This window comes from Acanthopagrus latus, chromosome 8 (assembly GCF_904848185.1).
Source record: "Acanthopagrus latus isolate v.2019 chromosome 8, fAcaLat1.1, whole genome shotgun sequence".
In the NCBI taxonomy this organism is placed as follows: Eukaryota; Metazoa; Chordata; class Actinopteri; order Spariformes; family Sparidae; genus Acanthopagrus; species Acanthopagrus latus.
Genome location: NC_051046.1, coordinates 23137299 through 23270038, shown reverse-complemented (window position 1 = coordinate 23270038; position 132740 = coordinate 23137299). Strand labels below are relative to the sequence as shown.

At 42.5% G+C, this 132740-nt stretch overlaps 4 protein-coding genes across 8 annotated transcripts; all 4 read right to left on the bottom strand.

The window, feature by feature from the left end:
- Positions 1 to 528: 528 nt before the first annotated feature.
- dyrk4 (dual-specificity tyrosine-(Y)-phosphorylation regulated kinase 4) lies at positions 529 to 33354 on the bottom strand. Of its 2 annotated transcripts, XM_037108261.1 has the most exons (15): positions 33139 to 33354; positions 32597 to 32666; positions 11960 to 12043; positions 10010 to 10162; positions 9716 to 9866; positions 9337 to 9500; positions 7243 to 7379; positions 5558 to 5698; positions 4328 to 4466; positions 4005 to 4086; positions 3277 to 3449; positions 3075 to 3135; positions 2835 to 2964; positions 2560 to 2705; positions 529 to 2407 (listed from the first exon to the last, which is right to left on the bottom strand). In XM_037108261.1, the coding sequence occupies exons 1-15, from the start codon at positions 33177 to 33179 to the stop codon at positions 2127 to 2129; spliced, it is 1953 nt and encodes a 650-aa protein (XP_036964156.1). In that variant the 5' UTR covers positions 33180 to 33354; the 3' UTR covers positions 529 to 2126. The 2 variants fall into 2 exon arrangements, with proteins under 2 accessions (XP_036964156.1, XP_036964157.1); XM_037108262.1 differs by lacking the exons at positions 32597 to 32666; positions 33139 to 33354 and adding an exon at positions 14716 to 15250.
- A 1546-nt stretch (positions 33355 to 34900) lies between these two features.
- On the bottom strand, positions 34901 to 48494 carry wfdc1 (WAP four-disulfide core domain 1). Of its 2 annotated transcripts, none has more exons than XR_005076666.1 (7): positions 48019 to 48494; positions 38804 to 38999; positions 38624 to 38707; positions 38331 to 38471; positions 36821 to 36880; positions 36672 to 36731; positions 34901 to 36571 (listed from the first exon to the last, which is right to left on the bottom strand). XR_005076666.1 is itself a non-coding variant. In XM_037108263.1 (7 exons), the coding sequence occupies exons 1-6, from the start codon at positions 48109 to 48111 to the stop codon at positions 36673 to 36675; spliced, it is 624 nt and encodes a 207-aa protein (XP_036964158.1). In that variant the 5' UTR covers positions 48112 to 48494; the 3' UTR covers positions 34901 to 36571; position 36672. The 2 variants fall into 2 exon arrangements, 1 of the variants encoding a protein (XP_036964158.1); XM_037108263.1 differs by having other exon boundaries at positions 36830 to 36880.
- A 9477-nt stretch (positions 48495 to 57971) lies between these two features.
- Positions 57972 to 66550, bottom strand: si:dkey-246g23.4 (uncharacterized protein LOC559426 homolog). Its single transcript, XM_037105861.1, has 6 exons — positions 66277 to 66550; positions 63914 to 64156; positions 63211 to 63354; positions 62426 to 63132; positions 61337 to 61577; positions 57972 to 58432 (listed from the first exon to the last, which is right to left on the bottom strand). The coding sequence occupies exons 2-6, from the start codon at positions 64140 to 64142 to the stop codon at positions 58236 to 58238; spliced, it is 1518 nt and encodes a 505-aa protein (XP_036961756.1). The 5' UTR covers positions 64143 to 64156; positions 66277 to 66550; the 3' UTR covers positions 57972 to 58235.
- A 22520-nt stretch (positions 66551 to 89070) lies between these two features.
- Positions 89071 to 117336, bottom strand: kcng4a (potassium voltage-gated channel, subfamily G, member 4a). 3 transcript variants are annotated; one of them, XM_037105893.1, is made up of 4 exons: positions 116620 to 117336; positions 113040 to 113799; positions 112278 to 112919; positions 89071 to 90665 (listed from the first exon to the last, which is right to left on the bottom strand). In XM_037105893.1, the coding sequence occupies exons 2-4, from the start codon at positions 113145 to 113147 to the stop codon at positions 89787 to 89789; spliced, it is 1629 nt and encodes a 542-aa protein (XP_036961788.1). In that variant the 5' UTR covers positions 113148 to 113799; positions 116620 to 117336; the 3' UTR covers positions 89071 to 89786. The 3 variants fall into 3 exon arrangements, with proteins under 3 accessions (XP_036961788.1, XP_036961790.1, XP_036961789.1); XM_037105895.1 differs by having other exon boundaries at positions 113040 to 113610; XM_037105894.1 differs by lacking the exon at positions 116620 to 117336 and adding an exon at positions 116495 to 116507.
- Positions 117337 to 132740: the final 15404 nt, after the last annotated feature.

Sequence of the window (132740 nt, the reverse complement as noted above, 5' to 3'; positions counted from 1 at the left end):
GGTCCAAGTCACTACTGCCTCCACCTCTTCCTGCACTGAACAGTGGGTGGCAGCACATGTACTGTCTGCAGCAGCAGGAACACTGTTGACATACTGCTGAATATAGCAATGCCAAAACAGCAAATGTTGACGTAAAAGAAAAGTATATAGTGAGATGGAATATGTATATAATTGTATATATATGATTGTATATAATGTATATAATGATTGAATACAAAAAGTTCAATGTCATCACATTATTGAAATTATTTTTTAAATTGAACGTTTATAATGAGTTACTTATTTAGCACATGCCTGTGAAAATTTAAGGGGCTAATTAGCAGACACTTTTAAATTTGACATTTATTCTGATTTAAGACTATAGAACTTAACACTGCAGAAAATAATGCCTTGTTGCATTCTATAGTCTGTGGTCTGACTCAGATTTGAATAAGGAGGCCTGGGTTTCATTTCAAGATGTAGAACAAACATAAACACAACGATGAGGATTAAAAAGGCAAAGCAAAAAAGCAATATCAAAACATGTACTCCTTGAAACAACGTTTTATTTCATCATAAAAGACATAAAAATGATTTTTCTTGACTTTTCACATTTCAGCTACAATCCATCCTCATTGAATCTCTGCTTGCTAAGCTAATAGACAGTGAGGGCACAAGTCTATCATCAATTTCAATTAGATCTCTGTTCTCAAATGAACATTTTGACCAATTGTACAAAGAACATGTACATGATAATGAAACAACTGTTTTATTATGCTCTGTAACCATTAGATAAAAGAGATCCCGGTGGGGTATTCTGAACCCTTGTCTGTGTGACATCCAGTAGTTTCTAATCCAGGTGTACGCACACACAATAGTAAAGTGCAAGATTTCTAATACTGCAAGGCACAAACTATCAATAATAGGATTGTCTTTTTGTTTCTAATATAAAAAATATTATGAATAACACAGACATACAAAATGCTTTCATACAGAAACAACACAACAAGTAAAACCTTGTCTACACCCTCAAATATCTGAAATATTTTCTTAAAATGTGTTCTGTATTACACAGACATAGGAAATTACAGCAGTAATATACAATACATTCTATTACAAATACATCTTTTATGACTGTTGAATTAAATTGTTGAACAAATATGAAACATAGGCTCAAATATATTCCATAATAAATAAACAAAATAACTAATAACCGATATTTCATCACCAACATTCTACAATTAAAAAGTACACGACAATTATTCCTTTAACATGAATTTAAAAAAAAAAAAAAAACATTTTTGGCTCAGCCTTTATTGCACACAATTGTTTACTTTTACCATTATGAAAGTAATGCTAAAATGTTGAAAAGAAAAAAAAATGATAAGATGCAAAAACAACAATATGATCAATTTCATACCCATGCACTTTTTTTTTAGGTCAGCTACTATGTTTTTTAACATGGAAACTGAAAACGTATAAGTGTGTAAAGTCTAACCTGTTTATCAAAGACTTCAATGCACAGCAAAGATTGGGTTCAATAAATAATACAGGAGACAGAGACAGCAGGAAGTTGTGGCTGTGCTATGAACTGTGTTTTAAACCATTTGATTTTTAGCATTTCTATGTGGCAGACACTGTAACGTCTCTGTTGTGACACATACAAACAAAATGTCTGCCTGCAACTGCATCCTGACTCCTTTGTAAAAAAAAAAAAAAGATGAACTGGTTTTATGATTTCACTGTCATACAAACTCCAAGTTCCATAGAAAAAAAATACACTTGACTATACCTAAATCAATAAAAAGGAAATGTCCCTCTTTGCTGAAGATCTGTGTGTCCGCTCTGTACATCAGTATTTTGTTTGATTAGCTGCTTTCCAACCTGAAGTTCCAGACCTTTCTCTGCCTCTCGCTTCTCTAATATGTTGTTCGGTCACATCATACAGGCACAAACACAACGTGGCAGTGTTTGTAGCAAATGAGAATGTGAATAATCTTTACGTTTTCTGTGTGTGTAGGGCCAACAAAAGCAACCTTCCCTCAACCATCCATTTACTTCTACATAACCATTCAGATCACTCTCAGATGGGATGTGAGACACGCTCCCAGTTCCCGCTTGTTATGAATGCAGCACAATTCCCTTTGTTAGATGATCAGGGGCAAACACTGAGACGGTTCCTGGCTATCCATCCTCTCTGTGCCCACTTCCTCTTTCGGCTTTATGATGATGTGAACAGGCCTCTCGCCACCTCCTTCTTGTTGCTTGGTATCCGCAGAGAACTTGCCCTCATTCTCACACACCTCCTCCTCTGCTGAGGCCCCAATGGGCCGCAGACGTTCGGCGGGGGACATTTTTGTTCCTGTTTCTGAACTGTCTCTCTTCAGCTTGTCAGTAGGGCTGCTCTCTGAGTTGACCTTCTCTGCAGCTACATGGTAAAAAGGACATTAAATGTCAGCATAAGGTGAAAACAAAACAACTCTATTGGTATGTCTGCAGCTGCAGCCAGCTACTAGTTGTCTATGTATGAAGTAAGTAATATTTATGTGCTTTCAGCTTGCTTGTGGAAACTGGGCTCACCTCTATTGTCTGTGCTGGTTGAACTGTCAGAGGTCTTCTTCACAGTTGGCCTGGTTGGCCTTGGCCGAACTTTGTTGAAATTCCCCTCCAGGATCCATGCATGCTGTAGGCCCTCATCAGGAGTCATACGCTTGGTTGGATCCCAGCTGAAAACACACACAGAAAAAAAAATGTACTACTGAGGCCAAACTTAATTGAAAAGTTAAATAATTTTTTTCAAATGCATTTAGAATGTGACAGGGATGTTAACAGACATGTTAACAGAATGAACATACGTGAGGCAGCGTTTGATGAAGTCTAAGAACAAAGCGTCATTAGTTTTCAGTGCAGCAGACAGCTCCTTGGAGTTGGGTCTCCTCTTCTTCCCCTTGCTGTTAGTGATGTTCCTGGGGTTTCCTTTTGAGTCTGCACACAATTATCAAACACAGTGTTAGAATTGCCATTCCAGTCTCCATTCCAGTCTACACTGGTGTACAAAAAGAAATAAGACACCAAAAAGGAAGATAAATTCTCACCAAAGAACAACCTCCTCCTCGATGCAGACTGAACAAAATCATTTGGAGGCATTCCGAGAACCTGTGAGGTAAAATTTCAGGACATCTTAACACACTGAAGCAACTCACAAAAAAACCTATACAGCATATTATGCATTTCAATTTGTGAAACTTTCAAAATATATGCAATTCATGAGTGCACATAATGATCTCCATGTTATACCTCCATGATGCAAGCTATCTGCTCCGCCTCGCTCTCTCCTGGGAAAAGAGGATAGCCTGTGTAGAGCTCAGCAAGGATGCAACCCAGACTCCACATGTCGATGGCCATGCTGTAGGGGTGCCCCAGGATGACCTCTGGAGAGCGGTAGAAGCGACTCTGGATGTAGGTGTAAACTAATGGAAAAGAAAGAAGAGGCAGTGAGGAAACATTATTAGTGACAGACTAATCAACTGTTTTTTTATTCTTTGTAGCTGATACCATTTATGCTATATCAAATTTATAATAAATAAGCACAAAATAAGACATCTTCAAATGTCTTGCGTTGCCTGACCAACGAATGGGTCAAACCTCAAAATGATTTAGTCAACTGTAATTCAACACACGGAAAGTAGCTAATTGTTAAAAACCCCGAAACCATTTTTTACATGGGAAAATGCTTAAATAATTCATCAGTTACTTACACAATTGCTGATTTGTTTCTGTTGCTGTTTGTTTGTTTCGTCAAATCGACTGGCAGTTTAATTTTATGTTTCCATTCATTTAACTGTTGGCATGTTGGTTTTATTTAAATGTTCACACACTGTCAAGTACAAAAAAAATCCTTCTGGGATTTAGATGGGTAGGAGCATAAATGTATTGAAATGTATTGTGTAATGAAGTACAGATTGGACTGGAGTACAGTACTTGAGTATTTGAAAAAAGTATTTTTACAATTTCTCTGCTCTTACCCCTTTGTTGTTCATAACAGCTTGATCCAAAGTCCACAACCTTGATGTTCCCTGGTCCTCTCTGAGATAGAAGGATGTTCTCCTGTTCAAAGAGGGGAAGCAAGACCATTCAAATATGCTGCAACACTACTTTGCTCCACAAGATGGTGCAAAATCCACATCCGTTGTTCCAGGGACTCTTTAGCTGTAAGTATCTAGGTATAGAGATTGATTGTGAAGGTGTGGTCCACATCAGGTTTTATGTCAGGACTGTATTTTAAATGTGTTTCATGTTCTATATCCTAAATTTAAGTTCAGGTATGACAGAAGCTATAAAGTCATACCGGTTTGAGGTCACAGTGGATGATCTTCTCCCTGTGCAGCATCTGCAGGCACCTGAGCAGAGCATGGGTGAAGCGACGGATGAGAGCCAGACTGAAGCCCTGGAAGTTGTTTTTTTTAATGAGCTCGTACAAGTTCACCCTGAAGAAAGACACAAATTGTGATGTGTGGTTAGCTTATACTGTTGTTAGAACATAAAAAAAACAAAAACCATTTCTCTCAATGCATTTTAGATTTTTTTCTTTTTGGATCCATGCACCTTGTTCAAACAGGAGTATGGAATACACATAATCAGTATGCAGTATATAAATATACACATATATATCCCTTTTCTTTTTCCTGCACACTGATGCGCACATTGTTTTTGTTTATATATGTATATGGTTATTCTATTTGTTTTGAGTATTTGACAGCTGGCCAATTCTTACATATTGCATCTTTAATTATTTAATGTATCAGCAGTTGATGCCACATCAGCTTGCGCTTATCGCTTCTAGGAACAACACGCACACGCCGATATCAGATACACCTTGAGAATACACAGCAGAGTGAGCTCAATACGGGTTCATTTATAATAACATGCACCACATTAACCACTTCCCCACGGTCCTCAAATAAACACTCTGAAAAAGAAGGCTGCTAAGTTTAATGTCACTCTACACTTTACATTACTCGCAATAAACCATCTGCTGACTGCCAGGCTCGCACTTGGAAATAATCTATGATTGCGCTCGCATTCAGAAAAAGACAGAGTGAATCCTCCTGCTATTTGCTGCCAGTTGTGATAAGCATAAACTTCTTTAGACTGTGCAACTGGAGCCTTCACACCATGAAGCAAGAAGGGGTAAGAGATAGGGCCCTAATCAAGGCCTTAACTAAAGGATTCGGTGACAGTAATGTTAGACAAGGTGGCAGCCCAAGACGTCCTCTAAAGGTCATTGAGCCGGAGTGATACACAAAACTATATCCCCTCAAATAGATATCAGTGGCAATACAGATGGCGAAAGGTACACAGGTGATCACTTAAGTCCTGATTGACTGCAGTCACATAGCATTAGAAGTAATGAATAGAGACAAGTGAGAAGCGCCTTGAATAAGACAGTACACTGATCTCACCCTGCTGTTGTACCTGAGGAAAGGTGGCACACCTTGAATACCTTGGATTAACAGATGAATTATTCAGTCATGTCTTCATAGTCATAGAGTATAGAGCACAGCGTGAGCATACTAACCCGAGGAGCTCAAAGGAGATGCAGAGGTGATTGCGGAAGTAGAAGTACTCCTTCATGTGGATGACGTTGTGGAGGTTGTCTTTGTCTTTCCTCTTTATCACGTCCAGGATCTTCAGCTCCACCAGAGCTTGGTGATGAAACCTACAGATTAAAATAATCATGTGATTTTGATAGTATTTATTGACGAATTTTCAGATTTAGCAGACCCACAATTAATAAATGTAGGTATCCAAGTTCTGAGCGTCAAATTCTGACAAATGGTAATAAAAAATAGAATACTATTGTATCTGATACAGAGTTTTCTCCCAGCACACCAGTTCCTAAAATCTTTTGACATTTCTTAATGTCAGTGATACACAGTCCTCTTCCAGGAGAGATAAGATCTGTGAACACAGGCGCTGCTGTGGCTGTTTGCACCCATTTTGTTTTCTGCATTATTGAAGTAGTGGTAGGACCCGATGTCGCCTGCATCTAACCTACAGGACTGGAGCAGTTGCTGCCACTGTGATCTACAGTGAGGAAGGACAGGTAAGATAACACCCTGAGGTGCCGACTTGTATCATGCTAAATCAGGATCTAAACCATTTGGCAGACTCCTAACATGTAAAATAATCCCGGTGTGGACATGTGGGAAAACCTTACAACGATGTATCAGATCTCTAATGAGTGCCAAAAGTTGACTTCTTAAATGTGAGAAATAACTCATTGTACACAGCAGGGTTGGCCAAAAATTTCCATTTGGAGGGTCAAAACTGAAATTGGACCACAGGCAAAAAAGCAAGAATGTATAATATCCTTTTGTTAAGATGCAAAATTATATGGAAGCCCGAGGAGGAAAATAAGAAAATCCTCAGATTTTCAGCGTCTGACCTAAACTGTTTTCTCTTTGTGTTTATGACTTAAGAAGAAGTGAAACATTCTTTTTTAATGGGATCTTTTTTCAAGGTGCCTTAAAATGTATTATTCAGTTGCCTTGCATGTTCACCAAATGACTTCACGAACAAAGTGTCACTCTACATTGTACAAATTTTAAAAGTTTACTTTAAAAAAGTCAGAATCACCTATCGATCACCTCAAAATTACAGAGTAAAGTATAAGTAGTTAATTAAATTTAACTTACACGAGCTATAAATTTTCAACAACTTAGAATGTAAATTTCTTAAATTTCTTAAATTGATTAAATTTGTCAGATTTTACAGTGTAACTGCTGACTCAGATTCTGAAAAAATCCTTCTTACATCAAGAGCATTTCTTCCATACAAAAATAAAATAGAATAAAAAGTGATTCATATTATGATTTCTTAAAATTATCTCGGTACTTACTTACGGTAATTGTTTTTGTTGCTATCAAGTGTGTGAAGTACACTGTAAAATCCCAAGTGACTTTACCTAAAAAAAATTGAGGAAACCAATTATTCTAAAATTCTCAAATCAACTAATAATTTTAAGTTGCTAAAAACTTTTAGCTCATACAATTTAAATGTAATAGTCTACTTTACTTGGTGGCTGAGGCAATCGGTTTCTTGACTTTTTTGAAAGTGAAGTCAACTTTTAAAATGTGCAAGGTATTGTGTCATTTAAATGCGAAAGTAATACAGGATGAATTTTGTAATTAATATGCTAAATTTGAGGTGACCTGGTGTAAATGCAATATATAAGTGTCATAAGTTTGGGTTTACATGTACCTCTTCTTATTGCGTATCATTTTAATGGCCACGAGTTCATTGGTCTTGTGGTCCAGACATTTGAGGACCTGCCCAAAGGAGCCTTTCCCAATCACTTCAAGCACTTCAAACCTGTAGCCAATGTGGTCATGCAGCACCTGGAAGAGCAAGAGGAAGAGCACATAAATACTTGATTATTTATGTGACATTACATGTGATATTACGGACTTAAGAACAAGTGAAAAAAAATGTTTTAATGGGATCTTTTTTCAAGGTGCCTTAAAATGTATTATTCAATTGCCGTGCAGGGCTTCTGCAGTACTAGGATTGCATGTTCCCTTCTGCTTTTAACAAAAAAATAACAGCAAAATATCCTACATGAAAAAATCACAACACCGAACTACAGGAATAACCTGCAGTGTGTGTACAGCTACAGTGCTGACTTTTCTGTGGCTTTAAAGCCTGTGACAGTTAGTTGAGTCTCGACAGAGATATTAGAGTCAAGACAATGGTCAGTCACTCAGCCTTAAGCAGCTCTTTCATTACATATGGTGTAATACACAACTCTCTGTTGGTCACCTGGTTTTCACAAGACAGTTAAGCCTGTTGTCAGAGAGTTTGATGAGCTCAGTTCAGCTTATTGTAAACAGAACTTGACAATGAATTCAATCCAGCAGAGCGGTGCGTGCAGCTGCAGGATTAAGGTCATGTCAAGGCATCTGGTCATGTACAATTCAGCCGGGAGGCCTGAGAGCATGATTGTGTGTGTGTGAAATGAAAACTAACATTGTGTCCTGACATTTTCATCCTATTTTCTTAGTTTGAAATTATTTCAGTTTCATGTCTCTGCATGGTTTTAGACATGTGAGGTTTATTTGGTGTTCCAATTACAATGTTGGAAAATACACTTATTGCACTATTGCATTAACTGCCTCATTAGTTGATTTTTCTACTAACACCTAAAACTCAGCTGCTGCAACATTCGGAGCATCATTCATTCCTTTAATTTGTGAAAAGTATTTGCACATTCATCTTGGTGTGAGTTTCAGAAACACCCTAAACTTGACTATTTGTTAAGAATGGAAGATGACAAAAATAGGATTAGGGACTACTTGATCACTGAATTGTTCCTTGGTGTAAAACTGTTTTTATGCTGCTGTCTTGAAAAAGACTCCCTTGTGAAATAAATAAAAGAATAAAACTGGTACTTAGAAAAGGCTGACATGAAATCTGAATAATGATGGAGCCTTTTATAGAACAATAACAAAGAAAACAAATACAAAATGTGGACATTTTATACAGTATGAATGAGGGCCAACATTATCTAAAATTGCTAGAGATTCAGTAGATAATTCATCACAATTTAAAAAACTCCTTGTTGGTGCATTCAGATGTCTCTGGCAGATGTTATCATCTAAAATTTGGGGGCAAAACTGCACACTTTTTCAGTGCAAGATGCTCACACATATCTTCCTCAAGATGTTTGTTTAATGTTTGTAGGTCAGCCCACAAAGCTGTTTGTTGGCAATGGCAGCTGACAAATGTTCAAAAGCTCTTGAGACAACAAATAACTTTCTAAACAGTTTCTGCTTGTAAATGCTACCACTGAGCATTGCAATGACATAAGTACACTGTGGTAGACCACCATTGATTTGATGTCATATATTGGAGTATTTTCTCATAAAAATAAAAATCTATTCAACAACATGAATCTAACAAATGTTTAGCAAAAATAAATACCTAGGGTGCCTTGTGCAAACATGTAAGCAAGCTGCCCTAACGTTACAATAAATCACTGTGCAGCCTAATACTTAACAAGACACACAGACACTAAAGTGAAGGCTTTGTGCGTCACACACAGATGCAAAAATGCTCTGTTGTGCTGTATGACAAAGCAGCTTCAGTATTGGATGACCTTGGATGAGAACCGGTACCTAACAATGTGTTACTGAAATGTATTAGCCAGTTAAATCATTGCAGGCTGTATTTAAGGTGCAAGATCATTTTAAGAATATTCAAAAATATATTTCATATATATTCAATATTTTTAAATATACAGTGAAGTATTTAGTAGGTTGTCCCTGCTAACTTTAAAAACCCTGGCTAACACATTACCCTGATGTAGCTTCCATGCTCGTCATCATATCCGTTGTTCTGCGGTGTGCCTTGGGAACCCTCAATCTTCTGAGAGCCCACGCCCATGAACCAGATCTCTGCGTAGTCCATGATCTCCTCCTGCTCAAACTCCGTCAGTCGCTCCTGGAAGTTCTTCAGTGCCTCTGCAACAGGAAGTAAGAGGAGGAGGATGATTCACTTTTATATTGATTACACCTCTGCCAAAAGCAGAGGATTGCGAATAATCAACTTCAATGCCAGTGTGCTATTTTTATTGCACCAGGAGAGTTTGTTTCTTAGTTACATATTTTTGTTGGCACGCCCTTAACAAGTGAAATAACATCTCTGTGCCATTCCTATTTGAATCATAGTAACATACCTATGGGGGACATGGGTAACCTCTGTCCCTCATATGATTTCTCTTTCTCCAGCTTGTTGCTTAAGATCTTGCTGTTACGGGAGACTGACACTTTGTCCATTGCTGCACCAAAGCGCATGGCGAACTGCTGTGTGGGCTTCGGCCTCTCATCCTGCACAATAAGCACATATAGAGAAAGTTTGTTGTTATATGAGGAGCATATAGAGGTCAAATAATACAGTGCTAACTACATTATGTTTTCACGTAACTATCGCAACTCTTGTACATTATATGCTGCTAGTGTGAGCGTCTCACCTGGTGTGTCGGATAGTTGTTTTGGCCCCCTTTGGTGGCGATTTGGGGCAGGATGTTGTCCGACTGCTGGTGTTGATTTTTGGCATTGCTGACCACCACCTGGACCACTGGCGGCTCAAGCTGAGGCAAGGTTCCCACACCGGGAGCAAACTTCTGAAAATGAGAGACATTTTATTTAAATTTAAATTAGGAACACAGCTAAAGACAAGACACAAATAAAATATGGTCAAGTGTTGGAGGACACAAGATCTTCCAGTCAGGTATTTCTGTTTAGATAAAGTGCAGTCTAATTAACAAAATGTGAATATTTGGGAAAACCAGCAAAAAAAAAACTGACCAACTTCCACAGCTAGAAGGCTTTTAAAGAGACCCATTATGCTTCTCTTTCTCCCGCAATTTGTTATGTATGTTGTACAAGTAAAAGGTCTTGAAAGTTTTAAAAGCCAACAGGGCCTCCTCTTCCCAACAGAAAACAAGCTTAAAAGGTCTCGTCAGTAGTCTCGCCTTAATTCCCTGACTTTGTGATATCACATTATGCCACAGTGACACATGTGACAGTGCTGGCTCAGGCATGTGTGAGCTGACCAATCAGAGCAGATTTGGTATTCAGGGGGGGGCCTTCAAATCTTAAACAGAGCATTTCAGGGGCAGGAGGGGGAATACAGTGCTGTGAGACTGGACAGTATGAGGAAACTTATGTGGTTTTTGAGCATCAAACCTCGTCTAGTAGTATCACAACACAAAACTATGAACCTGAAAATGAGCATTTTGTGTCTCCTTTAAGATCTTTGTTTGTGTTTATGATTCAACAGAATAACAAAAACTGAGCAGCAGATCCAGCTGTAAACAGACAACAAAAGCAGCTACAGAGAGAGCAAATCAGCAAGTGCAAGTCTAAATGTATTATTCTTTTTACACTGTAGCTACAAGCTTGATACATTCCTTTTAATTTTTTCATGAGTGTGTGTTTAGCTGCACCTCGTCAGATTTGGTTTGTGTTTTCAGCCCTTTCACATGCATTGGTCTGTGGAGGCTCAGGTGACCGGGACCCCCCCAGCATGTAGCGGCTGGAATTACTGATCATGGTGAGAATGAAATGGGGACAAAGCCTGCGAGGCTAGGTCCTGACAGAGTCTGTTTGTGTCGGGTCTGTGGGGGGGATGAAGAGCAGCAACCTGCTTTTCTCTGACTGCCATGCTGCTTGCTCTGAGAGCACGATTACATGTGTCACAGCCTTGACGGGCTCAGTGCTGTCAGTGGTGGCCAAAATGAGACCACTGTGCTGTGCCAAGTTGTGTATGTGTCAAAAGCCATTTTGATTCTATATCTAAGAGCTGTAATTCCACTCATATTTCAGGTGGAACAATTCAAAACAGAGCTGCCCCTATATACTATGAAGCAGACTTTAGCAATGTGCTCTATGAGCAACATAATAAATTATTTCATATTAATTATTACTAGAAAGAAAAGCTCTCCATCTATACAGTAGATAGTTCTGATTTTCATTTCATGTGTTAAGAGCTGCTGCAGGATCTGCCAACTTGGGTATGACGCATAGAGATAGGGCTAAATATAGTTGCATGCACCTGCCACAACAGGCAGAGGAAGTAAACACAGTTACGCTGATGTACATAACTGGGAGGCATGCTGCTTCAGGGAGATGCACTTATATCAGTGGAAATCTGCATTGCATGACACTACATAACCACATGTGTGCAGACAGATGTGTACAGTTGCATCCATGTTTTACTAAGATCTCATTCCTAAAATGTCCATGTGGGTGACCTAAATTGTGAAGGAAAAACAATAGGAATTTTTCTCTCTGATGTTTCTCTCTGATGTTCTGGGTTGACAGAATAATCCAAAATATCTCAAACACAAGGGGGAAAGATAGCGTAGTTTGTAAAACATGTTGGTATTGTCAGCTTCTTGCTGAGGGGACGTGCTGACCTGTGAGCAGGGCCGGTTTGTTCCAAGGCGGTTGCCTTCTACAGGGAGCCTGTGAGGGTGAGGGAAGGCCTCTGGTCGTGACGTCTGTGGGAGGAATAAGAGCAATTCATAAAATACACAAAAAGATTAAGAAAAAGGAGCTTGCTATTTCTGTGGGTAACCCTACTTTTCATATTCAATGATTCACAGTGCAAAGCATAACAACATCATTTCCAAAGTCAGATGTAGAAATCCTTTTACACCGTGAGAGATTAAGGCAGTCATGTTAAATAATCATGAAACAGCTTCTTGTGCTCATGCCGCCTGGATTCTCCAGGCTCTTCACAAACACACAGCCTGTGGGTAGCTGAGCGAGGTTGCAACCAGACTGGCAGAAATAATGCACTATGATCCTAAAATAGATTGCTTCTGTAGAAAAAAAAAAGAAGAAAACCAGCAACAACGATCCAGTATTCTCAGTGTGTGTGCTGGTTTGTGCAGGTGTATGAACACGTGCACATACATGTGTCTGCTCACGTGTCTCCAAGCCTGCGCACACTGGAGAGTCACTGAATGTGTTGGAGGGGAACTATAAATATGTTCTCTAAAAGGCAACAGAGACAGATATTTAAAAAAAAGAGAACAACGCAAGTTTGGGATGATTCTGTACACTTTCTGTGCCAAGACAGCTTACACGTGCCTTATTAATCAACGGCTGAGCGTGCAGCTGTGTTGGGTAACACCACATGGGTGAAATAAAGCTAAGCCCCATATGGGGATACGTGCTAAAGTCACTCTGCCAGACAGACAGTTGGGAGGGAGGGAGGGAGGGAGGGAAGGGGTGAGGCAGGCTGGGTGTGGTGAAGTCCACAGGTGCTGGATAGGAAACAGCTTACCGATCATAATCTCAACATTGACTGAGAAGCAAAAGCAACTTCTGATCTGTGTCACGACAGTCTTGTTCAGAGGGAGGAGAAGCTTAATTGACTCATCTCAACGAAGTCAGACGAGGATCGGACACTGAACCCGTCCAGCAAACCATCGCCAGCATTGAACTTAATATAGTCCTTGAATAGGACAAATGACATGTAGCCAGGAAAGGGTACGGTACAATGATGTAGTCGTGTTACAATCTCAGGAGCGCTGTGAGTGACAGCAGGAGCCCTGTAGGTCATTGGGCAGGTTGGTGTCTAAAAAGCATCACCTGTAAAGGCCTGCTGTAAGCCTGGCTAATGAGCACTGAGCCAGTGGAAACCCAGTGACATCATGACATGTGTCCAAGCGCCAAAGAAAATTGCTGACTGTGACCTTTTATTCCCCTTTGATGTATGAACACCTCTATCTGAAGTATGAGAAGAAACTGGAATGTCAAGTTATAGATATTTTGGTGAGTACATAAGGCAACATGATTCTGTAATTCTAATCTTAGTTAATAAAACATAAAATAATGTATATAATGCTTTCTTAAGAGCCAAAACAGCAAGGGTTTAATATATGTAGGTTACACTGTCAGTCAGTGACAGCTAGTATCTCTGCCCACAGGTTTACATATGAAATTACATAATACTTTAAACACAGAGTCAGATACAGTATAATTCCCATGTATGATGCTGTAAATTGTCTTTTCTGTGTACGAGTGCACACATGAAATGTACATAAAAGTGGGCATATTGTGCGGATCCGTTTAAATAAAGATGCATGAATAAATAAGGAAACAAATGGAAGCGAAGACAAGAAATAAAAGTGAATGTGGACTCTATTCGTGTCACTGGGGGTCTTTGCTGGATCATCCCAGCAGGTGTGAGCGAGGAGCTTTGGCTCATTAAGGGTCACGCCTGCAGGGTCAGTTGGTCAGAGGGTCAGCAAAGCAATAAAAGCAGGAGTAAGTGTCGGTAAACATCAACACACTGTAAAACACTGCTCACACACACACCATCAGCTATCAGGCACACACTGTTCGATGTTTAATCACATCGCCCTCTGCTTGTCATTGGTGCATCAAATGTGACCACCAGGAAGGGAGCGTGTTAAGCAAGCCCACTCACTGATCAATCCATATGATCAAAATGAACGTTAGTCCATAGGATAATTAGTTTTGTAACATGTCTTAGTATAGACAGCAAAGGCAACAAAGTTCTTATATGATCCAAAAACAGCAAGGGTTAAATTTATATCACTTTCCATGTAAGGCGTGAGGAATACACCAGAACCCATATAGACTTACAGAATCTGTCAGCACAACAAACACTGAAATAAGTAGGCTAAACAACGACTGAAATAGAAATGGATCAGATTTTTCATCATAACTTGGCATGAGGTCAGGAGGAAAGGGGGACGGAAAAAAAAGCATTCAAAGAGAGACAACTTGTGGAGGAGAAACATGAATAATTCCAAAAGTGAGAATAATTTCACATTCTTGGCACTGATCAATAAAAATGAAAGAGAGAATGTCAGGTGAATTGTAATTATCGAGTTTGTACTTGTAAAAGGATACCTGTGGAGGGTGTAAAATGGAAATAACCTGGAATGAAGCCCTGTATCTGGGCAAAAATACATTCTTATTCCATGGAAAACCAAATATAGGAAGTTCACAAAAGAGAGATATTAGGGTGCTATTATAAGAGACAAAGTAAGGTAATAACAATACACACACTTACACTGCATGGTCATAAAATCACAGTCACACTCTGAGTATAAATTACCTTTAAAAGAAACACAAGAAACTTCTATTTTAGCAACCTGGCAACCAAATCCACTAACAAATCAAAGTTCCTCACCTTGTTATTTATTTCTGGCAACATGCTTTGTTATCAGTGTCAGTCGTTACAGCTGCTGGACAATCCAAACACAGAGGGGAGAGATTATAAAATCCAACACAGAGTCATCGTATCCAACTCTTCAATCAAGCCTCAAAACACAGACGCTTTCCGAGACGCAACTTCGTGAAGAGGACTCGGTCGACACTGCTGAGTACAATCCTGCCGTCTGATCAGACCCGCGAACCCCGAACCTGCTGTACTCCCGGTTTTACGCACACGAGGTAAATGCGCTGTCGTCAGAGAGGAGATTAGCGGGCGAGGCAAGCTGTTGAGGGTCTCTGCACCTTGACGCGTACTGCTAAGACACTGAAGGGGCCACCTGTTCAGGTTTCTGCCGCTGACAGCTGGGGCTGTCCCGATATAGATTTTGTTTTTATCCGCTCGCTGCCTGTCCGCCACCTACACCGCGCCGTGTGGCTGGTAAGCTCTCCAACACCGACGCCGTACAGAGGGTTCCCACCGACGCACGCACGTCGTGGCCGCGCTCAATGTACAGTAGGATGAGTGTTATGTAGTCTGCTCGCTCTGAAGCAGAGCGGGACCACGCTGTCGAAAACGTGCCATGGAGGCATTCTGGAAACCATGTTTCTCTCACTCCAAATGATTCTGACAATCTGTTTCCAGCCAAGCGTCTTTTATGTCAAGTGTTGAAACACATACACCTAGCCAGCTGCAATGTATTTAATGAAAAACAACGACCAGATAGATCACTCAAGATAATATGAAGATAGCTTTTAAGTTGGGATGAATTTTAAATGAACTTCCTGTCTGTTTTGTATTTAGTGATTCCTCCTCTCTATGTCGCCACTCTTGAACAACTTCTCCCTTTTTTCAGAGGCTCTTTTTGCCCATTTTTGTTTTTCAAGCATTCGTCCTCATTTGGCCTGTTTGGCAGTTTGACCTGGAATCGGTAGCTTTCACTGTTCTGTCATTGCTGGTGTCAGAACCAGAACACATGGATCCTGCTCTTTGTGTGTTCACATAACCGGACCACCTCTTTATGGAGTTCGCTGTCCTGATTGGATAAAGTGGGCAGAGGTACCAAAAAAATAGTTTGTCTTTTGCTGCAGGAGCAGCGGGAGACATGACACTTTTAATGTGACGAATGAAACAGTGTCAATAGTATCCTGCTGTACTGAAATATTGATTTTTTTTTAATCTGCTGTGGTTTACCCTTTTAACAGCAGCACCCAGAAGAGAAGTGCTGCTGTGCACAGGGTTTGTCACCATACACAAGCTGGGGCTCATACAAACACATTTGCAACCTGAAAGAAACAAGCTTTTATTTAACCAGGGCATTCTCTTGAGGCCCACTCTCTTCAGCACAATAAACTGATCAAAACTGCAGCATAAATGTTACATGAGCAAACACTGAGCTTATGTCCACAAAAGGAAAAGGAGGACATCACTAAAATGTTAAATTCTCAGAGAAAAAAAGGGAGAAGTATGTGTTTTTAAAACTTCAGAATTCATAAAACCAAGGGATGCCCATTCATCTCAACCCAGACAGCAGAAAATATCCTCAGACTTCAGTTTAACCATGTAAAACGTGACTTGAGGCTTTTCCCAAACCACAGTGACAAGTATAAGAACATCTTGTAACGAGAAACCAGACATTACAGCATTAACACCATGTCACCATTTGTTTACCAATAGCTAATCCTCACTGCAGGGGAGAAAACGACTTTGCTCCATGTAGTGAGGAGGCCAGACCGAGTACAGGAGATGAATATGATTAGATGACAGCTGTTATGCAACAGTGGTGGCCACTTCAGTAATCAGCCTTAGCCTTGGGACAGGATGATGGGATGAACTATCGAGGGAGCTGCCCCTGCCCTTCTTATTACGTCTTTATTATGATATCATAATCTATTCCCTTATTCCCTTCTCTATTGTTGCATTAAATAAGATAACCATACAATAACAAACAGCAAATAATCACAAAGTTAAATCATTAGAGCAATAACTATGTCAGGTGCTGCTCATAAACAGGCAAGGACTGACACATGATTCCAGTATTTATGTTGAGCTCCAGAGTGTGTTTGGCCCCTCATGATGGAGTGGCCCTTCAGGAGAATTAGAGGGACAGAAAGAACAACCTGAACAACTGGCTCCTTTAAATCTGGCCTGATTAATAAACACAAGGTCTGCAGTAGCAGGCTTTCATCTTATACAACGGAGATTACAGCCGAAGCATGACAGGCGGGGCTGTGACACCATTTTAGACAAAATGACTTGCATCTTACTTCATCTCTACACTGCTACAGAGAGAAATGTGATGAATCAAACTATAGTAGAACCAAACAAATCTGTTGTTGTCAAATGTTTTGGGAAATGTCCTCACTTTGTTGCCATTAGTAAAATAATGTTGAGGTTAATCCCACTCTCGTGTCTATGCTAAATATGAAGCTATGTTGCTTGCAGCAGGTTATTTTAGATACTCAGGTTAACATTAAGACTGGGATCAGGGGAAGCAGCTAGCCTTGTCATGACGAAGCACTATCTGATGTCGTGTTGCTCCAGGACCATAACTGAAACTGAACAATCAAGTGTTTATAAGTTCAACTTTCTGACTGGAAAGGACTGGAAAAATATGCACATGGGAGAAGTTATCTTTTCTAACACATTCTCAATGCTGTCAAATGATCCATTACTATATAACCTGTATCTTTTCCTAAACCTTAGCAAGTTTTGTTTGTTCCTGTTTAATTTTGTAGTTATATCCTCTTATGTCTTGTTGAGACTTTCTACCTCCTGTCTTTGTCTCTTTTCTGCCCTTTTACTGCATACAGCTGTGTTTCATTTGTTAAGCATTCCTAGTAATTTAAGCCTGTGTTTTCCCATCACTCTTTGTCAGTTCGTCTGCTTCCTTCCTCATGTCAGTCCTCTGTCTCTTGTATCTCCTGTGTTCCTGTGACTTGTGACTGTTCTCGGGTCTCCTCTGTGTTCCTGCCTGGTTCTCTGAGGCTTCTGGTTAGTTCTCAGTTTTATTATTACTTACCTGTATTACTTTTGTATTTTACTGTGCCTGCCTTTTTCTCACCAGTTTCTTGGTGCCCGTAATTTTACACTTTTAGATTTGGGATTTTGGACATCAGCTCATTATGTGCTTTCAACCTGACTGCCACTTTGTGTCTTGTGTTGGGGTCAGAGTTGATTTTTGTGTTACTGTAACAATATTCTTGGTAGCTCTGTTAATATATTTTCTTAATTCAGCTTCCTCAGTATAGCTTTCCAGCTAACTTTGTCTCAAGCTCCAGAGGTTGAACACAGCTCACAACCAGATATGAAGACCCTTTTCAACCCCCTCACAGGGATGTATGTCATACATTCACCAGCCAGGGATATTAGAGTTGATATAAATTCTTTCGCTAGGGAGGGGTGAGACAGTTAAAGGTTGCTGTCAACAGTGATGTCAACAGTCATTTGCTAGTGACACACACAGCAGATAGTCCACTCCCCACCTCCAACAATCATGTTATCATCATCCATTGCAATATTTCACAGTAGAAATTGTCAATCACCAATGTACAGACATATACAATGTACAGACACAGTCATTTCCTGTCTCTGCAGGTTCACTGGCACAGTCATGAGTACATTTTAATTGTCTTAAACAAATCATTAAAGCACTATTTACAACCAAAAGTCAGCACGCACCACTCCTATGCACTTTAACACAAAGTCGACTGAGTCAACCTGATCATAACTAGATGACAAGACAATCAGACTCTCATAACAGATATGGGTGTAGTATAAATCTTATCATCTGACTCTCGTCAAGAAAACTAGTAAGTGCATGTTCCAAACTGTCACACATGTCCTTTAATTTTGAGTCATGCTGAAAAAAATAAAAGAAATGCTCTAGCTCTGAAGTGACATTTAGAATTAGTACACCATCAAACTGCAAGCTAGTCAGCCACTGTAAACCCTGCCCCAGTTCACCTGGGAGAGTTATTATGCTGTGTGCATCCTGTCACCCAGGTAACAACACATTGCTGATGAGAAGCAGCCTGTGCAAAACAATGCAGATACAATATATCTCACCATGACGACCAAAGATTAATGTAGCAAAGCACCACAATTTATGTATGCCTGTCATAAGCCAAAATGAGGAGGACTGTGCTACTAGTAGCCAATACTAAAAATAAAGACTGATCAGAACAGGAAATAAAAAAAAAACAGATTAGGGAGAGTGAAACAGAGTGAGTGTGGGCATGTGGATTGAACAAATAGTAATCTGATCTCCTGCCTCGCCTCCGAACATACCTCAGGCTGGACCCTCCTGTTCCTGCCCCAGCAGCAACCCTGGAGGAGGCTAAAACCACAGCAGGCAGGTGAGCTCCCGTCTTCCCACATAGCACATTTCCCCCATGCTTCCACGACCACACCCTGAAGCCCACCTCAGCCTCCAAAAGATGAGATACCTTTGGAAGCAAAATTTAGTTTGATAATGATGATGGTGATGATGTTGTCAGGCCTGAATTTCCCGAATTTCAAGAAACTGTTCGTCAGGGTGTTGATCCTTTACTCCATTTCCAAAAATAAAATTCTTCTTACAAAGTTCAGTTGTGCTGACTTCCCATTGTCTTCTTCAGTTGTGTACAAATCCTGAAAAATATGGATAATTTCTCAAAGCAGAGCTTCTTGTGATTCCTCATAACTCTCCCCTTCACTCTGGACTGTGTTACACAGTATTTTACACCTATTTGAGACCTTGGATCCCTTTTGTTTTCTTCCTTGTCAGATTCATCCTATTTATCTACACTCTGGAACAGACAGTGTGGTGAGGCAGGCTGCAGACAGACAATGAGAGGATGCTGTTGCGATAACTGATGATGTAGTGCTCTGTCTTTGCCGCTACCAGTGACGTATGGATGGCACCCAGCAAGGGACCCATCCTGAGCCGGAGACACAGCAGCAGGGGCCTGGCTCTTAGCTTCCTGTAAAAGAGGCCTCTGGGAGTGCAGGTTAGGAGAGGAGGGTGGGGTTTGTAGAGAGAGAGAGAGTGAAGGGTACTGTAGATGCAGAGCCCATGATCCTCCCAGGTGGGCTCTTCATGGGGCTGAGGAAGTAAGACAGGCAGGACGACATGCAGCTCTAATGGGCCTCCCATGGGGTTCAACAGACGGCTAGAATTTTCCTCTGATTTCTCACTTGCTACTGTATCTTAGAGACAAAGCTAGTGGTGCTGTCACCGTCTTATCCCCCATACTCTCCCACCTCTTCTCTGGTTCTCCACCTCTTCTTCGCTTCTTCCACAACCCTTTGCGGGTCAGCAACACTCTTGCTGACAAATAGTGCGTAAGTGAAAGCTTATCCCAACATGCCCTGGCTGCCCCCGGCTTCCTGCCTGATGCACACAGCAACAGGGAACTGCAAGGTCCACAGCAGGACAGGACACAGACTTGAGCTTCAGGGCAGCAGGTAGTCATGAGGAAACAAAGTGTTAAAATAACCTCTCTTTTATCATTAATTGTTGATAATTAAAGAGACAGTCAACCCACATCATAAATTATCATTTTTTCTCATACCTGTGGTGCTATTCATCCATCTCCACTGTTTTGGTGTGAGTTGCCAAGTTTTAAAGGTGTCGACCATTTTGATGTCTATTTTCTTGAACAGATGTAGTTGGCACTTGGCTCATGGTGCTCAAAGAAATACGTTTAGTGCCAAAAAATACATTTGAAAAACTCAACAGTAATTTCTCTTGCCAACAAATCATGATCCAGTCTCTCCACCAAACTCCACTGTATCACCATGTAGAGGGGAACGCGCATGTACTCACGGATTGGAGGCTCTTACTTGTGATGTGAACATTAATGCAACAATGTTTTTGTGTGCGACAGATCTTTTTTAAATACAAATTTGTGGTTTATTTAACAATTCAGATGTAACATTACGTGCTAAATGCAAACAAGACCCGGCACATCATAACAATGTTATGTCTTGAAAACTTGACTTGAAGCAAATATGCATGCATGGGCATTTTTTTTTACCATGTGGCTCCACTGGCTCCAGTTCTGAGGCAAATTCTGGCCCTGAAAGTGAAAAACCTTGTCCTCCTGGCAGTTCAAACCTGCTGTGATAGCAGTGTCAACACATACACTCTCTGACCTAGCTCCAAGAAGAGTCTGCTTGGCTAGCAGAGCTAACTTGCAGCTACACTACAAAGCTGTTAAAGGTTGTTTTTAGGAAACTAGGGTTGTGTGACAAATATTGGACAGATATATAATGGGCTGAAAATGTACATGATCAATTATCAGATAAAGAAATTATAGCCCATTATAATCGAGCCCATAAACAAATTACCTAACAAATGCAACATCTACACACAGTAGGTGATGGTATGCACCTGTGAAGTTGTTTTATGAGCAGCCAATAAACACAGAAGAACAGAAAACATGCTGCTGTGGCACTAATTATGTCAAGCAGCTGGAGGAAATCAATCAATTCAATTTGTTGAATAAAATATCATCGATTTTTCACCCAAATCATTGATAGCTGATAATGTGTGTGAAATTTGCCGTCAATTGCTATGCACTGCAGTTAAACAAAGTTATCCCTACAGCTAGCAATGGGGGTGGAGTGGTAGAGACAGAGACACAATTTTGCTTAATATAAATGACTGTAAAATTAGCTGAGGCTGTTTAGTTTTAGTAAGCTTAGTAAGTTGGCCTCTTGTCCATTAGAAGATGCACACCTCCATGTTATATTCACGAGAAGATGGACATCTCTATGGCCAATATCTTCAAACCTTGGCAAGTCATGCCAAATCAATCTAGATGGATAAATAGCACTGCAGGGAAGAGGCACATTTTTAAATTTCAGTCCTTGAATTTTTTAAATTTTGAGGTGAAGTGTCTTTAAATCATTTACTGATGTCTAGAAACTAATTAAGTACCAACTCTCCCTTTAACCTCATGAGGAAGGTTAAAGAGTTTCATTACCAGCCGACCAATGCGTTCACTTTGTGCTCTCATATAATAATGTAGTGATCACCGCCAAGTTGTAATGGGTTGCAACTAGGGCTGGGCCTTAAAATAATATTGTGATATTTTTAGGCTATATTGCGAAACACAATCTATATCTTGATATTTTGAAATGGCCTTTCATGCATTCAGGAGGACACTTCCTCTTAGTGACAACAAGTATCTTTGCTCACATGTGTTCTGCCCCTCAACCAAAAATAAAATCTGTAAATCACCTTTTTTTTGGTGACAGGAAACATGTTGCTATTTCTGTAGCATGGAGCATCAGGCGACTGTATTTCATTACTGCCCCATCAACTAGTCTTGACTGGTAGCTGCTGGATCTCTAATCATCTTACACATCTTTTGGTTTTTCATTTACAATATTCAATCCATGGCTCTGAACCAAACTATAACAGGCTCATTTGAAAGACTGGTGGGCTTCAGCCTTCCCACATCTATTAACCACCTGGCCAGATCTGGATAGAATGAACAGCAGGTGGTTAGACAGGCTACACCAGGCCAGATCAGACACAGTCAAAGCAAAGCCAAATGACCTCCGCTTAGAAGGGCCATAACCCGGTGCCATACATTCTGTTGGGCGCTGGCTAATCGCTGCCAGGTGCCAGACGAGGCAAACTGAAGCGAGGTGAGCTGCCAGCCAAAACAGACAGTGATAGAGTCTCTTTCCATTTGGCAGAGAGCAGTGTGGGTAGTTTGACCTGGCTGGCAGGTGGACTGCCACATCTACAGTTTTAGACGCACAGCAGGCTTCTCAGTGACAGCATGTCACCATGTGAGATATGGGTCGAGTTCACAAGTTGACACAGCGCACTGTCTTAGACACACTCACAGACATATGGGCAATTATAGGCTCAACTGTGACTTACACGTGCCATGTTAATGACAAATGATCAGCAAAGAAGTGCACATTGAGAGTTAGTGGCCATGTGTCAGTTATTTATGAATGGAAATTCAGACTCAATTTGGACTAAAACTAAAAGGAACACTTAGCTTCAACAACATATGACAGAAAGTCATGGTTAAGGTCAAAACTCTGCGTAACCAATTGTGGAAATGGATATTCTTTCCAAATCTGAAACCACTGCTATAAATAGGTTCTTATCTGAGTTTCCATTCCCCAGGGGTTCATATTTGCACAGGAGGGAGTGACTCAACTAGAAGTACTGTAACCATCAGAGCTGATGAAAAACAAGCACACAAATGGTGTATTTAAGGTCTTATTGATAACATTCAGCCCCTAAATGGCATGGTCCTTCTCCCCCCTTCCATTAAGTAACACGATCGTTACAATACTGCTGTTGTTTGAATCATCGGCTCCCTCAAATGAGTGCCAGTTAGCTAACTCTAAATAATGATGCTAATTGACAACTCCAGAGACCGTTGATGCTGATGAAATACAGATACACGTGAGACAGCTACTGGCTGACAAACCTTGTTAGAAGCTGGAACCAATTGACAGAATTCAAACACAGAGATAAAGAAAACAATCATTTTGGACCTGACAAATTTTTGATTATTAATTTGTAATCATAATAATGTTTATGAGCAAAATAGATACTTTCATTTACACCTTTCTACAAGCTCTGCAGGTGTACTTTTTCTTACAAAAAAAAGATTTATCTACATAACAATGATATTAATATGACCTTGAAAGAACATCCGATGAGCTATTATTATTGCAAAGTAATTACAGTCAGGTGACATGCTGAATGCTTGCCTGATTGTCCTCTTTCTGAATGAAAAGACTAAGTGATTGTGTGAGTCAGTGTGTCTTTGGTGGAGTAAATCTGTGCGTGTGTGTATGCGAGTGAATGTAGCGGACACAGCTGAAAATTAAGTGGGGCTCAGGCCAAGCCAAATCTCATTAGCCATGTAGAGAGGCTCACTCCACTGTGGTGAGGAGAGCAAGACAAAATACAAACTCCTTAATTCACCTTGTGTCCAGTGACACAAGCCAGTGTTTGATTGTGGTGAAGAACTGTCAAGGTCTAATCAGTCTCCCTCTTTGAACTGTATGTTTGCTGCCAGCCTTGGTCAGGAACATTCTGTACTGCTGTAACATATAAATACACAGGGTGGGTACACAGTGATACGTATATGTAGCAACTGATGAGAGGATGGTAGCAAGTTGTTGTGTATAATGACACATCCTGTCACTGAAAGGAAATGGTGACCGGCTCAAAATCTTGATAAATGACTGTGGCAATAAATAGTGCAAATCATTGAAAATATGATTGCTAACCATCAGAATTCCTTTATAAACTCAAAGGAATTCTGAGTTTATAGTTATTTCAGACCATACCTCCCAGCTATCAAGTAGGGCTGGGCTATTTGATTGAAACAATTAGTTGATTGTAATGGAAGTTATTTTTAGATGGAACTTTGGTCAATAGAATATTAAAAGTATATTTACCAAAGATTGATGTATTTTGATATATACACTATATTGCCAAAAATATTCTCTCACCTGCCTTTACTCTTTAATACTTACTTTAGTCCATAGGGTTTAATATGACGTTGGTCCACCCTTTGCAGCTATAACAGCTTCAACTCTTCTGGGAAGGCTTTTTATAAGGCTTAGGAGTGTGCTTATGGGAAACTTTGACCATTCTTCCAGAAGCGTATTTGCAAGGTCACACACTGATGTTGGATGGGAAGGCCTGGCTCTCAGTCTCTGCTCTAATTCATCCCAAAGGTGTGTTCTATCGGGTTGAGGTCAGGACTCTGTGCAGGCCAGTCAACTTCATCCACACCAAACTCTCTCATTCATATCTTTATGGACCTTGCTATGTGCACTGGTACCCAGTCATGTTGGAACAGGAAGGGGCCATCCCCTAACTGTTCCCACAAAGTTGGGAGCATGGAATTGTCCAACAATTGTTCCTTACACTGGAACTGAGGGACCAAGCCCAGCTCCTGAAAAACAACCCCACACCATAACCCACCCTCAACCAAACTTCACACTTGGCACAATGCAGTCAGACAAGTACCGTTCTCCTGGCAACCGCCAAACCCTGACTCATCCATTAGATTGCCAGATGGAGAAGCGTGATTTGTCACTCCAGAGAGAGCGTCTCCACTGCTCTAGAGTCCAGTGGCGGCGTGCTTTACACCACTGCATCCGACGCTTTGCATTGCACTTGCTGATACATGGCTTGGATGCAGCCATGGAAACCCATTCCATTAAGCTCTCTATGCTCTGTTCTTGATCTGAAGGCCACATTAAGTTTGGAGGTCTGCAGCGATTGATTCTGCAGAAAGCTGGCAACCTCTGCGCACTATGCGTCTCAGCATCCACTGACCCTGTTCCATCATTTTATGGGGCCTACCACTTCATGGCTGAGTTGCTGTCATTCCCAATCACTTCCACAGATAAACTTACACCGCAATATCCCTTTAATATGGCAAATGCATGCTAATCACATAATAATTAAACTCATGTTCAAGCAATAAACTGTTCGACTTGCTGAATTTGATCATAATTACATCATGATTCTGCTGAAAAATCAATAAATAATGATGAATCATGTCTATATTTGATTTGATTTATCATTATGCTTGTGTTCATACTGAGAGTCTCTGTGCATACTGACAAATAACAAATTTTCCTCATACTTCATAAGCACTCATGTGTTCTTGTTGGTGTTTGTGTGGGTGGATTAATGGAGGTGGAGGTTGACTGAGTACTTCATATTTGTGTCAACTGTGCTGGCCCATCAAGCCCACCTAAATACACAGAGTACATGTAATCCTCTCATGCTCCATAAGACATAACACGTAATTTCATATACTCTAATATTCCCAAACAGACACCCTAACCCTTCCTGTCTGTCTCCTTTATCAGACAGAGGCCAGACTGTCACAGAAATTGCCAGAATTGGGCCACAGATCACGTTCCCTGGCCTCCCTGGTATTATAAGCAATAGAGTTTTTCCATGAACCCAACCGTGCATCTGAAAAATTAATCCCTCACTGATGAGTCTAGTACAAAGTACAGACCTTTTAGCTAATCCAGTGCCCAAACACAACCTGATGAAGTATTTTCTGAAATATTTTCTTGTCATTGAGTCCTGTATCACCAAAAGCAAATATCTTTCACACAGACACAGTTATAGACTAGTGCTTAAAGACATCCTTACTCAGGAAACTCTATTCCTACTCTATTCTCACCTTGCAAGGCAGCTGGATTTGCACGATCACATGTTAATGCGATCTTGATAACCCATCTTGCCAGGCCTCAAGCTCTGCACTTGTGGTTTAACATCACTGTTGTAGTCAAACAACTTCAACCAAGTGTGTAGTGTATTGACAAGAACAAGACTCTGAGAAGTGAGACCAATTCAAGACTGGCATGAGTCCTGTGCTGCATGACAAACTAATGCCAAAATGCAAGGCATGCTAATCATAGGCAGTCTTCAATGACTCTAAAATATCCACATTCCCTTAAAACACCCACTCAAAACAAATAAAACCCTCCTTATCATTGTTTTACCCTTGACCTAACAATAAAAAATGTTGTCCATGCATTGTTTTCTGTATGACTCTTGTCTTTCAACACAAACAGTCATTGAGTAAAGAATGTATGGGAAAAAATCCTTACAATGAAATCCCTAAAGTTGTGGTTTTTACAGCTATTGAAATAAATTCCAAAGTCCTCTTTGTCTGAGACCCAGACAAAGCCGAGTAAAATTGCAATGGAGTCTCAAATGAGACCAAGACTATCAAAAAGTGGTCCTAACACACTGGTGTGGAGCCTGTCTGCGGTGTACGAGCATGGACATATGGTTTAGATGTGACGGCCAGTGGAAGTCAACTGTTTATTTGAAAACAACAATGGTAGTTCTGCAAGAGGTTAGCGTAGCAGCTACAATATCAGTTATATCAGAACTGGCTATCAGAACTGTATTGTGCAAAGTGCAAAAACTGCTCTGAAGGCTTTTCTCAATGGAAAAGATGTTTTCACTCTTTTTTTGACTGGCTTCAGTAAGAACGTGATTTACAAATGGGCTCTGCTGGTAGTAAATCTTTCCTACTGTCGATCTCATTGGTTGAAGTTAGTCATTGCAGATGGTTTGTCCAATTACCTGCCAAATAGTTTTTGAAAGGCCATGCTACATGTAACAAACTATCTGGAGCATCAGGTTGTATTTTTCCATCTCTCCCCTTATCTGTTATTGCTTTGCATTGCAGCCATGTTGCGAGAGACAGCATTCAAAGAAACATGACCTGCAAAACTTTCACTGATGCAGCAGATTTCTTTTTCTTTTTGCAATGCAATTCTCTTAAAACTTTCAATTTTTATTTCCAATACAAAGGGAAAACTTTCTGTCTGTATGACTCTAGCAATAAAGTTAGAGAATACAATGTCAAGTTATAGAACTGCACTACAATGTGAGTCTCAGGCAGCATGGCTAATACCAGAAAAAAAGTCCTGACTTTTTAAAAACTTTTGAGTAAAGAAACACAGGGTCTTAAATATTTGAAGAACACATTCTTACTTTCATTAGTTCCTTCAATGCATTCCTGACATATTGGTAAAAAATGTAGGCATAGGCAAAGTTCACTGATGTCCTTGCCAGCTTTAGAGATATAGACATTGTTTGATTCACACTTTTATATACATTCAGATTTTATCTTCAAATCCAAAGAAAACATTCAACATTCAATACTCAACAGCTGCTTCCAATACAACCTTTACTTCAAACAGTGCAGTCTTTCCCATTAAGAGCAATATATTCCGCTCCCCAAATCCTTGGAAGTCTTACCTCATTAATCATTCTTTCATCTAAGATCTGCTGCTTCCCTTCCCTGGGGTGAGACCCGACCCAGGGCCCCATGTCTGGCTCAGCTCGCCCCCACAGGACGTCACAGTTATTTCGATATAGCCGATTGGATGAAATAATTGGCCAAATTGCGAGACAGCTGAGGCAGGTACGGAGTAAAAATTTGCACAGGTGCATGTGTGTGCGTTTGTCAGTTTATATCTATAATCAAAATGTGTGTGTCACTGGTTTCGGTGCTAAATATTCTTACAACACTGCAGGCTTCAGCCCGTATCATGTTTAGTGCAGGTGTTGACCTGAATGCCCCAGACTCTGCCCTGCCAGCGCTGAGAACCTGAGGATGGAGCAGAGGCACTCGTGCAGCCAGGCCTGTGTGAGTGATGATAGCCTGGCATCTGTGGCAGCTCTAGGGCCCCACACCTTGCCGTCTAAGGGCTCTAACTTTACTATCAATGAACAAAAATCTCCAGCATAACTCATTTCCCACTTTGAGTTTTCCTAGAATATACCCCACTCTCTTTTCACTCATTTCAAAACTTCATGCCATTAATTAAACTAGACATGTTATGGCTTATTCCATCACTGCCTGTATCCAAGCACTCTGCCCTTCTGAAACCCCTTGCCTGTCTCCTTGGTCCCATGGGGGTGATGGGCAGAGGTGAGCTTTGTCATCCTGGTAAGATGAGAGTTTTCAGCCCTTCTTTTGACCCCATAAGCACAAACTCTCCTGTCACCTTCCAAAACAGCTTCGCAAGGTGATCATCTTTGTTGCCACCTGGACACAAAAGACCCTGTGTCAGACCTAGACTGACACAGACAATACACTGCCTTCAAATTGTAACAATTAGTGCAATTTGCAGGAGTTAATGTGATGACATGAGTGGCAGATTTGGACAATGAGCGCTGGAACGCTTGTTGTCGTTGGGTGCCAAATACAAGAGGCTCAAAACACAGTGGACAGATTGAGTCTGTAAAGGAGATCCCGTCTTAGATTCTGATGCCTTCATTATCCGAGGCTCAGGTGTAATCTACCGCACTGGCAGCTGCTACAGGTACATACCAACACACCCTGGCCCAATCACTAAAACAGATATCCGCAATAAATATTCCTGAACACCACAGATATGTTGACATTTTACATTTATTTATGTTGTAACTTCTTTAGGTTTCCTTTTCTATTTCATGTTGTGGCAATGCTGTGCTTAGGATCTGTTTCAGTTAGGGTCAGGGTTAGGATAGTCTGTCACCACAAACATGGCTGGAAATTGTCCAAGATTCCCACCTAGCAATGTTGAAATGTAGTCTTGAAGTCACTGAAGCCACCACCATCCCTTCCACCTCAGGAAAATATAGTATAAGATGTTGAAATGGGTCACCAAATATACTTGCTTGCCCAAGTAAAGCATCTGTGTGGGAAACACTATTATACATTTAATAGGCTACATATAAATAGGAGACAGTCAAGTTCATGGTGCCCTGCGGGTGACTCGTAAGTTCACTATGGGTGACACTCTGGCAACCTCTGCTATGACCCTTACAAATGTGAACATATAAGTGGTTTGCAGAAATTTTAACTGCCAACTTTTTATCCTGGTGATTTGTCTGTTCATTTACAATTAGTTGTCTAACAATTTGATCTGCCTTTTTTCTAAATCTTTCATAGAAATGCTACAGATGTGTTATTAGAGGGCTACCTGTATAAGTACTACTGTTATTGTTAATATCACTTATGATCTTGGTTGCAGCGTTAGACACTGTGGTAGTAGTTGCAAGCTGACTCCAAGATGAAAACAGCCATACAATCTTGTGTTATGTACCATTTACATGTATGAGAGATTCACTGAGTCTGACAACATTATATAACAATATTTTAGATAAGACCTCACAAATTATTACACAACAATGTTGCTGAGCCTATGGAGATGGAAGGAGAGGGTGCGACGGGGGAGGACGTTGGCATACCCTGTTTAGCAGCTCTGTATTGCATGACTCACTGTTAAAGGAAAACAGACACTTCAAGCAACAACTCCAGGCAATCATTAACAAAAGCTCCCTGGGTGGCTGTTTACCCAGCATTCTTTGCAAATCCAATTAATTTTTATCAGACTTGGGGAGTGTCTCGGTCCAGCTGTCCTCTCTAGAGTAACACTGCAACACTGTCCCTGCCTTGAAAACCAGCTCTGACATCATAGAAGCCTAAGTAGGCTCAGCCTTGGACCAGTAGGAGGGAAACAGTCTTCCATAGTACACAGGATGCTTCTATGCCTCGGTCTATTATGGTGCACAAGCATGGAAATTCACATGTTGATAAGCAAGGTCTATGTGAAGGCCCTGACAACAAGCCTGAGGCCTTTCTGTTGGTACCCATGAATGCTTGCAAGCCTGGACAAAACTCAAACTGCACACAGCAAAATATTATGCACATTATGCAGAAGTAGAAGTTAGCTGTGAAAAAGAAGAACTGCAACCAAGCTTACAATGGTTGTAATATAAATTAAACACAGCCTGTGATGCACCGTGAAGTGGCAGTGTGAACCCTCTGCTCAGTGACACTGATATTAGTGTGTAATTCAGCAGAGGTGAGCTCTCTCTCTCTGTAAATGACCGGCTTTAATTCGGGGGGTCCGGTGTCAACGAGGGACAAAGCTGTGATGAGAAACCCTATCAGGGGCAGGGTTCATCAGAATAATGGGGAGGCACGCTCCCTATTCCACAGTCTGCGGGGGTGATGACTGGGCCAGGTGCACGGATCTGCCCTGATAAACAATACTCTAAAGCAGGTCATGAAGTGCACAAAAAATAATCCAGGTTGGGATCTGACAGAGCGCAAAGACAGTGTTTATAGATTGGGTTGCACAGAAACAACAGCCTTGATTATTAATTAGAGGGTATCTCCACCAATTTTGCATGTTAAAGTGTTTTTAGAGGTCTTGGGGAGTACAACTGAATAGAAAAAGTAATGTAAAGCCTTTTGTGGCTCTTAGTAATCTTACAAATTGCCTCCAGTGATGTCACTCAGTGGCTCCAAAGTGCCTTTAGCAGTTTCTAAAGGACAGAATATTGTAAAAAAAAAAACAAAAACCCAATAACAATAGTAAAAAAAAGAAAATCATTAATAAGATAAGAAATAGAATAGACTCGTATATACATATAAACATGATATTGTACAAAATTAACATGTAAAGAGTCCCTCCATTTAAATGCAACAGGCTGAAGAATTATTTCATACATCAGTCTTTCCTGTTGCTTAACTAAAATCAGTGTGCTGCTGCCTAAGATCTGAATCTGGGTATATTATTTGATATGTTTTATGGTCATGAATGTCTGATGTGCTCTGTGCGCTGACAAATATGTGTCATATGTCATATGTCTAACCTGTGAGTAAAGTTTGTGAACAGAACTGTTATATAGTATTGTATTGTTTATCACTGTACACTGAATATTTTTAGGTTTTGGATTGGTGATTGTAGCCTGCTTCCTGCCACTTTTGAAGTTCAAAACTTTCACAAACTCTGCATTTAGAATATTCTTGAATCCATCCACATAAAGTGTAGTCCTACATAAACTCTCTGATACATCCATTCTGCAGACATTCAATATTAATATTTTTGGCACAGAGCTTTAAGATTAGTTTTCAGCGAGTGGACAAATGCCCAAAATAAGTCGTGCAAGTCCATGCAGCACTTCATTGGAAGGATCTGACAGAACTTTCTGATGTAAGAAGCCTTGAATGCAAAGGTGCACTTCAGTAGTGAGTCATCTCATGTAAAGCTGCAAACATGAAAACAGGCTGCTTCCCACAGTCTCAAGGCCACTCACATCTTGAGGCGGATATGGTGCATCGGCTGAGAGCAGCTGCTTGCGTCTGTATTTTGTTATGACGCAAATGCTCTGCGTTGATACCCTAACTTAGAAAAGGAGAAAATCTTTTGAACTGACACCCCGAGCATGGAGTCCACAGCAAGAACCCTAACAGCTTCAAATGATGCCTCAGATTCTGCTCTTTTCAATTTTTCACTGACGTTCAAAGATTTCAGCTTTCTTATCTTTACTGTCTCTGGGTTTGACAACTTGTTGGAAGTGCCATTGCTAATTAATACACATATACATGTGAGGGAGTGCTAAGATGAAAGCAAATAAAATGACCATGATGGGATTAAGCATTCAAGAGTTCTGCCTCCAGTATCCAATACATAAGTTTGGTTTCTAAGATTTACCAATGACTATGATTATTATTGCATGTTATCCTTGTTTGTTGGTCATGAAATCCCCACTTCCCTCACTCCCAAACACACCTGCACACATTCATCGGCAACCATTCATTCATTTCTATTATCTGAATGGGATGTATTTCATGTCCCACAGTCATATCTACATTGTGTTTCCTGCCTATTCATCTATATCCTCATCAAACTGTCTGTTTGATGAGGATATAGCCTGAATAAACCCAGTCCAGTCAGCTTTCAGTGAGACGAACGGCACTGTCCTTCACAGAGTTACACATCAAAGGGATTCAGTCCTTTTCTGCTTCACTGCCTCATGGCAAAGACGTCCAATCTGTATTAAAAGTGCAATCAAGTGTTCTATAGGAGCTCATTGAGGGAGGTCTGAGGGGCTTTGAAGGAGGGACAAAGGGGTTACCTCAGTCCACTGCTGTGCAAACGTGCCCTTGTAGGGCCAAGCTGGAAGTTGTGGAACTTTCCAGGAAGAGGAGATGACGGAGTTAACCCAGGTGTACAGTATGTGGCCTTATAATCGCTTGGGGTTGCGTAGTTTTGCTCTCCCAACATTTGCAAATTCGAGAGGGGCACCTCCTCTTGCGGACGTGCAGGCCAGGAACATCACAAGGCAGAGTGTGTTCCTAATAAATCACTTCTGCTGAGTGCACACAATCTCCTAAATAACATTTATTTGATGGCCTGCCGCTCGACACAGGGTGTAGGGTTGCTTGGAGGCACACAAAAACATAGCCACAACTATAACTTAAAGTGATATACCGAAGTAGTCTGGTTGACAAGTTAGGAAAACAACTTAAATATTGACACATGATACCCCCCTTACCTTAATCAGTAGCGGAAAGATGCCCTTTCTCTCCTTTATCAGCTTATCCAGCTTATTCCTGGTGCCATTCCTGTCCAAAAGGAAAAAAATCTGAGTTTAATGTGACTTCACACATATGCATGGAAACTATTCTTTAATGATGCCAGCGGCTCAAAAATAAATCTCTCGCACAAAGCAGCTAATGTTGCCCATGACCTTGAGGCAAATTAGAGACCACACTGTTTAGATGTCATGAATTTGTGAGCTGTTTTTCTCTTATAGACAGTCGCAGCTGTAAGATGATGAGGAGCAGTATCCATTGCATAAACTACACTGACACCTTCTGGGCACCTGTTTGGTTTGTCTCATATTAAACACACTGAGGAGGTAAGCCTGTTTTTATAAGTGGTGTAAAGTCTGTCAAGACTGTTTCCGGTGTCTGAATAGAATTAAACACACATTTATCACACTGACTTCAGCTAATTCGGAGGAAAAGTGTGTGCATCAAATATTGCAGCGCGTAAACAGTGAGTTTTGTCGTCCACAAACTTGTAGAAACGTACCGTGCTAACCCTCCGTCTGACGATCTGCTCGGCGCGCTCATGGTGTCATAAATGATGAGGCGGTCGCGCGCCACATGCCCAGCGGTGAGTTCGTGGGCTCCGGCCCGGTGACGACACACAGCTGGCGGTCTGCGTGATGCTGAGCGGCTGTCACAGAGAACACACTGAGCAGGGCTCACTGACGGTCGGACTGATTTTCCCTCTTTTCTGACGCAGCTGTTAGGCAGGTGCGTGTCGGAGAGAGAGAGAGAGAGAGAGAGAGAGAGAGAGAGAGAGAGAGAGAGAGAGGGGACTCAGAGGGAGAGAGCGAGAGAGAGTGAGAGAGTGAGGGGGACAAAGAGAAGCAGACACCCGCTGAGCTATACATTCTCCTCTTACTGTAGGTCATGGTAAGGCTAACACATCACTTCCTGGCCCTGCCTGTAGGGAGCGTACACCAGCAATGCAAACTTCCAAGATCTGAGTGATCCAAAGATAATGTGTTTTGGAAAGGTTAAAGGTGTACAATGTAGTTTTGGGCAATATTTTCCATTTATTAATTTTTTTAATCAAAAGAGAAAAATCCCCAAGTCACGCCCCTTTCCGTTGGACCCCAGGGGGCCTTTAACTTAGTACGGTAGAGAATTGAGACAGACAAATAGATTTTTCGATCCCGCTTGATCATGATAAATATGGTCCTGTTGATATCTGCAGTTATGTGAGAGGGTTGTTTGTCAGTGCTGTGAGCTGCTAATGTACGGGGCCAGTTCTACAGTGTTTAAGTTACAGGTTTTGGTGAGCGCTTGTGAGTTGTTGGGTGTGTGGTCTTTAAAATGACATAATTTCACACTCTTATATTTCATTAGTTCTATGACAGATTGCAACTTTTGCATGTTGGAAAATGGTGTCTTGAATTGACAAACATCATATGTGTGATTCATGGCACAATTCAAACGAAATCGTAAAATTATTTGCAATCATACAGTTTTACTTTGTTTATACATGGCAGACCCTGCCACCTTTCAAGCTTCAAACAGTATTCCTTCCTCTAAGAACAGTCTGCGTGTTCACTTATTGGAAAGATACATATTTCCGAATTTGTATTATGACCTCAGTGATATTCTGAGTTGGAATTTCTTCTCCAAACCTGCACAGTGTGGAAATTGTAGCCTTTTTTCCTTTTTTCTCTTTTGTGTCCTATACAGTACCAGGAGAGAAAAAAAGCAGACAAAATAAAGGAGGGGTTTGTTACGATGAATATATCTGATGGAATATGGTAGATATGCCGAAGTTATATGTTCATTCTCTCATTCTGCCTCTGATTTGTGAAAGCGCTCAGTCAAACACCTGTAATGGATACAGTGTGAATCTTTTATGAGGGATTTGTCTCTGTATTGTGAAATAAAACTCTACTTTCATCCTCCAATACTCCAAACAGAGCTCTCCGAACAACTCATAGGAGGCTACATACCGAAACTGACACTGTCTGGGTAAATAACATAGTTAAAATTTAGTTAGCGGCTTGCCAAACAAGGTCTCAATTGGCCTCATTTGGCAAGCCGCTGCAACTCAAAACAGCACCCATCTGATATTCATTTGTTCTGCATTGCTAAAGAATGATTCAAACATAGGGCAGGGTCAGAAAAAAAACCCTCAAAACAGTTTACTTGACACGAAGAGACATCTGCGGCGATGCCAATGCACTTGCATTATTTTGTCACGTAACATCATGTAGCTCAGTCCTGAATCTTGAGATGAGCAGCAGAAAGTAGAAAAACTCAGCCAGAATTCAACAATGTGGTTTATTTAGAATAAACAAGGCAACATTACAGCACCAGTCAGAAAGGCAACATTCAGACATCACTTTAGTTCTGCACATAGAGTGGTTCCAGCTTCGGTTTTGCACCTTCAGCTTATCATGTGACCAGCTTATTCTTCTGTTATTATAGGCAGCAATGAAACCTAGCACCATTTGAGCTGTTGAACATTTGACTGTAGCTGGGTAAGTTTGAGAATAGCACAGAAGGTCTTTTCACCGGTTTCAGATATCTGCTCTGTGCAAAAGCCCCCGCACTGCAACAGGGCCTGTGATAGTGTGAGGCTTTGTACAAAGACTGGATTATTTAGAGGTTATTCAGTAGGATTATTCAAAATTATGAACTGGTTGAATTAATCATAACGAGTTGGTAGATATTTGTTGTGTGACATTCAACAATGTCACTTCAGTAAGGAAAGAAATGCAGATGTAAAAGTATATACAGAGTTTATGTTGAAGGGTATAATCCTCCCCAAATCGATTTTCAGTGTTAAAAAATTTACCCTCTGATGTAAGACGTATGACTTAAGGTCAAGTCTTTTTTTTTTTCTTTGCAGAATAAACTTTGAGGTTCTTTATTTTTTGTGGTGGACAATTTTTGTCAAGATCATTTTCGAAGTGAATATTTAAATCTATGATAACAGGTGTTTTTTGTAATACTCATTTCAGCCACAAGAGGCTGACATGCACCACTTTTTAAATAAAAAGACCTACAAGCACATCAGCTTGTTTTCACAGGTGAATGTTTTCCCCTCCATTTGTTTCAAGGGAGGAAGCAACTCAAAAATAGTATATAATATAAAGAGATCTGCCAGCCACATTACCACATTTTTTCTCTTCATTTACCTTGTTGGGCTTCCCAATAGAAGGCTTATTTAAAGGTGTGCGTTTTTTGGTTTCAGTTCTTAGAGGTTAACCATTTTAACTTATTTGACTTGGAGTCAGAATGTGTGAACTGCAGACACAGTTCACACACTCATATGGCATTTATTCTTTTGACTAAAGTTATTTGTCAGAATATCGTATTACATTTGGATTTGATTTGGAAATGCGACCAAGACAGCTGTATTTTTCTTCTTTTTTTGTTTATAAAACGTTCCAGATTCCAGATCAGGAAATTTGAGCACTGACCTTCTGAGAACAATAGAGACAGGATAAGTAACATGGACACATGGTCTTGATTTTCTCTGTTGACCAAGCCTTAAAGTCAGAGGGTGTGTGTGTGAGAATAAGAATGAGTTATGGGGAGGGAGAGGGCCTTAAAGGAGTGTAAAGATACCACCGGTTCCTTATTTCTTTGTGAGACATTTGATAAACAGCTTTGGTGCTCACCCTGCTCTCCCCGACTCCGCCTCACCATCAACACCCTCTGCTCCATCCTTTCACAGACACCACACAGTGAGACAAAAAAGAGCACTTGTTTCTTTGGCTGTGTACTTCAGGTACGTCAGACTCGTCTCCCAAAGGACTTCATTACTGAGGCTGCAATACGGGGTTTTGCAGAGCGGAGGTAGCAGCTGTAGGTCTTGAAAGGTCAGATCTGATCCTGGTTCAGGTGTGATGAGAGCAGATCGAACAGGAGTGGTCTGATGTCTGAGGTTGTGTTATGGTCGTAGCTGAGGCTGAGGTCAGGTTGATCTGAGAGATGTAACGAAGAAACATAAGATTGTTTTTTTTTTTTAAAGATGCGGAGGTGCTTGTTATTTGATATGCCAGTACAAAGTGGCTGACAACGTACTTCATCCCAGGTGCTTGTGATGATGTTTTTCGTAGCCTACTGCATTGTTGGAACTGGTACCTGTCAGGGAAAAAGCAGTCATCATGTCAGGCAGATTGGCAATATTTCTGATTCAGTAATAGTGCAGGCTTTCAAGTTGTCCACATTACCTCACTTACCTAAGTAGTCCTTGTAGTCCTTGAAGTATTTGTGCCGTAGACCACGTCCGTCTGTAAATAAAAAGGACAAAATTGAAAAAAAAAACATAATAAAACTGATACCAGATCTCCATATCATACACATTATTCACTGTGCCTAACACATGGAAGCCACCTATTATCAGACTAGTACATAAAAAGTCAAGATCCATAGATGACTTCCATTCTATAGATATAATAACTGTATTACCACCATTACAGTTCATTCAGTAAACCCATAGAGGAGCTGAGAATGTCACGCTCACTGTGGTCAACCTGTGCAACAAAGATATCGGTTGATTTTAGTTTGGCTTTCAACACGCTACAAGCTCTTGTAGTTGAGCAACAACTTGTGGGGCTTCTGGGTGCAGCGAGATTGTGTGCAGTCGACTACCTACAAAGATCCTCTGTAAAAGTATGGTAACTTCTGAAGAGGTTGTTTTAAACACAGCAGCACCACAGGACTGGGCACCAATGAAAGACCACTGCTCATAAACGATTTCAAGCTATTCAAATATGCTGAGGACATGGCTTTAGTTAATCTTTTACATAAAATTGATGCTATATTTTATCATATTGCTCAGGTTTCAAAGCTGAGACAATGTATTGTCCAACTCTCATTATTGATACTGTGGGACCAAACGGTGGAAACTATCAACTGTTTTAAGTATCTGGCAACCCACTGAGATGTAATGTCTACAACCCAAAGGAGGATGAGATGTGTAGGGAGGTAGTGAAACACCTAATAGATACAGTATGAAATTTTAATGAGGGATTTGTCTCTGTATAGTGAAACAAAACAGACTCACAACATAAAATCGAACATTAAACATAAAGAGTGAAAGTTTGTTGTCATGGAGGAGTAAAGATACCAGAAAATATAAACATTTACCAAGGTCAAATCCATTTAGACTTTTTTTTTCTCATGTTCAAAATAGCTGGCAATTCATTTCAATGACAATTACTCAATTACGGTAAAAGATTCATCGTTATGGCTCTTAACATACAGCAGAACATGAAACAGGAAGTCCTTGTTAATCATCAATGACAAAACACCTTGACTCTTACCTGAGTTGAAGTTGCTCTCCCCTACTGTTTCTTTCTTGATTAAGTAATTGGTTTGATATTTTTGCCAAAAGAATCAGCCACGGATCATAAGTTGAGGCGGGCTACACAGTTGCCAGGTCACTCCAACTGGTATATTATTTATAGATCTATTTAATAGGAAAAACCTGGCACCTAACAGCACATAATCCGCCAAGCGATACCAGGCCTGCCAAGACAGCTGCTGGCACAGCCCGACATCCTGTCTCTGTCCCCCGGTGCCTTATAGGAGCACAAACTTTAGAGGGAATTAGATCAGACTAACAGGAGGTTGGTTGTAAAAATAACACTAACATGGAAGGTGTATATTAAAGGCCTGGATTCAAAGCTGAAGCACAATCACATGCCTAATCCCCCATCTGTGTTACTTGAGCCATACCGGAGTTGCCACGTTGCTTGATGCACTGTCCCCGGTTGGGGATGCCAGCAGCGGGGTTTCCTGGGTTGATGATGTGGCACTCGTAGCCTGTAGGACAGTGGAGAGGCTCATCCCCATCCTCAGTTGTGCTGCAGGCCTCAGCTAGGGGCAGAAAACGCACGAATAGGAAAAACACCTTTGTCTTTGGTCTGTGCATCTAGTTGAGTGATCATTTCAGAGTGCATGCGAGCTGACCAGCTGCAGTCACAAGTGTTTTCTCTGACCTCACTGAGCGGTCAGGTGTGTGTACTCACCCTGCAGAACCTCTTCAGGGCCATCTAACAGCCAGCCGTTACCCCCCAACCACCGAGGCTTGGGCTGCACCAGCCAGTCCAACACTGTTCAGATCACAAACACACATACACATACTTAGCGCATGCGCGACCTTAAGATCTAAACACTCCTGTGTGCGTGACCATCTGTGTGTTGCTGACCTGGTGGAGGCTGCACAGACTCCAGGCAGGCGTAGATGCAGCCGTTGTAGCAGCAGCGTTTGTGGCGCTCACACTCTGAGTCTGAACGGCAGCCCGGCACCTCGCAGGCTCTCTCTGGCAGCATCTGGGGCGGCGGTGGACACCGGTCATTCTTCTGGTGCTGTGTGGACTGGGGGTGGTTGGCGTACTCATAGTCCTGAGAGACAGGAAATGAGACACATTTTCAGTCAAGTCTATAAGAATGTTGATGCGACTTGTTTCTGACTTCCTTGACTAACCCTCAAACTAAGAATAGGTCATACAAGGGATCATGACCACCAAGGGCATCATTGATACCCATATACAGATACAGTAGTACATAAGTATCCATGGCTGTACAACCAGACTGTGGAGCAGTTTCTTTCCTCTTGTGAGACTCCTGAACTCGTTCTCAGCATCCCAGCATAGAATGGAATTTTTGTCTTTTGTACCATAATTCTGTTGTCATGAAATGCCAATGAAATGAAGCCTGAACCTTGACTGCATTTATCAAGAGGCATGATGTCATTGTGGCATACAAGTAAATTAGACAGAGGAATTGAGTCGGCAAGTTTAAATGTTTTTGTCAATTTTTGTCAAAGTGATTATTATGCATGCGCCCACTTGATGAGAAAAAAAATCACACACAAAAAATCCAATCTCTTCCCTCACACTGTGTGATTAATGATCGTACAAAGATTGCACCTAACCACCAGAGGGCAGCATAGGATCTGAGCAGCAGAGCTGCAGCAGTGACAATGCAAGCTTGGCTTTAGTATGCATGCCTGCCTGCTAACGTCTTGATCTGGATAAGGAAGGTGAGCAAAACACTTCCCTGGTGAGCCCCACAGATAGAAAGTGGGCCACAGGACCCTGATTCAAGCACAGACACACTTCTCATACTTAGCCGGCTTTGGCAATGTAAGGTTTAGGCCTACGTTCACACATAGCAATGCACTTACTTGTTGCTGAGAAGATCTGCCATTGCGTGCCTCGCAGAGAATAACATGACGGGATCTGTCTCACAGCCATGTTGTCTGGAGTTTAATAAGTTCATCCAAACTGCATCACTTTAATGACACCTTCTTATTGGTTTGGACATAACACAAAACTCTCCTGGGCTGAATTTTAGGGGTTTGCACTCGCTTACACTGCCGATGGTGTCAAATATCACAAGTTTTGCACCACAGCATAAGGAGCCAGTCATTGTTCTGGGTTATGTGCACATGGGGAATATTACAACAAAATCACAAGAAGCCCAGAGCTGCCCTTGACTAAACATTAACTCTCTTGTTTTCTCACACACTGTATTTGCTTTTGCATAACAAGATAGGGTGTGATCAAGTTTCCAGCCCGTTGACCCCCCTTTCTCCCTCAGTCACACAGTCATTGTGGTTCTTTGTGAAAAGGCTCAGGACACATGCTGAACGTATGTCTATTCGGTCATGTGGCTGACTTTCTCTGACTTTCTAGTGTTAGCCATTCATTTGGGAGGGTGTCCCAGGGAGAGATGTTTCTTTTTTTTTTCTTTCTACAGCAGATCAGTAATTAGATAATCAGTTTGTGGGTTGCACATGCTCATTAAAACTGTGCTGTTTATTTGGCAGGCTTACCGAACACTCTTACAAACCAAAAAGAAGAAAAACGAAAGCAAATGTTTGGCGCTGACTTGGTATCACTCAGGCTGTATATGTGTTCACTTCAGACACACATTTATTTGTCCCGGCAGCTGCTCGCTTCGTGGGTGGATGGTTCTTCGGGTTCTTCGGGTTCTTCTTTGATTAAAATATCAGCAAAAAAGTGTTACGTTTAGTGTGTATGTAACAAATTCACACTGAATTATCACCAGACACTAGAGCTCCACCCCCCTTTATGGAGCTTTTTAGCTGATTGTTTTGGACTGTTTTGATTCAGTCTTATTGCTCTCATCAGTTCCCAGAGGCAGCCGGCAGCTGTGTTCAGATTGTTTAGCGGCTAAAGAGAGATACTTCCGTCAGGAGTTGGTAGAGACCAAAACAGAGCTAAAAGGAAAGTACATATTGAACTCACAGGTGGCCGAGAAACACACTTCCAAATGAATTCCAAAGCTGCTCTGCATGTGGTTGATGAAACTACACTATGTGGTAAACAAAAGTGAATCTTTCACCTTTACCAATATGTCTGTGCTTTGGTAGCAAAGTGATGGATACTAACAAGTCTGCAGCCTCACATACTTGGACTGGATCTGCTGTTTCATCTCTGTTTTGCCTCAAGTGACATCACACTTCACCCAGCCTCCTTTTGAGCCACAACAAAGTCTTGGTACCCAAACATTAGCACTAGCAGTGAGAAAAGCAGAACTGTTGCTGTTGCATCATGTCCATGTGTCTTTGCCAAAAAGCTTCACTTCACAGTGCAAAGACTACAACTGTGTGCAAAGAAATAACTGTCCATACCAAGAGGTGGTGGTACTCAGGACTATGTGTAGCAAATGGATGTCATGATAAAGCCAAGCATCATTTTATACCACTCTTGCTAACATAGCTATTTGTAATCAAGAATATGTATGAAAAAAGTTGCAAATCCCACTCATGGAGCGGCAGAGGCAACAAAATCAGAAAAAAAAACATGACACAACACAAAACAAATCATGGATAGTACAGTGACACTAATCCACAATTTCAACTTCTACTTCTTCTACTTGTACGTGTTCCCACACACTGCAGACCACAGCTCCTTCATACTCTTCTGTCATGGCTCTCTAACATGGAGCCACAGTGGTTCGCGATGTCTGTGGTGAAATAAGATCTATGAATGAGTACTAGAAAGTCTGCTGTGATTGGATAATGACATAATGACTGCTGCCCCATGTCTCATATCTGATCAGCTCCTACAGCCTCCTGCTAACATCTCCTCCACAAGGTCAAGTGTACTCTTCCTGTTTATGTGTTGTGCTTGACGAGTACACATATACCGTACACAGCAGAAGTCGCTCATTCTTTAATACATGTGTACTGTACTGATCCTTGAGCCTCACCTGCCAACACGAACTACTACATCCTTTCATCCTAACATCCTTTTTTTTCTCCCTGCTTTGCTTTATCTTACATCTGCCATTCAGTTCTTCACTCTCGGGCTCCTTTTGTGTCTCTGTATGCCAGGAGGGCTGCCATTCTCTACATCCTGAGCTCTTTCACACAATCCTGCTCACATCTCTCTGATGTTCCATGTTGTTTATTTACCCCCCCATCTGCTGTGCTGCTCCCCCCGTAGACACCGCCAGCGGGGCCTGTGTGTGATGTTCACGTCTGTCTGAGGGCATGTTTTCCTCCTCTAAATCTCTCTTTCTCTGTCTTTCTTTCTCCCTGATTTTCTTTCCCTCCCCCTCTCTCCCCCCTGTCTTTGGTGTCGAAAAGCAGTGGCATGCCGGTGGCTGTAACGATTACTCTCAAACTGCCTCTTTTTCTCTCCCAGTCCGTCTCTGCGGTTTTGTGGGGAGTCACTGGAGACCCTGTCTGGCTCCACAACTGGACCGGGATCAGGCCGCTCATGGTTCCACACAGAGATCTCATACAGATACTGAGATGCACAACTTCCTTTGGGCATGCTCATGGACCCACACACATACCAGCAAACACACCCAGTCTCAAACATCGGCACATATTGCACTGCGGGGTCAAGGTTGTGCACAAACAGGGATAAACAGTATTCTTTCATATAAGAACCAAACTCTCAGATGCACCAGCTCTCCCATGTCTACTACATGAAGTGGCCCGCAGCACACATCTGGTTAACTTTTGAGTTGTCAGGAGTAATTTCCCATCTCCACACAGGCAGTCAGTTTGACAGAGAGATAGACAGACGTGCAGATAGATAGAAACACAGCGGGCTAAGAAGGTGAGGAAAACAGGCAGCCTGAGAATCAGTCGGGAATGAGAGTTTCAGTGAGTGCGAACTGACAAACAGGGAGATGCACAGCTGGGAAAGGGAACTGTGAACATGCTGGCAGAGTGGCGACGTCTAACCTTGAGATGCAGGCGAGCAGACTGAACCCACAAGAGGTGTGGTGAACACAACAGGGCGGGAGTGAACCAGCTGTGATTGCAGCTAATTAGTGTAGGAGAAACAGTCTGAAAACAGCGTCTGCTGCCTGTCAGCCATAACCTGAGCTACCATGGCCGTGAATAGATGAACTCATCTGGATTCTTGATGTGTTCTGTTTGCAGTGCAGCAGCCGCAATGACCAGTTTTTTTTTAGGTTGTATGTTAAAAAAAAGGAGATAGTGGAACCATTTCTAGTTTTATATTGAAGAACATCTGTATCTGACATTTTGTATGCAAGGTAATGGATACTGAGAGGTCCGTGGTCTCACATACTCAGACACAGATTTGCAATGAATGTTGCCCTTCTGTTGCTTGTGATGGAAATCGCTCTGCTGCCAAATAACAGGAATGTCTGGAACACCAGAGCCTCCCGCTGAAAAAAGTAAAGCAGCAGTTGGTTTTGGTATGTGTATCTATGGCACTGAGCACTTTACGTCTAGTAATATGCTCCTGACCAGCAGGCTCACATCATCTGACTGGAATTAGTCCTGCTTAGAGTCCTGCCAGTTCCTGAAACTACTGATAAGCTGGATGACTGAACACAATGATAGCCATCTTTGCAAAAAATCAGTCCCCCCACTATTTACACTTTTTGTGCATACATTAAACATCTAACACCCGCACAAAAAAATAAATAAATAAAAAATCCAACATATATTCCTAGATGACATTGGAAATAATGGGATTCAGGGTGCAGTGATGCCGTTGTAGCACTGTTTCTGAAAGGGCTGCTCTGTTTACTACCACTTTGCTTTTTTTGTTCGCCAGTGCAAGGAAGAGAGGAAAAGGGAAAATAAGGCTCTGTCTGTTGAACTTTACATAAAATGCTGTCTGGCCGCTATGACCAAAATCCACTTAACACTTAGTTCCATTAGAATGAATTCAAGTTATTCCGAAATTTTTCACTGGTGTTGCTTTTTGAACAGCGGTGAGACCAGGCCTGTGTAGGGCACATGCATGTCATGCATTCCCAAAATTTGTCAACTCTTAGCCTCCAAGGCCGCAAACTATTTCCTGATAACTGCCTTCAGCCAAACACAAAACAACTCAGGGATGTGAAATGTCACATTCCATGTCTGTTAACAGGGCAAATAATTACAAGTTATTTTAACAAATAAAAAATATCTAAACTGATGACAACTTTCCTTCATGGTAAAGCAAGACAGTCAGACAGTGCTGAGTGTCAGTAATTCATTGCAACTCCCAAAGTATCCCTTTTTAAAATGCTGCAAATATCCGTCCGTGTATTAATCTGTTCTGTTTTAGGTTCTCGGCCCCAGGCAGAGTGACACTACAGGACAGCCCAAGAACAGGGAGTACACATGTTTCTGAGCACCTGCAGGGCCCCTGTCTTATTACCGGTTCGGTCCGAATGGTCAACGTCACATCAAATAAATGAAACTGTAAAGATTTATGATGGTAGCCGACAGAGACTGTTTTGCACACAGACATGCTCAGGCAGGTGTCTGAGCCAGACGGTGTTATGGCTGTATGAGACTAAATCATCTGGTCTGTGTGTGTGTGTGTGTGTGTGTGTGTGTGTGTGTGTGTGTGTGTGTGTGTGTGTGTGTGTGTGTGTGTGTGTGCAGCATGAAACTGGAGACTGTGAATCAGACACACTGATTAATTAAAAGGGTAGAACTTATACATTTAGAAAGTTTCAGATGGAGGTGCTTGAGGCGTTCACTTACACTTGTGTATTACTACAGTTGGGTGACTTGTACTTTTAAATGTCTCAGTTTCAGTCACAGACAAGGGCTTATGAAACCTTTCCATAACCTACAAATGAATGTTCTTAAGAAATGTAATCACTGTTTTGGAGATAAAAGTTCTTATCTGAATATTGTTGAGTGAGATGACTCTAATTGTGTGTACTGTAATCAGTAAGCTGCCAAACAAACTAAACCTTAAAGTCCTAAACTAAACTTAAGTCCTCTGTTGTTGTCTTTTCTGTCACGGCCCCCTTTCCTCTTTCCCTCCAGCTGTCCACGCCCATGTTCTCTCATCTTCCCATCAAAGATGTTCCTCCTGACTCTATGTTTCCCTCTAATGCCTATTTATGACATCTACCCCCTTATTACATGCATTTCCTCTGTCAAACACCAAGAGGAAATTAGGAAAGTGCTACTGCTGACCTTTGAACCTTGTGTCAGGGCGGAGGTATAGATAAGAGCAGCTGGACATGACTCTGATCCCTGAGACCATCTGACCCAGAGGTCAAACACACATCTTTCTGGTACGAGTTTGACACACAAGGGCATAAAGGCTAAGCTTGCAAGAGATATATAGAGGCAGAGAAGTCATGATTAAAAGTAAATGTTAAAATTAAAGGAGACATATTACACTCATTTTCATTATTTCATTTTGGGTTAGTACTAGTACAGGTTAACATCCGCTAATGCTCAAAAGCACATCAGTTTTCACATACTGTCTCAGTGTTGCAGCACTGTATTCCCTCTGTTTCTGAAACGCTCTCTTTAAGGCGTCTGTGTCTGTGTCCTCCAGTTTTCTCTGATTGGTCAGCTCACACATGCCTCTGCGTCTAGCAGGCGCTCACAACAGAGCAGCTGTGCCAATTTGCCTATTTGATATGGTGATGCAGTGTGATGTCACAAAGTCACAGAATTAAGGGCGGGACTACTGACGAGTGTTTTCCGTGGGAGAGAGGAGCGTCTGTTGGTGCAGACTTTGATAAAAGGTCATAGAAGCATAAAAGGTCTCCTTTAATTATAAACTTACATTTTTTTTAAACTAAAAGTGGAGGTGGCTGATCCATCATATCACTTGCTTTCTGAAAAATACAGATTATCTTTATAATGTTGATAACTTGGCCTCTTTTAGAGGTTTGGACTAATTTGAAATCAGCACCCATTTAAATAAATAAATCTGGTGAAACCCAGATTATTTACAAAGCTAGTCAGGGAGCACCATGGTGGCCCTGAGTTTGTTGAACATTTTTGCCAATTTTCCTTTCAAGACACAACAGCACAGTGCCTATGTGAACTACTCAGTGACTATAATTTGTCTTTCCACACGGCTCCGGTGTTATGAATGAAAATGAGGGTGTGTGTGTGTGTGTGTGAGATTGAAAGATGCAGAGATGAAAAGGGTTCAGATAGAAAACCCAATCTGCATAGCCGTCTCAGCATGTTCCAATTATAGCAGCTTTGAAGCGACGTCCAGCAAGACGGTGCTTTTGGCCCATCCTGAGAGCAGGAGGAGACAAGAGTAAAGATTTTTGAAGGAGGGGAAAAGGAGAAAGCATGGCAGCGAGAGGGCGGAAGGGTAACCGTTTCATACGAGAGAGGCAAACAGAGCTAAAGGCAGAGAAATGAGAGAGGGAAGAGGGCAATGAGGGCATAAAACCACTCCGAAAGTGAGAACATTGAAGCACGAGAGGTCGCGGAGAGGGGGAGAGAAAGAGAAGGCAGCACGCTACAGTGAGCCCTTGTTAGAGATGATCAATCAGCTACACTGAGCTGAGTTAACAAGCAGGGGCCCGGTCTGCAAGTTCAGTTCCTGCCCTATTAATCCATTACAAACACACACACACACACACAGACAAAAGTTGTACATCCAGTGTGCCCTTCAACTACTCATATGGAAACTTGAAAATCAGCGACTTATTCCAACCTGTTGCACACTCCACTCTCTGCTCCTCATCACAACTGAAAAACTCTCCTGTCAATGTCGATTTTTCATGCCTAAAAATCAAAGCGTGTCATAAAAACATGTATTTTCCAGCGGTGGAGTACATTTTGAGATGGTCTCGCAAAAGAAGCACGATGCACAGTGTTCCATTGCAAGTAGAACTTTACATAAAAGCACAAAAGCATTACAGTAAAATATATCCAATACCACAAAGATGGAGCAGAATCTTCTTTTTAAGGTCTACGTCATTGTATTTTCAGAATACCATTTTCAAGTTGTAGCTGGTTGAAATTGAACCAGTTTTGACTACACTTCTATAAACACTTCTGGGAGATCTGTTCTGTAACAACGCGTCATATTTTAGAAGGTGCTCGTAAGATTTGTTTGTAAAACCTTTATCTTTAAGTAACAATCATAGCTGTCAAATACATGTAGTCAAGTAAAACGTATAATTACCACAATCCTTTAGTACAATGTAACAAGTAGCATTAACTGAATGTACACAGGGAAAGTAAAAGCTCCTAAGTTTCTAAAAATCATGCTTAATCTAAACATATACTATGTACGATAAGTTTAATGCTACAGCCATCAGCCAGTTAGCTTAGCTTAGCATAAAGATTTGAAACCAGGAAACAACAAGACTGTTTTTCAATCTCTGCAAAAAGTTGGAAAAACAACAAATACAATTTATCTTGTTTGCTTAACCAGCACAGAAACCAAAATAGAGTATGACCAGTTAAAGTTGTGTGAAGGGTTATGAATGTCACTGCTCTCAGCCAAGAAACAGTCCCGCACACAAAACCTAATGTCAATTTTTCACTTAGATTTGTTTAACCTAATCACACATGTGATGAAATGTGTTAAAACGTGAGCTTTAGAGGTGCTGATAATTAGATTTTATTGCCTTTGGACAGATTCAAGCTTGCACTCCTTAATGCTCAGCTTAGAGTGACATGAGAGTAGTGTTGATCCTCTGACATAACAAGAAATCAGAGCATTTCCTGAAATGTGGGCCTATTTCTTGAAAGGTCCAATTTGAAAGAATTCCCAACTTGTCAAACACTGAAGCTTTGAGATGGCAGCCAACTCGACCTACAGTCCCAGAGTGTCAGTGATTGATGAAAGTGGAACGAGACTCAAAAATCAACGTTCTGATTCTTTCAAATTAGACCTTTCAGCTCAGCACTTGGCTAAACATACTTAGTTAGTTTACATCCCTGGTCTTTTCATCACTGGATTATAGCACTCACACCAGGTCAGCGTGCCCACCTCTCACCTCAGCCACAGAACTGCTCTCACTGTGTGAAACTGGCTCTCTGTAACAGAGCCGGTATTGTACCACAAAACTGTGAGCTTTGACCTACTTCCACTTTGGACGATATTCAGAAAGCAGCCACAAAAAAGAGATAGAGAAGAAAGCCACACACTCCTACAAAAGTTAAAGGTGAGGTTAGTTGCCCCACCTTATGGTTGAGTCCTCTTTTCCTGATTCTTCTGGCATCATTTCCTGTGGATAGGACCAACAGGGACAGCAGCAGCACCACAGAACCCGGCATGGTCTGTGTCCTGCACCCAAACTCCTAACTCTTTATCGCCCTCCTCTTCCTCCCTTCCCGGGCCAGAAATATTCCTCCCTCTCCTCCTTATTCCAAAGTTTTGTCCTTTACGCGTTTGTGGGTTTGCTTTTCCAGCTGAAGCAATAACTCTCCGGTGCTCATGTGCAGCCAGAGATTACACAAGCCCTCTCCCTCCAACAGGACCTGCCTTTATATCTGCCTGAGGAAAAATTGCAGTGCAGAGTGACAGAGTAGAGGGAAGGAAGGGGAAAGTACAGAGTGGATGAATGGAGTTGGTGAAGGGAAGAAACGAAAGGAGAATAGTGAGGGGAGCAAAAGGAGGGGAAAGGGAGAAACAGCAGCTGTCTGTGCATCAGTTGCTGAGAGCTGAAACTGTCTGCTAGCGCAGTGTGCGCACATGTCTCTGGGACAGAGGAGGGGTGAGGAGGGCAGGGGAGGGGGGGGTGAAAGGAGGGAGGGGAGAGCATTACAGAGGGCAGGGTGAGTGAGACCTCCCCCCTTGCCCCCTTGTTGCATCTCGCAGCACATCTGGTGATCTTTACACGACAGAATCGAGAATCAACGTGCGGTGGGGACGTATTTTGTATTCTGCGGCGTGGCTTTACATGTTTTGCTTGCCTGCAGGCTTGTAGGAAGGAAAATGAGTGGCTTTGCTAAGTGTTGGGTTTGAAAACACTTGCTGACTGCTTGCAGGGAGCTGGAGTGCGAATTTTAACTATTAACTGTCCCGACATCCGTGTTTACATTCCCGATTCCTCTCTGGGGCAGGATGTGTGTGATTTATCCGACAGTGTGGTGGGGAACACTTGGAACACACCTGCGTGTGTGTGAATGTGTGTTTGGAGAGGATGCAGTGTGATTTCAGCGCCACTGACCCATGAAGAATGAAAGCATGTGGCGTGTTTGAGGGGAAAAGGGGGCCTCCCTGTCTCTTTCTCCGTCTCGTGCTTCCTTCTTCACACGTCTCCCGAGTTGTGCACCCTCTCAAACTAGGACATCTCCCCCACCCCCTGCACCCACCCCCTCCTCAAACTTACCACTAGACCTTTCTCCCCTTTCCGTCCCTTCGCCTCAGCCCATTCTCAGTGTCTTGCACTGAAAGGGAGAAAGAATGCTAAGCCCGCACAAATCTCAGTCATTATTAGTTTTACAGGAGCAGGGCTCATGTCACTGGGAGGCCCCGGCTTCACTTACACAAAAGGCAGAGTAAAGAGTTGGAGTGAGAGAAAAACGAGGGACCAGGAAGGGAGGGGTATAGAGATAGTGGGCAGTGGAAAAGACTGCATGAATGAATATGTGCGAAATTCAGAGATGAGCTTGTTCAGTACTGAAGGTTTGGTAGCACCATGCATTTAGTCTATTTTGGGAATGGCCTTCGCTAGTCCCACTTCAGCATCATGCAGTTCCCTATGAAAACACAGGGAAATTTATAATGCAAAATTCTCACAGTCACTTGTATGTGTGTTGCAAACTATTTAGCGGCACATGCTCCTTACGGTTTTACTCCTGAGTACTCAGTATCACTCTTAAGCACCATGTACATGGTGACAAATCCAAAGCTTGACAGACCTGCAGGGCCTACATGAGAGACAGTAGCTAGTTTGATTGGACAGTTGGAATCCATCTTGCCAGGCTTCAAGCTATGCCCTTGAGGCTGAACGCAGGCGTTGAACCAATCAGTGTCTTGTGAACTACTGGAAGCTGCAGGCGTGGTTTATGTGTACCAACCAATGAGTGAAGGGACCGTTCGTTTGGAAAACAACAATGGACACTCCTCAAAACCTCAGCATAAATGCAGCTGTAGTATCAGTTGTACCAAAACTGTAGAGTATCTGCTTTATATTTAACTTAAAGAAGAGCATTTGCTCCACTGGTGGTAGCGCTCTCTTACAGTTGATCTGACTGGTTTAGATAGCCAGATGGTTCTTCCAGTCACCTGAGGTACTTTTTTGAAAGTGTCTTTCCTCTGTCAAAACGGTTTTTAGCTGTGACTTTGCCAGTGGTGTGACAAACCATCTGGTGCCTCCAGTTAGAACATTTAGCCTCTCACATCTGACTGTTTGAAACACTGAGTAGTCCTATGCTGGCATTGAAGTGCAACATAAGGAAGGTCTAAAGTGAACATACTTTTGATGTAGAGACATGAGCTAACTTTATTGAATATGAGCATAACTAAGGATTGAATATATAAAACCACATTAAACCCTCTGTAATATAAAGACTGATGCCAGAGAGGCAAAACTGTGCGTTATGGTTTAATGGGCCTGATGTGGTGTAATGGAATGAAATGCACTGGAATGATACCAATGCTCTGTGTCTCTGTGTTGTATTATCTCGTCATGATTTTTAGCTCTACCACACACTGAGCTAGCTTTAATTCTCTCCAATGAGGTAAATCTGCAGCTGCTGTCACAGACATTCTGCTAATATTCCCAGACCTGTTCCCACGTACATCATCCATATCCTGCCTCTTGTCTAAATCTGGAATATTAAATAAACTCAGCAACTGCAGTCATGAACAGGACAGGGTGAAACATTCACACTAGCCTACAGATACACAGGTGCACACATACTGTACTATAGCTCCACACACACACACACACATACACACACACACACAGATACACATGACTACTCCCACAGTTAAATCAGACATGGCATTTAGTCTGGCCCCAGCATCCATTTGTGCAGTCGTGAATGAAAGCAAATGTAAATTCTGAACTGAATGGGTTGTCATATGAGAGATAAAATTAACAGAGAGAGGAAGGGAGACCTGAGAGATAAAGTCTGCCGACTGTTGTTCAGTCTGTTCAGAGACAGACTCTCCACTCAAAAGACAAAAATTCCTTTCATCTGAGGGGCGTTCTCTGGAGGCGAAGACACACTGTAGCTGTTTCTGCAGGGTGGAGTGTCTGCGAGTCTCGGGAGGGCTTCGTATCACATGCTTCTACTCTCTGATGGTCCAGATTAATTCCAGTCAGATTCATGGCGTAATAGTTGGCCGCTGTCCAGAGATGGCTGTGGCTCAGCGTTCAGCGCAGCTCCTCAGCCGCACGTGACGATTATACGAGCACCATTAGTATGACTGAATGTCAGCCACATGGGGATATGTATGGCATATGTATATAATGAAGCCCCAGCTTGTGCATCTGTGCATAATATGTGCAATGTCAGGATTCACTGAGGTTTGTGTTGTTAGTATGTGGTTTCTGTGTCTGTGTACGCAAAACATTTACAAAATGTGAACATATACACAGTATGTATTTATTATATCTATGTCTAAGTACACACACCGATTATGGCTGCTTCTCATATTGACAATAATGTGGGATGTTCAGAATTGTTATGAAAAACCAAAACCAAATAGAGACAGAAAACTGAAAAGAAAGTGAAAACATTTAAAGTGAAGTTAGTGTAATAAGTGAGCAGTGTAATTAAATGTACCAACGTGGATACAAACTCCTGTATAGCTTGCTCCTGGTATAGTTTTCGCTGCCGTTTCTGTGAGTTGAAATGATGGTCCTGGAACAACACCAGCATGAGGCGCAAAGCTACGACATCAGACTAGTATGATTGGTCAGATTTTAGTGATTGTGCTGGAGAAACAGCGTGGCAATATCAGAAACACCAGTGTTTAACAGGTAATGTTTACCACTTTAGTGTAGCACTCTAGCATTAGCTAACTAGCACGCTTCACAAAGTACTGCTGATGGAAATGGCAATAATTTTGCTGGTTGTTCATCATAAATGGTAGATGAAGCGTCAACTGATCATCAAAGAAGCTGGCAGTTATCTTCTTGGGAACATGAATGTCGTTTAATAGTTGCTGAGAAATTTCACTAAAAAGCAAAAAAAGTTAAGTTTGTGGGGACTTGAGGAAAAGTCAGGGGATCAGTAGGATTCATCCTCTGGGGACCATCAACATGAATATCCCTTCTGTAGATATGTCAGTCAGTCAGGTCCAAAGTGGTGGACCGTCCATCCATACAGACATAAAGCTGGCCAGAAATACAACAAATTAAAAGAGTTATTGTTTTTGACCTTTCAGGTAAGTTTCTGCAACATAAAGAGCTAACAAAGTGAACATGGAAGTCATCGTTTGTCACTGTTATGTTCATTAGCATGCTGCTGTGGTGGGCTTCTCTTGTGTCAGTGAAGCAGAAGCTTGTGAAAGCCATTCACTCCAAACCATGGCTGTCACCCGGGGTCAGAGGTCAGCCAGAGGGGCCGGGGGTCAGCTGTGATTGGTTGGTTTGGTTGTTAGGCTTCTGTGTGAAGTTGACTGGCTGTAACCTCTCAACAGGCGCGCATTATAATACAGGAAAAAATACTTACAGTATTACATGAGGAATACGATCCTAAACTTTGTCTGCATTTATTCTGATGTGATTTCACCCTGCACAGTTGTGCCAAGTGGAGAAGGAGACACATCTCTGTAATACTGTATACAGGAAGTCTATACGGCACTTTGACTCTGGCAGCATGCTCAAAACTAGTTTTCTCCTTCTGATGTGTTGTATATCAGTGGCAATAAAAGTCCACTTTGCTCTGTTTTACTGCCTCACATTTAAGAAGTTCAGCAGCGTCCCGGCATTTGGTTTTAATGTTTATCTGATAGAATGTAAACCTCGTGCAGATAGATCTCTGACTTAGCAGCTGTTTATTCAGTGATGGCATGTGTGTCTGTCTTGTTTGTGCAGTTTAAGCTTGAGCGATGTGATTGAACTGAAAACACACACACAGAGACAGTATGGATGCACACAAAGAACAAGATTGTGTTTCGGATTTATTTGACTGTTAGGAGCCCTGAAGAGTATTACTGGCGCCATCCGATCCGCTATACCAGACTATCAGCCGGATACATCAACACTGAAATGGAAAAGTTTCCTCACTGGTGATAGAATCCGCTAATGTACCTCTGCATCTAGCCTTTTTAAAAACACATATTTGTGATGCATGTAATGTGATGCTTTGGTGCTTCTTTGTGCTTTTATATGATGCCATTTCTTTTGTGTGTGTGTGTGTGTGTGTGTGTGTGTGTGTGTGTGTGATATGGCAACACAATGATCCCGATGAGCGAAAATGGGCCAGATGTTTTAAAGGTGCGGGCTGGCTCTGGCTGATGGAAAGAAAAAAAATAAGAGAAAGCGAGGAAGATCAAGCGAGAAAAGAAAGAAATGAAGAATCTGGAGGACAGAGGACACGCAGAGAAAGAGGGTTGTGAGAAGTAATTGACAGCAGACGATGAGGGCATTGCGTAGACCAAACACCTGCCTGACTGCTCCATCATCTCTCTGCCTCACATCTGTTCAACCTTGTGAAATAAATGAGTGTTTGTATGAAGAACCAGTGCTTGTATTGCCAGAATCTTTCAAACTGAACTGAACTCAATTGGTTGGAATTGGATAGAGCCACTCAAATGAAAACAAGATTCATGAAAGATTCATCTTTGCACATAGAGCATATTCACTGACATGTTGCAGTGGCTGAAGCTGCGTAATATTTTTTGCCCTACACAAACAAATGTAGCTGGTTCTGACTGCAGTCTAGAAAGTCACTCAGGAAGGACTGTAAGTAATGCAATAAGCTGTTATCAAAACTATCATAAAAGGGGTTCAGAGACAACTTTTAAACTTTTGAGGTTTTATAAAGAGGATTTTTCTTCAGTCCTGATTGTCAACCTGACGGTAGCAGCGATCCTCAGTAGTGACCTCCGTTGACCTCCATTAGGAAGTTGTCAGGAGCTAGAGGGGGAAATGCATTCTACATCTTCATGAGAACCAGAGTCTCTGGTGAGTGCTGAGTTGAGTGAGTGGCTCAACTTGCTAGCTTAAATCCAATGTAATGTCCGTTTTTAGACATTTTAATTCAGCATTCTTACATATGATGTCTTTCACTGGAGGCTGAGTATGGGTCTGATCACTTGTACTGCTCGTTAATTTAACCCCCCTGTAGCAAAACGTATCATTTCTCATTACCACCATGTCCGTCTCTTTTCTTCTAATCAGTCAGCAGGTTAAAAGCCTTGCCCGATCTCAACTGCAGCTTCCCCTTCATGACTATTTCATTCCTGTATCATTATCCTTTATCCTCTAATGGCCCTCTAACAGGCACACAGTCTGGCTACACTCAGCTAGCTCTGAGGGTTTCCCCAGTATACGGTAATTGCTTCTTTTCCGTCATTCTCCTCCTTTCCTCACATTCCTCAGCTCCTTTCATTTACCCTTGCCTTTTTATCTACTGTAGTTTGCCTTCTGCTCCTGTGCTCCTCCTTAGTTTTATGTTCCCCCTCCTTGTGTTTTCCTCTCCCGACTCTATCCCAACCAGTTTCTCCTCCTTCGCATGCCGTTATCCTCCCTTTGTGCCGCTCTGTTGCCCCTGTATTTCAGTTTCTTCCCCTTCTCTCCACCCTCCTCCTTCTCTTCTCACCTCTCCTCCCTCTCTCCCCGCTACCGAGTGCTTTGAACTCAGGTAGCTGTGCAGCATTCCTTGACGTGACCCCCGGGAGCAAGGTCAGAAGAAAGAGAAGAAAAAAGAAAAAAGAAAAGAAAACCTATTTCAGCTGTTTCTATAGCGACCCTGAGCCCAGGGGCTCCACTGTGGGGTCAAAGTGACCGTGGGGCCCTTCAGTAAGTTCTGTTAGACTTCAAAGCTCTCACTGTGTTTTCTGATTTATCGGAGCTGATGCTGAAAGGGTCAAATGTAGATGTTCCCATATCTCTGCTGCTCATCTCTGTCTTTACATGCACGCACGCACGCACACACACACACACACGCACACACACACACACACACACACACACACACACACACACACACACACACACACACACATACACAGGCTGTGGGTCAAGTGAAGACTGACATGGTCCCACGTAGTTGCTAAAAGTTAAAGCACATGGGCTTGTCTCACCAGCTCTCCACCTTCCCGTGCTTAAACAAAAATCACATTTAGTGTGAGTGCTGCTTTCATATATTGAGTGGGGACTCCCAAAGAAAAGTCTTCAGAAAAGAACATTCAAAATCAAAGCATCAGAGCCCAAGACATCTTGACTTTTAATCCCTCTACAGACCAAAAATGCTGAATCCTACATTTCCGTTGATGCAACTCAAAAGCGTCCTTCGTTAGACTCTCCTGACTTTCTGAATGGCCGCCTCTTCCAAACTCCAGCTCTCCAGTTTGTAAATCAGACTGCAGGGATGACGTGTTTTGTTAGCATCACCCTGGTCCCCTCGACAAAAAGCCAAGAGGATTTTTCTGTTGGGTTTTGAATTATTGCAGAATATAAACTTTGTGGCACAAAGGTTTATCATACAATTCAAGTTTTGTTTATCATGTTAATCTTCATAGATAAGCACCACTTCTGTTCCAGAACAAATCCTGAACATTTCTTACACTTTTTTACTCAACTGGAAGTTCAAAAATAGTAACTTATTAACAATAGAAAGTGTCAAGCCCATAACAAAGTAACCCTGATGACATAATTTTTTTCCCCATACACTGGTAATCTCCAGTCAGAGACACAGAAGACATTATACAAGTCACGAGTCCTCCTTGTGATGAGTAAACTGAACTTCAGGTGTAAAACTGACGGCGGTACTTAACCTCTAAGATTACTTAAATACATGTACGGCAAGGTCAAGAAGGAACATCCACAGCCACGTCGCCGTAGCTGTTATCTTAAGACATGTATTCATTCATCAGCTGAGTCGGTACAAATGTCTTAAAAAAATAGTGTGCAAGTCCACACTGGCTGTTTTGTTTGTTGCTCCATCAGATCCATCCTCCCTGTAAGGAGCAGAAACACCGTGTGCTACTGTAATAAGAGGTTTGGTACTTCAGGCAGGCTGACGTGCAATTAAAAGATCAGAACTTCTTTGTGGATCAAGTTGCAATAGTTTTTATGTGAGAAATCTTCTGATAATTCAGGACCGTCCTTTCTCTGACAGTATAGCCTCCTCTCTCTGCAGTCAACCAAGCTTAACTGTGTGTGTGTGTGTGTGTGTGTGTGTGTGTGTGTGCATCTCTGTGTGTGTTTGGTTTTCATGAGAAGTTTCTATGAAACATGGATTATGTCTTTGTTCCTGTCTGGCAGATCAAAGGCTTGTGGTATTTCATGACCAGCTCTCTTGTTGTGGCAAGTTTTCTTTTCTGCAGTCTCTTTCCTTTGCTGTGTGTACATGTGTCTGAGTGTGTGTGTGTAGCTGTTTTCTGTTCGTAGGGACGGACTGGGTCCAGTGTGGGCCACTGTTTGTAAATTGTGGTTTGGTGTTTGTTATTGCAGATTTATGCCGAGTGACATGTTTATTTCTACCCGTTTCATTTGAATTATACCAGGTCGAAGATGTTTATCTGCTGCCTCTTGTTGGTTCGGGGTTATGAAAGCTACTTTTCTTGATGGTTGCACATACCAAACATTCTGCAGCAGAGGAAGAAAATGAAGAAAAACTTTTTTCTCCCTCTGAGCTTCAGGCCGCATTGAGACTGAACCTCACTGAACCATTTAGAACTTGTTCTTTTGTTTCTGCATGTAATTTTACACTTCAGAAATAATAAAAAAAAAAAAAGCTTATAATTCAATAGCAGCATTCTTCACTTTCTTTTACTCTCTTATTTTAAGCAGCAGAGGGTCCTGCGTCGTGATTGAGCACTGAACCAACAACTGATGCAACCAACTGTAATCCGGTCACTTGGTCTACATCTAAACTCTCCAGTCTCCCCCTGTGGGATAATTATATCTGCGCCTCTCAGCTCTGTCCCGCAGCTGTGAAGGTTACAGCTGCAATGTCTGTAGCTTTTCACCGGAGGGAGCCAAACTCACATTCTTGTTGAGCAGCACAACATTCAATCATCCATAACATTATTGCTATAAAGGACAAAAACATTACATAACGCAGGTCTGACTTAAGGACAGCATGGGTACAATCGACCTCTGAACTTGTGCTTTGTCGGAGAACAATTCAAACTCACGAGGCTGGATGATTGTCACAATAGGGACACAATTTTGCACCGCAGTGACAAAAAGACACAGCATCTGCAGTTTTCTTTTGAAGGGCAGTGACAATATGTTACTCCAATTTGGAACATCTCTGATAGTTCAATATTATTTATACTAAAACTTTAGGGACTGTATGAAAAACCCCAACCTGTAGAATTACACGTTCGTTGACTTTGAGAAACACTGAAAAACCCTCCCGTTGATAGTAAAAGACAAGACAAGATTTTCTCATAATCACCAGATGATGAACAATAAAATACAGTCTACAGGTCACTCATACAGAGTCAAAATTACAGTAATAATTTTGATATCAATTAATAATTCTACTTAATAATTCTAATATCCTTGATCCACTTCTGGCGATCATCTTGGTCCTCTGGTCTCAGACAGGGGCATTCTTCATAGAGAAGTGGCTTGTGTACTTTGCCACTGGGTTTGCCACGACTGTTGGAGCAGCACAGGCTCGTTCAGATTTCCTTCACATCATTGTCAAAAGTATCCCGACACAGAGAGTAAACATAAAAGTAGATTAATTACAATTAATTTCTTAGGACAGGCATCTTAGGTAGATGCCACCACAGTAAAGGCGACCTGTCTATTCACAGTACCATGAAGTATCCAGATTTGATTTCATTCTAATTTACTATCTTAATAGAGCATTCAGTTCACAGCTCGAGCAACTAATCACATTAGAAAGGAAATTAGTAATTGCCAGTTGTTGATTGCAAACAGCTGATCGTATTAAGCAATGAGAAAGCTCCCGGTTTACAAATAAGCGAGGACACTGTATGTCTCCTGTTCAGTGCTTGCCCATTGATAATAAACACCAGCTGCACTATGAATGTTTAAAACGTTTTATTAGTCCCATAATTCCCTGATAACAGGCACTCTCTCATTCTCTAAGAGACAGACATACCAATCTACAGAACCGTACCAGCTAACTCTGAAAGGCCCAGCTCATCCCTCAGCTGATTCTTCAGATGATTGTTCACAGGACAGTTTCTGTTCCTCTGAACTTAATATTTCTCCTCTAGGAAAAGTCTTCATGATCCAGATCTCTCTATGAACTCATCATCTATTGGACCAGAAATCATTTTCCTCCCCTCATGTCATGTCCAGCTCTTTGACCTCTTGGCTGTTTTGTCCGGTTGGGTCCGTATGAATATGCTGCTTGGTAGTCGACCCCTGAACCCTGAGGTTCATCTGATGGAGGAGGAGCAGGAACATGGCAGATACGAGGAGAGCCACTCCCGCCATGAGGAACCCCGTGCCGTAATCACTCATCTTGTCTATGAAGAACCCTGCAAGGAAAAGAGTGAGTGAAAGATTTGCAGTTTCCATATCATACTGTCATATTTCATCTAATGACAACAATAATTGCTGACTGGAATGCGCCATTGCCGGCCAAAACAATGCAGCATTACAATAATTGTGTCATTTTGGCCTCACTCACTGACAGTTATGAACGAGGCAAAGATACAGAAGAGAGCATTGCACAAAGATTAATTTTAGCGGAGAGCAGTAATGCCAGTGCCGTCCTCCCGTGAAGGAAATATAATTAGAACGCTTTGATGAATCCTCAACATCCATCAACTCCCCGCTCTTCAAAGTGCTCAAAGTACTGAACGGTACAGTAAATAAGTTAGAAATAGCCTGTGTGTCAGGGGGACCATGTTGAGTTATAAATAGGACACCACCTTCACTTTAATTTGTTCTTAACTTTATTTGAGGTCAGTTTGAGCCTTTAGCATTACCTTTAATTGAACATTTACATGTGATGGTAGAGCTTTAATCCTAATTAGGAGGTGTTCAGGAACAAGGACTAATGAAGATAACTAAAACAAAAATGAAGAGAAGAAGGAAACGGAGAAAGTCCTTTACACACACATTCTGCAGAGTGAAAGAAAAGCCACCAGTCACACTTCAATTGCTCAAATCACTTCTACCCTGATTTTTGCCACACAAAAGCTTTCTTGTAAATCCATAAATACCATCACATGAATCCAATCCACAACAATGTGGATGTATTATTTTTCCATTGGAGTGGTTTCCCCAGCTGATTTGCTGCTGCCTGTGCTCAGAGGCAGGACGCTTTCTGGCAGGGGTTGCTGTGTCTATGTGCCAAAGTCAAGCTGGGTGTTTCGCAGGCTGTATTTATTGCGATTGTTTAGAGTTGTGTGTGAAAATGGGTCACCACCTCAGTAATCAGGCTCAAATGTTCAGCGGTTGGTTGGAAGCGTTTTGGGTGGTATGGCAGCAGTACCGTACTGTATATGTTCAGTGGACACAAAGAGAAGATTTTTTATTTTTCGCAGTTGAATAGATTAATGAAGATAATTGAAAACACACATTTGAGAAGCTTTCCAGCCTCTGACAAACCTGTCTGTTTACTTTCAAATGTGTTAAAATGTACTCCAGAGGGATGGTTAGTGTTAGGTGCACAGATAAGGGGACGGATCTTCCTTTCTCAATCCGTGATTCTCACAAAAAGGAAATGTACTTCATGAAAAGCAGATGAGAGGATTTTAATACTGAGAGAAGAAGGGGGAAACTCCTGCAAAATACTAGATATGGAAGATAATATTTAATGTGTTTGCTGGATCTTTTATGCATCTTCCCATGACTTAAACCTAGGGTTGATAAATTAGAAACCTGAGAGAGTCAGCTAGATTTTGAAAGTGTTCAACCGAAAAAAAAATAACACCTCTTTCCCTTTAGGCCTCTCTCAGAAGCTCTTTTCAAGAGGAGCTCAGCATTGTTTGGTATTAAGAAACTTTGACTACACTTTCTCTGCCAAGAACTACCGATTCTGATTGTGTCACTAGCCCGCCAATAGTTTTAGCAGTTTATCAGCCTAGGCCTTGTGGAAGGCTCTGGTAATGCACAATGAATGCACAGGTAGTACATCATTTTGGTAGACAGGCAAGTAGATATTAATCATAATCTTAACCACTACGAGGAGTGTGTTTGGTTTTTTTTGTTTTTTTTGTTTTTTTTACTGATGAAGCCTCAGAGATGTATCACTTCATTCATTTTTATCACTTTTCTGCTACGGACCGTTTTAATGTCTTTCAGCACATTGTTTTGGTTCCCAACTTTACAACGTATTGTCAGTGTTATTTTTGGATAAATTAGCCACCTGTTTTCAGTGAGAAAGCTTTGATAAACCTAGTGTGTGCTACACCAAAAGGCAGATTGCTGACTGCTGTTCAACCAAGTAGAGCATTTAGCTGCCGGTGAGCCACACGTTCCCTTATGAGTAAGTGGCAACCAAAACAGAGCTAAAAAGAGAGAGAACGTTGGACTTACATTCATCAATTGGCCAGAAATATGATTCCAAATGAATGCTTGTGTTGCTCGGTATATACTGGATGTGCAATCAATTGCACCTTATCAGTTTAAACTATTGTGTCAGTATTGTGCTTATGGCTTGTTTTTGACTGACCCCAAGTGATCAAAGTATCACGTTTTGCTCAGCCCATAGATTTGAACAAAAAAATAGAAGAAAAGAAAAATCCTATTAATAAGACGCTTTGTTTTTTCTACTCTGTTTTCTACTGTTTTGCCATTTTGGTATCACGGTTGTTCACGTGTTGTGTCGGACACAGTGTATGAACCTGGACAAGAAACTGAATGGAATGTCAGCGGTGAAGAAAAACTCCATTCAAATCTTTGGGGAAGCGACCAGCCATGAAATTAACACAACCATAAAGTATCATGATATTATAATTTTTACACAGCTGCTCTCTGAATGTAACAACCTCAGCTCCGGGGGGATGGAGCATCGAAAAAATTCCTGATTAATTGAAGGGTGGTGCTGCATGTCATGAAGGTATAAAAATCTCATTTTGGTTGAATAGGCTCACTGGGCTGTAGTTACAATGCTGAGCGCTGTATAGGCACATCCATTGTATGAGATTTAATGTGCTGGAAGAATGGTCCCAGGAAAACGATAGACACTGTAACCTTGAGTTAATGATTTGGGGTTTTTGTGAAGAAAAAAGAAACATACGGTAAATTAAATACGATTCTATTCTCCCGGTCTGCGCAGCTTAGTGTTTATTTCTTGCTGCCAGCCAGTTAGCACGGTGGAGCAGATCACAGGGAATTTTACAGCAACAACTCAAAGCTGAAATCCACTTCTTTTTGATATGCAAAGTAAGTACACCATGTACTTGCGCTATCGAAGCATCTTTCTCACCCACCAGCAATGGGCGGTCCAAGCAGGCCTCCGCTGCTGCGAATGAGCATGAAGAACCCCAGTGCACTGCCGAGCCTGTGGACCCCCACGACCTCGGCCAGCACGGTGATGTGGATGGCGACCGTGGCGCCGAACGCCAGGCCGTAAGCTGCACTGAAAGCAGCCAGCTCTGGGAACGTCGAGGCCAGCGGGCAGAGGAGCAACACAGTGGCCAGCAGAATCACGGTGGCGGCCAGCTGCTGCACCTGGTCGAGGCAGAGACACCCATACACACTTATTTGCTGTCTTGCCAAGAATGAATTTTGATCAGACGCTGCATATTCAAGCCACCCAGCAGCTCATTAACTCATTTACTAGCTAGCTTGCCTCTCCATAAAAATCAGCCTTTCAGGGTCAAATTTGTCATAAGTATCCACTTGGACTGTAGGATTAACTGATTAGACATTGGTGGTCAAAGGTCAAAGTCAGTGATGCCTCACAAAACACATCTTTGGCCATAATTCAATAACCAAGAACTACATTTAATAAAGTGCTGTGTGAACAACTCCTAAAACCCTGAAATAAATTAACATTACTCCTCCGGTTCCCTCGTTTCAGAGTCAGTTGGCGTTCAAAAGCGTTCTTAACGAAGGTGGTTGCTAAGAAGTGGTTAAATGAGACTTACCTCACTAGTCTATACTGTAAAGTGAGTGTACTATTGTGAAACAAGATGCTTACTGTTGAAGTTCTTTGACTGCAATATAGTTAATTCATAGCCTAACATCAGCTTTTTACTTCTGGTGATTGCATGTACAACATGTTTAAGTATCATAAACTCGTGTTGGCCACAGGGCTTATTTTCTTATCTTATGCTAGTTTCCAGGTTAGCTCACAAAAATATGTTACCCTGCAGCACTCTATACCTTTTTGGTGAATTCCTTCAAAGTATTTACTACATACTCCTAATTATGGGGGCTTTATGCTAACTAGCATTATACACTTGATGATATGCTGCCCCATATTTGTTTGGAGTATGAATTTATTTGACACATCTGCTTTCAGTTATGTCATATCAAGATGTCGTTTCCCTGGTCAACAATTATACTCAACGTACCGTCTGCACCAGTCTCAAGTTTGCAACCCAGCCAAAGAACACCCTTCCAAACAGGTCCAGCACTGCAGATATGGACATGAGTGCCGCCGCCTGGTACTCCTCGATCCCCTTGCTACGAGCATATGGAACCAGGAAGAGAGCCGGGGCGAAGAAACCCAGTGCAGCAAACAGCCCGAACATCGAGTAGACCATGAATCTGGCGTTGGTGATGAGGGTGTAATCAACGTACTGAAGGATTTTGGTCCTGTGTCCGGCTCTCTTAGTCCTGTCATTTGAGTCTTGTACATTCATGGTTGAGTTAGTTATCTCGTCACGATACGCTTTGACTGTCCCCTGATCAGACGCCTCAGATATCCCTAACTCCTTTGCCTCTAGGTGGGTTGGTTTACTCTCTTTTGAGTCATCTTTTAGGAGCAATTCCAGGCACAAGCCCTCCTCCTCGGCTTTGTCACAAGTCACATCCCTGGTTGCTTTAAGGGGCCTCAGCAGCATCCCACAAACACACAGATTGAGCTGCAGACCTCCCAGGATCAGCAAAGCGCCCCTCCAGGAGTAGCTGTCAATCAACAGCTGGAACAGAGGCGTGAGGACAAAGGTAAGGATGCACTCTCCAGCGCTGGCCAGAGCGTTTGCCACCGGCCGCCTCTTCTCAAAGTACAAACCCAGCATGGTTACGGTGGGGGTCCATGTCAATGCATAACCAAAACCTACAGCAGAGGAGACCAGTGAATGTCACATGTTTTGTGTATGCCTATAAATTTGTACTGTGCATCTAAATCACTCACCGTTAAGGAACCCCACTGTTAAGTAGAGTTCAATCAGGTTACAAGCAAAAGCCCCCAACACGACGCCTATACTGCAGATAAGTCCTCCCAGTATCACTACAGAGCGATGGCTGTAGCGAGCACTCAGAGCAGATGCTACAGGAGCTGCAGAAGGACACACAGGACATTTATACAGAATCCTATTCAGGACATAAATAATATATCTTCAACAAAGTTGAAGTATGATTATGCAACACTAATTTTTAAAGATATTCCCTTGAAAAAATAATCCTGTCCGACTAACATTCTTACTGCAAACAGACATTAAATTAAACAGATTTAAAAGGGTTTAAGTTATTAAATGAATCCCAGTGCCTCTCGCTCTGCCTGGTAGTTCGCACATTTGCGGCAGATAATGATTTAATTTGCCCACACACTCATTTGATCAGAAAATTGAAGCAGACTTATTGTGTTTTCCCATAGTTTTGAATTGGATTTAAGTGTTAGAATGTATTAAATACAAGAAAGGACTTGGCATCTAGAGTTGAACAATCTACTGAGATGTAGGAGAGAGCCACCTGCTGGTCAAAAGCTCAACAAGCCAGTTTGGCATTGATTTCAGACAGGAGTGGAGGGAATTTGAAAGATATGCATGTGTAAATGTTTAATTTTGCTTTTGCATAGATACAGCTGTTTTAAAGAGAAGAAAGATTGTGATAATTACCTATAACGTGAATGGTAGCCACTGCAATAGAGGTAATCCAAGATGTTCCTGTTGCAGTGGTTTCAAAGTATTGGTGTATTGCTACATAGAACACACCAAAGGCCTTAATGACCCCAAATGTCAGGCCAAAGACCAGGAAGCAGGAGAGCAGGATGAACCAGGCGTAGCCACCATCAGGGGCTGCTGCTGCTGCTGTCCTCGCCCTGTGAGCCTTCACTGGAGAGTCCATGTTGATCTGCAACACTAAATTGTCACGGGAAAACACACCAACAACAATGATAAGCGTTACACAGGGATGTAAGTAACAACTTTCACTTACTGTAATAATGTTTTCACTTGTTTTTATTTCCAGTATTTTTTTGTATTTCCAACTTTATTCTTTTTTACGTTTCAATGCACGTCCGTCGAAGCAGTAAAAACAAAAGGCGCGTGAAAAAATCATGATAAACCTGGTCAGAGTGGAACAAAAGAAATGTGATGAATCCAGAACGGCTAACAGAGAACAAGCGTCGTGTCTTAAGTAGCTCAGTGTCAGACTGTTAGAGCCCTGTGAGACATGTGGGTGCACCCGGGCTGGGGCTGGGAGCATGTGAGCAGTGCAAGAATTTTCATTGTCCTGGGTTATGGTCAGCATCGTGGTGCCTCAGCATAAGTACATCAAAAGTTGTGTTTAATTTAATCAATCACTGGTTTAATGCACCACCTGACGAGCACACTAAGTGACCCAAATCTAACACACCCACAATGACTGACAATGCTATGCTCATGGTAGATCCCCCGACGGTGACTGATATCACCTGAAGGACTATCTGGTAATTGTGACCGCCGAGCCCCATTCAGCTCCAGACTTTGTACAAACGTATAGGAGCCCAGTGGGGCAGACGGGTGGTTTATGCTTTGAGAATGAACAAGCAGAAAAGTCGAACTTAGAGTAGTACTACTTAGAAGTAGTACAGGACTTCTGGGGGCACAAGAGTCACAGAACTGGTGAGTACAACAACAAATTCCCTTACGCCATGTGATTCTCTCTAGAGTATATCATCTACACAATGTGTCTTGTGTGTGCTTGGCTGTTTTCAAAAGAAGTATTTTTTTTTTAATTAGAATTAATTAATTATAATTTAGCTTGAGAAGAATTACCTTTTGTCCGAGTAAAATGTTATTTCCTTCCCTGATTGTACAGCAACAACCGAATACGGGAAGCCCATAGAATTTTGAATGCTTCTGCCTCATTTGTCATCTGCTATTGTATGGAGTTTTTACTTTAAAGGGGCCCCATGTAGTTTTGGGACTCACTGATTTTTCATGCTTTTACTATCTAAATAAACAAACTATCTTTGTTTTCTTGACTGAATAAACAAAGTGACCTTAAAGGACGACACAATTTCGTACTGTTTCATTTTGTTTATATGTGGCGGACCCTGCCACATTTCTAGCTTCTGCTCTGAGGATCTTATTATCCTCTGAGAACAGTTTGTTGATTCAGTTATGGAAAAATAAATATTTATGAGTTTGTATTATTACCTCATTAATATTGTAAATCTTACAAATCTGAGTTTAAATGTCTCCTCCAATACTTTTGTCTTGTCAGCTGTAATATCACTTCATACATAAGAAATAGATATATTATAAAGAACTATATGTAGTTCTCAACACACATATAGTCTCTTTCTGTCTTCTTAAACCAGCTCTCCCCTAAGCAGACTGTGCATGTGTAACCACAGTACCAAAACCCAGAGGCTTGGATTGGTTCTACTATACTGGTTTATTTATGAACGCCATGTGAAACTCTTATAAATCTGCTATGAATTTAACCTAAAACATCAATCACCACAGGCACACCAGGTGCAGTTTACTGGCATTGGATACCATTGGACATTTATCTGCAAGAAACATCTCTATTCAAGCAGAGTAGATCATTTGTGACACAAGGCCATTCTAGGACAGCTTAAACACACTGTGAGAAATTATCACAGCAGTGTTAACGTCAGTCTAGAGAAGTGAATAAAGAGTGGAACTGTGCCATTGTAAGCTGTTTTTCATTTCTGTGGACGACAGTCAGTGCAAGTAGATTAAATCTACAATGCATGATAGGATTTAGCTCAGTTCCTCTCTCCATTAATGAAAAATACATAACGCACACAGAAATAATAATAATTGTGCTTCACAGACTGCATAAGAACCTGTTTGTAAAGGATTTTCAAGCATTTTAATTATGGAGATTACCCACTGTGCAGGTGATTGGACGAGACCCATCTGGATCATGACCCCAAAGCTCACAATGCAAGCTAAGGTGAATCAAACTCACAATACTGTACAATTTTACCTTTACACACTTGATATTACGTGTAAAATCACCATACCTGTTGTGGTCAGAATTAAACTATCATGCTCCTCCTGCCGGCCAGCTTTACAAGCTTGTTGTGGTGTTGTAACCTGATGCTATGTCACGTGAGGTGGTGGCGGTGGTGGCAGTGTCGGTCACCCAGGAGAAGGTGCACCATGTCCGACAGGCATGTAAAAAGTGCAAAGGCAACGAGAAGAAGTTAAGAAGCATATTAAGAAAGTCAGACATGTGCCTTGTCATGTGAAATCCTGGGCTGGACTTTATGTGTAACACAAGCGCACGAGCTGAGAACCTGGACAGACCTTTGTAACCCATTTCCTGTCCATGCGTTAGTGTGTCGGCACACTGAAAACAAAGGCACATGGAGGGCAAAGTTTCAAGGCTGTTATTACATTTTTGTGTGTACATGTGAGTGCACGTGATTCAGAGATAAGAGCATGAGCAGTTTGGCCACATGCTGCGCATATTATGTGACATCATGTGAGCAACGTTATCTACTGCACACTCTGTAGCAGCTCTATAGTTATGAATCAGGTAGGGAAAATGTAAACTATTCAGTTATTTCCTTCTTACACACAGCTGTGACCAGTGGGGCAAACAACTGGTGCACATGTGCGATAAAGATAAACGATGTACAGCAGAAAACACAGAGGGAAGTCCTTTTATGTACCAACCGCTCTTGGGACACACACACATTTACTCACTAGAGTAGGGTTCTTCTCCATACATCTCTGGTAAGATAGCAACCATGAAGACAAGTGCATTAGTTAATCATTATCTGTTGAATTTCTTTTATGTCTGCTTTTCCCCCCACTAAGCAAGACATAAAATAGGGAATAGTTGGCTTAATTTGCAATTTGCTTACATCAGCTTATTTCTTTGGTTTTAGGATTTGCAATGTTTCATCAAAATGTCCCAAAAGCATGCCACACTGAGTCATTACATTGGCGTTCAATCAACTACGAAAAAAATCTGTGGTTTAGAGGATGAGTGGAAGAAGTAGTTGGTCTTGTGTGTGCTGATGGAGCTGCTGTCAATATGGTAGTTAAATGGGGTCGACCCCAAATTATGTCAGATTGTAGCCAGCGGGGATACCCTTGTGCACATATTCTGTACTGCCCACACTATGGAGAAGTGCGGCAAATCAGCTCATTGCACAGTTCCATACTGTGCAAATTTTAATCGCTCCCTTGTCAAGTTGCACAGCTTTACTTTCCAAAAAGGGGGTGCAAAAAGAACAGAGCAATTAAAGAACATATGTGCTGAGAAAGCAATTGCATTTGTGAAATCAGTAAAATTTTACAATTTCAGATGGTCTGCATGGAGCCAAGATGCACTGTTGATGATACTGAGGCTTTTACCTGCCATTCAAGTTCTAGTGGCTCGACGTGACCTGAAACACCTCTGCACAGAGCTCATGGCAGATACTGGACTGCTGACACTTCTGCTTGACACTGAAGGCAACTACAAGAAAGAGTCTGTTGCAAAGGCTGACGCAGACCATGATAACCCTAAGCAAAAAGTAGTATACTTGAAGTTCATTTTATTAAGTATGCTTGTAAGTATAGCAAGTATACTTTGGACCATATACTTGTAGCGTACTAAAAAGTATACTAATTTAATACTTCTTTGGACTAAATTGGAATCTTTTAAGTTTATAAATGTATACTTTAAGTACACTTTATAAGATCATTTTAAGTTTACAGAAGTACACTTTCAAGTACACTCTTCTATATAGTACTAGTGTACTAATTATATACTTCCAGTCCACATCTCAGTTTATTAACATGTAAATTTATAACAGGAGTAATACCTCAATGCAAGTATGTGTAGTAAAAAATATTTTTATTCTGTTAACTTAAATGTAAGCACAGATCAATGACTTGACATTACTCTACACTTATATCAAGATAGATCAAGTATTTGTACTTGTAATTTGGGAAGTTCTAGCCAGAGACTTGCCAATTATTAGTACACATGCCAACAATCTAACAGATAGGATGTCTCTCCCGGAAAACACCCCTTCACTCACGGTGCCAACATTTTTATCATCTTTGTTAACTCGACACAGTTTAACCACAGAACAAGGATGTGAATTAACCCACAACCGTCTTGCACATCATCTAATTCACAACCACATTCACAAACCATAATTACACCAGTAACAAGAGAATACCCAAGAGTCTCTGTGCCACAGTCCACAAGGGGCGCTACAGTATACTAAAGTACAAGTGTAAGCTTTAGTATTAAAGTATAAGTGTAAGTCTAAGCATTAATGTACTTAGTCTTAGATTATTCTTTATACTTTTCAGTATAAGCCAAGTATATTTCACTATACTTTTCTTAAGTATATAAAATATAGTATCTAAAAAGTACACTTCAAGTATACTGCCTCAGTTTTAGTATAAAATAAGTATACTTGTAGTACACTTGAATAAACTACTTTCTGCTAAGGGAAGATCGAGGAGGGATACGAATATCTCAAGTGATCATATTTGATCCTTCCACTTGGTCTCAGGAAATGCAAGACATGCATAGTTTGGCAACACAACACTTGGTAACATAGTTCAGAAACATGAAGCCTGCTTGTCTTCTAAAAGAGACTCCACTGTCAGAGAATGGACGATTTGAAGCAAGCAGGAAAACATCTGGCTGCTTCTGCTGTAAATAACCTGCTCAACACAGCGAAGAGAACCAATCCATGTCTCTACACCAACATCCAGAAAGTCCTTGTGTTGTCACTTGCACTGCCACTGAGTAGTGTCCCGCACGCGAGAGGGGATTTTCACGTCTCAAAATAACCCAAAGCAAGTACAGATCCTCCCTGTCAGACTCTCGCCTCTCTTCTCTGATGCACATTCACTTGTCTAAGATGACAACAGACACTTTAGACCCAAAGCCAACTGTTGACTTGTGGATTCAAACAACAAATCACAGGCTCAACCAGGGACCAGCCCTACCATGCTTGAGTAAAAAAGAAGATAGTGAGGAGAGCAGTCAGGAGGAAAGCGATGACGGCGGCTTGTTGGATAAGGGCGCCGCATAAAGAGTGAGCACCAAGCAGCATCTCCAGGTGCTCCATTGAGAACCAGACCAAAAGATTATGTGCACCCCTGGTTATGATGTTGTTTATGCTTAATTGTTCATATTTCCAAACTGTATGTTACGTGTTAACTTAACCGGAGAAAACGCTTTGAGGATGGACACATTGCGTAATAGCATCAAGAACTTTCTTTCTCATATTTAGCGAATAGCCTACAACACTACAACCTTGGATGGTCAAGGTCTGAAGCAGGCCTTTTAAAACTTAACATAATATAACCCCACACATAATAGTGAGTTCATGACATGCTGCTGATGCCTGATAGAATAGAACTATATAGCACCAAAAACAAAAAAAAATGGACATCTGAACATCCACAGAAATGACTTTCATGAAATCATGAGCCAGCATGAGACAACTTCCACAGGCCTTGTTGTGAGCAGTTTTGTGGCGGAACTATTTTCTTTGCTTCCCAAGTGGAAGTGTACATTCACTCATGGATGAGAGGCTTGTTAACTAAACAAACTGATCTAGGTAATGTTACAGTTTAGCATAGGAGGATGCATTATTACAGATACAGATACAGATCCCCCTGATTGGTTGCCTTTGTTGGTTCTCTATATGTGAATCCAACTGTTAACTCATAGTTCTACTGGTTATATCTGGTTTCTTGCTGTTCTGATGTATATAGTCATACGTATAGTTACCGCAGTAAACACACCAACCTATTTGGTCTCCCTCCTGGTTGGCTGCTACTTCTTATGGGGTCACTCATCCGCTGGAGCCCCTCTTTGCTGCCAGTGTACTTGTCTGGTTTGAGGTTACACAGCCTTCTCTCCCAGGTAGAGGGGAGTGAATGGTTCGTGTGCCGGGTGGGTGGGGTTCCTTCATGATACATGACACTCTGCACCTGCTGACATAACTGTCCTCCAAGGAAGGGAGGCCGCCATTTGTTATTTCTTGTCCTGACAGCCGCAGTGCAGTTCCCATAGCAAACAGTGATGGAGGATGTCAGTATGCTGTCCACCACACACCCGTAAAAAGAGGGCAGGACGGCAGTGAGTCTCCTCAAAAAGATCAGTTGTTGGCGGGCCTTCCTCATGCTGATGGCTGCGTTGGTGGCCCACGTGAGGTTGTTGGAGTTGTGCTGGCCCAGGAATTTGAAGGTGGATCGCCACAGCTGCTCCTCCTTCTTGGCAGTTAATGATTCTGCAAACTAATGACATGCTCTTCATTGACCTGTCTTGAAAATGTCATGTCACGTTGACATTATGACCTGACCTTTCCTACGGGTTGGTGGAGGGGATGGCTGGGGAGTTACAGGCAAGAAGGCAGCCAGGCCAGTGTCCAAACTTCAAAGCTGTTGGTGGCAACAAAACAGGTATTCTAACGAAACTTGCAGTGGCGACATAAAGGAATAGGAAGTTTCAACATATGCGTGATGTGCAGAAATGTACATTGCCAACACTTGTTCTGCTGACTGGGTTGCAGAAATGCAGCAGTTTTTAATTAACAGCAATTTAACCTCAGAAGACTTTGATCAAAATAAAAAAAAAAAGGTCAGACAATGTTAATATGCACATGATGAACACCCTCGTGCAGGGATAAAGCTACAGACTCAGACAGCCGAGACAAGGTTCTGCATGGGGCAAGTCACAGCGTGGCGCCAAGCGACTCCTTTCATATGTGATAAGCTCCCCCGTGCTCACCTCTCTCCTGCTGCCTCGCAGCCAGCTCACACGAACTAACTCTAGAACTCTGTGTGTCAGAATGTGTCACAAACCAAAACCAAAGCAATAAGGTGGAGGCCGAGTCATGAGTCCAACAGTCATCCAACTGCTAAGAAATCCTGTAAAAGTCATTTAAAACCTACGCTTGAATTCGTCTGCTCCATCAATGCATAACGTCAACTTTCTTAGTGACAAACAGGGAAAAATGGAGATGTGACAGGACTTTTTGCAGTCAGATGGCTTCATTGTCCCACAAACAGCTCAGACAAATGTCTCGTAAATTTGCCTTTGAGTGCCTGTCAGTGGTGCAGCCTGCCAATAAACTTTTGCAAACTATTAATGCAGCCTATGAGCAGCTTCTTTTATGGGCCTCCTTTGATGGAAATTTTGTACTTTATGTGAGCTGACGTGAACTGAAGTCTTACACAGGAATGTTCAATGTAACTGTTTAACGTGACCTGTGACCTTGTTTTAGGTCGTTTTATGACCCAAGTAAGGCACTGAATACTCACTGAAGGTTATCATTTCCTTCTCTGGGAACTCTTTCCTTAAGTACAGGAGGGCATAAGTTAGTAATTATCAGAGTGAAAACACACCCACAGAGACAGATAAATACCATACTTTTCTCCTAAGACACTGAGGCTTCACTTTTTAACAGACCTGCGTGTTGCTCTGTGAATGCTCCTCTTGCACAAGATTAAAACCTTGTTTGAACTTTGAGCTGACTCCGATCTCCTTCCTCCAGTACTAAATTATCGCAGAATTATTTTAACACCTACGGTTCACTAAAGAGGCTCAGCACCAAAGTTTGGAGTGTGCTGGAGAGCTGCTGGGGACAAGAATCTGCCAAGTGCACAGTGTTTGGGCCAAGTTTCCTTTGCTTCTGAGTCAGCAGACAGAAAGTTTGTAGTTTTGCTTTAATAGGGCAACAAATTATTATTTATAGTCTATTGATCACATTAGATCTTCTAGGACTGTCAGCACAACGCTAAAGCACTTTAATGGTAGCATTAGGTTGAGTCACTGGCCTCTCTCTCTCTCTCTCTCTCTCTCTCTCTCTCTCTCTCTCTCTCTCTCTCTGTCACTCACACACACACACACACACACACACACACACACACACACACACACACACACACACACACACACACACACACACACACACACACACACACACACATTTACATTCGGCGGACCCTGCCACCTATCTAGCTTCAAACAGTCTTCTGGACCTTATTTTCCTCTTAGAACAGTTTGTTTATTCACTTATGAATATAAGAGAATATGAGTCTGAGTTTGCATTATTACCTCATTAATATTCTGAGTTAGAATTTTTTCCACTCCAAACCTACACAGTGCCACGCTTCACCTCATTCGAATCATGCGGATGTGTGCGCTGTCAAACAGTGCAGTCATCCACCATCCTGACAGCGAGTTCCATTTTGCGTTTGCATATTTATCCTTCTACTTTTCAATTTTATTGTGTCCGCTCGCTGCTTTTAATTTGAGAGATTTGAAAGTTTCTGCTATGCATTCTGGTGAAGGTCACAGCATCGCAGCTCTGCGCGGGTATTAGAGTTTAGACAGAGAGAGGGGGTCAGAATAAAATAATCTTCTCTCTCTGCGTTCTGTCCAACATCCAGACAATCACCGAGGCCGGTCTCATTCTCCAGGAAAGCTCTGTGTTACATAACATGATGATTAGAACTGTCCCTGCCTTTTTTTTGACTTTCATGGAAAAAGCGTGTGTTTGGCGCACAGAGCATTGAATTATACATCCCGCAACGGCTGTTCTAAAAACAATTAAAGATTTATAGGCATGGGCAATAAATTATAAATCTATGGTGGGGATGACTGGGAAGGGCAGACCTGTGGCAGAGATGGAGAGAAACACCATCTGAATAATGAATAGGTGCGAGGGAGGCCTGACGCAGTAGGCACAGGGGGAAGTGTTAGTAGCTGTGTTTCCAGAGGCAGACGGTCTCCTCTGATGTCTGTTTGTTTTCTTCACTAAAGGCTCCTTCAGCAAGCCAGAATACACTGGATCTGACTTCATGTCTGAGCTGTTGTTGCAGCAGGGACCTGTTTGTCTGTATAGGCTTCTCCTATATGTCACAAAACAAGCCCCCCCGAAAAAAAAACAGCCACAGTGCTGGTCTCACCCAAGATCGTTACATTTTTTTAATCTTCATGTTGCACATCCTCATGTACAGCATTGCCTTCATTCATTGAGTATCTTTGCTCCGATTTATTAAAAAGAAAAGATAGGAAGAGCTGTTTCAGAGGATTTCAGCATACTAATTTTGGAGAAGACACCGCTGACTAAACCTTTGCTGTTGTTTATTTTCGTGTTTTCCATAAAGACTTCAGCAAATTCAGCAAGATGGTGATGCAATAACTCTGAAACGCAGTTGAAGTCCATGTCTTTGAAGGAAAAACAATTTGAGTTGGTGACAGCTAGCTTCCTCACTGTACGTATGGAAGGTCTTGTTTTTTGCTGAACCTGGCTTGTTTTTACGCTATCGGTGCAGGAGTGGCTCTACGAACAGCAGTGTCGGTTTCATTCCCTGGAAATATCCTCCTCAGTACATTTCTCAGGGACGGTGTGGTGCATATTAATACAGCTCACTGTAAAGCCAGATATGATGCTCTCACTGAAAGTTCAGACAGGAAGCGTGCTCTTTTGCATGCTTGGTCCTAAGTGTATTTCTCAACCTTACAATCCTTTCATTCACTGCTCTCACTCATAATTGCCTGTCTGGATCCGCGGCCGTTATCGATATCAGCTGCTCACATCGGCCGGGCGCATCTGTCCAACAACGCAGCGACACACCTTCGCTGTTAGCCTCTCATCTCGCTGCTGTCTTTTTGATAAGATTGTCTCCCGCCTCTAGTTCATTAATGCTGCCTTTTTGCGAGCGCCCTCCACCTCCCCCATCACCGCCCAGTCTTTGCAGATTCACCAGCTTCATCATCTTCATTGTGTCATCTGCCTATCTTGTGTGTCTAGACACCACAGGGGGATTCTCCTCGCTGCTGCTCAGGGCAGACGCCCCTCAATCATAAACCTTCCCTGTAGACTTTCTGGCAAGACTCATCATCACGTGTCATCTGCTGTGATAAATATTTTCTTTGCTGTATTCCCTAGTCTCTCCTGATTTAAATGACACTGGAAAACGACTACCATGGTGTAAGGCTTGCAAGTTACAGTACAAGCTAAACAAACGCAGGGCTTGACAGAACACAGACATGGGTAACAGTCAGGCCAGAGCAAATTAGGTGTAACCGAGCAAAAAAAAAAAAAAAAAGCAACAGAACAACAGAAAAAGCACAGGCAAGCGCAGACATGGCATGTCAGTTACAGAACAACTTTGCACAAACAGACAGACAGCCATGAGCAGAGACAGTAACACCAACTCAGGTCAAGCAACAGCATGGTTTAGCTGTATATTCACAGACATTTGCCAAACGAAGGTGGTATCCAAACTACTGCCGATGGCTTTGATGGAGTTCCCTGATGTGAAGTGCTACTGAACCCATTCATGTGCTGCTTTAATCAAGAAGGCCAATTAGCTGAAACCAGATTTTCTTAGTGGGAGAACACAGTTTCCTCTTGTGATTATTCCTGTTACCTCTTTACTTGTTGCCTTACAAATGAACTGGGCAATGAATTATTCTATGGATGAGAAATATAATAGCAATCTTGATCAGGTTGTCCCAGCTCAGGCGGTATTATTTTTTCAGTACAGTGGTAAAAACAATTTTCAGTTCTTTTTTTTAAAGTCATAACTCTAGGTGCCCACACGGTTGAACTACTTGTCTGTGATCAGCTTGTTCAAAAGTCGGTGAGAGACGATACAATCATTGCATGAATGTCGTTCTCACCGACTGCTGAATGGGTTTTCATTACATTTTGTTCACAAGTGGGATAACTGTGGTGTGCTGTCTCCTCTCTTTTTTATCCAGCACCATCAGCAGGTCAAAGTTTTTATTTATACATAGTGACTTTGGTGGTCCTCTGACTTTTCCATGAGGTTGACATGCACGGCTTTGAGTTAGATGTCTCGACACCTACTGAGTGAATTGTCGTTGCGTTTGGTACAGACATTCACGTTCCCATCAGGGTGACCTTTAGGCTGATTTCAGTGTTCCCTCAATCTGTCCAATATTTCTGTTCATGACAAATCATCTGCAGAGCTGACGACGTCACCCTCATCTTTACCTGGCATTTAAAGCAAGTAAGCATGTGACACGGTGGCCCTGAGGCTCAAATATTTTTGAGTCTGAAATAACATTGTGTTTTCCAAAAGCCATTCGGTTTTCTGAAATGTTGTGGTGTTCTGACTCTCAGGGCCACCGTAATGTTAACATGGTAGCACACAACATTGTATTTTCTATATATTGTATGGCTGTATATTACTAGCTGTCAAGTGTCTCACCCCACTAAAATAGGGCTAAAAATGGGGCTTTGAGCCCTGGCTGACCGATTAATAAAACCCAACAAAGATGGCTTTATTCACTACAAATAGCTATTTAATTGAACACTAGCCTCTCGTTGTGTGTACATGAGCTGGTTGGTTGGCAGATTTGTGTTTACAACAAGACTTTAATGACTTGTGGATGTGAGCAGAGCAAAGCAACAGCGGCGTTACACAAGACACAGCCTCCCTGCATACTGATGCTCCCTGGATGTGTCCAACAGCCCCTCACACATGCACCACCATAATTGCTATAAAGGCTAACAAGCCAGTCTGGGTGTGTGTGATGCAATCATGTGATAGATTGTGTGATGAGCCAAGATTAAGAGGATTAAGAAGGAAGAATGTGGTGGTAATCATACAGGGACAAAGTGTGCTGGCATCGAGTGGACAGCTCACAGTCTGGACTTGGTCCCTGACCTCTGATGAGTGGTGAGTGTTACTTCTCATTTCCGTGCATTTGTGATAAAAGACAAGCATTATCTCAGATCTGGCTGGAGGCTTGCCACGCACAAACAAGCACACGTAATCACGGATTTGAATCTTAGTAATTCAAGTCAGTTTGCTGCTTTAGTTTTTTCGAATCAGGATGCATATCAGGTATACAATGACTGTCCTTATAGCAATCCAGAATCAGTAAGAAATGTGTTTCGGAAGCCACAATACATATTCATATATGCAACATGACAGAGCTTGATTGCTCTCTGATGATTTCATTAGTAGGACTGTGAGGTCGTTAACTCTGCACAGCTGGTTCCTGGCGAGGGGAAGTTTAAAGATGTTATTTCGAGCTAATTTTCAGGCTAGTCAGGTTCTCTAAAACTGGCCCTCGGCACCTTCCGCACTCTGTCTTCTCTGAAAAACGGCTTAGTCAATGATCATTTCAGATTCAACCCTACTTAAAAAGCACATCATGTACGCACACTCACACCAACCCACACACACACACACACACACACACACACACACACACACACACACACACACAGCCACTCCTGTGCTGCAGCACACACTTCACATCTGCAGGTATCCAAGTTTCATCTATTTCCACCCTTTTCTCAGCCCCCGAGGATGTTTGGCGGTCGCTTTTGTTTTTAGCTGAGTGTGAATATTCTGGTGAATGAATAGGAGAAAAAGGGACAGAAGGGGGTACGGAGAGGTGGGCTTCCTGTGGGGGGGTGCGACTAACAACATTATCAGAATTTCTTGTCAGAAATTCTGAAGACACATGCAGAAAGTCAGACAACACTTGGTGCAAGCCGGAGGGGAAATAGATTTGACCTTTTGACGTGGATAACCATTAAACCACGGATCAGCTCATTCGGTGCCCGAGTGGCGCAGGGAAAGGTGTGTCACTAATCCCACTTCCTCCTCTTTACCCCGAGATACTTTTCGAAGAATTATTCTGCCAAATGTGTTAAAGTCTGACATCAGCATCCCCTGGAACAAGCACATTTTTTCCCCCCACAGAATTAAATGTGCTGTTCAAGTGTGGAGGAATTTTGATATATGTGGGAATAGCGCAATACATCTCACATGTGGTAGTGCCTGTTAGGGATATGCTGAAGCACAGTCTTTCCTTCGACTGACCCCTCTTTTCAAGCCCCGCCTGTCTCCTGCCCTCCACCTCTGCCTCAGTGCTTCAGCCTTTGCTGTGGCACGCTCCCAGAAAGCACAGGTGTGTGTGGGCTTACCCAGATGGCGGTGTTGTTGATGCCGAGGGGAGGCAGCCAACTAGCCGATTGCCCGCGGGTCATCCACCGTCCATCCAAGGCTTTTCCAGCACTAGCTATAACGAGAACTTTTCATTAGCGTTTTGCACAAATGTGTGGGCGGGTAAACAAATCTTTACTGGTGATGAGAAGCCAACGCAAATCTGAGGTGTATGTTACAGAGAATAAACATATCAGAAAGATGGAATGTAGTCGTATACTCTATTTGCAATCAGGAATTTACAAGACTATTAAATGTTAGACGGTGAGGTTTAGAGCTCTGACGTATCTGTGCGTTCAAGCCGCTGCAAGGAACTTGCTTTTGTGCTGATTCTCGCAGCACCCATGGACAGAAGCAGTATGACCTCTATGGCCTCGTGAGGAAAAGACCTTGAATCGGCTAGCATGTACGCTTGTTTTGAAAGCAAACCCATTTTCAATACAGTTTCTCACAGCTGTCTGCAGGATGCATGGCGATGAGGCGATGCATCCGTCTGTGACTTGGGAAGATGAAGAAGCATAATATGATCAAGGTGACGGTGTCACCGAACGACCACACTACGGTGCAGCTTCTGTCACAATTTTCACAATGCTATCGCTTATTTGAGATAAGTCAGAATCCATCCATATGAGAGGCATCAAGAGTAACTAAAATAAGTAGTAAGGCTGGTCAATACATCAATAGTCTATCATTATCTTGATATCACACTACATGTCATCTTCGATTTTGGATATTGTTTTATCATGATTTGGCATAAGTGGTGTTTGTTTTTGGACCAGTCTTTTGGACCCCATAATACCAATACTAAGATATCTGATGAGGGAGGAGGGTGAAGTTGTTTTTACACTCCTCTCTGCATATGGATTAGGCAAGTAAAATTCATGGGTTGGCGCGTGATGTTCATTAGTCTGCACTAAACATGGGGTTATAAAGCCAGCGGGTTGCAGGCTTAGTGGAGCATCAAGTCTGGAAACAGGTTGAACTAGCAAGATAGAAAGGATAAACCCATCACCCGGATAAAGCCCACTAATGAACATGTTATATCTTGTGCATTTGGATCTGTATACATACTACAGTTAAATAATGACACTCTGTGTTTTGTGCAGTGGTCATCTCACTGACTTCTTGTCCAGCTTCAGTGACTTCCTGGATTCTCTGATGGTTGCCAAACATGTAAAACTCTTCTTTTGAATGTTAACCCAGTAGAAATCTCCTTTGCTCTGTAATCTAAACCAGAAATCATTTAAGGAATCTACAGCTCCTGATGTTGCAGGGTGTCTGCTGCCCTTGTTATTCACCAACTGGAAAAAAGCATTGGCTCCAGATCATGGTTGCCAAATCGAGGTATATTCCTGCTTGGTCCTCCGGTCGCTTTAACTCAAATGTAAACAAGAGTTGCACCAGTAAAATTGCTGCAGCCCCTCCTTACCTAAAACCAATTTGACATGCAACCACAGCTGATTTAACAAACAATCATGGCCACTTTTGTTTCCTGTTTGTAGGACACAGCCTGCAGCACGCACCGCTCATCCTTAATACAAACATGTAAAGGGTTCCTCTCACCTGCTGATGTGGAGCTCTGCTTGGTCTCCAGGTGAAAGGTGTGTTGAGTCAGGAGGTTGTTTCCAGGATGTGCGAAGGTGTTTACAGGTAGATACAAGAGGGAGGAAGAGCCTGGGTTTAATGAGAGGCATCAGCTGCTGTTGGAGTGGTTCTTTTTTTTTTTTTTTTTTTTTAAAAAGAAAGATCTCACAAGGGAATAACTCCCCTGAGCTCATTTGCATCCCACCCTCCTGAACAGATAAACAAAGATAATGTTGGGAAAACGCTTCTGGTGTCTGATGATAGAGGGATTTGTTATATCCACAGCAGGGGTTCGCCTCAGTTTTGATATAACAACTTAAAGGTGCTGGTATTCCTTATTCACCCGGCTAATTCAGATTGTTTTAGGCAGTTGAGCGTTTACAAAATGTTTCATGGATTAAGTTAATTGAATCACAGAACATTTGAATTATTCGGCATTCAGTCAGAGTTGTACCAGGCTTGTGTTCAGCAATGAAGGCAGAAATTGAGATGGTAACTTATAATAAACTCAATGTTTAATTCAACACATCATGCCGCTGTGATAATATGGTAAGTGAGGTGGAGATTAATGCTGTACTACAAGTAACGCAGGAACACAATGATGCAAGAGGGATTTGTTTTTAATATGATTACACGTTCACTTATTTGCAGAAAGGAAAGTCCTCTAAAGCCACTTGAGTGCCTCTGATCTTTCTCTTCAGGTTTTACAGTCTTATCTTTCCAGTGGTAGTGGGGGCTGGGATTTTGAACAGAACACAGAAATTACAAATGTTATGTTTTGAACCTGTTACTTTACAAGCAATATGCCCACATTTAAACTGTTTCACACACATTTTGGAGTCCACATTGCCACTTTGGCGTCTCTGAATTGCAACAAATTACAACCTTGGCTTGATATGCTCACCATAGCTTGGATTCTGATCAAGAGCCCTTGAAATTAGGCACAACATTAATCATACACTGTATTTTCAGCGGAAAATGTGGAAACGTCCTCATGCATATTTTTATTTATTTTTTATTTTTTGGCCCGCTGCCTGGGGAACCAGATCCGCTCATTTGCACTTTTTGTCCCAGTCATGAAAAACATATGCCAATGCCTTGTGCATTTAAATCATTTAGCTCTGTTGTGCAGTGTCTGTGTCTGTGCCAGATGTCATGGCTGTATGAATAATATTTCATGAGATAATGAACAAATACATTTGCCTTTCCTTTGTGAAAAGCTGACAAGGAATTGTAAAAATTCAGTGAAAAATATTGACAGAAGTTTTGGTATCAGACAGCATATATATAAAGTAAAATAAAAAAAAACAACTAAAAAAACAAAGACCTAAACAAAAACATATCCTAGCTGACACAGATTGACCTAATACATGCCAGAGCAGCATGTGTTTTTTGAGTTTACATGAAGATTTGTTGTCATGTGTACCAAAAGAATGAGAAAGTTTGGCGGTTAAACTCCATCACGATTAAATGATATTTGTCAGGGTGATGAAGCGCTGTGTAGAATGGGAAACCACCCGATGGAGTCTAGAGTCTGGTGGTGGTGATGGAGGAGGAAGACCCTGGAGTTCTGCTGACAGGGGACTTAGTTCTGGTGAGGAGAACTGGATACTGAGAGCTGAGCTGGGGGAGCGGCTGACAGCAGAGAGGAGAGCGGTTTTAAATTTGACAGCAGAGAGATATGATTGGCTGATGGTGTTTGTTGCAGAATCTGGCTGGATCAATATAATGGGAGTACATAAAATTCCCATGATCAGGTGAATAGAGGGAGCAGGGAGTGTGGTGAATCAAATGACAATCTCCTGATTGAATGGACCAACGTCACTGCAATCCAAGTGGAGGATGTTGAGATGTAGTATTTCACTTGACATATGAACTTTTAGCCTGCTGGTGGTGCTAGCAGTGTCTTGCCAGTCAATATAAAATATATTAAATAACAACAGAATTGATATAGATTTAATGACTTAGGTATCTTAACATGATAAAGTCTTATAAAAACTGCGGTATATTTTTCTCATATAAGCGTTGATGTTCAGATCATCAGAGCATTTCAGAAGCTACTGACTGATTCAAGTATCACACTGCATACTACCTGATTGACAGAACTATCTCAGACAGCCGCTCAATAACACCCCTAAAAGGCATCCTTATCTGTTTTGCCTTCAGTACACAAAGACAGAAAAAACAGGTCGGATTGATGATGATAATAGAAGTCTGAGGACGAAAGCAATTTGGAGACTGTTATCACTGTAGAAATCTACATCTCTGGATCTGCTGCAGAATAGTGCAAGGTCAGGTCAAAGTCACGAGTCAGCGAGACGATCGAGGCAGCTCTTCACTTGTTCAGGCGTTGCGGTGTGTGTTTGAGCTCCCTTAATAAATATCGCAGGTTGTGGAGTTTGGAATCACTCGGGGGTATCAGGTGGGGAAAAAAAACACTGGACGATGCTTCAAAGGTTTCTTGCATTTTACCAAACGGGTTCAGAGGTTTATGCTCAGAGGGTGTACGTGGCTTCTAGAATAACAGAAAATGACAGGGGGGAAAATAAGAACATTTGCTATAATATAAACATAATACAAATGAATTATGTCTGATTGTCAATACAACATCAAATATATGGAGAAAATTCATATAAAAAAGAGAATGAAGCAGACTGTCAAGCTTTTAACTAAAAGAAAGTATTTATTTGTTTGTACAGTATAAACCTGTTGTCTCACTTATATCACACTCTCACACTGAGAAATAGACTATTAGGCTACAGGTATGTTTGGAAATGTCAATATGTTTCAAGTTGAAGGGCACTTATCTTCCCACAGGCACTGATGATTCAAATGTTGCAGTCTAGACATCAGGTAAAACTCACTCATCCTACTGGAACAAATATAAATCATACTTACGCATCATTTGACACACGTAACCTCCTATAGAGCCAGAAAGACAACCTTTCTCCCAGGTGTACTGATCACACATTCTAGAGCACGGGTGCCAAACATTTTCTCCTGGAGGGCAGAAAGACGAAACTTGATGGTGGACCTCGGGACAAAAGCAACACCTATTGTTATGGATTGTGTTGTTGAGATGCAGAAGTGTCACTCTGCCCATCATGATAACGTTAGGAAGATCTCACACAATTTGGCCACACAAACAATGAAAAAATACAAAAAAATAATATAGGGTTCTTCTTAGTTTAAACTTTTTTATCACTAGGAACATCTGACAGGCTAAATTGAACCTTATGTTGGGTCAAGTTTGGCCTGCAGGCCCTGCTCTGGGCAGCCCCGCTGCAGAGTCAACTATCAGATAAAGTAAACAGGCTAACAGCACAATTGTCCACTCAAAGGAGCTTATTGACTTCATGAACTTCATGCCTTATTCATCTGCTGTTCATTTTGCTGTTGTGCTCAGGTCAAAAAATAAATAAACAACTACACAAACAAATGGAAGTGTGCGTGCTTCATAATGCAGAAGCATTAAAAGGAAGTGAAACCTTTTAGCTTCATGCACCTCTGAGCAGCTTTCAGAGGTATGAATGGGGCTCCGCCTGTAACTCTTTATCCAGGTTTTCTTTAGTGGATCCATGGTGTCAACCAAGTTATAGCGACAGTAGACCAAGTAAAATAAAACAATACAATGCAATATTAAAATTATGGATTTCTGTGTGTTTGATCATTGTACGCATGAACAAAACCCAACAAAATAATCTAAGACAGCTGTTGTTGTTTTTCCGACACTTCTGACATTATATATTACCTACCAAAGAGACAGAGATCATTCGGACCAATCCGTCAGATGATGGATAGATACAAACGCAATGGACAGTTATGCAGCTTGATGTGGTCTGACACACGAGCAGCTACGTGACAGAACACCGGTGTAAATGTAAATGTTTCAGATAAACGAGCCTCATAAACAGGCGCAGCTCCCGTTTCATTCTGGGCTTTCAAACCGTTACATTTTGCCCCCACAGACACTTTAAAATTAACTGAGAAGAATTTGCAAGTCTCTGATTTCTGTTGTTTCTCCCACTGAGATGCTCTTTCAGTAGTCATCATTCAGAAGTGAAACAAACCTCGTGGACTACCACTCTGGAATAGTGATTCGGTACGACGAGCCTCCTGTCGAAGGACTTTTGATTTAATTACCGGCTTCATAGCTGCTGCTCGAGCTGTCTTCCTGCTGAGCTTAAGGTAGCTTTTGCAGGTGTGTGTGCATCTTGTATGTAAAGCTGTTTCTATGAAAGGTGGGGCATCGGGTTGAAGTTGACACCACGTTAAGGGGCTGATTCAGAGTCCGAGCACGTAGCTGAGCTCATTATGAAGCTGAATAAAATGTGATAAGAAGGCAGATAAAAAGACTCTCTTCCGCTCTGTCCGCCCTGTTCTCTCTTTGATTTTTCACCACTTGCTGTCTTTTTGTCTCGCTTCATTTCTGTCACCCTAAAAGGTATTCTGTGTTCCAGCATTTTCACATTCACAAATCTCAGGCTCCTCTGTGTTATTTCCCGCACTCTGATAAACCAACATTCACTTCTCTTTTCATGTGAGAAAGAAATCAAGCAGAATAACTTTTCTTTCCCTTTTCACTGACATGCACGTTTTATGCTGTTGAATGAATTGGTTCCAGTGTCCCTACAGTGAGGCAGTGTTGGCAGATACCAGCAGAGATTCTCTTCACTTTCCCATTTGATTCCTCTAAATTAGAGAGAGAAAACGCCCCATGACCCCTTGAAGACTCGTTCAGCTGATTAAACTCCACATTTGCCGTCCGAGCCATGCGCTCCCGGTCTAGATGGTGGGATATGGCCCCTATAGGGGGCTTCTGTCCTGATTTTCTGCCTCTGTGTGGTTTAATTGGATCCCCGTCTTATCAGAAGTCTTGTGGTGTGCATCCACCTTGACGCAAACAGCGGGGAGCAAACACAGACTGATCATATCTCGTGGCAGAGAGGGATTTCAAAAAGACATTACGGCACAGTGGAACCGCGGCTGTAGAACTAAGAGCTTAACCTCACACGGTGCTACAATGGGAGACTCACTGCACAGTGGTCTTAGGCCTAAATGTGGTGACGCTGCAATTGCAAAAGGCAGTATGGGAAATATAACTTGAGTCATACGTAAATGTCAAATATTTTTCTTTTAACTGTTCTTAAAAACATGATGATATTAGTTTAAATGGTGACAAATAACTATCCATTTTCTGGTTTTTTACAAGCCAGAGGAGACTCAACTGAATATAAGAAGTAACATTCAGATGAACAATTCTCTCTACCTTGACTTGACGGTGCACATACTGTAAATGCATTGGAGGCCAAATGATTTGATATGTAAAAACATCTCAATTTCACCCCATAATCCTTTCAAGCATACTCCCTTCTTTGCTTTGTTTCGATGCAATGAGACTGATTATGTAAACCTACCGTACAGGCCGACATGCGCACGGCTGAAGGAACACTGAAAGTCAAGTGGCCGCTACACTACGATAATTCAGACACTTCTTGCAAAAACACCCCTCAGCGCAGACGACCCCAAAGGACTTGACTGCGGCAGCCGAGGCCTCATCAGTATATAAATATAGGATGAAACTAAGGCGGGCTATGAATTTTAAATATCCATGACTTCCTTTGAGCTGCTTCTCATGTCTTCTGGGGGTTTCCCATTGGTGCAGACTGAAGGGTCTTCACAGTTTAAAACCAGATGAGAATAAGACTGGGCTCTACAAGATCATTCACATCACTGACTGGAGGCGTGCCAGCATATACAGCACACACACCTCGTGTTAAAGGAACAGGTTGACATTTGGGGGAATGTGTGAATGTCTGAGGGAATGTGTGTCTTGTCTGCCCTGCTGCTGAGAGCCAGATGACAAGATTGATACCACTCCCATATACTGTATGAAAGGTAATATGAAGCCAGAGCTGGGACCATTATATGGAGGGCAGCATGTTTAACAGGTTTAATGGGTGTATCAAACAAGAGGCTTGCTTGATACACCCATTACACTCAGCCATAAACACTACAGTGGGAGAATCTAAAGAGCTCCTCATTGATCTGAAAGGGAGCATCTCTGATTGGAACAAGTCACAGGTCCAAAGATCAACTGTTCAAACAGCTGTTTAGAAGAAAGTGCATGGCACCATTGTGTCACTGCCACGATCAGGAAGAAATCACAAACTGTCACCTGCAGCTGAGAGAAAATTGAATTTCCCAGAACAACATTTTTCTCAGACCTCTTGTAAAGGTAATTCAAAAATAAGCTAAAATGGAACCAATGGAACAAGTGAAAATTCTCTATGAACAGCTACTTTTCAGGTGACTCAGACTTATGAAGTGTAATCAAATGTCTTCAACCAGAAGTGAGACAAAGAGACACGGAAAGACCTGGAGATGGACTAGAATATGCAGTCTCTCACTCACATCCCACACAGTCTTTCTGTGGCCCCAGGAATTCTCAAAGTTAGCTATTCCATTAATATTTAAATGATTTTATAGAAATGAGACTGGAGCACTGAGTCACTCTTGGAAACCTTCCCCCAAGCTGGATCACTTACAGTCGAATCCGAGTGGTGTGCAGTGGTGGGAGAGAATGATAACTTGAGAATACCATCAGACTTTTCTTTGTTCAAAGCGTGAGCCAGGTTTTGTTTTTTTTGGTTTTTTTTGTTTTTTTTAGATGGAGGCATACACACACATGACAGTCGATCCATCTGATGCACTTGCTGAGTCTCCATCATCACATTACTCCATTAAAACACCTCACAGTGTGCTTCACCTCCATGCACCTCCATCCTCACTTACCGGCAACGAGAAAACCCGTATTTTTTCTGAGTTAAGTTTGTCTGTACAGCCTTGTTAATCACAGCTACAGTCTCAAAGGGCTTCCCAACGCCTACGACATGGGAACAATGAATGCATGCGGTGACCCCTTCAGCCCTTAGACTCTCAATGAGCAAGAAAAACTCCCACTAAAACCTCAATCTGCATTGCGAGTAGGTGTGTGTGAGAGAATTTGTCAGAGAGAAAGAGAGAGAGAGAGAGAGAGAGAGAGAGAGAGAGAGAGAGAGAGAGAGAGAGAGAGAGAGAGAAATGTTGATGCCTTCACCAACTTTTGATGGATTTGTTTGCATGCGGTGGTGTTTGACCTTAATACCTGAATAATGGTTTGGTCACACTGTTTCAGCTGAGCAGTCACGCAAGTGTATGATCTAAGAGTGAAGAGACAAAGACAAAGAGAAGAAGGGCAGAGATACAGAAAAATCTGAAAAAAATGAAGAAAAAAAAAGCAAAATGAAAGAGAAAATATAGGCGAAAATACTGTCCTGATACCGCGAGGCAGGGCTGCCTCGTTCTGGGCATGGGGTGAACGAGCCGTGCAGTTTGCGTTCAGCAGGGGAGTTTGAGTCTTTGGCAGCACCAATGGATGTGATGAGCCTGCAGACATGACCCGAGCAGGAAGGAGGCTGATGAGGGAGCAGACAGGAGATCCATCCCAACAACATCCCAAGAATCAGCCTCTGTTTCTTTGTGTGTTTTTGTGCAAGAGACTGAGCAGAAAGGCTTTGCAAACACCAGAAGAAATAAATAAATAATGACCCTGTGTGAAAAAAACCAACAACTTTGTATGTGATCATAAATCTTCATTAAAATATACACGATTTGTCCTATTTTCATTCAGCAGTGCAAAGTATTCCTCGGCTCTTCCTGATGGTCTTGAAGTGTTTTTTGCAGGCTGGGAAACAGTTGCACAATTTGGCTTAACAGCCTCAACACTGATATTACCCCCATTTATTTTGGAGACAAATCAAAGGCTGAACAAGTGCCTAAAAAACACTCAATTTATTTCCAGTGGCTGCGGTTTGGAGAGATTGGTTAATTAACAGACGTAATGGGAGCCATTTATCAAGCATAAATGTAATGAGAGGTTTGTGTGTAAACCGTTGAATCGTTGAAGTCATCATCCACCCTTTTGATTTACAGTGTAATGAGTTAATTGTCTTTTAAAGTGTTATGTGGAGGAAAGAGGTTTGTCACTGAGACGGGATGTGAAGCAGGTATGCTGAAGTTGCAGAAGTTTGATCATGGCCGTCTGCAGTTTGACACCTGATGAAGTGATTGTTGGATACTGTCGATCTGTCTGAGGTGACACAAATGTCAGAATGTGCATTAGATTAAATAGTGTAATTAATCACTCACAGAAATGTGCCTCCAGTGTGCCGTCAGCATGGCTATATATAACAAGGGGAACTGACAGCTGCTGGTCTTTGCTTGTTGTCCTCGGCTGTGGTGAAGTGGACCGCTGGACTCCAAACTGGGACTGAAGGAGATGAAACTTCACTTCAGAAGGTGTATCCTTGCATTGTTTCTATTTAGTAAGGACAACAGAAGAAAGACATGAATCGGCTCCATACGGCTCATCTGGCGTGATCCAAGTCTCCAGAAAGCCTGAATACCAATCTGATTTGAAAAGATGTTATTTAGAATGCTCAACGTGCAACACTTTTAGCTTATTAGCTATACTTGAGATTTTGGCCTCAAAAAGGGGGTAAATGATGTCTTTTCAAATCAATTTGGGATGTCTGTACTGCAGTATGAATTATTTCAGTTGTTACTAACTTGCTGCAAGGCTTTTTTGCTGTGAAGCTCCAGAAGAGTTTTGTGGTCTACGCCACCTCACCCGACTTTCCATCTTCATGAGGGTGAGTGTTGGAGTTGTGCTTGTCTCACAAAATGTTGAACTTTTGTCTCATAGTAATACATTTCGCAATTAAAAAGCTAATATCCTTGAGAGATTTCTAAGAAGCAGTTTTTCTTTGTGCCACTACAATGAGTGGCATGAAAACCGCTGGTTTATTATGTACTGCAGCTGCAGTTACTAAGTACATACTGTTGGATGACGTATGCATACAACTGGAAGATACTACTTCGTCCTGACATTATGCCTTGAACTTTGACAATCCTGCTCCTATATGCATCACAGCCTCGGTACAGGGACAGGTACTGACACATGAATACGCTGTCATCTGTCATTTGCAGCGTCTCTCATTCTGTCAAATGAGCTGTCGTCTGTCAGTGACACGTCAAATGTTCGTGCTCTCTCGGCTTTGTTTGTATTGACATGACCGGATGCAGCAGGAAATCCCGGTATTTTTAGCATACTGCACTTCACGTACTTTGTGTACTTTTCCTGGCATGCTAAGCAGTATGGCAGTATGGGTGAACCCATGAGCGATGACTTCTGACAGAGATTCATCAGTAAACCTGCTGAGCCACGTCCGACCATCTGAACAGCCAAACGCATATTGATTACCTTATCTGCATCTTTATTGCTTATATGTAGATTCATCATCCCTGCAACTGTTTTTATAATTATGATTCATGCGAGTCCTTTGACATCTAGTGCAGACACTGTTGTTTATGGTATCAATGTCTCTTAATCTGTTGAAAATACAGATGGATAATAGCCTTAATCTGTGTAATCCATCATACCTCATCATGCAAAATTGGACTGCCTCATTCAGACTGATGACCTCCGGGCCATATGCTCACATATAGCTCCCATTAAAGATTCCACTGTGCCTATAAATCTCACTAAAGCTATAGTCCCTGAAATTGGATGCCATATGGCCAATAGATGCCACAGTATGCCAAAAGTGATTGCACTGGAATCACTGGGATCCCAGGGAGGAATAAAAAGTAAATTTAGAGCAACTAGATGAAGTTGAGTTTCAGGCTGCCGCCTGTTTGCTTTTAATCCCGACTTTAATCTAGATTACATCCACATCTGGCATGCCCCTGCGTGCCTCCACATCTTTCTGAGACCCCATGGTGCAGCTGACCGCTCTTCTGAGAAAAAAAGTAGGATGACCCCGGGCGTTTTGGAGGCCACCCCAGGATTTGACAGTAAATGAGAGGGTTGCTTATCACAAAAGGGGGAGATTCTGTTAGAAAGATCCACAGAAGAAAAAAAAACAAACAGATCTGCTCCTGTAGAAAGGCAAATTTCCAGAGCAGTGAATTGTTAACAAAATAAGAAGGTGATGTAAGAAAGGGATTATCACAGAATCGGCATTCACACAATATGTAACTGTGCCTTTGGCTCGGACAGCTTTATCTGTTTCTTCTTCTCTCAGAAATCGGCAGGACTCTGACTCAGCATCCCGGACTGGCAGAGTAGATCAGACAATTATACCCAGAACAAACCAAAAAACTACAGCTCAGAAAATTGATTTCTCTCAGATTACTAGAAGAGATTTTATTTGGAACATTGCAAAGTACATATCATGGTTGTTAGAGCTCATTCGCCTTCACTCGCACAAACTCTCTCTCCCACACGAACCCTCTCTGTCCTTTCTTTTTTCTCATCAACTGAAAAAAAAAAACATCATCCTCACACCTCATTTACCTGAAGAAACCATAGTCTCTTGGAGTCCAAGCACACAGGAAAGAGAGATGAATATACATCATATATGGGCCAAACTATGAGTTTGTTTATATATCCTTCTCAGAACATGGCTTCAAGCTTCTCAAAAATAAACTAAGATGAGCACTTTTCTATGAATACACAGTATAAGACGCATTTTTAGGTCATACTGTAGGCAATTAAAAAGTAATGAGAATACAATTAAAAGTTGCAGTAGGGCTTATATTAAGTGTTTTCACAGTGGAAGGAAAAGCAACTTTGGATTGAATATTGCATGTTTATGTAAGCAGCCGGTTAGTAATATTGGCTTTTCTGGTCAGGCAAACGTCCAGTTTAAAGGGTTTTTCAGTCTTTCAGTTTCTGTGCAGTCCACAGTGTGTACATTTGACCAAAAGAGCAAAGAAAAATTGCTATTTGTCAATCTCCTTTTGTCCAATGCAACACTGATACCTTCCTCACAACGTTACAGGAAGTGGGGCCTTTGGAGCAGTGGCCATTTGCAGTACTTTTATTGGGATTTGTGTACTGATATCCTTTTAAAGTTTGGTTTAAAGTCCACGTTCAGAAAGCTGCTGCTGGCAGGCTGTGGTTGTTATTTCCTGCAGAATCAGTGCCTTTCAACAGAGCAAGAGACTCCAGTGAGTGCACGCTATCCTTGTCTAGACGTAATCCCAGCCCAGGCAGGGCTGAGTCCACCCCCACTCCTTCACCTCCCGCCTCCTGCAGCTCCCCAGAGGCGGCAGCAGCAGCCGCGGCGGCTGCGCACTCCTCTTTGAACAGTCGGTCGTGCTCCATCTTGAGCTCCTGATAGGAGCGCGAGAACATGTGGAAGATGGAGGTAGCGGGGAAGGCCATGATGAGGATCCCGCTGAGGATGCTGCTCAGGGCTACAACCTGTCCTGGAATGGACCTTGGCACCATGTCGCCATAGCCCACGGTTGTCATGGAGATAATGGCCCACCAGTAGGAGGCGGGGATGCTGCTGAAGTCGTGTGTGCCCGTGAGCTCGCTTTCGGCCAAGTGGACCAGCGGGGAGAAGAGGGTGACCGCCACGCAGAGAAAAAGCAGCAGGAGGCCGAACTCCCGGGTGCTGCGCCTGACCGTCAGCCCCAGCGTCTGCAGGCCGAGAGAGTGGCGAGCCAGACGCATCACGTACAGAATCCTCAGGGCGCGCAGGATCCTCAACACCAGGCCCAGCTTGTCCAAGTAGCCCTTACCTCCTCCTGGCCTCTCGTGGTCCAGCGTTGGATCCTCCTCTTTCACCACCAGGGAGACGTAGTAGGGAAGGATGGCCATGGCGTCGATGATGTTGAGTGGCCCTCGGAGGAATTCCAGCTTGCTGCGGGCCTGAATGAACCGCAGGATGAACTCCAGGGAGAACCAGGCCACACACACCGTCTCTATGATGAACATGTTGTAGCACTTGGACGAACACTCACCCTGAGGTAGAGAGGGGAAGGTGAGGAGAAGAGGAGGGGGGGTATAAGAGAGGCAGAGACAGAGAGATTGAGGATGAGAAGAGCAGGAGGTTGACAGGGAGCGGGACAGATGGGGAGGAAGGCATGGTGAAATGGAGAGAAGACAAAAATCCTGAGGTCAGATAATCACCCTCGGTAATCATCAATAAATCATGAGCTACAGCTACCGCAGCAGCACTGATAGATAAAGCAGTCACACAATCAATCAATTACTGTATTAGGGCGGGTTTCAAAGATTAATATGGCACTCAGCGTGAGCACTGACAGGACACAATCAGGTTTGCATGCCCTCTAACCACAGTATCAAGGAAGTGCAATGCAATAATCAAAAACATTTGAAGCAGAGAACCCTACCGTTCACCAACCCAACACTTCAAAGCTTTGCCCCACTGGAGAGCAAACAGTTATCTCTGTCACTTTCCCCTTTTTTGCTAATTAGCATTCCTTCCACGTCCTCACATTTCCAAATCCCACGACAGAACATATCTATAAACTAGAGTCTTACGTTCACAAATAAAGGTCCAGTCTGTCGGATTTAGGGGGACAGTATTCATAATCATGTTTCAAATACTCTAAGACAAATTGTATTCTTGTTACCCTAAGATCAACCGTTTATATCTACAGAGGGAGCAGGTCCTTTTCTAAACACTGGCTCCAGAAAGGGCCTATTGCGTTTGTTCATGGCTGTAATGGCCGATGGGAGAGAGTGAGATGAGGAGTATTCAGTTGGTTGCAAGCTGCACCTTCACTACCAGATGTCACTTAATTATGAACCTGAAAACAACATAATGTAACTTTTTGAACTTAGACTAACAGCTTCAAATTAATATTGATGTCACAATTTCTTGTGAATGGTGTCGCTGTCTCAGCCACTCTGACCCTCTATCACTTGTTTCTTGCACTGTGTTACTTAAGTGAGAATGGAGGATCACAGCGTTACATATATGTTTACTCCACCGTACAAGTTTCCAATACATAACATTGTTATGACGTAGTGAGTTTTGTTTTTAGTCAGCACCTACATCACATCTGACAAACTGTAACAGAGCATTGATTCATATTTTTCATAGTTGGGTTGCCCTCAAAAACTGTGGGGAGCGCTACATCGCACAGAATGCCAATTTCTACCTAATGTTGATTTAAGAACTTGTTTATGATCTCCAGTGTGAACGCAATTACAACAATTACTGTAAAATCTCATTATCACTTAAGAGGTATTAGTGCCAAATGTAAATAACACTATGGGTCTAACGAGTGTGTCGTCCGACAACATCTAAAGGCAACATTTTTTATTGCTGGATCCAATTAACCAAGTGCAACATATTTTTTTGGACCCATCCATCCATCCATCCATGTGGCTTTTTTCCACATCAGACTTCCTCTTTTGCTCCTACGGGAAAAGAGTCACAATTCCAACAGCTACTAGGGATCTGTGTCACTTACAGTATTAGGCATTTGCTGAAACTCATTATGCTGTCGTTTTTCTGTCGGCAGAATGGGAGAATTCTCCCCCTGCTGCAACTCACTTACATATTTTTGTACATGATTTGCATTTTCCTGTCTCATAAAGTCAGACTGCATCAGAATTCACGGCGTCTTAGGTCGAGAAAACATTGTAACACTGAACATGAGCCTGTGTGACTTGACATGTATTATTAAGTTGGATTTTAGTTTGGTCTCTCTGCCTCTGCTTTCATCGGCTTCTCCACATTTCTCCTCTTTCCTCATTATTCACTCTGCGTTCATCTCCCTGCTGCTGTGCGCCTCATCTTTTTTCCTTTGCGCTCATCCTTCTTTTCTCTCTCTGCCACCCTTCTCTTTCTCCTCCGGCCTCTTGTCTCCACCTTCTCCTCACTCATTTGGTTCCCCCCTCTCTGGACTCCCTCCCTCTCATCCTTCATCCTCTGTTTGCCCCTGGCGCCCCCCCTCTCTGTTTGAAATCCTTCCTTCATTCAGCGTCCTTTAAAGTGAAACACAACTCCCTCCACTGTTTCTCCATGCATGATGCATCCTTCACCCACGTGTCCCATTCCTCCAGCTCTCATCTATCACTCTTCCTCACTGATTCTCAACACAGTGTGACTCTGCTGTACAGTTTATACAGGGCTGTTACTGAATGGGTGCAGGAAAGAAGTAATGTGTAATTGAGATAAAAATGAGGGCTGAGTTTAAAGATGGGTGTGGTGTCATAATTTCTTAAAAGCGTGTTTCAGTAGGATTAACACGAAGAGTCGTTCCGATAAATAATCTAAATACAACTGTGGCTGTTACTTTCCTCCTAGTGTGAAGCTCGTTTAACACTTGTCAGTGATGTGTCGTGTATAATACCAGAGTTTAATTGACTCTGAAAATGTAACACTATGTTTATATAGTGACTTCTGCACTCTGTTGACTGCATGCCCACAGTGTAAAAATGAACTCTTTCAGTGTTTTAATACCATTGCTGATTTCACTGCAAATTCAATTTTGTGGTAAATGGACTTGCATTTCTATAGCACTTTTTCGACTGCTTAAAGCGCTTTATAACACTTGTCACATTGATCCATTCACACTCTGACAGCAGAGGCTGCCATGCAGGCAAGGATACTTCGACATGCAGCTGGGGGGAGCCGGGGATTTGAACCAGCGATTTTAACCTTCCAATTACTGGATGACCCGCTCTACTGAGCTACAGCTGCCGTTTTATTTGCAAGTTTGAAGTTTGTAATGAATGAGTTTGCAAAAACTGGCTCCCTGTCAGGATGCCCCATGTTTAAGCGTCAATAACTGTATAATAATTGCAACTGTCATGTCTCACAAATGACTAAATGGTTGCCAGAAAACATTGAGAAGTGACTTTTCATGAACTTCTTTCTTACAATATGCACCAATTGCACCAATTTTTTTCTTGAGGGACTACAAAGTTCCACTTGAGGGAAGCAGACAGGCCAGAAACAAGTTGTTGTAGCAAACATGGCTGCACACACTTGCCTATACAGAGTCAGAAAACAGGAAGCAGCATTAGCATTGCTTTGAAGTCATATTTTCTAACCACATGAAATATAGATCTAAGTCCAGTATTCATGCTCCTTTTAACTCTTTTGGTTTTCACCAACCCCTGAGGAAAACAGGCTGTTAAGCTGCAAAGTGTTCCACTGTGTTCATCATCATGTTGCTGGTTTTCTCCGCGGTTTGATGCTGGATACAGGAGGGTTTATCAGGGATTTTTTTTATTAAAAACAGCTGCCAGCTGCCAGCTGCAGCTAGAAACAAGACTGATTGACACTGCAGAGTCAGTTATAATTCTCTGTGGGTTCATCACTATGAGTGACACTTTCAACATTACACACAGTCTTTTGATCCATTAGAAATATAAAGATATTGTTTAGCTTTTAAACATGTTTACTGAAATAAGTCCTTTTGTAACGTTATCCCATTTAGTTCCACATATTAATACAACATTAAAGATCCATATTACACTTCACATTGAATGTGGGTCCAGAGCAGCCATTGTCTGTGCCCACACTGTAAAAAGTGGAGCCACAATTGCTTCATCTGAGCAGTTCATGATTTCTCCAGATGTCTGAGGGACTGACCGGGGGATATTTGTTTGTCAAGCAGCACTTACAAAAGGAACAGACACATTCGATAGTTTTAAGGGTCATTCTCGGGGAGGTGCCTCTTCATTAAATCTTTAACTAATATTAACCTTTGCACCTCTCCCCCTCTTAAACCAAGACTGCATCCCTCATGTTTCCCACGTCTGATGTCCACTCCTGCTCAGATTTCTGGTGGTCCATCCATCCTGTAGCGCCCTGCAGCGCCCTGCAGCGCCCTGCAGCGCCCTGCAGCGCCCTGCAGCGCCCTGCAGCTGTGATGTCCTATCTCAACCTCTAATTTGTCCCCTGCTGTCACTGCTATTTCTCTCTCTTGTGCTGACATTAGGCCCATCAGGGCACCGCGACACCATTCTCGCCCTCTGCATGATAGGCCATTTGTTGCAGCTAGAAGCTTTCCACTTGTCTCTCTCTCTCTCTCTCTCTCTCTCTCTCTCTCTCTCGAACAACACAACCACACACACACACACACACACACACACACACACACACACACACACACACACACACACACACACACACACAATACCTCCCACAATAGCCACTATCTCCCTGACCTTATCTCCTCTGTACGACTCTCTCTGGAACTAATGTCGGTGACAGCTCATTTCAACACAGACACCGTTCATCCCGGCAGCTGTCTGACACGGGTTTCACATTATCGTCCGTATTAACACATCTCAATGTCAAATTAAGATAAAGACTGCAGTGAGAGTGGAGGCACTGTAAAAGGCACTCTTGGGACATTTGAATCGACCATATGGGAAACCACAGCAGCATTGTTACAGCCTCCCTGTTAGTCCAAATGCTGTCTGTTTACTTGAGATTCAAGGGTGATTCCATGGCTACAGTGCCGCAGAAAGGAATGTGGTCAGTGACGACAAACAATAAACTGACACACAGGTGTCTCTGTCGAAGAATTTGACATCATTTCCAAAATATTATAAAAACATAACTGGAACAAACATAGGACAACTGTGTGTCTCTCTCTCTCTCTCTTTATCGCTCTCTCAGTGGACGAAAAACAAAAACACAACCAATTAATACATTTCAAGAAAAAAAAAAGAATAAACACACACACACACACACTCCCACGGACACCCATCAGAGCAGGATGTTCTCTCAGTCAAAATGTTGGGGAAATTGCAGTTAAGTGATAACTGATGGTAAGTGTTTGACCTCCTGTCTGTGCAGGGGCTGTATGTCCAGTTAAGTGCTTGGGTTTTTGTCACTTACGTGACAACGCTTCAAGCACAGCGCAGATGCAATTTGTTACTCTCAATGCAGCGAACATTCATGTGTGACTCTGCATGACAGGGAAACACACTCAAGAGACAGAACACCCGTGGAGATCAAGTTGGGCTCAATTACTTTTCCCTTGGACTCGGCACTGTAGGACAGTGTGCGGCCCAAGCCGCACTGCTACGTGCACACACACATTTTAACAATTAATTTATGTCTACATAAGGCTGGACGTTATAACCTTAAAATAATATCACATGATTTTAAATAAGTTAAGTTAAAACAAATCACAACATTTTCCTGTAATGCAGCCACAACCCTTATACTATATCACGATACAACAATATCCAAAATCTGAGATGATACATAGTCTCATATCAGATACAACAAAAGTGAATGTTTACCAAGTAGTACATTGTACAGTATGTAGTTCAAATGTATTATCAGAACAAGACAACATGTAAGTTTCTGTTGCATCTGTCTTTGAATAAGACCCGATGGATAATTTTCCATAAAGCCTTGCTTAGTGCTGATGGAGGTGACACCCACATACTGAAGTGTCCTTAATTAAGAATCATTTCAAAAGAAAGGTGATGATTGAGGTGATATCCAGTGTTGGGGAAGATGCTTTGCAAGCTTGTAAAACTACATGTACACTAGTTCAGCCTGGCAGTATTTCAAACAAACTACATCTCTACCCCTGGAGAAAAGTAGTTTGTAAAACTACTGCTTAAAACAGTGGCTTTAGCAACTACTTATACTCATCACACTCATTTAACTCAATGTTAAATAAATCAACATACTGTGTATATGAAAAAAATTATAATAGCCTTCAAAAAATTCACATGCCAGCAGAAATATGCCTTTCAACTCAAGTTGACAATTTTGGTCAACATCACAGGAACTTCAGAGGCAGTAACACTTAGGCATGTGAACATGCAGGTCATGTCTGTAGATCCATCTATATCCAACATGTACATGCTCAAATATGGCCATGGCTGGGCTGGTGCGTTGGCGGCACTGGAGCACTGCCTTCCTTGGCACAAAGACAAAGACCCACACTGTGAAGCATTTGAGTGCTGCCAGGGCAAGCCAATCAGAGGCAGTGTTGGCTTAGCATGTCATGACATGTTTCATGCCTTTTTTTTCAAAGAAACATGAAATGAAATTTATATGATATAGGTCTTTTTTTCTCATCAAAAAAAATGATATTATTAGCCAAAATTGTAGTTTGTAACTGAGCAGTTAAACTGCAAAAAAAAATGACCCCAAAAGTTGTTGAAATACTTAGCGCAGCACAAAATATGAATGTAGTTGAACTACCAGCAAGTTACAGCAAATCGTAGTTGAGCTATGTAGGTCAACTACAGGTAGTTTAAGTTTCCCTAACACTGGTTATATCCTGTACTGTATGAAGCTATTTAAAAAGGTGCAGTAAGCCTCCAACCTTGACAGTGCTGAATAGTTTAAACTAGTAAAAGAGACGTGTGATTTGTATTTTTAAAAAACGTTTTTTAAGCTTTGAAAGGTCTCTAAATTGTGATACTGAGTGTCATGTTATTGTGCAGAAAATATTTATAAACCTCATATTTACTTGGAGGTGTCTAAAGTGTTTTTTTTTTATAAATGCTGAGAGAAGGTGAAAACACTCTCAATGTGACTGTCTTTGACACCTACAGTACATTTTCCCAAACTGAAGAGCATGGGGGAAATGATGCCTAGATTTGTGGCAAAATGAGCTGATAGTGAGACTGTCTCAAATCCAAACTGTGTTTAAACCACTTCCACATTCTTATGTGACATATTTGTTGACAAAACAGACGAGACGCTGAATATTTAGAGACAGGCTGTAGAGGCAAATGGACTCAACATCTAATGACCTATAAAGAAAATGTGTCACACTGCAGACTGCACTGAATCTACTTTGTAACTGGTTGGTTTTCAGTCGTCCCTCTAATTAAACATCTGGCATTTATTGCATAATTCTTTTCAGGGTGTAACATTGATGTTTGCATTAATGGCTGAGCAGACGGTCAGAGAGATGAAATTATGTTAAACTGGTGCAATATAGTGTGCACACAAACACACACACACACACACCCACACACACACACTTACACAAAGATAGCACACACACACATTTCTCTTCCTCTTCCATGAAAGTAGAACATGTTAAGTAATAATTCTTAATTTGGGCCGAAGTTGTTCACACAGTTTACCTAAAAATGGTCATCATTCAAGTAAACCACGACTACTGCTGCCTGCCTGCATCCTGCTGTTTTTACCACCCAGCCTGCCATCCACTCCCAGCAGTGACCCGTCACTGTGCAGCGAGACAGCTGCTGGATGCCTTGACAGCAGGACACTCTGTGTACCGTGGGTTTGAAGTGTAAATGTATCTCTTTATTGTTGGACAAGAGAAAGCTTCTATAGCCCTGAATTATGAATGTGTTGTTTCACACTTGTGTATCAGATGCAGCCAGTCGTTTCACTGTCTTCAGCTCAGTATTAAGGACACTCTTCCTATGTACGACAGGCACACTGACGAGTGATCTACAGAGCTGTGCTTTTATAAGCAGAAAACTGCAGTGTTTTTAAAGTTTGATTCTTATCCTCAGGAATGCTCCCGGGTGTTTGGTTCTAACTTCTAATTACATTCTCTTATTTTACAGCATGTCCCAAACACTAGAGCTGTCTCTTCATCTCTCTGGCTCGAGGCCCGTCTCCCAATCAAGTGAAAAAGCCGCCCATCATCAAGGACTTAGGTTTACATTTGGATGGGAATATGTGGGAGTTTCTTTTGAGTTTTCTGTTGCTGTTTGGCTATGTTAAGGATAGAAACGGTTTGGTTTAAAATGTACCCTTGTGCATATTTTGCATATTGTGCTGGTCAATTTCCCAAGATTGCAAAGCTATGACATAACGAAAACGGGACTGGTCAGTTGAAATGATAATCCTCGAGCAACATTATATATGATGATTGTCCCAGAGACTACATCTCCAAGACAACCGATTTAGGCATGCCTGCTGGCATTTGATTGGCCTAAAGGGAGGGGGCTTAAACACTTCAAACACTGCAGATTTAACATACAGTATGGCTGACAGAGAGGAGGCGAGAATTGATCAGTGTGCTCACAGTGGTAAGCAGACAATGTAATTCTGTTCATACCGACGCGTAATGGCAGAAGTGCATCTTCAGGGTTTCAGCTGCATGATTTGTTGTTGTTAAATTGTTTGCCCAATCCAAAATTTGCGCATATTTATTTTGAAAAACGTGGTACATCAGAGCAGGGTGTTTTTACAAGCACCCCTTCACTCAATAATTTAAGGACGTTTTTTTTTTTTTAAAGTAAAAAAGGTCAAAGTCCGCAGCAACAGATGCTCCTCTCTCTCCTCTTCTGACAGAAAACAACGCTCCTGAAACGCCTCATCGGTTGTCCCGTCTCTAATTCCACGCCACCATGTCACAAATTTGCAGCTAGTTTGGCACGTGAGAATTGATTTAGCACAGCTGCTCTGTTGCTGTTAGCATTGCTGGCGCAGGCATGTATGAGCTGACCAATCAGAGAAGACTGGGTATTCGGGAGGGGGGCCTTAAAGAGACAGGAGCTAAAGCAGAGCGAACGGATGTGTTTTTTGTGCATTAAAGAATGTAAACTTATTCTAGTAGTAATCCAAAACAAAATGATGAACCTGCAAATGACCATAATTCGTCCCCTTCAAAATTGCCCCCTCTGTCGCTTCGTCCTACAAGTAGGTTGGGATCCAGGCTTGGGCTGAGAGGGGAACCGAGGATTTTTCCCATCAATCAGCTCTTGGTTGCGGCAGACCTTGAACATACGTTGCACCGCTACATTTCTCTACACTGCTTCCCTGACCTTGCACTCACTTACAGAGCTGATTGAAGAAACGAGGGAAAGGAGGAGATAAGTAATGAATGAGACAGAAAGACATGGAGAAAGAATTAGGGGGTGTGGTTGTACGCCACACTGCTGGCCTTAACCTGAAACACTGCACATCAAGCACTGTCTTCCGTGGTCATGGGTTATTAAAAGGCTTGTATTATGTGACACCTACATCCATCATCAGGGCTGTTCTGCTGCGACCTGATAGCTGCATGTGCGCACTAATGCACACAGGGCTGTAACGAGCTTCCCCATATTCTCACAAGAATCCTTGATTTGTTTTAAGAATAACAGATAAACAAACTGCCAAACCATCTCTCAACTCCATTGTCCACTGACTATTGGCACGCACAACGACAAGCACCATTAAGTGTAAGTGATTGTGAGCACAGATCCGAACAGTTTTATCTGAGGCTGCTGTACGGCTGCCAAGTGTCCTATCACCGGCAGAGACTACCAGCTTGTTCACGCACTAACACCGTAATGGAGAGAAATGAAAAGGGGAAGGTGGAGAGGAGCGATAGCCGGAACAGAGGGAAGATGAGGTTAGAATGAGGGAGAGTAGGTGGCTGAGAGGTGAGGAGAAAGAGATCACAAGACCAGCTGATGAGGAAAAGACGAGGTGACATCCAAAGCATGGGTTACCCTTCATACCCTATAAGGCTCTATTCTCCGTCTCTGTCATGATGCTGCACGCGCGCGCACACACACACACACACACACACACACACACACACACGCACACACACACAGTCACTGATTCAAATAGAGTCTCCCCAGTTCAAGCTCAAAATGCTGTTCAAGCAATTCAGTGTTGATAGTTTCTCATCCATTCTAAAGTGTTCCGTGTCTTATCAAATTCAAGATGTTATAGGTGCATCAGCAATATACTCAGAAAAAGTCACACACACACACACACACACACACACACACACATACACACACACAAAGCTGAGGAGCCATGTTATTATCACAATGCTGTGAGAGCAATAAATGACATACTTTTTATCTTTTATCTATTACAAGACGCTGGAAGTATCGCATCAATTTGTTGCATCAATAAGCATGTCAGAAGAATAAATCAAAGAGACACACACATCTGCTGCCGGCTCTGCTGGATGCATTTAGGAATGCAGAGGCACGTTGCAAAACAATGCGTTAGATGGAGGGGCCGTGATGCTGCGTGAATAGGGCTGTTTAATTTTGTGGGTAGCTCTGAGCAACCTTGCAGGGTCTCAGTATTTAACCTTGGGGAACAGGGACAGAGCACAATTAAAGGGTAACTCCAACAATTATTATTTCACATATTACAGTGTGTTTACAGGTCTTGGGGAGTAAGTGTAAGTAAAAAAAAAAGAAGAAAAAAGTATTATAAAGTCTTTTGGGGCTCCAGAGGAAGCTGTGTGTAATCTTGTAAATTGTGATGTCACTCAGTGGATAGGCTGCATTGTGGGTAATATAGGTGCCAGTTAACATTGCACTCCTATGACACTGGTGGAAACATTATGGACAGTTCAAAATCGAAACAGTCAGAACCAGAGACATCACCTTTGTGATTCCACGCATTCTTTGTCCTTTTAAAAGCCTGGTTCCTACATTACCCACAATGCAGTTTAGCCAATGAGTGACATCACTGGAAGCAATTTATCACAAACCTGCAGCTTCCCCTGGAGCCACAAAAGGATTTGTGCTATTGTTTCCACATATGCAGTGGTACTCCCCAAGATCCGTAAACGCACTTTAATGTATATAATTCGTGGAGTAGTCCTTTAAGCCCTAAGAGGGTTGTCTTGTGACTTGTCCTCAAGCAAACAACAGAAACATCAGAAACCCTGCTGTGAGGTGGGATGCATGCCGGGGAGCTGCCGAACCAAAAAAAACTAAGCCTTTGAGAATGAAAGTGGTCATCAGGCGTCCACAGGAAGAATGTGAAAACTGACGGATCCTGACACTCAGTGTGCCTCACGTTATGCGTGCAGCAGGTATTTTGGTTCGCAATAAGTTGATAAAATACCTAATATGTTTGTTTGTGTTGGTGAAAGTGTTATTTCTGCAGGTGGTTTGTTCAGGTGGGTTTCCAAAATGAAGAAACAGAAAGCCTTGGTGATGAGAATAGTTTGTTGAACTCAACATCTGTGACTTTCCCGGCATGACTGTACCATCATAAGAAATCTCTGAGGTGTTTGGAGCCAACAGTTAGGTGAAATATCTATTCATTTATTCATCCATTTTTTCAGCGTATTACTACAAAGTTGGCTGTGAGAGACCTAAAATGAATCATCTGTTCTTTTTTAGAATAAATTGCTGCTGAAGCCAAACTTTTATTGTTGTTGGGTGCCATCGAGAGTGAATACATAACTTATTCTTTTGTTACAGGCATTTTGTTCTTCAGCCCTCGGCTGCATATGACCGTATGGTGTGGGCGTTGTTATCAGAGTATGTCACCTTACACTCTCAACTCTGTAGAGCTGCTGCTTTGTTTTTTTCTTGCGTGTGTGTTTTGTGTTTTGCATGTGCCGTGGCCTCAGCTGTCTCTTGTCCCCATATTGGCTCTGCCCTCAGCTCTTCTCTCTCCATGATGTTTTCAGGTTTTCCTGACGGGTGTCATCCCTCACCTGTCCAACAGACACCCTTGGTATGCGCCCCTTGTCTTGCACACAGGTGGTTCATAGTTTATCAGCCCTGATCTGTTGCTGCCTCCACAGCTGCACCGATCACCAGTTACTGTGTGAGTGTAAATAGATGGAGCTCCTTTGCATGCTGGTTGCCAGATTGTCTGTTCCTTTGCTGCCAAATTTCCTTCAGCTCTTATGTCTGCAGTCGCAACAGCAAAGTGCTGTGATGAAATGGAAGGAATTTCTGCAATGAGTTTATTTGCATTTCTAAATCCGCAAAAAAATATTTGATTTGCACATAGTGGTGCCATGGTTCAGTTTTGATTGTGCTGTGTTGCACAAACCACTTTCATGTTAACAGTCTTCTGCTGGAGTGTGAGCTGCTCCATTAAAAAGGAGTGGGCTGCAGATACTTATGAGACAGGAATCAATAGGCCATTTGAGGGGGGCTGCTATCCCCCTTGTTAGCATGGGTAAAATGCATCTCCCTTGTTTACCTGCCATCTTCCCTCTCCATTCCTGAGTAGCAGAGAGAGTCTCTTTCTCATGTTAATTAGTCTGCCTGCGTTATTGATCCTTTATCTGACTTAAGATTTTACAAGTTAAAATATATAACCACGGGCCGTGGCGTTGAAATATCGGTAGCCTTTTAGATGGAAAGCATCTTTGAAGATATTTCCCCAAAGACTCATTCTTAAATTCTATAACTGATTATTTTTCTATTTTAATTGTAAGCCCATCTGCTGTTTAGAAGCTGCCTAGTTATATACAGGCCTGTTTTTTCTATAGGCAGACTGTGTGATTGCATATGGGGCCCCTGAACCCACCACCCCAAACAGTGTGCCCTGGTGATCATCTGGCCTAACTTATTTTATTCATTGTTTTTTGTTGTTATTTTTCTTTTGGAGGGGAAGGAACCATTTTCTTATGATAAGTCCTGTGTGAATTGTTTCCAATGTATTATCATTGTCACAAGTGTTTACTGCTGGCTTCAAGCTGCTGCCTGAGTTTTCTGGATTTAGCCTCCTTTCCTCTTAAAGTGCACTAGATTGATGCACTTCAATAATAAATGGGAGGCCTCTAAAAAGTCCACCAGAAACGCTAGAAACAGCCCTGCTTATATTTTGCGTGTCAAAAGTCTGCAAACAGTCCTTCCCACAGTACAGCTGATTTCTGGCGCACTCAGGGATATATCTGGAGACGAGGTCATTCTTACAAGGTGTTTGCTGGTTATTGAGTAACTGTAAAACGTATCATCAAAGTTTCGCCTCTGTTCCATCACTATAAATCGCTTCGCAGCCTGCTTTATTGCCAGATACTGATGGGAGACTTGTCTTGCTGTTGAACACCACTAGATTTTGGCTTGGTGAGCCTTGGTAAGGATTCTACCTGCTGGCTTTCATAGACCACGCTTGTTCTCTTCTTTCTCTTCTCTTTCTCTTCTCTGTGTCCTTGTAATGTTCTTAAACAATCACCAAAGAAGCCCAAAAAAAAAATCTTGAATGAAGATCCTACGTGGTAAAATCAACTATTTCTCCTTAAACACTAACTGTTTGCAACAAGCACCTGCACCGACATTATTGAGACCAAAGAGGCTCCTCTCCTCTCACTTCGGAGTGCTGCACTTGTCTATGCTGTGCAATCCCATCCTGGCACGGACAGGATAAACACCTCATACTTTGCTGTTCTCTCCCATAATCCCACTTGGCAGCCATGCAGCACATCAGACGGGGAGGGGGAATACAGCTTGTAAGCACATAGGCTGCAAGAGCCGTGGAATCTGCTCCACACTGATACGGTCAAACAGAACACACAGATGCCCGCAGACATAAAAAACACAGGAAACATGTGTGTGCATGCTAATTATTAGCACATACATCAACACTTATATAGTGCCTGTGCTGTAATGGAGGCACGTAATTAGCATAAACATACTCACAGATACTCACATGGCTTGAGGGTGTGTAAGTTGGAGAAAGGATATTCTTGCATTGTTTAATAGAATCGTCTATTTGACATTATCTTAGCTCAGCTGAGAAGGTCATCTGCAGCTGCTGTACGGTCAGCTCCTTCTGATACTACATAATTGTGTGTGTGGGTTCACCACTCCTCTCTTCCTCATGCATCTGCTTTAGTCCTCTCTCTCCCTCTCCCTGCTCTCCCTTACGCACGCTCCCTCCATCCACTGGCATGCCTTAAAGTCTTATTTGGTTTCCTTGATTTACAGTCGCTCCGACTGACTGCCAGCCTCAGCCTCACCAAGCCGTCCCAACAATGTTTACGGTCTCGGACACGTTCGTGTTCACTTGACGGGGAGCTGAAATTATGAGGACGCGAAGATTTATAAATGTGGCACACGAAGAAGGCATTCTTAATTTGCGCGCCGCTTTTTTTTACACATTCAAACGAGGCTCATGATTGATGATGGTGCTTCGTCTCTTAGCAAGCTGACTCTGTGTATAGAGAGAGACAGAGAGAGCACACACACACACACACACACACACACTCATACAAAAGCTGAGTCATTTAAAGCCTTTTTGTTAGTTCTTTGTTTCTGCTGCTACAGTGTGTCTTTCACATTTCAGGTGCTGACTTACCTTAAATAAAATTATTTGCTTGCAAGGCCTGTAATAGCATTCGCCGAGCAAGAATTCACAATACTTCATTTTCTTTTGCAGCTCAGACTGTTGGCTGTGTTTCTTTTCGCTGCAGGGGAAAATTCATTCATGCTTCCAAGTCCAGACGGTTAAAAATGTTGGACAGCGAATCACAACTCCCCCTCAGAGACAATAAATGTGGAAACTGACTTTGTTGATTCGCATAATGCGATTCGGCACAGTCGAGAAGCAGGAGATGTAAGCAGAAATTCTTGTGAGATTTTTATCGCAGCCAACACTTTGATCTTTTTTTCAAATGACTCTCAATGGAGGCGGACATTGGTGCAAAATGACAGATAAGGGAACAAACTCCTCTTCTAGTCTCTGCTGGCGATATGACAAAACATATTCGTGCTAGTGAGAGATAAACGCACACTCCACATTTCCAATTTTTACCCCTATCCCTCCTTTTCGAGTGGCCCCAGATTAAAGTTCTACCCTAGTCTAAATGTTTTATGAATAGGAAACACTGCTGTCACTAGGCAGAGAGTAGGGATGGCGCCCCCAATCAACCTGCCTGAAATCACCTACTGGCAGTGGTCGATATCAACTCATATGAAAGTCACAACTTTGTGCTATCAAATAAGTCATCAATTTGAAAAAAAAACCAACTTTGCTTCATTACGTACTTGGCCACTAGCAGTGCAACCAGTGCTCATTCCCTGCCATCCTGCACTGACATTCAAGCGGCGGTACTGCAGCAACCTCAACCTCAAAATGCAGGACAGTCGCTCACAAATGAACAATAACAATGTAATGTCAGCTAGCAAGCTATTGGGCAACAGTGACATGAGCAAACTAGTAGCACTTGTTTCATGGCTGTTATTTAGGGGTGTGACGAGATCTAATGCCACGAGATCACACCATCTTCAAATGTGACAGTATTTCTTGTCGAGGTCAAAAGCTGACTGGCTCTGTCAAGAGTAGATTCGGAGCAGCAGCAAGCATGACGGGATCTGACAGTGAGCCCTCGACGTGTCCATCTTCATACATCAAGAGACCACAAACAAGCCCTAACACAAGAAGAATGGGTGCACCCTTTCCTGAGGCACAGATGCGCAACAGTAGGGTTGGTGGGGCAAGGGGTGTGCTGGGATTGGGGCCAAAGTCCTTCCTGGTCATTCAATTTGCTTTTTATTCCCATTCATAAATAATGTTTAAACAGAAAAATCAATATTGCATGCAGCCCTTACCTATTGTACAGTAAGTGAGCTAATATAGTGCTAACAAGTTCCGACTACATGCTAGAAAATGGTCCTCCTGACCAGTCAAACACCCTGGAAAATTGGGGTTTCCAGTCTAAAGCGACGCTCAGTGAAAATATTATTATTATCATTAAATAACCTTTAGTGTTGCATGCAAATTACATTAGAGGAGCAGTCCCGACAGTGATTGGTTGCAGGTTATTATTCCAGACTGTAATATATTCATTTCCCATCACCACAGCGCTGTTGAACACGACGAGAAAGGAAGCTATTTTTTGCAGACAGAATGTGACTACACACTATTACATAAAACGACCTGATACTAATGACATGTATGTAAACTGAAAAATCCTCCTGAGCCTCTTCAGCAAATGCACTATCAGTGTCACAAATCACTTTGACCCTCCCTCATGCCCTCATGTGGCGCAGATAGATGTCAGATGACACGCATGTCGTTTTGTCACGCTTTGTCTGATCCTGACGTTTAAACACCACTGTTGTCTAGTGATCATGAAAAAAATTAATTAAAAAAAATGATTTTGTAACCAGAACAGAGGTTGTTTACACAGTTTTTTGCAGCCTGTCAAAACTTTCAACTTTCGTCCTCATGATGAAGAGAGAACCTTTGCAGAACATCTGTTTAGTCATTCCGATCAGAGAGATGAATATGTCCTAGTTATCATGAGAGAAGTACTGAAAACAGTCATCTCCGCCAAAGATCTTCGTGACATTTGCTCAGTTTGATTTTTTATAAAATTCTGTTTTTCTTTCACAAATGACAATTTTTTCCGCTTGTTTATCATACTTCAAAATGTGTGTGTGTGTGTGTGTGCCCTCTTCCTCATGCGCCCAGGTAATATGGCTGTGTCTCAGACAGTCTTTAAACTTTGAACAGCTCCTCTGGGAGGAGATGAGGGAGGGAAAGGAGGCTTCTTGGCTGCTTTGGTGTTTACGTCCTCCTCTCTTACTCTGTTCTCCTATTATCTCCCTCTCCCTCTCCGCGGCCCAGACTCCTCTCTGTTTCCTGCCTCCCCTCTGATATAAAGAATAACCTTATCTTCCTTCCCTTCAGACGTCACAACGCACATTATCCCCCTCTCACTACATCTCTACTGCTTTTTTGTCTCTTAATAGAATGAGATAGCACCCATCCACCTGCCCCCTCTATAATCGCTTGTTTGGTGGTTCAACAGGATTATTGACACGTCTCTCCTGGAGAACTAGTTAGAAGTCGATAAGAGAATGTGTCAAATCTTTCAGTCTGAGGCTTAAGTCCGCTACTCAGCTGTCTCCGTTGCTCTCTCTGTCCCTCGCTCTCTGCAGACACTTGTGATTGATGCCTCGGGACGTAATTATTGAACAGCAAATCCCACTCCAATTTATGGCATTAAGGACATAAAATGGCCACTTCAATTACTCCCCAGGCCAGAGTACGACAGAATTAGGAAAAAGGAGAACAAATCTGATGAGGCTGTCTGAAAATACTCCGTCACCCGGCGAGAATATTAAAGACATGAATCTGAGTGACACCCGCCCGAGAGTGAAACGCTCCCGCGTATATGCGGTAAATGACCAGGAATGGATGCAGGGAAAGGCGCCGTCTTGTTCGGAAAAGTTTCACTCAGACATCTGTGCGGAGTAAGTCCTCGTCTTCGGTGGATGTTTGACATTTGAACAGCGGCAAGATGTAAACTCAGGCAGGTTATCAATGTGTGCTGAGGCCCGCTGCTTTCCATAGAGAGTTATCAGCTGCATACGCCCTTGTTGATTCCAATCTAAATGCTGCTGCTTTCCTGCCAGAGATTGCCGAGGCCAGTGCGGGGATAGGACAGCAGTCGTGATGGAAATTCATCTTGTGAACTACTGAATAAAAGTGGAGATAATACAGCACCCACCACAAAACTGTGACATTAAAGAACCATTAGCAGTAAGGGAATAGTTTCGGGCTCGGTTGAAATGGTGAAAGCATTTCATTGTTTCGCAGCAGAGGGTAGTCGCATCGATCTTTCATCAACTCTGGTCATCTTGGTTAGTCATCTTAAACAAAGAGCTTGTCCTGAATTCAAACGATTCACACAAAAATCTTCAAGTCCGTCCACACCAAGAACAATCGTTAAAACAATACCTGTAGACAAATGATAACGCTCTGTAAAGCGCTGCTGTGCTCCAGCTGTGACGGCTGCCTAGGAAAATTGATATTAATGAGCTGTTACTGTTGCTGCACTGAGAAACACAATATGAAAACCCACACACAGATATGGTTTCAGAACGACAGGAGAATCCAACACTCCGTTACGAGAGCTGTCAGCAGATTTCCATTCATAGTCAACATCAATTATCCTGCTGATGGTTACAAAGGACATCAAAACACATTTCAGTGACCCAGTTAACATTTGTCAGTATGTCTCAGGTCAAAACCAGCACTATTAGCACTCCTGCAACATCATTGTGGAGGGAAATGTCCCAAAAATCAGTGTAGTTGAAGGCCACACTTGCTGTTACAGGTGTCAATCTTGGTATGGAGGGTCATTTAATCCCCCAAACACAGCTCTGATTGGTCAACTGCTCTGATTGGTCAACTGTCTCCAACACTGCGCCACATTTACAGTAACTGATACAGTGAACACATCAGAGCTCCAGGTGGAGTTTTAGCAGTCTGGAATCAAATTGAAACTTTACAAACACACCTCTTACGCTCGAGCGAACATCTCACCTGACAAACAACGCAAACAAAACACGTGGTGACATGTTCCAATCCACGGTGGAAGAATGTGATGTGGTGACCTTGGAAATGTTAGTTTGGGTGAAAAAGTCACTGTCAAGTTTGTACACCTCCAGAAACTCAAGCTCTACTCCAGCCCAAAGTTTTATTTAGAAGTCATCATGCTGTCCATAATGTTCACATGCTACTCTCAGCTGGGTCTAAAAGTCCACCACCGTTGATCTTACATCAATAATTCATGCAGCAATTTGCATTTCTGACACCCGTCAGGAGAGTCGTGCTTCCCGTCAAAGTCTTGCAGCTGTACAGCCTCAAGGAAGAACAGTGGCTCCAGAATAATATGAAGAGTTTTTACATTATGAGCAGAGCACTTATAGAACGGACAGATACACAATGACAGCAGGGGATGGAGTGGTTATTATAAGTGAGCTTAAAACTAAGCTGTATGATAAAGGCGTCCCTTAAAGATCTTAAGGATCAACTGAGGACAGGCAGAAGGCAGAGACGCATTACATACTGTACAGATAGACAGAGGGGATCAGGAGGAGGGTGGAAAATTAAGCACTGTTTATCTCTTGCTTTTTTTTTTTTTTTCCCGCCAGAATCTCGCTCATCCTTTCTCCATTCTAATTCTCTCTCCAGAGCATTTTCTTTAACTCCATCTCTCTCAGACACATCCTTTATTTGGCCCCTTCCTCCTTCCTCCGCTCACTTTATCTTTTCCTTTCTCACTCCAAACCCAAACCCAGGCAGGCGGCAGGATGAATAATGAGCGGACGAGGGAATTTTGGCCCACTCCAGCACAAAGCAGACCAGAGACGGAGACAAACAGCAGGGCCATGTGAATTAAAGATGACAGGTTTCCTACTGTTCCTGCCTGGGCGGGCGAGTCGGACACTGCAGATGGAGTTCAGTAACCCAACACACGAGAACTCAGGAGCACGCAGAGAGAAAAAACAAAACAAAACAAAAAAAAAAACCGTGAAGGCAGCAGATGGATTTGTTTACCTCTGGAATGAGCCGCCATCCCCTTTCCGAGAATTAGTATCGACATGTAAAGAAACGCTCGGATGAACACGCACGTCTAACATGTCCCTATAACCCGCGATGTCCTAACAAGGAAATGTCAGACACAATCACGCGCGCACAAAAACACACACAAACACACACCCCAAGATGCACTCGCTTGCACTCACACCGCGAGACTGTCCTCACGAGGCACGGAGATGTCTGACACAACCGTGCAAGCATCCACGTGCGTACACACAGCAGCGTAACATGTCACAAAACTCTTGCTGCTTTTTCCGGAACGCTCGCGCCAGGAATCAATATCAGAATGATCGTGGCAGAGGAGTGCACTGACCCCTGACAGCTCCACTCCTCCCCTGGAGCTCCGCTGTCACTCCGACTGTGCTCACCTGAGAGATTTAAAAGCGTTTTTTTCCGTTTCCGTTTGCATCAGACACAAATGCAACCACGACCCTATACATCAGGTAACAGAGATGGGGACCGTAGTTTGCGAAGTGGACTTGAGATGCACTTAAGTCACCACACACAGAGACTTGAGACTTGACTCAAACTAAAAAAGACCCGACTTGGACTTGCAATCTGGGACTCTTGAACAATCTTCGTCTCAACGCTGGCACGCCTACTGCCGTCCCCTCTCTTGATCTCACCCTCCCTCCGGTTTCACGAGTGCGAAGCCGCGGCTGTAGACGTGTGCTGCAGTAACAACAGGGCTCAAAACAACACCATGAGCTGCCGTGCTGTTTGGCATCACCTTTGGCTAGAAGGGACCAAACAAAAAAAAATGCGCCAAGGGCAAAGCCTGCAGAATCAAAATAAAGCACCCTAGATCAACCACATCAAACTTTGTCACCCAAAAACACATCCGGACGGGTCAGCTGGGATAGTTAACGTTAGCACCTATGGACAGTTAGCAAATGTGCTTAGCTCAGCATAATAAGCTACTTAACGTTAGCTTGCTTGATTAGACTGGCTTCTTTCTTTTTTTTTTTTTTTTTATTGAAATGCAATGCCTGTTTAAAGTGATGAAACACAGGAATGATAATAACACGTTGCATGCCTTGAACTCCTCAGATATAGTTATGGTGTGTTCTCAGCAGATCCGACGGCATACAGCAAATGACAGAATGCTCAATTTTTGTCAGGGAACAGCACAGTTATTCTAAGCAACACTTGTACTGTGTCTCTGCCTCTGCTGTATGAATATCTGCATGCTTGTGTCTCCTGCTGTCTGTCTGACTCTGCTGTTGTGAACCTGCCCTGTGCATGACATACATCAACATTAGCCTCTGACCCCACTGCCCTTTCCCCCCCCGAAGGCTAAGTCTTGCAGATTTGCCCAAACAAATGCTATCAATGATCCATGCGGCAGGAATCATCCAGTCACGCAGGTTTTACAGCACTCGGTGAATCAAACCCAGGGACTCTGGCCAAGCTTTTAACCAACTCATCGAGCATTCTGCCTTCCTCCGCCTGCTAAATTCTCCAGTATCACACCCTCCTGCACTTGATCCTTTGGCTGCCTTTGACTGCTCATATCAAAATCAATACGGAGGCACCACCGTTGACGACTTCTTAACAGCTGTTGAGCAGGTGCGTGGAGTTTTCCCGCTCTGTGCACACATCGGATGCATATATGGATCGCATGTCTTATTGCAAGTGAAGCGTGGATACACTGCAGTATCTTTCAGTCTGATGGGAACAGATTCAAGACTAAATGTGTGCAAAATTCAGAGAGAGCCGTATCGGTTACAGCAGATAAGTTCATTACTATTTTATGTGCATGTGACCTTGACCATGTGTGTGTGTGTGTGTGTGTGTGTGTGTGTGTGTGTGTGCATGCGTGTGTGTGTGTGTGTGTGTGTGTGCAGGAATGTGACTGCCTTGAGCAAATCCATGCACTGTTCGAGAGTATCTACTGGTGCGCACATTTGTATGCGTGCGTGTGTCTGTGCGAGATACAGTAAGCCCATTTCATTCTTCCCTAGTGTTTACTGACAGATACTGGACAGGCCTCAGTGAGCAGCTCTGGCTTCATTATCTCACGCTGCTATGGGTAGACACAGATCACAGGACATGGGTGGCCAACACACACAAACAGCGGCATCCAACAGGGATATTTAAAAGGGTGTGACGACGGGGCATTTTCACATTTGAGAGTTGCAAAGCCCGACTTTTTTTTTGCAGCATCCCAAACTCTGCCTCGCTCTGTGATAAATAAAAGACTATCACATGCTTGTGTTTCATCACTTTTAAACAATGGCCTACTGTAGACACACTCTGATGATAAAATTCAACGTTACTTTCCAGTGAACAAAGATAGAGTCTGAATCTAAATGAGCATCCGGTCTGTAATGTTAAGCTGTGAGCAGCTCTGTCTGTGTCTTTGAGCGTTGAAGATTTGTGAGATGAGACGGCAGTAATTATTCACACCACTCAGATAAATCTCACTGACAGACAGGCAACTTACTATAAAAGTTACATTCATGGGCCGTCTTCTGGTTCAGTATTATAACTGATTATTTAGAAATGAGTTTGATTTCACTCCAGGGTCCTGTGCTGCTGACGGCAACATCTACGACATGCAGACACACCGATCGACTCACCCTCTCCTCTTCCTCTCTGAGGTCTGGCATGGTGCTTATACACAAGCTGATGACCGTCACCGCCACCATGATCACCGACATGCAGGCAAAGATCTTCCCCGGCAAGCCAGACTGTGGATTCTCCACCATATCTCTCAGCCAGTTCATCACCTGTCGGTACCTCGTCTCCTCCACCGGCACGCGCTGCATGGCGTTCCTCTGCCTGCACTCCTCCTCGCGCCGCTCCAGCTCGTGCACCTCCTCGATGCGGGTGTACATCTTCCTCTTGCAGCAGCGCTCCATGTACGTTATCTCCACCCCCCAGTAGGTCAGCTCGTCGTGCAGGGAAAGGACGCACATCTCCCGCAGCAGACGCAGTTTCCCGGCGGCCAGGAAGTTGAGGATGACCCTGAAGGCCGACGGCGAGCGGTCGAAGAAGAATTCCTTGCGGGCTTCGTCATAGTCGTCGCAGATGCTGGCGATGTCCTCAGGTGACCGGCAGCCACAGAGGCGGCCCAGTCGCGTGAGGGGGAATTGCTCTAGGGTGCTCCAGGGGAAGGTGTAGCGGTTTCCCCCAACGTTGATTACTGCCAGCAGAGCGTGGTCGACGGACAACAGGTCCTCTGGCCGACGGATGAACTGAGCCCTCTGGTAGTGAACACCCTGGAGAATAAACAATGAAACCCCTCAATGCAAGACCGGACTGCATCTGAAACATGTGTGACTTGACTACAAATAGTTGTCTACAACTTGATCCCCTATTAGTGACCATCTTAATCATACCTTGATGGTCTCGGTCTCGGGGATCTCTGTGAAGATGCGGTCAAGGCTGCTGTCATCGCTGACGGACAGATTGCTGAAGTCATGGTTGGCATTGCTGATGATGGGCATGGCGGCATCTGGAAAGCACCCTGCTCCTCACTGGGCAGCTCAGACCAGGTGATGAACGCAGAAAAGGTGTACAGATCGCACCAGGCGAGACTTTCCAGTCTCAGGATACAGCAGTCTCTAGTGTGTTGCAGCGTCCAGCAACTCACGATAACTCTTGCACAAAGCTTTCCCACAACAGCCTAGGCCTATTGTAGACAAGCAGAGCATGCACACAGCTGTAGCCCTCTGACTTTTTGGTCTTAGAACCCCTCATAACAAGGAGTTTTTTCACAGCGACGAGCTATGGCTTTGGCTTCTAACCAACAGAGCAAAAGCCCAGAAAACAGAAAGAATGAGGTGTGCAAGGAATCCTTTTGTCACAATCGAGTGTGGGTGAGTTCTGACATCGCCATCAGAAGTCCACAAGTTGGCATATCAGGATTCAGCATTTGATCAGTGGGTAATCCCAGTCTGATGCGAGAGCCTGGGAAAGGAAAAGCCGAAACAGAGAGGGGGTTAGCATTGATCAGTGGCTCATAGCTGCAGAGGATGAGCTGGATGAGTCAAGGAGCCAAATATGTAGCGCTCGGGTGTCCGGGGACTGAGGGGGATCCTCTCTGTCGCCGCAGCAGGATCAGGGAGGGCCTAGACATTTGGTGGCATCATGCAGGCACTGAGAGAGAGAGACAGAGAGAGAGAGAGAGAGAGAGACAGAGAGAGAGAGAGAGAGAGAGACAGAGAGAGAGAGAGAGAGACAGAGAGAGAGAGAGAGGGAGAGAGAGGGAGAGAGAGAGAGACAGAGAGAGAGAGAGAGAGAGGGAGAGAGAGAGAGAGAGAGAGAGAGAGAGAAATGTCAGAACGGAGCTATGATGGGATGACATTAAGCTGCTGTCACACTGTAGAGCAAAAATGAACAAATAATAGGAAAGAGATGGCGTGAAGGCAGAAAATGGTGAGGGGGGAGGTGGGAGAGAGCACACCTCAATGAGACTGCAGTGCTGTAGGCTCCACCCCCTCTTACACTTCCTTTCAGTGGGAAACAAGACAGACAGACACATCAGCTCTGCTGCTATAAATGGCCGGTCACTGTGGACGGTGGAGGACCTGAGCATACAGCAAGGGACTTTAAATGGAAATCAACATCCAATAAAGATGGCCCGGCTGGTCTACTTAGCCTGGGTGTTGTAAAATTCTAGGAATGACAGTAGAAAAGAACATTCAGGTCTGATGTGTTATTCACACTCTGAGTGAGTTATTGGCTGCCGTAGATGGGCAGCCATCCGAGCAACAGACACTGAAGCACAGGGTCCAAAATGTTTTTCTTGGCAACACAATTGCCCTGAAACTTATTGGCACTATTAGATGTTACAGTTGCCCAGAATGGTGTGCTGTGTATCAAAGCCTTCAGCAACTGAGGTAATTTAAACCTGCTGTATTTGTTATTTATTTACTTTGACTGTCTCACGGTTCGTCATTTTTTTCCAACTGCAGTCACTCAATTATGCTACCTGCATGCAAACATTAGAAGTGGGGGTCAAAAAGAAAGGCAGTGGGAGGAAAAAAAAACTAAAAAACTGTTGATGTTTGAGAGCTGACAATTTGACAGTTTTTTCTTTTTTTTTCATAGCAGCCAAATCACAGGTGTAAAGACTTAGCTTAGTAACGGTTGCTTACAGATTGCCATCATAAATGCTATTAGCTGCACCTGTGCTTTTGCTGCTGTAAGATTTCCCCTTAAAACTCCTGAGTACGCCCTTGGGTGCAGCTCAAAAATGTCTGTGACACCTTTTTAATTGTGTACTTGCTCATAAGTGCATAATTCAAAGTTGTGTTTTGATAAACAGAATTTCCACATTCTACCAGTGACAGACCTTTAAAGGCACCGTGTGAGACGGATTTTGTATCTAATGTTACAGTGCCGGATGATAAAAGAAGAGGCTTTCAGTTGCTCGCAGGCTGAAACAGCTGGAATCATCCTTTGAGACTCATTGTGCGGTTGCTTCTTGTATCAAGCCGCTAACTGTAGACTAAAGCTGGCTTTTGATTGTGTGGCTGCCCAGCTCTTTTTCTCCTGCCAGCTTTTGTTGGGACTAAGACACTGTAATACATTTTCTACACATGCCACAGCAATTTTAAAAAGCCGATTCAGACCTTTCTACCGAGGTCTGCGCACACGAGTAGGTGCAAATGTCTCTGACACACACTCGTCACTCATCGGTCACTGACTCACCACACTGTCGGTGAGCACAGTCAGTGTCCTGTGAGAATAATACAGACCTGCAGTCACTTCATATTTTGCTCACAGCAGCCTTTATAGCATCAGATTATCATCAGCCTGCTGCTCAGTGTCTATCTACAGTAACCACAGGCTTATTGAATATGTGGCTGGACAGGGCAGACAGTTTGAAGCACTGGACCGCACCAACATGCGTCACTAATTCAGATCCAGGAGGATAGGATCCTGTACTGGTGGAACCAATAAATCACTTCTGTCACGACTGCTCTTGTTTCATTTCCACCTCACAGGAGGAGGAGAGAGTGATGAAGTGTGTATTAATCGATTTGTATTCCCCGTGGTTGTGGCTGGTGATTCTCAGTGTAAAGTTAGCCGAAGGAGGTGTTTCCAGGAGCACACTGCTGTTATCAGCTTCGCTCGACCTGGTTTGGTTCTCGGCCAGACATGAATGATGGACCAATAAAACTCATGATCTCAGCTAGGACTTTAGTTGCATTTTTTTTTTCAACTGTAAAGACAAAGTACAATCGGACCAAATCAAGCTGTAATGAAACTTAAAGCAGAAATTACTTGTGTACAAATTTTTTTTACTGATTTATACTTTTCTGAATTGATTTTTTGGGTTTACTGACATGGACTTTGTCGATGATGGGGTCATACTGCATTCAGCATTCAGTCAGGGACCCCTGGGATCAGGGAGCTTCTGTCATATTCATGGGCAATGTCAACAGCAGCTGCATTTGCCAGGAGCTGGTGGAGGGACCTGCCTTCTAATATGGATCGAGTTCCTCTCTCTCTCTCTCTCTCTCTCTCTCTCTCTATTCATCTCTCTCTCTCTCTCTCTCTCACACACACACACACACACACACACACACACAGTTCAACTTGCCAGAGCGCGCACACACATTGTTCCGCAACTACTTCTCGCCCTTCTCCACACCTTCCAATTAAGCTCCGTGAAATTGGGCAATTAATTAAAATCTCATCAGAGAGTCTCCTTTGGGTGTTTTCATGAAGAGGGGGAAAAAATTTTACGGAACGCCTGAAGTCAGAGCCAAGTGTTGTTTCTTACATTACAGTTAATTCATTCATGAAAATGGCACAATTTGGGCTCTGAAAATTTCCGTCTTACGCTTCTGTCCGTGTGAAGCTCCGGCGCTGCTCAGGTGAAGTGTCTGCCGCAGCATCACAACTTCAGGAGAATATTCACTGACACAACACAAGCCCCTGAAGGCGGCAGGATAACTTATGACTTACCGTCCGGAGCGCCGCTCATCTCCGCACGGTGGCTGTGAAATCCCCTTCGTTTCCTCGCAGTCCCTCCGACCATTCAGCACCAAATCGGGGTGTCTACGAGCTTCCAGGTCCCCATGTTGCAGCAATAAGAGGAGCACCTCCGCGGCGTCCGCATCATCCGGTGGACGGCGCGCACAGAGTCTGAGCCTGTCACGGGTAAAAGGTCTGGTGCGCTTAAAGTGTCCCGTTACGGCTCGGTTAGTGGTGCTGCAGGAGGAGAGGAGGAGCAGGGGAGGAGGAGGAGGAGGAGGAGGAGGGACGGGAGGGAGGGGGGAGTCAGAACCGTGGTGCGCAACACAGGAGACTCCCGGGACCCAAGTTCAAGTTCGAGCGCAAGTGTGACGGCAGGCGCAGTAGTGGGCTCCCTGTTAGAGGAAGATGACATTTCAGCAGGACTGGAGAGGGAGCGAGGGCTCGACACCTCTGCCTTCTCGCTCGGATAATGTGAACATTCAAGGACAGCGAGGAGATGCTCTCATCCGCGTCTCCTGTCGGTCCCCTCATCGCTTCATGCGCAACAGGGGGCGCCTGTTACCTCCCAAATCACCTCCGCTAAAAGCTGAACCTGAGCCAGCTCAGAGTCCAAACATTGTGAAGTCAGTGCAAAAAGAAGAAACAAAATGTTTAATTATATCTGTTAAGAAAACGCTATAACTCACTAATTATAATTTAATATCAGACCTGGGTATTATACCACATGAGAGGTACATCAAGTGAGTTTAATTTATTTTTGTCTTTTTTAATAAGAACTGTGAAATACTGAGACAGAAATGGAATATAGTTTGTTTTTTTTGTTTTTTTATCTAATGGCCAAAGACAGGATAGGTTTTAGTCTTATACCAATTTTCACATACATTTGTAGAGTTGAATACTTACCCCCATATTTAACATTTGCTGAATGAAAAAGTACGCCCAAATACCTAAGAGAGTGTTGTAGACAGCATTTAGTCTACAAATTGAGTGTTTTTTCCATGAAGTCTGGTGACTCCACGTTCTTCACGACTTTATCATGTTTTATCTAACACATGGGTGTCACCCAAGAAAGTACCTTGGCTGCAAATTTTTGGACTCCGCCCACAGCCTCCCATCCACCAATACATATTATATTATAACCTGGAGATGCATGTTATGTACAATGGCTGCGTTTTTGTAATCCCACGCGTGGGCATGACACAGAACTAAAGACTGATTCCACAGATACAAAAGGAGATCTCTCCTCCACAGACGGAGCAAAGGGCAGTGACACCATGCCTAAGTGACAGCGAACGGGTGGCCAAACTTTTAGCTGTGTCACAAGTTAACAGTCCACAGAGCTCAGTGCCTGCCTTTGAAAACCTGCACTGTTCTAGATTTAACGCGTGCTGTATCATTCCCACTGCTACGCCACTGGACATAAATTTGCACGAGGTGAAAGTTCGGAGAGAAAATAAACGAAAAATATCATCGTGCTTGCAGATTCATCTGCGTCGCTGGCTGTGCACACCCACTTTGTCCTTGAGAGGCAGCTCATTAGGTTACGTGCGCCTGAGGGGACTGCTAAAACAAGCAAACACTTTGTCCGGGCCCTTATGGCTGCTAAAGGAGCAGACAACACATTAGCGAGGCTAGAGATGGAAACTGAAGAGGTGGGGGTCTGCATGAGTGTATGTGTGTGTGTGTGTGTGTGTGCTGAAAACACAGACATCCCGCTTCTTGAATCCCTCCATCACTAGTCATTAACCTGCAGTGCAGCATGTGCCCCGGGCTGGTTAGTGTATGCAACATGAGACTGATCACACACGCTGGCCTATTAGTCCTCAGTCAGCTATTTTTCTCACAAAAGAGACGACGCTTCAGTCACAGCTGAACGGATCGGGCGCCCTGCTATCTGCCTCGGTGAGACAGTGATGCAATACACCTTTTAAATACTGCCCGTCATTTTCTTCTGCTTTATCACACGAATGCAGACCGACTGAGGAAACGCTCATGCAGCCTACACAGAGCTTTCTCAGTCTGGATGTTGCACAGGTGCTGGATATGGGAGCGCCCGGCTCCTCCGACGCTCAACCAGCTAACTTGTTTATGCGCTGCACCACCCCTCCATGTGCCTGCCTCATTGCTTTTTATTAATCTCACACACATCCATACAGTACACCTGCAGCTGCCCGCCGTCCATCTCACCAGCATTCACACACGCACACCACACCACACCACACACATGCAGCAGAAAACACCAAGATAGTCACAGCCCTGTCGGTGCTAATAGCAAGCCTCAGTCTGGCGGATTAAGAGTTTAATCCCTCACAGGCAAGAGGGGCTGAGATGAGATCGCAGCAGCCGGCGTGCTGCGGTCTGATGAGCAGCGGTGTGAGCTGCGTGCAGGAGAAGAGAAATGAGTCATTCAGCTATTTTAAAAAAAACTGTTTGAACAAACGCTTTCACGCCGATGGACGCGGCCACCCAAAGGTCCCACCAGATGGTCCTGTCCAACTTTTGCTCCCTCTCACTTCAAAGACTCTCTCTCTCTCTCTCTCTCTCTCTCTCTCTCTCTCTCTCTCTCTCTCTCTCTCTCTCTCTCGCTACGCCTCTCCTCTGATTTCCCAGCGTCTCGTCTCTGTTGGTCCTCCTATTCCACTCCCCTGCTGAAATTTGTTTGATCTCAGCACCAGGAAGTTTTGATCAGGTTAATTGCTCTCTCAGCGGAGGGTGTGAATAGACAGATTAGCACTTGGTGCCCAGGATGGAATGGAGCGCAAAAGAGAGCAGAGAAGGGGACAGATCCAGCAGAATGGATTAGAAGAGGCGGGGAGGGAAGGCATTTAGGTGGAGAAAAAGGTAGACAGGGCAAAGAGAAGCTGGGAACACAGGAGTGGAATTAAAAGGAGGGGACAGGTCGATGAAACACCAGGCTTATTCGGTGAGACAGCATCTGTATCAGGTCTGTTTCAGTTAGTGTCCCCGACAACCAGTTTCATGCAATCCTAGAATGATACTGTTGATTCGTCGTATAAATTGAACATACAAACGCTGTTGTGTTGCCTGAAAGTGTAGACCAAAAATCTAAAGGCATACGCAAATGCTTTGGTTTACTTGAGACTCAACTTGTGCACACACACACACACACACACACACACACACACACACACGCACACACACGCACACACGCACACACACACACACACACACACACATAGTTGAGACTGGACTCACATAAACACCTTTTAACACAAGTTAGCCCTGATGACCTTGACAAATAGGTAAAAGACAGCATAACTGGCAACCTGTATTTCATTGGATTTGCTTTAATCGATAAACAGGTGGATCAACATTGTTTCAAAGATGCTAAAAGCTCCTCTCACAGCAGATTATTCCACAAATAAGGCAAGGATGATTCCTAATTCAGTTCTGATTAATGGACTGTGAAGCAACAACCTATTTGATCCTATGAAATATGTGGTGGAAGCATTTGCATGGGTGGCTTTATAGATTAATAAATAATTTGATAAAAAAAACAATGCTGGTGCCGTCTCACTGTCAAAACATGGCCAGCCAGCCTCTTGATAAAGATGACAGTACATAGCAGCACTGTCGAAGCACATGCCATTTCCTGAATGACTGTTTACATATTCAGAATGGATAGCCTTAGTGAAAATCATGCATTTAGTGTCTTTAGCACTAACTTATAGTAATGTAGTTGGAGTTAGAGTGAATAAAATGAACATTGTAGACAGTCAATACGCCCCGGGACCAGATATTCACAAAGCGGCCATTTTTTCAAGGTTGCAAGTCCTATAAACATAATGAATATTACAAAGTGTTATAATTTCACCATTTTCCAGCTGATCAGCAAATGAACTTATTTACGCCTTTCCTTTCGTATTGTGTAATGCTATCAATGTGTCTGACTGAAGCTAAGGGGATTAGCAGTTATGCTTTATCTTAAAATATGGTCAAATGTCCCTCCAGATTTCCACTGTCCATTGTCTTTTTGGTTGCTCTTTGGACTTGCAATCTGGAAAATGGCAGCAAGACACTTGAGCTTTCAATCCTGAGCACGATGTCTGGTGAAAATGGCTGCCGTGTGAGAATGTTCTATGGCTAATTCTTTCCAAAAGTGCCATATAAAACTGAGTCATCTGCATAAAGATTACATTTACAGGATTTTGGAGAGGGGCCAATATCACTACTGAAATTGGTCCAAACAGTGAACCTTGTGGAACGCCTTTAGCCATTTCTAAAAGAATGTTCAACGGTATCTAATGCTTTAGACAAGTCTTAAAAGAGAGCAGCAGAAGAAATTTAGTGATCCAGGGATAGTGCAAAGAAATTTAAAACCCTGAATGTTGCAGAGATGTAACTATGCATAGGTCCAGACTAACAGGGAGTGAGTACAAAAAACAAAGGGATGTAGATCCTGATCTTATAATTTACTAGGTACCAGGATTTTAGCCAAATTACTCTGAAGAGAGGGTGATTAATATCACTAGACAAATGAACACAAGCTGTTGTCTAGGCTGTGGGGAGCTGAGTTTAAGAAAAAGAGCATCCAGATTATAAGTACCAGTTCATTTCCTAGTATCAATACTAAGAATAGTAGGACTAAGACTAATGGAGGACAAACTGAAGCTTTGTGAGGAAACATTGCCCTTTAGTTCAGCCTGTGGTTTGAGGGTATGACTCAGTTAACTAATAACATTATCAAAAAGATGCCCAGCGGAGCAAATTGACTATTAAAAGCAGTACATATTTCCTCATAGTCTGTGAATGGATTGCCCCCATTGCCAATGTGAGCTGGAAAGGAGCTATTCATTTTTAAAACTGATTAAACAACCTTACAAAATGTATTTGGGTCATTAAAAGAGCTGGTGAAAAAGTGTAGGTAGTAGTACAGCAATTCCTAACACAAGGCGATGGGAGGGGTTTGGGGGCCTGGAGTCCGAGCTCCATTTCTAGAATTAAAAATATCAGCCTCATCCGCAGTGACCATGGACCGGGCCTAGCTTTCTACCTAAGTTTCATAGAAGGAGCAAGCTAAATCAACAATTGATTAAAAGCATAGATACAATCATTTAAAGCAAAGTCTGCATCAGGGATTTTTATAACCACAGATACGGTATTGTAGTCTACAAGTCACGCAGAGCTGCATCATTGGGGTTTTCCAGATTCCGTCTAGTTATCACATGAGAGGTTGCTAAAACCTCATCCAGACAAAACCAGGCATTGTGTCAAAAACCAGCCCTTGATTGAATGGAGGTAGTGTGTTAAGCCTGCAAAACAAAACAGCCGCCTGCAGGGAAAATTTGAAAAAAATTCAACTTTGGAATTACACAGTGTGCCATGTTTAACTTGTATTCATTCAATTTGGTCTTGTGCAGCAGTTTAAAACAAACATAATATGCCTTGTAACCTGGTTATTACTGAGCAATCTGCTGATGTGGAGGAACGTTCACAAAGGATAATACCCTGATGAGGGCACGAGAGTAACTGTAGGGCTGTGCTTGAGGTACATGCTAATGTGCTCGCAAAGATAATGCTGGCATGTGAATATAAAAGTCAAAAGCTAATTAACACACAATGTAAAGCTGAGGCTGATAGGAATGGCATTCGTTTTGTTATGAAACAATTCGACAATTTAATCAAACATATTTCACCGTCGGTCTGTCTATCAACCAGGAGGTGTCGTCTTTGTTGCTCAGTGGGTTCTTCTGCTCCGCATTTGCTATGGGGTGATCGGTTGTGGTGGCTTCTGAAAGTGGGAGTGGCTTTGGCCTGTTTTGGACTAATCCTGAAGGGCTACAGTGTCGGTATAGAAACAGCGATGAGACTGGTGTGCCTAGGGACTGCTAGCCTCTGCATCCTCATGAGAATCAAGCTGCGGAAGGACCGGACCATGGCTGCTAAAATCCTTAATTTGGTGGAACAGCTGAAGATCTTAGAATATCGAGGGAGAGAGATGGAGGGGAAGATTTATTACTTTGTCCTGTTTAGTGTTTTTTATTGTCATTTCAAACTCAAAGGCCTCATGAGCAGGGTTTAGAAATTTCAGAGAAGTGAAGTTCATTTTGAAAAGTTAAATAATTGATTTCTTATAAACGGTGCTGCTTTTTTCATTTCTATTAACGCTACTTCAGTACCTGCTCTAAATACCTTAAACACCTTTTGGAGATTATTTTATTAGTATTGAACCAGCTATGCTAATTCTTCGACACAGTCAAAGACTCAGCTGAAGTTTTGTTTTTTTGACTGGCTGATATCTTCGTCCAAGACTGATACTAGTTTCTTTGTTACTGAGATGGTATTTATAAAATAAAGGATATGTTCTTAAGTTCAGTATCTTTAAACAATAGTCATGTAAAATTATGAACACTGACAAAGTTTTTCTTGCTGTAATTGTTCCTCCTTTCCATACTGGCCATAAGGAGAACCCTTCCTTTAGTGCTTCTTGTGTAGGTGGTGGGGGACAATATCCTCTTTATATACTATCTGATTTTTAGGGGTGTGCATCTCTCCTTTATAAGACGCACCTACATAGAGACGCTCCAATACGATTCTGGAGCCTTTTTATTGCAGGAAGGTTTTGTGTGATTCAGTGCAATTTAATACAGTTCTTAAATTTTATTTTATATTTTTGTAGTCATTCATTTTCCATTATGAATCAAAATAAGCTATTTCTATAAAAGTGTCAGTATTTGGGGTTCCCTGGTCTTTGATTGAGTATATCTGATATACTTTAAAACCAGGCAACCCCAAGAAAATTTGCTACTTCATGGCATGGGGGACAAAATGGAAGACAAATGTGAATTATAAATCACGCTGAGGGCAGCACATTTTCACACTGTGAATATAAACTGTCCCACACAGTCAGGCCCAGGCGCCTCCCTTTGGCAGTTAGAGGGGAGAAATATGAAGTGGTGTCTGATATCCACATCCACACAATTACTCCTTGTTACCTGCATATGTTTCACCATTCCGTCGTCGTCTCTCCAGGTGAGTGTTTCCATGGTGCTACTGGTGAACCTCATCTCTGTTAAACAGACATCTGGATATCAGTTGTGTTCCTCTCCTTTACTCTGCCTCGTCCAAGACTTAGGCATAGCAGGAGGGGAAGGCTGATTTCAATTCCACATTTAAAGTCATCCTAGTTCGCATGCCAGGGTCGGAATGTTAACGGTACAGTAATGCTTTTTTTCCCTATGAATGCTATAATACCAAACCGGCAAAAAACCCTCCAAAGCACAAATGAGAGATGATTTGATCGGGGAAGAATGCTGACTCAAGCAGCAGACTCATAACTCCCACTCACCCCACGCTTCTCTCCTTTACTGGCTTTGAAAGGTTAATGTTTGGATTTTTTACAATGGGCTTTGGCTTAGCCAGCAATTTCTGTATGTCAGTACTACCTCAACCATCCACAATAAAATTTAAAAAAAAAAATGATTTGAATAATAATAATAATAATAATAATAATTCTTGATTCCTGCACCCTAAAGCAAATTATTCAACTTGTTTACTTTAAACTAAAAGTCATTCTGGTGGTACAATGTCTTGTAATAAGCTGAATGGTGTCTCTGTCTCAGTGGCTCCGTCCCCATCACTTGTTTCTGCACTGTGTAACTTCAGTGAGAGGGCAGGATCACAGTGTTACATACATGTTTACCTCAACATACAAGTTTTCAACACATCACATTGTTATGACATAATGAGTTTTGTTTTTAGCCAGCATCTACATTATGTCCGACTGTGGGGGGGGCACCATACCTCACGAAAAAAAAAAAAGATTTCTACATAATGTTGCTTTAAGCTATCTATTTTTTGTGCATATGACTATCACAGGGTCAGTCCACCCTTGAATGATATATATAAAAGATAAAGAGCAGCATGATGCACCTTTAATGTCTCAATCTAAAGAGTAGGGCATTTATTGCTGTGTTCAAACTGGATACAACTGGAGTAGGTGCTGGAGCAACGATGGCAGCCTTCCTATAAACAATTATTAGTAACCCTGTGCTTTATAATGGTGAGTGACGGCTGATTTACAGAGTCCAAATGGGTCCTGTTAATGTAAAGATATTCAACACGGCACAGCCTTCGGTGGGCTAAATCAAACCAAATGAGGCAGCATTGTGCGCGCTGCTCAGGGTGAAGTAATTCATATTCAAAGCAGGTTCACAGCTTATCAACAAGGACTGACTTCAAATCCCTTTCAGCATTAAAGGAATCCTATACAGCAGACTGCAGGCTACCAGGTGGGCAGCACTGTCCGCTGTCTCGGTCGTCTCAGTGTGTCCATCTCTGTCATTAATTTGACCTCTTGTTTTCATCTTCTATTTTAAGATCCAAATGTTACATGTGTATATTCCTCTTCTTCTGGATGTAGCCATTATCACTCACAAACACTTAAACTATTAAAATAATTTCTGATTTCATCCTCTGCTGTATGAACTGCAAAGTGGTGTTGACCAGTTTATTTCAGTCTCCGATCCGTAAAAATAAGAAACTGGTCCTCTGCTCCCTCTTTCCATCTTAGAGGCGAGGCATTTTTAAGAAGAGTGGTCTAAAACTATCAAGCAACCCCTGGAAAAACACTCCCAACACTCAATTTGTGTCTCGGCATTTGGCTGAAAGCTTTGCAGCTGCATTTTATACGAGCCTAAAGACGTGAGAAGCTCTTGGCGTGAGAAGCCTGTTACTGAGGCAGGGAGCTGCCGTCGGCCAAAAGAGGAGCTATACAGATAGATAAATAAAAAGACGTTTCTGTGCTTTTGCCAAGCGAGATAAAGGATCTCATTCTGGATTCCTCGGCTGAAGAAGGCAAAGCTGAGAAAAACGTCTCGACCTGTTCATCAGATCCTGGATCAGTATTACAGACAGTGTTGCTGCTCAATTCCAGACTGCTTGGATCATAACAAATCAAATCAGAACGGTTGGGACGTTCGTTTCGTCTATTTATGACGGCGTGCAGATGTGATGTCTGTACAGCAGCACCTAAAAGTTTTCGCAGTACTTTTAATCCTGGCACCTCTGAGCAGAAGTGTCTCTCAAAGCCCTCAAATGACACACACCTCATCGGACAAGGACAGTTTTTCCCCCCTATGCCCTGAATTGACCCTTGACGTATTTTTCCTACGAGCAGACGACAGAAACAGTAGCTGGGCAGCTGGAAAACCGATCCTCCCTGACTCTATTAAGCTCTCAGGTTCTCACTCAGGTACGCTGCTCTCCTTCTCATTACAGGTAACAGAATACACAGTATCGTGCACTGGGATCAAAGTAGAGCCCCTGATAGAGTGATTATATCGCTGGCGAGAAGAAGAAAAACCTAATCTAGCCAGGCGATCAGCAGCGGCTACTTATTCGTCAGCATTACGTTAATTGGATAGGTATTGATCCTGTTGATTGAGTGGCCTGCACTTTGTTGGTTAGGCAACTCTGCGGGGCATCATGTTCTGTTCTTACTTAACATTCCCATGCATGTGAGTTGCTCTATTTGTAACCAGGTGTATGTGTTAGTTGTGAACCTCTCCTCTCAGACATTCACAAAAACACTACAGATGAATTTGTAGGATTACGATTCACCGTCATTTGGGTCGATACAATGAAGCTGCAATTCAAATATCTGAAGTCAAACATTTTAATGGTTAAAGGTCCCATATTATACTATTTGTTTTTCATCAATTTCACACAGCTGCTGCTTGCCTTGCCTGCTATGCATCCCTCTCAGGGAGAGGATGCTAGCAGGCTAGCAGTAGCATGCGCCTATGTTATGGTGGATGTATATACATAAAAATATATATATATATATATATATATATATATATATATATATATATATATATATATATATATATATATACATGTATCGCTATGGCTCGCGGAGATGCTGTCGTTCAACCATACCAGTTTGACCCAGAAGGAGAGGCTCCTGGAGAAGTACAGACTCTGTGGCTGCAGCAGGACGTTTCAGAATGGTTAGTGTGTCTGAATAATGTTAATTTGTTCGTATGTGTTGTTACAGTTACTAACATGTAGCTAATGGCTAACAGCTAGTGAAAAGCTGTGTTTGTCTCCAACACAGTCTCCAAACCCTTGGACACTGTTGGCATCGTGTCTGTCTCCAGTCTGCAGCAGAATCTGAGCAGCCTGTAGGAGCACTGTTTCATCAGTGGGTGGGCTGCAGAGACCATGCAGGAATCGCTTGTTTTCCTCATTCTGGGAGTTGGCAGGCTCAGGGAGGACCAGTTTATATATGTAGAGACCAGAGAAAACTTGTTTTTCATAATACGGGACCTTTAAGTTGTGACTGAAATAATTCAGAAATGTCATTTTCATGTCTTTCCAAGAAACAAACAACAAAATGTCCTGTGCCACATAACAAATCTTTTTAGCTGGTCCCTAAGGAGTATCAACTCACCACAATGCTGCTCACTAGATATTGTACACCACAGCACAGGCTTTGACAGACAGTCAAAATTGTCTGACTGGCAATGCATTCCTTTTTTTAAAATCTTGTTTTCATTATTTATTTGCTGTAAACAAGTAGTGCCTCATGTTGAAATGTCAGATAGAAGCATATTATGAATACTCTACTCAATGCAGAGAAGAAAGTTATGCTTGCGCAACTCACTGAGGGAAGGGGGCCACTCGTGAAGGGGCCGGGCACTCACAAGATCAGGGGTACCACTGCTGGGGAGGAGCAAAGGATGCATTTGTGACTTATCAAACCCAAGGTAGCCAAGCATTACAAGTTTTGCTTTGTTTTGCTTTGTTTAAATTGGACCATGAATTTCACAATTAGCCTGATGATGTATTGAAGAAGACCTGAAACTAGCAATTATGGCCATAAACTTATTATAAAACAATTTACTGAAGAAATGAGTCGCCCCCTGCTGGCTGCTGGAAGTACTTCAGGTTAAACGCACTCCAGACACCTCAGACATACAAGTCCTCAAAAGAAATACAGTCTCTGGCCTACCAATGTTATCAATACAGCATTGTAAGCAGTTAGATAAACCTCTCTTTGCATTTGTTGGCACTTTTTTTAGACTAGAAACCACTCAGGCACTTAACGACACTTGTCACTTTCATCCATTCATACACACATCCATGCGCTGATGGCAGAGGCTGCCATGGAAGCTACTGTAGGTCTCCTTGTTCAGCTATGCATAGCACTCACACACCAACAGAACAGTCATCAGTGAGATGGCTGAGTGTTTCACCTAAGGATATCTACATGTAGGCACGAGATCCAGGGATCCAGGGATCAAACCACCGAGGTTCCAAGACGACCCAGACACAGTTGCCAGGTCAAGATGCAAACCATTGTGTTTTTACAGTCGAAGTGTGGTGTTGAGTATTTTCATGATCTCACTAAACTTTCTCCTTGAAAGATAAAATGTTTACCCTGAATAAAACCAGCAATTACTGCAAAGCACTAAAGATGGATCGTTTGCGAATGAATCACTTCGAAGGAACGACTCTTTCACGCGAACGAACTGAACTGATTCCTCGTTACACTTCTCTCTCGTTTCTTTCTTTCTGAGAGCCAGCCAATTGTATGCTGAGTCTTGGATACTGTTGTCGAATTTTAGCCAATGGAAAACAGGAAAGCATAATAACCGTTTCCATGAAAAACAAACAATTCATTTCATTCGTAGCTCATCGTTCTTGTTCAGTTAGTCACCCTTGGCTTACCTTCAGTACATGACAGTTTAATGTCAAGGTGAATATACACATTATCCACTGTTGTGTTGTCTAAAAGTACACATAATCATGAAGTTGCGGCTATGTATTTGCTTTGAACTACAGTGTTATGTTGACCATTAGCGTGATCGTTTGAGAAAGAGGAGCTGAGAACTGTGCATTACATGATTCACTGCTAAACAACACTGTACCGGAAATGCAACTGAATAAACGAACAAACAAACAATATGAACGATTCTTCCTGCCAAACTGACCGATGGGAACTAAATCTCAACATCAAACAATGAAATCCACCTCTGCAAAGCACTGTCATTGACCATGGATGGACCAAGTCTGATGGCAGCCATGACAGCCAGTCTTTCACATTAAAAGAAAATTCTGCAGCCACATGTACTGCATGTTTGCAAATGCAAACATAAAAAGAAAAACATATAGAAATCTGTGTCTGATTTGTTTTCACTTTCTCTCTTTTTCTTTTTCTCTTTATCTAGACACTTTTACAATCTCATGCTCTTCTTCGATAAAGAATATAATACAAAGACAGCCAGAGATCAGTTTTTGAAAGCTGAATCAATATTTTATATTATGTAGAATTTGGGTTGGATCTCTGTTTGTTTCTCACTCTAAGTTTAAGCTCTCTCCAGTATTGATCTACAGTGTGAAATGTCCACGCATAAGCAACCCCCCGTCTCCATATGTTGTGTAATGCTAATTTGCGAGCATGTTGGAGCAGAGGCTGCAGTGCGTGCCGCTGTGTGTTGCCAGTGGTGTGTTTGCGCTTTTCCCTGCTCAGTCTGGGCAGCCTGGTGTGTGTGAGTCAGCTGCCCTCATTGTTAATCAGAGCATCCCCTCTAAACATGTCAGCATGCTATAATGCATGTCGAGTGGCCATTTTTTACCCTTTCTGCCCCGGGGTCCTCTGGGTGGCGAGGGAACGTGGCGATGCTTTCACTGCCAGAGGTACGCAGACCATCAGTCTCTGTGACAGAGGGAGAAACAGACAAGAAGAAGGAGAAGAGAGGTGAAGACAGAGACGGATTCACCCTCCTCAGTCCTTCCAGTGGCTGTTTAGTATGAGACTGATCACACACACACACACACACACACACACACACACACACACCTGTTCACACTCATTTGTTGTTACAGTCACAGGTGAAATGGACTGGCTGTCGCGATCTGCCTCGCTGCCTCACCAAGCCCCTGGCCATCATGTCTTCTACCCCGTCGGTCTGTCCCTCTGCTGCTGCCCGTTTCCCTGTCATTCACTCTGACACGATGCAAAAACAATGAATAAATAAACAATAGCAGGTATTTTGCAAACAACCTGTCTCTAACACTCCTGGTCGGTTTTCATTTGATAGTGTTAAACACCTCATCTCGGGACGCAGCAAAGATAAAATAAGTGTGTGAGTCATCAGAGACACCAACACCAACAAGCATCACCGTTATCATCATCGTGATGAAGTCGATGATGCTCAGTTAGTCACTGCTGTCATTATTACCTATACACATTCTTTTTCAGGAGTGTTATGTATTATTTCTTAAAAAAGGAAAAGGGAAGGGAGAAATTTATTTCTGTACAACCTGGAGCTTATTTTTCTCTCATATTCTGGAGGCTTGACAGTATTGTAGCTTGTACGCCCATCGCTCATTTGGACTCGACCTGGACCGCTGGCTGCTTGTTAGTGTGGGGCGCAGGTGCTTAGGTGACAATAGAAACAACTGGAGCCTCAGCAAGGCGACTGAAAGCCTCCAGAGGGTGGTTGTGAAGGATATGAAAGCAGAGAGAAAGAAACTCACAACTCTGGCTAAACCTCGTACTGCAAGTTCTCAACAAAACACAAAGACTGAACCACACGGCACATCACAGATGCTCAGTGTTGAGTATGATTATCAGACTGTTACTGAACACTAAGGACTGCAGAGAGCAGTGAGGCTGTGAATACAAAATATCGTTCTACAGCTCAGTGAGAGGAATTTGTCACAAAGGTGGCACAGTTTTATGTCTAAGTGCTGCATCTGCTGCTGCGCTGAAGGAATATTTGAAGTTTAATAGCTCATAAATTAAAATGATAGACTATTTTGTCCACATGTCCCCAGGTTGTCAACACAGTACAAATATGTATGTGTATATGAATAGATAGTGTCAGTGTGCCTAGAGCAGTGCTAATGGGAAGCTCTGAGCCTTAAAATACATTGAGTGTACAACAAGATAAGGTTAGTAAGCTATAAAAAGATTTTGTAATTGCTGTTAAATTTAAGAATTAACAATGCTCTGCGTCCATAAACCACACTCCCAGCCTGCGGCATAGTGCATGTTGATGCATGTTGTGTCCATGACTAGTTTGGAGCTAAACACAGACTTAATGACTTGATGAGGTAAAATGAAAGGTTCAAAAACACTACAAACACGTTCTCCTAAATTCTCCTCCTAATTGAGAAGAGACATCTGGACCAAGAAGAGAATTTTTTTTCAGCCAAAACTGAAGCTGATGACAGTGAACCAAGTACAGGTGGCCTATGCTATCATGAGCATTAAGACTGGCATGTCTGCGTTGCACACCGACCCGTTTGGTTGGCAGACGTGCCTCTGTGCTCGGCTGAGCTGACTGGCTGTGTCTGCAGGGAGGGCTGCCTCCGGATATCCTGCCTCGCGCTCTCTCACCCAAAGACACACAAGCAGGGAAGAGCGGCTCTGCAGGAGTTATAACCCAGAGGTACAGCAGCCGGCTGGTCAGGATCGCTGAGGTGGGTGTGTTTGCTGGGGAATCTCCATGTCCCCGTTCCCTGTATTAGCACTGCCGCAAACGGAGGAGAAGACAGAAAATATGACGTTCTCAGGCAGACCAATCCCAGTCGTTGCAGTCTGAGTTCTTGCGACTTACAGGATGGAAACAGGATGAGATGTTTTGCCTGGCCCCATCTGAGCTCCGAGCACTTACCTGGAATTGATCTCACCTTCGACACAACTTGTCACACTTATTTTCCATTTTCCATTTTGCTATTATTGTAATCATGGGCTTTATAAAAAGGAGAGACATCAGCCAAAGCCAGCGTCTTCAAAGTTGAGCAAGCGGGTGTTAAGTAACTGCGAGTGTAGAGGGTCTAGATTGCACTCGTAACAGCACCGTGCTTGTGGGAGCATAAAACGCTCCCTGTCTGTATTTTTTATTTGCGTGGGTTAGGAGATTATTTAAATGCCACAGAGGAACTCCATTTCTCACTCACGTAATGCTGTAATGTCTCCTTCTTTGAACAACTTATGTGGACGCCGATTACCATGGCAACCATAGAAACTTGGAGGCGTCAAATAGCTTTTGGTCAGCCCTTGTCAACCCACCTATCAACACCTTGAGGGCTCACTGATTAACATCCACTCCTTGTAATAACATTTGCTGTTTGTTTGCAACTTGGGTTTTGAAGAGGGTTAGGCTCGACTTGGACTTCATACTAAATCACCCTTCTAAGTACTTTTTTTTTTTTTTCCAAAACATTGAACCATGCTTTTAAAGTAAAGGCAAAGACGATGGACAGGATTAAGAGACCATCTACTCACATTAAGTAAAGGAAGTGTGATCAGGTCGTGAGTGCCTTGACCGAGGGTGGGGCTCAGCTTGACGGTCGCATGCACACACACACAAGCCTCCAGAGTGAACTAAGTGGAGGTGTGTATGTGTGTGTGTGTGTGTGAGTGTGCCAGCTAAAGGACACACACATGCATCCACGTCCATACATCCTCATCAAATCCCTCTCTGCATCCCCCGGCTCCCTCTCCCTCCCCACTCCCATCCCGAGCTCAAACAGCAGCACTACTTAATTCCCGCCCTAGAACGACGATATGAGTGGAGTGGAGCGAGCAGGGGGAGCTGTGTCAGCCGCGAGCAGAATAATAATAATACAAGAAGAGAGGAGCACAAAAGTGTGAAAAAAAAAAACATGAAGCTGGCTTTGTCTCCATCATTCTTGTGCTTTTTTTTTTTTTTTTGGCCCTGATGGCCTCTCACACAAACTCTGTCAGCAGCTGCAGCGTCAAAGCCGACGTGAACAATCAACCCTTTGCAGTGACAAAAGCATTGTTCTTTCAAGCTTCTATTTGAGGCCGCTGTACGTTAGGAGGTCCCGCATGAACGAGTCATCAATAATGTATCATAACCTTGCATCTACAGCCTTGTTTCTCAATTGATTCAGATTAATGGAGCAAACAGAAAACTATGAGAGGAAACCGGAGAACGGAAACAATTGATCCCAGCGTCTCCTATATACAGAATCTGCCTGAGCAAGCAGGCCCTTCTTCAGCTACAATAACGTATGGATTACTGCGCTATGCTCATGCATTGTCATATGTGGCTGTAGAATGTGTGCGGACCAGATGAGCATGTCTGGTGCAATTTTGCCACGAG

Coding starts and splice junctions, on each gene's coding strand:
- wfdc1 (XM_037108263.1), bottom strand. CDS start 48,111: ATGCCGGGTTCTGTGGTGCTGCTGCTGTCCCTGTTGGTCCTATCCACA. Junction 38,472..38,623: donor CCCTGAAGAGGTTCTGCAGG/GTGAGTACACAC, acceptor TTCTGCCCCTAG/CTGAGGCCTGCAGCACAACT. Junction 36,881..38,330: donor CAAGCAACGTGGCAACTCCG/GTATGGCTCAAG, acceptor TTTTATTTACAG/ACGGACGTGGTCTACGGCAC.
- dyrk4 (XM_037108261.1), bottom strand. CDS start 33,179: ATGAGCGCGCCGAGCAGATCGTCAGACGGAGGGTTAGCACG. Junction 9,501..9,715: donor GTTACCCATGTCCCCCATAG/GTATGTTACTAT, acceptor TTCCTGTTGCAG/AGGCACTGAAGAACTTCCAG. Junction 2,965..3,074: donor GAGGAGGAGGTTGTTCTTTG/GTGAGAATTTAT, acceptor AATTGTGTGCAG/ACTCAAAAGGAAACCCCAGG.
- kcng4a (XM_037105893.1), bottom strand. CDS start 113,147: ATGCCCATCATCAGCAATGCCAACCATGACTTCAGCAATCTGTCCGTC. Junction 112,920..113,039: donor CCGAGACCGAGACCATCAAG/GTATGATTAAGA, acceptor TTTATTCTCCAG/GGTGTTCACTACCAGAGGGC. Junction 90,666..112,277: donor TCAGAGAGGAAGAGGAGAGG/GTGAGTCGATCG, acceptor TCTCTACCTCAG/GGTGAGTGTTCGTCCAAGTG.
- si:dkey-246g23.4 (XM_037105861.1), bottom strand. CDS start 64,142: ATGGACTCTCCAGTGAAGGCTCACAGGGCGAGGACAGCAGCAGCAGCA. Junction 63,133..63,210: donor AACAGTGGGGTTCCTTAACG/GTGAGTGATTTA, acceptor CCTCTGCTGTAG/GTTTTGGTTATGCATTGACA. Junction 61,578..62,425: donor ACTTGAGACTGGTGCAGACG/GTACGTTGAGTA, acceptor TGCCTCGACCAG/GTGCAGCAGCTGGCCGCCAC.